This window comes from Electrona antarctica (genome assembly GCF_951216825.1).
Source record: "Electrona antarctica genome assembly, chromosome: 24".
NCBI lineage: Eukaryota > Metazoa > Chordata > Actinopteri > Myctophiformes > Myctophidae > Electrona > Electrona antarctica.
In genome coordinates, this window is record NC_136803.1 from 32,579,370 (window position 1) to 32,687,347 (window position 107,978).

The following is a 107,978-nucleotide window of genomic DNA, read 5'->3' on the forward strand; positions in this document are numbered from 1 at the left end:
TCTGGATGAGCTTGCTCTTCTTTGTCTTCCTGTATGTGCCATTTGGGTTGAATAAGGCCACACATTCCTCAACAACACAATGTTCCAGCAACTCGGGGGGGCGTGGCAAGTTGACTGTCTTAACCAGGTTGATCACTGCTTTGAGAGTACTTCTTTCCATTTCAGCAGCTCTTGCCTTCAGTTCCTCGCCGGGCATCTCTACGCATGCATGCTTGGAAAATGTCAAATGTTTGCTCAAACTTATTCTCACTAAACACCCAGTCCTGCAAGAAGATGTTCAACTTTTCGGGTGGCAAGAGTGTTGTGAGCCGCTCTTATGCGGGCCACATTGTTAACATTTCTGGAGTGCACCAGCAGCTGATTTTCATTTTGGAGGATGAAGCCAGCATGACTTAATTTTGCTGCCCTTGTTCATGTACATTCAATGCACATGTCCAGGCCATGTTAGAATAGTGGTTACCTGTGATGGACTGAGTGAAGTTAGTACGAAGGAAGGCAACCTGCAACCAGCAAGGAGAGCTGTCAGCATCGCCCAGAAGTCAGGCAGCCACCTTCCATACTTATTGTTGTCGTATGCTACCATCCACGGCAGCATATAACACGCAGAGAGCAGACATATACTCTTCCCAGTTGCAGATATGGGATGCATGCACATTCTGCATTAGCGCATCTGTCATAGACAGGAAGTCCCTCCAGTAGTCTGCCTTGCCACTGAATTGGGAGAAAAGGTTGCTGATGAGATTCTTGAGATCAGCATCATCCTCCAGTGCTGCATGAACAGCAACTATGGGAGAGAAATATCAAGATTCTCTCGTCTCCTCTGTTGGATATCATTGGCCAGCTGACTTATAATTGCCTCAAAGATCAGTCTTTCAGCGCACAATCAACACATCCCTCAGCAATGACTCCTCCCGCGACAAGTATATCTCCTAGCTCACTCCCCTTGTAGCGCTTGTTGATGGCACTCATCATCACACACTGCATGTGTATGGAAAGGACCAAGAAAGGGCACGATGTCATGGTACTTGTCTTCGTCCTCTGCCTTGAGCAGAGTGATGTACACAAGATGATCTCCCAGTAAAAAGGCAAATGGAATGCATTTTGTGATACCTGCACCAGGGCCAGTTGAAGAGGACGAGGAGGTTGAGAGTGAGGAGGATGAGGAGGATGATGCACAGAGGAGGAGGCTGGAGTCATCTAAATCTGATGATTCAGAAACCAGTGACACAGAATGCTCTGACACATGTTTTGTGTCTGTAAAATGTACAAACCCCAAATAAATGACTCTCCTATTCAGTTTTCACTCTGCTGGATGGCTGCCATCTTGAATTTCGGGGTCCAAAACAAGGTCTTATGATTAAAATGGTGTCTGATGTGGAATCCTCATGGTTGACTTGTATGAAAAAGCCGGGCGACATTTTGAATGTGGCCCTCTAGCAAAAAAATGCAAAAATGCCAGGATTTTTGCGAGGGACCTGGGGGCAAAATCTTTTATAAAGGGTCCACAGAGATCAAATCAATCATCAAAACATTGTTCCCAGAGGATGGTCACAGAACCTTAGTTTGTGACTCTACTATTACTCATAGAGAGAACCTCAACATTTTAGTATCTGCTACCTCCAGCTCTGTTTCCTGTCTTTTCTTTGCTGATACAGTCCTATCACACATCACACCTGACACTTTTCTCCACCCATTCCAACCTGCTTACATTTGTTTCTTCACCTCTTTTCCGCACTCTCAGTTGCTGTGAAATGTTGACCCTAAGTACTAAAAGTCCTCCACCTTCTTCACGTCTACTCCCTTACTCTACCTACTCACTGCTCTCACTACAGGTCACAATGTCATCTGCAAACATCATGGTCCATGGGGATTCCTGTCTAACCTCATCTGTCAGCCTGTCCATCCCCATGGCGAACAAGAAGGGGCTCAGTGCTGATCCGTGATGCAGACCCACTTCCACCTTGAGGTCCTCTGTCACACCCATAGCACACCTCACCACTGTCTTACTCCATACTGTACATGTCCTGCACCATTCTAACGTACTTCTCTGTCACTCCAGACCTCCTCAGAGAATACCACAGTTCCTCTCTCTGCACTATAATAATTATGCTTTCTCCAGATCTACAAAGATACAATGCAGCTCCCTCTGACATCTCTGAACTTCTCTGTCAACATCCTCAAAGCAAATATTGCAGTACTCTTCCTTGGCATGAAAGCATACTGCTGCTCAGAAATGCTCTGCCCTTAGTCTAGCTTCCACTACTCTTTCCCATAACTTCATTGTATGGCTCATCAGCTTTATTCCTCTGTAGTTTCCACAAATCTGCTCTTCACCCAGAGTGAAAACAGGCTGGTACTCAGGCTATCTCTGGGTTGTTAATGTCTGTTTTGTATCTGTGTTTCATATGGACTAGTTGTGTGTGAAATAAAGTGTATCATCCATCCTCTCCATCATGTTAAAGCTGGCATACTGCTCTCTAGGGTGTTTCATAACTCACCACTGTTAGCTGAGTCTTCTGATGGAAGTACAGCTCCTGCATGAGAAGAGCAGTAATGAAGTGAGCTCAGTGAGTTGACATAACATTCATGTATTAGGATTCTTGTCATTATCTATGGGGCAAAGACATTCATGTATTGCCAGTGGAACTATCACATGTTCCTGGTAAAAATAAGTATTGAATGTGTCAACCTTTTCCCCAGTAAATATATTTCCAAATATGCTATAATTAACCCGTATGAACAAATCACAATAGGTTCATACGCCAACATAATATTTATGTTGAATGGCACAGGGATATAGAAAATGCTAACTGAAATTAACACATTCACCACCACTGGCGTAAATGTACGTCACATCCAATCCAGCAGTTAAGCACCAATGACCTAAATCTATGTTGCCTGGTCTGGTCTTTATAGTGGTTTATGATAGATCACACTCATGTGCTATATACTGTAGATTAGCTCTGGGTTATTAGGATATAGACTCTATAGCACTCTAGCCTTTTTTCAAATGACTTTATCTCGGATTCCTTTCTCCATCATGTTAAAGCTGTGACTTTCATACTGCTCTCTAGTGTTGTCAGTTAAATCAAATGTTTCATAACTCACCACTGTTAGCTGAGTCTTCTGATGGAAGTACAGCTCCTGCATAAGAAGAGGAGTTGACATAACAGTATGACATTCATGTAATAGGATTCTTGTCATAATCTATGGGACAAAGACGTTTTTTAAGGTAGACCACACCAATGCAACTCATACGGCATGTTAAGGGGGCATTTAGGTTTTTGTCACCATAGTAATTTAGTAAATGCTGCATCCATGGTTTGGAGAGGGCACTTTTCACCAACGGCCAAAAGGGCAGGGGCTGAAGCCCCCTTTCATGTCTATGTGTGCACGTGTGTGATGGCGTATGTATGGGCTTGCAATCAGATGCAGCATTCTGTCGTGACTGTGTGGCCGTACCGTACCATTCGACTGTCAAATACCTAGCCAGACTGTACCAAGTTGTCAAGAAAGAGAGAGGGGTGTGACGTAGAGGTGGGCAAAAAAGATATATCGCAATATATCGCCACAATATTAAAATCAAATCGCAAAGTTATTTATTTATTTATTTAATATTTAATAATGACTAACCGTTATCTGGCTGCAAAGTAGTTTATTGAACTATATATTTGCTTAGAATTGTTTTCAAATGTTCCAGTATAATAGTCTGTAGGGCTGTAGTCCATTGTAGTCCAGTTCTATAGTATAATAGTCTGTAGGGCTGTAGTCCATTGTAGTCCAGTTCTATAGTATAATAGTCTGTAGGGCTGTAGTCCATTGTAGTCCAGTTCTATAGTATAATAGTCTGTAGGGCTGTAGTACATTGTAGTCCAGTTCTATAGTATAATAGTCTGTAGGGCTGTAGTCCATTGTAGTCCAGTTCTATAGTATAATAGTCTGTAGGGCTGTAGTCCAATGTAGTCCAGTTCTATAGTATAATAGTCTGTAGGGCTGTAGTCCATTGTAGTCCAGTTCTATAGTATAATAGTCTGTAGGGCTGTAGTCCAATGTAGTCCAGTTCTATAGTATAATAGTCTGTAGGGCTGTAGTCCATTGTAGTCCAGTTCTATAGTATAATAGTCTGTAGGGCTGTAGTCCATTGTAGTCCAGTTCTATAGTATAATAGTCTGTAGGGCTGTAGTCCAATGTAGTCCAGTTCTATAGTATAATAGTCTGTAGGGCTGTAGTCCAATGTAGTCCAGTTCTATAGTATAATAGTCTGTAGGGCTGTAGTCCATTGTAGTCCAGTTCTATAGTATAATAGTCTGTAGGGCTGTAGTCCAATGTAGTCCAGTTCTATAGTATAATAGTCTGTAGGGCTGTAGTCCAATGTAGTCCAGTTCTATAGTATAATAGTCTGTAGGGCTGTAGTCCATTGTAGTCCAGTTCTATAGTATAATAGTCTGTAGGGCTGTATAGTCCATTGTAGTCCAGGAAGAACTGACATTCTGTACTGTGATGTGTGTGACAAAACACACTCCAACATCATGTGTATTATGTCCTCGACTTCATTAAAATAGGATCTGGGTGAATAATCTGTAAAGTTGCCTGTAAAGTTTCTTTGAATGTTTTCCTTTCTTGACAATGCATTGCATTACATTATTCTCATTATGAACATCCATGTATATGTATGATTTCATTAAAGATGGAGTGCCACAATTTTTTTTCCCACCCCAAAACATGATCATCAGGTATTATTATAATATAAGGAGGAAGAACTTTTCCCAAAAAGTGTACAGTATTTGTACACTAGTTCATTAAGTATGCCTGGTTTGCCTGGTGGGTGGTGATGGGTGGTGATCCACCTGAACTGAAGCCGCACCCACAGCTGTAGTTGTATGATAAAGGGGGAGGGGTTAGGGGAGGAGCTGATAGTGTGATGTCACTATATTACTGTTTATTTAATTGGCCCGTTTGACTGTCAAGGGTTCAGCCTCCAAGAAGAAACCCTAAATACAAAGTTAATACACCATTGCACATAAAAACGACTCCAGGGTGTCTAATGAAGTAGGGGAGAGCCGCCATGGTTGTAACACTTTGCACATTTCACTCTTTTACTCAGAGATCCGTTTATCTACATATGTAATATGTTTAGGCAACGGACCTACACATGTCTGCTAACATAAACCACTTCAAGTTTTTCAATTGATAAAACAGGTCGGGAGTTATTAAACCGAACGTGGACACTGTTCCAGTGTTACATTTGCAGATTAATTGTAACGGCATGCGCGATAAATGTAACAACGCTAAAAAACATCATTAAACATATCGTTTTCAGCTTAAAGCAATTATATTTCATTGAAGCAACTCCTTAACATTGTTTTCATACCATGGATGTGATAAGAAAATGTATCAAACATAAGGGAATTATTAAATAGTACCGTGTGTACCAGTTTGGGCGTTTGAGTCAGTTCAATGGGAAAATACATTGATTACACAACAAAGTTTGATTGATTGAGTTGTACAATGTTATACAACCCTAAACTAATTTAGAATACACTCTGTAATGAAAGACAGCTGACTGAACATAATATTGTGGCCAATATGTCAAATATGTAAATATTACATATAATGGTATGGCGTGTGTTACAATTGACCCACTTTTGCAAGTTGTTCTTTGGCGTTGCTTACAGACCAGAATGAACGTGCATTCCGTATAAACACGATGCAAACTAATGAAGAACATAAGCATGAAGACATCCATGTGGATTTGTATTCACCAACATCAAAGAAAATAATTGTAGCCCACATATACTCCAGGTGTAACATTTTATGCATTTGGCGGCTCTCCCCTACTGTCACCTCATAGACACATGAAAAACTGGAAAAATACAAAAATTGTGGCACTCCATCTTTAAGACATATTGATGCAATATTGTTGAATATGATAATGCATAACCAATTGCTCCTTGTTGATAGCAGGTGGTCCTGATAGTAGCTGAGGAAAGCCATTCTGGCCCAAACGTGTCCACTCTATGGGACTGCTACTATGAATAATATTGAGGTTGTAAAAAATAATAATAATTTAGTTGTACATGTGTTCTTACCAAGGCTCACCAGCAGGTGGGGCACATGTTGTTCAAGGGCACTGTAAAACGCTGCTCTGATACGAGGTCCACCTTTATCTATCCCGCCTGTGTACAGTTCCCTCATTTGGTCCATGGTTGTCTTCTCAGCTTTAATCCTGGCATAGTGCTCAGGATGGACCATTTTTCCTAGACTGTCTACTATAGGCATGACCATGGAAACCTTTTGAATAAACGCTGCCCTGTGCTGGATCACAAAATGGGCTGTTTGCAAGAGAAAGAGAGAGTTAAATGTATCACAGGCAATATGTATTTAGAAACATAAAGCTATCTGCATTTCTACATCCTCACATGCATAGTGTAACAACTGTGTATTTGGTATATCTTTATGTATAAAGCTCACCTTTTTCTGCATTCTTTTTGTCTGAAGTCAAGCTGACAACAGCATCCTGTTGTACAAAGTCATGTTATTTCAATCATATCATCCCTGAAGCACTATTAAACAATATCATGTCTTGTATGGTATTCACTACATTAGTGGTTTTACACCTACAACCAACCACCTGCATTTTTGGTGCTATATTTTATATACCTGTAGACTAGTAATATCCCATTTGTTGTTTTTGATTGATTGATTGATTGATTGATTGATTGATTGAAATATGTATTAACAGTTTGCAGAATTACAGTACATTTCAAGCACAACACAATACTGTTAACTCTGAGCGGACGACACCATAAAGCACTACACTTAGGGTATTAGGGCCCAACATTTTCAAAATGGTAAAAAGGGGAAAAAAGGGGGAAAAAACATATACAGTGAGGGGAAACGGGGGTGGGTGGAGGAATCAGATTTTACGGGGTCCAGTTTCTAATTGCAGCCACCCATAGGTGCCTTTTGAGAGCGGTTTTGATGGAGTCAAGGGATTTGCATGTCTTAATGACTGTTGGTAGGGCGTTCCACATGTTGGTGGCATAGGAGCGAAATTAGTCCCTTGTTTGTGCAGAATCTGGGTTGCACATGGTTTGTTGAACTCCCTCTGGTGATGTGGGTGTCGACTATGTTGACATTAAAGAAGTATTTAGACAGGTGTATCTTGGTGGTGTATCGAATCTTGTGGACCAGACCCATTGCAATATGCTGTACTATGCTTTTCTATTTTTAATGCAGAAATATTTATGAATATCCAATATAATATCCAAACCTGTATGTGTAAAACACAGACAGTAAAGCTACAGTCATGATGTGTGTGGTCATCTGAAAGCTGTCTGAGGACAAACATTGAAGATTTTTACCTGCTCTGAGGAACCTGCAGTTTCTCCAGGATTAACTTCATCCACTCTGGACTCCATCTCTTCACACTGCTGTGGAAAGAGGTGTCCATGTCATTACTGAGGAAACTGTGTGTGTGTGTGTGTGTGTGTGTGTGTGTGTGTGTGTGTGTGTGTGTGTGTGTGTGTGTGTGTGTGTGTGTGTGTGTGTGTGTGTGTGTGTGTGTGTGTGTGTGCGTGCGTGCGTGAGTGCGTGCGTGCGTGCGTGCGTGCGTGCGTGCGTGCGTGCGTGCGTGCGTGCGTGCGTGCGTGCGTGTGAGCTAGGGCTGGGATTTGTTCGATGTTAACGCTTCCTTACCGGATCCCTCTTAACGGTTCCGGTTCCTAACGGTTCCCTTAACGGTTCCCTTAACGGTTCCTAATATATTTTTCCCCCTATTTCTCTGACATACATTATGCTTATATTATAACTAATAACCTAACCAAGTACATAATAAACACAAATTCAGTTATTGTAATTGCACTTTACAAATTATGAGGTGGCACTATTATTTAAACTTCACCACCAGCAGCTAGCCACCACAACAATATTGTTGCAATTTGTACTGTATATTGAAATTTGTACTGTATATTAAATATACAGTACAGATTGCAATAATGATATTGTCGTGGTGACAAATGTTGTGTCTTTAATGTTCAGATTAATTAATTCAGATTGTCGGAACCGGGTCTGAAACGGACCCGGTTCCGAATCCCAACCCTGGTGTGAGCGTGCGTGTGAGTGTGCGTGAAAGAGAGACCGACCAATACAGAACAAGCTTATCACAGGGTGAGATCTGCTGAGCCTTTAGAATGATACCTAACAACTGACCAGGTAGCTGACCAATCAGTGCAAGACAAAATGCCAACAATCACATTATTTTGTCATTTCAAACCCTTAAACTGATGCCGAATATAGCAGATCTACAAGCTTGTAAATCGACTATTTTTGGTTCTCCACTAAGATATATCAGGCATAGGTCTTACTAGATTTAGAGGCCCCAACCTCTATACTATGTATCTAAATGGGACTGCATTTATATAGCACCTTCCTCCGAAGCACTTTACAATGTACTTCTCATTCACATCAATGGTGGAGGAAACCATGCAAGGCACCAACCACTAAAGGCACAAGGAATTTGCACACTCACGCACAAACACACACACACAGACAGACTGTGCGGGCACAAATAATTGTCTCTCACGCACGCACGCACACACGCACACACACACACACACGCGCACACACGCATACACACACCCACACACACACACACACACACACACACACACACACACACACACACACACACACACACACACACACACACACCTTTGTACAGTACCAGAACGGTTGACTCATGGGTACACTGTAGTATGGTTTTCACCGGCACAAAAAAACGAGAACATATAACACCAGTTTTAGCTGAACTTCACTGGCTCCCTGTCATTTTTAGAATAGATTTTAAGATTATTTTATTTAATAGTCTGCCCTTCAATATAAAAAATGCAAACTCTGTTGAGTCTTTTAAATCACTTCTTAAAACACATTTTTATTATTTGGCTTTTAATCGCACCTAATGTTTGTTTTGTTTTATTGCACTTTCGTTATTGTGGCATTAATTACTGATGTTTTTGTTTTTGTTGTTGTGGTATAAATTGTTGATGTTTTTGTCTCACCCTGTACAGCACTTTGGTCAATTTTGATTGTTTTAAATGTGCTTTATAAATAAAGTTTGATTTGATTTGATGGTTTGGGCTGTAGATCAAATAAGTATAACAACCGTTACAGTGACATTCACTCTGGACTTTACAAATGAACTGGAACAGCACCAATAATAATAATAATAATAATAATAATAATACAGTCAAAAATGTATTCTAATCGCCTGCATAAAACAAAAGGTCATTTACTAAAGCCATTTACTAATTATGAAAAAAGTCGAGACGTACAGTAGCCTATTTGGAATTGAATTGTTATATGTTCAAATGGTTTATTGGCGCTTTAACAAAACTACCATACCAAATATATTGTAGGCTACAACTGTAATAAAATACCAATAATGGAAGTCAATAATGAAAGTAGCTATTCTTAATAATAAACTCAATGTGTTAAGTGATATACTGTAGTGTACTGTAGTAGTGACACAAGTCCACACCCACAACACCAGAGGGAGTGCAACGAACCATGTACAACCCAGATTCGGCACGAACAAGGGACTAAATTATTTTCGCTCCTATGCCACCAAAATGTGGAACGCCCTACCAACAGTCATTAAGACATGCAAATCCCTTGACTCCTTCAAAACCGCTCTCAAAGGGCACCTACGGATGGCTGCAATTCGAAACTGGCCCCCGTAAAATCTGAATCCCCCCCCACCGCCCCCCCCTTTTTCCCCTCACTGTATATGCTTCTTTCCCCTTTTTACCTCCATTATGATGAATTCCTGTACTGTTCTTTGTCCATATAGAAGTGTCTATTTGTACGTCTCTAAATGTTTTGATGAATTGAACATGGTGGACCCTGTTGTAAACAAGTGTAATGCTTAATTGGGTCGTCCACTCACAGTTAACAGCCTTTGTATTGAGTTTGTGCTTGAAATGTACTGTAATTCTGCAAACTGTTAATAAAATTATCAATCAATCAATCAATCAAGACTGAGACAACAGGAAGAAAAGCAAAGCCAAGTGACAGCTGTGCAAGCCAGTGAAGCCCACATTGACCAATGTGAGCCCCACCCCAAAATGAGTTTGACAAGCATGGTTTAAAATTAAAACAATGTTTTGGCTGAGATTATAACAGATTTAAATACTTTGAATGAGGATAGACACATTCATCATTTTGTGCGTAATTTTCAATTTTAATATGTAACTGTTCCTCAAATAATTCACAATCTTTCTGATACTCGATGCTGGAATTTTTTACATAATTTAATTAATCCTTACTTATTTCAAACTTCTATTGTTATCTGAACAGGCGTCATATGAGTTTTCAGTTTAGTTTCATGTTACTTATATGTGTAAAACACATGATGTGTGTCATCATCTGAAAGCTGTCTGAGGACAAAGGTTGAAGATGTTTACCTAATCTGAGGAACCTTCAGTTTCTCCAGGATCACGTGTGTGTGTGTGTATGTGTGTGTGTGTGTGTGTGTGTGTGTGTGTGTGTGTGTGTGTGTGTGTGTGTGTGTGTGTGTGTGCGCGCGCGTGTGTGTGTGTGTGTGTGTGCTTACAAAATGTGTGTGTGTGTGTGTGTGTGTGTGTGTGTGTGTGTGTGTGCTTACAAAATGTGTGTGTGTGTGTGTGCGTGCGTGCGTGCGTGCGTGCGTGCGTGCATGCGTGCGTGCGTGCGTGCGTGCGTGCGGTTAAAAAAATATGCAAAGCCCCATTTTCAGCAGTTATTTCTTTCGTGTCCTAATGATAAACTGCTGATTCAATTCTAATTGGTTAATTCATTGATAAACCATTACCTGAAATCTGAATTACACCCGAATTATTCTGTTCAACAAATAAATGAATTGTCTTTCCTTGGGTTGAAACTAAGTGAGTGTCATTCTTGCTGCACTATTTAACTTCCCTTTTCTACACCCACATTTTAACCCGGTTTCCTGAGCAATTGTGCTGACATTTTTACCATTGAGCTAATAGAGCCAGGCTGCTTGCTCAGGGGATACGTTGAATCTTATGGAGGCATAAAGCTGCCAAAATTCAATTGAAATGGCAAATACAAAAAGTCAATTGAAATAAGAGAAATGCTTTTTCATTTTCACGTCATTAATGCATTTCTTGGGACAAAAATAAATCTAAAATGCAATAGCATTTAATTTACATTTAATCTACAGATGTGCTCATTCTATGACACAATAGAGAGTATGCGCATGCTTAAAGTGAATGGCACATCGAGTGGCAAATCGAGTGGCAAAGCAACATGCAAAGTGAGTTTAACATTGTTTAATGTTGTTTAATGCAATCTGATATGACTTTTCTGTGTGGATGTCTGGGCTGTCAAGGCCAGAAAGTAGTTTTTTGCCACTTTAAAAAAAATGCCAGCTAATTAGTGGGCAATAATTAAAATGAAAATGCAATTTAGACAATTCAAATGAAATAAGAGAAATGCTTTTTAACCTTCAGATAATGAACACATTTAAGTGAAAATATAATGCAATAGCATTTACATTTCATCTCCAGGTGTGCTCCAGGGGTGGCGGTGGCTCAGGGGTAGAGTGGCTGGATGGCAACCTTGCGGTTGCCAGTTCGAACCCGGGCTCCCCCAGAGTTAGTGTCGATGTGTCCTTGAGCAAGACACTGAACCCCTAATTGCTCCTGATGTGCTGGTTGGTGCCTTGCATGGTTTCCGCTGCCATCGGTGTATGAATATGTGTGTGAATGGGTGAATGTAATGCACATCTATGTAAAGCGCCTTGGATAAAGGCCCTATATAAATGCACCATTTACCATTTTTGCTCATTCTATGACAGAATGAAAAAGCAAAAGCAAATAACATTGCATTTTAATTTTCAAATTGGCGTGTGTACTATTTGAAAATGCAAATGCAATGCGATTTACTTTTGCTTTTTCATTTGGTCATAGAGTGAGCACACTTGGAGATGAAGCAAAAGCAAATCACATTGCATTTTCCTTTTCAAATCGTACACACGCCAATTTGAAAATGAAAATGCAATGTGATTTGCTTTTGCTTCATCTCCATCTTCATTCTATGACCGAATGAAAAAGCAAAAGCAAATCACATTGCATTTTCATTTTCAAGTCGTACACACGCCAATTTGAAAATGCAAATTCAAAGTAAATTGCTTTGGCTTTTTCATTCTGTCGTAGAATGAGCACACCTAGAGATGAAATGTTATTGAAATTTAAGTGAAATTATATTTTCACTTAAATGCGTTCAATATCTGAAGGTTAAAAAGCCTTTCTCTTTCTCTTTCTAAATTGCATTTTCATTGTAATATTGCCCACTAATTCGCTGGGCATTTTTTGAAAATTGAAAATCAAATGATCTTTTAATTGTGTCATAGAATGAGCACATCTAAATGTAAATGCTATTGCATTTTAGATTTATTTTTGTCTCATGAAATGCATTAATGACCTGAAAATGAAAAAGCATTTATCTTATTTCAAATTGACCTTTTGTATTTGCCATTTAATTTGAATTGTGGCAGCTCTTGACCATCAGGTCACAATGTGTGTCAGAGGTGAGACATGACCTTTGACAAAGAATCTGAATGTCTCAAAAGAAGAGCAGGGAGACACAATATACAACCACCTTTGAATTAACACTCTACCAAGAGATAGCCATACCATTTTATTTAGCACAAAAAGCTCAATACTGACAGCCTAGTCTAGATAGTGCATTCATTAATGTATATGTATAGACAATATAGGCCAATACAAAAAACTATATACCAAAATTTCCAAACCACACCCCCGGCTGCCGGACTAATTGTCCCTTCGGACGGGTACAGACATGCGGGATGCAATGCATGTCGGGAGCAACGTGTGATTTGTGATATGTCAGACTTTTGGTGTGTCGGATAAGCGTGTGCACCCCCTTCGGGCTTGGTCCCTTAAAACAAAGTGGCAAGACGCTGAACCCCTAATTGCATTGCCTTGCATGTTTTCGTCTGCCATCGGTGTATGAATGTGTGTGTGTGAAATTAATGCGTGAATGTAATGCACAATCATTGTAAAGCACCTTGGATAAAGGTGCTATAAATGCTTTTACTAATCAGGGCTGCCAATTACACCTACAACCAACCACCTGCATTTTTGGTGCTATATTTTATATACCTGTAGACTAGTAATATCCCATTTGTTGTTTTTGATTGATTGATTGATTGATTGATTGATTGATTGATTGAAATATGTATTAACAGTTTGCAGAATTACAGTACATTTCAAGCACAACACAATACAATACTGTTAACTCTGAGCGGACAACACCATAAAGCACTACACTTAGGGTATTAGGGCCCAACATTTTCATTTCATCAAAACATTTAGAGACATACAAATGGTAAAAAAGGGGAAAAAAGGGGGAAAAAACATATACAGTGAGGGGAAACTGGGGTGGGTGGAGGAATCAGATTTTACGGGGTCCAGTTTCTAATTGCAGCCACCCATAGGTGCCTTTTGAGAGCGGTTTTGATGGAGTCAAGGGATTTGCATGTCTTAATGACTGTTGGTAAGGCGTTCCACATGTTGGTGGCATAGGAGCGAAATGAGTCCCTTGTTTGTGCCGAATCTGGGTTGCACATGGTTTGTTGAACTCCCTCTGGTGATGTGGGTGTCGACTATGTTGACATTAAGGAAGTATTTAGACAGGTGTATCTTGGTGGTGTATCGAATCTTGTGGACCAGACCCATTGCAATATGCTGTACTATGCTTTTCTATTTTTAATGCAGAAACATTTATGAATATCCAATATAATATCCAAACCTGTATGTGTAAAACACAGACAGTAAAGCTACAGTCATGATGTGTGTGGTCATCTGAAAGCTGTCTGAGGACAAACATTGAAGATGTTTACCTGCTCTGAGGAACCTGCAGTTTCTCCAGGATTAACTTCATCCACTCTGGACTCCATCTCTTCACACTGCTGTGGAAAGAGGTGTCCATGTCATTACTGAGGAAACTGTGTGTGTGTGTGCGTGCGTGCGTGCGTGCGTGCGTGCGTGCGTGCGTGCGTGCGTGCGTGCGTGAGCTAGGGCTGGGATTTGTTCGATGTTAACGCTTCCTTACCGGATCCCTCTTAACGGTTCCGGTTCCTAACGGTTCCCTTAACGGTTCCTAATATATTGTTCCCCCTATTTCTCTGACATACATTATGCTTATATTCTAACTAATAACCTAACCAAGTACATAATAAACACAAATTCAGTTATTGTAATTGCACTTTACAAATTATGAGGTGGCACTATTATTTAAACTTCACCACCACCACCACCAGCAGCTAGCCACCACAACAATATAATTGTTGCAATTTGTACTGTATATTGCAATTTGTACTGTATATTAAATATACAGTACAGATTGCAATAATGATATTGTCGTGGTGACAAATGTTGTGTCTTTAATGTTCAGATTAATTAATTCAGATTGTCGGAACCGGGTCTGAAACGGACCCGGTTCCGAATCCCAACCCTGGTGTGAGCGTGCGTGTGAGTGTGCGTGAAAGAGAGACCGACCAATACAGAACAAGCTTATCACTCTCTCCCCATCCATCCAATCCCAGCTAGAGAGGGTGAGATCTGCTGAGCCTTTAGAATGATACCTAACAACTGACCAGGTAGCTGACCAATCAGTGCAAGACAAAATGCCAACAATCACATTATTTTGTCATTTCAAACCCTTAAACTGATGCCGAATATAGCAGATCTACAAGCTTGTAAATCGACTATTTTTGGTGCTCCACTAAGATATATCAGGCATAGGTCTTACTAGATTTAGAGGCCCCAACCTCTATACTATGTATCTAAATGGGACTGCATTTATATAGCACCTTCCTCCGAAGCACTTTACAATGTACTTCTCATTCACATCAATGGTGGAGGAAACCATGCAAGGCACCAACCACTAAAGGCACAAGGAATTTGCACACTCACGCACAAACACACACACACAGACACACACACACACACACACACACACACACACACACACACACACACACACACACACACACACACACACACACACACACCTTTGTACAGTACCAGAACGGTTGACTCATGGGTACACTGTAGTATGGTTTTCACCGGCACAAAAAAACGAGAACATATAACACCAGTTTTAGCTGAACTTCACTGGCTCCCTGTCATTTTTAGAATAGATTTTAAGATTATTTTATTTACTTATAAATCCCTGCACGGCCTAGCCCCCTCTTATTTAACGGAACTTCTCGTCCCTTACACCCCACAAAGGGCACTGAGGTCAACAGACAAGCTGCTCCTGGAAGCTCACAAAACGAACCTCATGGAGTAGGGGCGACCGTGCCTTTGCCTCTGCTGCTCCTAGGCTCTGGAATAGTCTGCCCTTCAATATAAAAAATGCAAACTCTGTTGAGTCTTTTAAATCACTTCTTAAAACACATTTTTATTCTTTGGCTTTTAATCGCACCTAATGTTTGTTTTGTTTTATTGCACTTTCGTTATTGTGGCATTAATTACTGATGTTTTTGTTTTTGTTGTTGTGGTATAAATTGTTGATGTTTTTGTCTCATCCTGTACAGCACTTTGGTCAATTTCGATTGTTTTAAATGTGCTTTATAAATAAAGTTTGATTTGATTTGATGGTTTGGGCTGTAGATCAAAGTAAGTATAACAACCGTCACAGTGACATTCACTCTGGACTTTACAAATGAACTGGAACAGCACCAATAATAATAATAATAATACTACAGTCAAAAATGTATTCTAATCGCCTGCATAAAACAAAAGGTTGTGTAGCCATTTACTAATTATGAAAAAAGTCGAGACGTACAGTAGCCTATTTGGAATTGAATTGTTATATGTTCAAATGGTTTATTGGCGCTTTAACAAAACTACCATACCAAATATATTGTAGGCTACAACTGTAATAAAATACCAATAATGGAAGTCAATAATGAAAGTAGCTATTCTTAATAATAAACTCAATGTGTTAAGTGATATACTGTAGTGTACTGTAGTAGTGACTGAGACAACAGGAAGAAAAGCAAAGCCAAGTGACAGCTGTGTAAGCCAGTGAAGCCCACATTGACCAATGTGAGCCCCACCCCAAAATGAGTTTGACAAGCATGGTTTAAAATTAAAACAATGTTTTGGCTGAGATTATAACAGATTTAAATACTTTGAATGAGGATATAGACACATTCATCATTTTGTGCGTAATTTTCAATTTTAATATGCAACTGTTCCTGAAATAATTCACAATATTTCTGATACTCGATGCTGGAATTTTTTACATAATTTAATTAATCCTTACTTATTTCAAACTTCTATTGTTATCTGAACAGGCGTCATATGAGTTTTCAGTTTAGTTTCATGTTACTGTAGGCTATATGTGTAAAACACATGATGTGTGTCATCATCTGAGGACAAAGGTTGAAGATGTTTACCTAATCTGAGGAACCTTCAGTTTCTCCAGGATCACGTGTGTGTGTGTATGTGTATGTGTATGTGTATGTGTATGTGTATGTGTGTGTGTGTGTGTGTGTGTGTGTGTGTGTGTGTGTGCGCGCGCGCGCACGCGAGTGGGTGTGCTTACAGTGTGTGTGTGTGTGTGTGTGTGTGTGTGCGTGCGTGCGTGCGTGCGTGCGTGCGTGCGTGCGTGCGTGCGTGCGTGCGTGCGTGCGTGTGGTTAAAAAAATGCAAAGCCCCATTTTCAGCAGTTATTTCTTTCGTGTCCTAATGATAAACTGCTGATTCAATTCTAATTGGTTATTTCATTGATAAACCATTACCTGAAATCTGAATTACACCCGCATTATTCTGTTCAACAAATAAATGAATTGTCTTTCCTTGGGTTGAAACTAAGTGAGTGTCATTCTTGCTGCACTATTTAACTTCTCTTTTCTACACCCACATTTTAACCCGGTTTACTGAGCAATTGTGCTGACATTTTTACCATTGAGCTAATAGAGCCAGGCTGCTTGCTCAGGGGATACGTTGAATCATATGGAGGCATAAAGCTGCCAAAATTCAATTGAAATGGCAAATACAAAAAGTCAATTGAAATAAGAGAAATGCTTTTTCATTTTCACGTCATTAATGCATTTCTTGGGACAAAAATAAATCTAAAATGCAATATTATTTAATTTACATTTAATCTACAGATGTGCTCATTCTATGACACAATAGAGAGTATGCGCATGCTTAAAGTGAATGGCACATCGAGTGGCGAATCGAGTGGCAAAGCAACATGCAAAGTGAGTTTAACATTGTTTAATGTTGTTTAATGCAATCTGATATGACTTTTCTGTGTGGATGTCTGGGCTGTCAAGGCCAGAAAGTGGTTTTTTGCCACTTAGTAGGCGTTCCTGCATAACTTCTTGGTTTGATGATGCATACCCTCTATTGAAATTATAAATAAAATATCATTTGAATTTATTTATTTTTTTAAATGCCGGCAAATTAGTGGGCAATAATTAAAATGAAAATGCAATTTAGACAATTCAAATGAAATAAGAGAAATGCTTTTTAACCTTCAGATAATGAACACATTTAAGTGAAAATATAATGCAATAGCATTTACATTTCATCTCCAGGTGTGCTCCAGGGGTGGCGGTGGTCAGGGGTAGAGTGGCTGGATGGCAACCCAGTTCGAACCCGGGCTCCCCCAGAGTTAGTGTCGAAGTGTCCTTGAGCAAGACACTGAACCCCTAATTGCTCCTGATGTGCTGGTTGGTGCCTTGCATGGTTTCCGCTGCCATCGGTGTATGAATATGTGTGTGAATGGGTGAATGTAATGCACATCTATGTAAAGTGCCTTGGATAAAGGCCCTATATAAATGCACCATTTACCATTTTTGCTCATTCTATGACAGAATGAAAAAGCAAAAGCAAATAACATTGCATTTTAATTTTCAAATTGGCGTGTGTACTATTTGAAAATGCAAATGCAATGCGATTTACTTTTGCTTTTTCATTTGGTCATAGAGTGAGCACACTTGGAGATGAAGCAAAAGCAAATCACATTGCATTTTCCTTTTCAAATCGTACACACGCCAATTTGAAAATGAAAATGCAATGTGATTTGCTTTTGCTTCATCTCCATCTTCATTCTATGACCGAATGAAAAAGCAAAAGCAAATCACATTGCATTTTCATTTTCAAGTCGTACACACGCCAATTTGAAAATGCAAATTCAATGTAAATTGCTTTGGCTTTTTCATTCTGTCATAGAATGAGCACACCTAGAGATGAAATGTTATTGAAATTTAAGTGAAATTATATTTTCACTTAAATGCGTTCAATATCTGAAGGTTAAAAAGCATTTCTCTTTCTCTTTCTAAATTGCATTTTCATTGTAATATTGCCCACTAATTCGCTGGGCATTTTTTGAAAATTGAAAATCAAATGATCTTTTAATTGTGTCATAGAATGAGCACATCTAAATGTAAATGCTATTGCATTTTAGATTTATTTTTGTCTCATGAAATGCATTAATGACCTGAAAATGAAAAAGCATTTATCTTATTTCAAATTGACTTTTTGTATTTGCCATTTCATTTGAATTATGGCAGCTCTTGACCATCAGGTCACAATGTGTGTCAGAGGTGAGACATGACCTTTGACAAAGAATCTGAATGTCTCAAAAGAAGAGCAGGGAGACACAATATACAACCACCTTTGAATTAACACTCTACCAAGAGATAGCACAAAAAGCTCAATACTGACAGCCTAGTCTAGATAGTGCATTCATGAATGTATATGTATAGTCAATATAGGCCAATACAAAAACTATATACCAAAATTTCCAAACCACACCCCCCTGCCGGACTAATTGTACCTTCGGACGGGTACAGGCATGTGGGATGCAATGCATGTCGGGAGCAACGTGTGATTTGTGCATGTCAGACTTTTGGTGTGTCGGATAAGCGTGTGCACCCCCTTCGGGCTTGGTCCCTTAAAAAAAAGTGGCAAGACGCTGAACCCCTAATTGCATTGCCTTGCATGTTTTCGTCCGCCATCATTGTAATGCACAATCATTGTAAAGCACCTTGGATAAAGGTGCTATAAATGCTTTTACTAATCAGGGCTGCCAATTCTCATGCATTTCTCTCACGCACCATGACGCACGGGGGGAAATAAACAGTAAACACACAGCACACTGGCTACAACAGAGAGTGAGAAGAGTAAAGAGTAGTAGCCTAGTAAACATTGCTTCGAAATATTGGTCATGGAAGAAAATAGCCTCCACAACGTGAAGTGAGTGAGTATCAGTTCATCTCGTGCGTGAGGATTGAGGAACGGTGCGGGGACAAAGTTAACTCCTCCGTGTGTCTGTGTGTGTGTCTGTGTGTGTGTGTGTGTGTGTGTGTGTGTGTGTGTGTTGTGAGCTTGTGTGTGTGTGTGTGTGTGTGTGTGTGTGTGTGTGTGTGTGTGTGTGTGTGTGCGAGAGAGAAAAAGAGAGAGAGCGGCAGTCGGCAGAGAGAGAGGGGGGCGGGTGGGGGGAGAGAGAGAGAGAGAGAGAGAGAGGAACAAAACGAGTGTGTGTGTGTGTTGTGAACTTGTGTGTGTGTGCGCGAGAGAGAAAAAGAGAGAGAGAGAGGAGAGAGAGGGGGGTGGGTGGGGGGAGAGAGAGAGAGAGAGAGAGAAAGAAAGAAAGAGAGATAGATAGAGAGAGAGAGATAGAGAGAGAGAGGAACAAAACGATCCACTGTTAGCCTACACTAGGAGTGCTGTCATGATAATGTTTTTCTTTTTTTGGGGCAACTAAATATTAAAAATCGTTAACTTAAAACAGGCCAAATCAACGTTAAAAAGGCCAAATGTTTGCAGTTTATACTGATGTCTATGTCGCAGCATCGGCCATCTCCCTGGAATGCTACTGTATTAGGCCAGTCAATCTAAGATTTGTCCCAAAAGAAATTGCAATAGTAATTATTCAAGGTTTTTTTTATGATCTTAGAGTCATCCAAATAACATATTAAAATTGTGAATTATATACATTTTGGATCACAGTAAATTCAGGGTTTGAAAGTTGGGTATCATTAACATCCTATAAGGCGAAAATGTCTAATTTTAATTATGCTTTAAGTTGCATGTAATGTGTCAAACTAGGGGTTATTCATGATTCAGAATCCATTGCAAGCATTAGTTTTCTCCTTGGGCTAAAAACGGCCATAGCCATCATCACAAATGTGATGAGGTCAGCACATTTGGGCACATTGGGCACATTAAGGCTAAGTGGCTGTGGCCGTTTTTAGCCCAAGGAGTGTTTTTTGTGCATAACTAATGCTTGCAACTGATTCAGAATCATGAATAACCCCTAGTTTGACACGTTAAATGCTACTTAAAGCATAATTTAAATTGGACATTTTTGCCTTAATAGGATGTTAATGATACCAAACCTTCAACCCCTGAATTTACCATGATCCTTTCCAAAATGTATATAATTCACAATTTTTTATATGTTATTTGGATGACCCTAAGGATCATAAAAAACCTTGAATGATTACTATTGCAATTTACTTTTGGGTCATGCTCCTTTTTAGCTTAGATTGATATGCATACTGTAGATATGCATCAAGAGAAACAAAGAGACCTCTGTCGTAGCCTGCTGACAGAAGAGATGGCAGACTGCATTGTGCAGCTACACTGTTTTACAGGCTGTGATGTCAACTCCGGTTTCTATGGCAAAGGGAAATAATCAGTGTATGACAAGGTAGCAAAGAGCTCTGTGGCACGGCAGAAGCTTTCAAGGTGGAGATAGCCTTGACCTTGAGAAGGAGGTAGAACTTCATATAGAACTGCATAAACAAGACAGGTGATCTGCTGCCAAGTGGAAGACAATGACAAAACATAATTTATCCATCTCCCTCCAGATGCAGATAGCCTACTCCAACACTGCCTCCGCACCAACTTGGCGTATATCTATAGTGCTCCACCCCACACTGAAGCACCACCCATGGACACTTGGACATGGTTGGGAGTTAGTGGGTGGTCGCTGTTGTCCTGTCCGCCACATGCGACCTGCACCAGGGCCAGTTGAAGAGTACAAGGAAGTTGAGAGTGAGGAGGAGGAGGATGATGCACAGAAGAGGAGGGTGGAGTCATCTGAATCTGATGATTCAGAAACCAGTGACACAAATGCTCTGACACATGTGTTTTGTGTCTGTAAAAAATTCAAACCCCAAATAAATTACTTTCCTATTCAAAAGTTATATTTTCTCTTTACTGGATGGCGGCCATCTTGAATTTTGGGGCCAAAACAAGGTCTTATGATTAAAATGGTGTCAGATTTGGAATCCTCATGGTTGACTTGTATGAAAAAAGTGTCTTCATACATGCTTCTACGTCATCTGGATGGAAATCCTTTATAAAGGGTCCTTAGAGGTCAAATCAATCATCAAAACATACTTCCCAGAGGATGGTCACAGAACATCCGTTTATGACTCTACTACATGCCAGGGCTTGACATTAACGTTTTGAGGCACTTAAGTACAGTTCCCATTCACTTGTCCGGGCAAAAAAGTCACTTGTCCGGAGCACAAGCACACATAAATACATTTTAAATCAACTAACTGTAAGTAGGTTTTGGTGAATACATGTTTGAATATTGGATGAATATTCTCAGTTTCTAAGTTAATATCCCTAGAATGTCTGTGATCTGTCGGCAAGCCTGATCAATTTGTATGAGTCGGGACTATTCAAAGTACAGGCCTCACTAGGAATTAAGCCTACAGTGGTTTATAAAAGATTAAAAGAGCTTGTGCTTAGTTGTCAGTGAGGGAGAGAAAGGGGAACTGATACTGTAGCAGCAGTGAGAAAGATTCTGAAGACAGGAAACTAGACAGGAAACAAGGGGCTCGTATCTAGGCAGGTTGCTAAGGAAACGTGCAGCAGAGAGCCATAGTAGCTGTTAAAGGCCGTAGGAACTAAACATGTCATTTTAGAAAATAGTATTCATTGATTGCAACAGTAACTTTGAGGTAAAAAGGCAGTAAAGTAAAGTAATGCATTAATGTATGGGAGAATAGTGAGGCCACAAGGGCATGCTAATTAAACTAGTAGCCTCGGAAACCCAGACATTTTTATTTACAGGGAGAAAAAAAAAGTCTGGGTCCGAGTCCACTTCAGCATAGAGTAGCGCAAACGTCGATCACTCTCTGCTGATTTCTGATCGTCTGCACCTTTGTTAAATTGATGCACACACGCACACCGTACACACACACACACACACTCCTCTCTCTCTCTGTCGCTCTAATTAATTAGTCTCATGTCCAGCTGCTGTGCACAGTTTCTGCCGGCGGATCCTGCCGGGAGCTGCCTATGCCATAGAAAGCATAGGTGAGTTCCAGGCTATGAAACTAGTGACTACTTTTTTTTTTTTTTCTAATTTAAAACACCCTTGTTCTAAAATAGTAGTAGATCATGAATACCAAAACCGGAACCACACCAACTGGCATGCATTATAATTAGGGTAGCGATCATTGAAATAAGGTATTAGTAGGCATTAATATATTGAGGGGTTGTTCTTATATTATATTGTGCTTATTAATGAAAATGGGTGTGGCCTTATGATTAAAGATTGTCAGTGAGCTGGAGCTAAAATATCCAAAGTCTTGATTGCATTTCTATGTGTGAATTAACTTAATTCATTAAGAATAGAAATAAGACCTTTTATACAGAGAGACTATATTCAGGACGGGCGTATCCCTGCATGCCTGGCGACAGATGTTACCAGGGCCGTGGGAAGATATTTACAGTATAGGAGGGGCTGAATGTTTAGTAGGGGGTGCGCGCAAAATGCACGTGCACACGCCTCGTGCACGCGCATTTTCACGCAGAAAAGTGGCTTTTACTTTCCCTCTCCACACGCATGAGCAAACTTACACAGGCAATTAACCAGGATAAGGCGCCGATACTGTTATACAGCATATTTATTAGGCCTATAGTAACAGAAATCTGTTTTGATTAAAAGTATTATTATTTTTCCCCTCCTGTCCGAGGGGGGGCTGTGCCTGGGGGGAGGGGGTGCTCCAGCCCCCCCAGCACCCCTACTTCCCTCAGCCATGGATGTTACTGTACATTTCATGTATTCCAAATACAGAGCCGGTCCTATCCTATCCGTGCAAGGTCTGCAGACTGACCTCGTCGGCATAGAAACCTTTCTGCCAGAATCTTCGAATGGATATGAATCTAGAGTACAATATATCTGACTCCAAGTCTTACTGTAGGAATTAATTGCTGGGTGAGTACACACACAGTGCTTCAAGTTTAAATGGATATGAATCTAGAGTACAATATATCTGACTCCAAGTCTTACTGTAGGAATTAATTGCTGGGTGAGTACACACACAGTGCTACAAGCTTAAATGGATATGAATCTAGAGTACAATATATCTGTAGAACGCGGCAGCCCTTTTTTAATCAACAACCTACTGTATACTATAAAAATAGTAAAACATGGACCAGATTGCCAAATACTCCCTACCTAAAAATAGGCCTATGTCGTGTTGCAATGCTTAGTGAGCTTTCAGATCTGCTAGTTTCACAATATCTATCGGTGATTGTGGAACCAGTTAAGTCAAACAAAATCAAATGTCTCATTCCCACAAGTGCTTGTCAGGGTACGGGGTCCGCAGAACAAATGATGTTTATTTTGGGGGTCGTGGCCTGAAAAGTACAATACTGTACACTACAGTGACAGACACAACTCTGACATGGCATCAATCTCTCAGAGACATCACACAACCACAACCTCTAAGTCCTGCAGTCATTTGAAGCAGAGCTTCCTTCCCTGCAGACAATAGTCTACACGACACAGCTCCATGTTTTGATAAAAAGCAATACAACTTAACGTTTTCATCCTTAATAGTTCATTCATCGTATTCATTTAAAATGACATTATCTTAGCAGTTCCAGTATTTCATAATTTCATGTCATGTCATATTATACAATGTGACTATACAAAGCATGCCAACATATCATCAAACATGTGTAATATTTCCTGCTAGGATGGTCAATTGACATCCAGATTAAGTTGAGACGATTTACCTTCACAGAGGAGAAGTAGAAAGGCAGTATTCACCAGGGTGTCTGAATTCATCTGAGGGTGCTGCCTGTCACTAACTTCCTCAGAAACAAACTCTGTGACGTCAACGTGGGTTAAACAGTAACTTGGTGTCGGGGAGAGACAAAAGTATTAATTGTATTTATGGTGTTAAGACATTGTTATTATGTACTCTTAGACTAAGGGCTATATCTTGCGCCACGCCTTACCCTAAACTTATTTGCCATTTTTTACTATTTAAAAAAACCCCATTTAAAACAGTTCAAATAGCCGATCTACAAGCTCACAACGTGTCAATGTAGATCGGCTAGTTGAACTATTTTAATTTTTTTTCAAAATAGTAAAACTTGGAATGGATGGTCCCTGGAACAAACACTGTTTGAGAAGGGGGGGGGGGGGGGGGGGGGGGTCGGTGGCCAAATCCCAAATCCTTCTACCCTAATGGACATAGGGTACACAAGCTGCATGGCTGTTTATCCGTTCTCCTTCTCCTACCAAACCACTCTGTTAGCACACATCTCTCCATGCCCCCGAATCCAGATGCACTACATTGCATCCAAGCGACTGTCATATTTACTGTACAAATATAATATATATAAAGATCAAAACACGATCCAACTGCCCAGCTTGCTGTGACGTCAAAATCGTCACAACTTTCCACAAAGACTCCACCAGCACAGACTAGAGCACAAGCACAGCTATCCGAAGGTTCCTCCCCCTTTCACCCCTCGCACACACACACACACACACACACACACACACTGCACTGACTCGACCACTCCACAATTTCCCAAACAAGAAACACACAACAAGAACCCATGTTGCCACCGCCAACAAGTGGACGGCAATACTCCAACATCACCCCCAAAAACACACATCATGCCACGCAGAAAACACGTCACTTTCAGATGATACGTGGCGTGCCGCCAAGCATAAGCGTTCCACTGGCGCAACAGAAACAGCAACCGGTAATCACTACATGTTGCATGCAGCATGCGTGTGCTTCTGAAACCTTTTGTCTACGCCTATGTACATACATTACATCCACATGTGTGTCTCGCCCTCCAGCCGTAATTGCGTGTATGTGCTGGACCCGCAAGAACGCACGCACTATCCATGCACATTATTATGGCGCTAATTTACTACAGTATGTCTACGTAATTCACTGTTGTAAGGACATGTATAGAGCAACGTGGGAGGCTTCCCCATTTTTACTACCCGTTTCGCACCAGTCTCCGTGTGCCGTATCGCTCTACTACTGCAGCGACTTACATTCCCCCACCCCCCCGAACGCGCGCACACACACACACACACACACACACACACACACACACACACACACACACACACACACACACACAGTTGTACAGTACCAGAACGGTTGACTCATGGGTACACTATAGTATGGTTTGGGCTGTAAATCAAAGTAAGTATAACAACCGTCACAGTGACATTCACTCTTGAGTTTACAAATGAACTGGAACAGCACCAATAATACACAATACAGTCAAAAATGTATTCTAATCGCCTGCATAAAACAAAAGGTTGTGTAGCCATTTACTAATTATGAAAAAAGTCGAGACGTACAGTAGCCTATTTGGAATTTAATTGTTATATGTTCAAATGGTTTATTGGCGCTTTAACAAAACTACCATACCAAATATATTGTAGGCTACAACTGTAATAAAATACCAATAATGGAAGTCAATAAAGAAAGTAGCTATTCCTAATAATAAACTCAATGTGTTAAGTGATATACTGTAGTGTACTGTAGTAGTGACTGAGACAACAGGAAGAAAAGCAAAGCCAAGTGACAGCTGTGTAAGCCAGTGAAGCCCACATTGACCAATGTGAGCCCCACCCCAAAATGAGTTTGACAAGCATGGTTTAAAAAAATTAAAACAATGTTTTGGCTGAGATTATAACAGATTTAAATACTTTGAATGAGGATAGACACATTCATAATTTTGTGCGTAATTTTCAATTTTAATATGTAACTGTTCCTGAAATAATTCACAATCTTTCTGATACTCGATGATGGAATTTTTTACATAATTGAATTAATTAATCCTTACTTACAAAGGTTGAAGTTGTTTACCTAATCTGAGGAAGTTTCTCCAGGATCACATGTGTGTGTGTGTGTGTGTGTGTGTGTGTGTGTGTGTGTGTGTGTGTGTGTGTGTGTGTGTGTGTGTGTGCGCGCGCGTGCGTGCGTGTGTGTGTGTGTGCCCCTGTCCACTGCATGAATGAATGGTTCCTCATTATAGTGTGTGAGTGCTGATGTTTTATCACCATAAACAGCCCCTAAGCAACTTCCTACCCAACAGGTATTCACATGTATAGCTTGCTTCTCTATTGTGTGTTTGTGTCCTCATGGATATCACAGGCTAGCTCTTGTCTTACGCCAGTGTAGTAAACAATGCTAAGCTAAATTGTGTGTATCGTCAATGCATGTTTGTTAATGCATGACTATGATAACCGCTTAAGCTACATATACTTTGCTCAGTTTGCTGCACAATAAATAGTGACAATATCCAATATACAAGCTCACAATATGTCGCATTTGGAGATGGGGAACTCCAACAAACAAGACATAACTTTATGCGGTGTGGACTGATTTGAAAAGTACAGCTATAAACAGTCCCTGGGGATTTTTAATTAATTAAATTAATGAACGAAAGTCAAACATTCATGTCATGTAACACATCCTCATAATTAATAACATATCCAAACCACCATTCTATTCTGTAGGTTAACCCATTTTGGGCGGGAAGCCGGGAACCCCTTTTGGTGTTTTAAACATTATGTTATAATTTAGTTATTGAAAAATAACAAGCTCAAATAACAAGCTCATAGCGCGCCACCGAGTGGCGCGCTATGAGCTTGTAGGTCTGCTATTTTTGAAACATCATGAAAATATTTATTTCAGAAAACTGGAGGATTTAGAAGATTCTTTTTAAATTTTGAGGTCAGGCCTAAATGGATTAAACGAGGACGCACAGGACATGAGACTAATGCAATCAAGGGGTCTGCATTGTTTATGTGGGTTTAATTATCATTTAAACACAAATGACAAGCTTAAGTTGGCCTAGAAAGGAGACACAAGGACTCCCTAACCGCCAGAGTCTTTGTGACGGCCTCACGGTGACGCCAGATGAATGTCACTGATAAGGTTATTCTCAGGAGGAACCCAAAACAAGCCCAAAGCAGCTAATTGAGATAACATGATCTGTGCGGCTGACGTACACTTTGAACCTGTCCTGGCTCTGAGCATTCCTAGACAGTGAATACATCTAATTGGGATTCCAATAGCGATCGCAGACATAGCAATTTGTTTACTTTATACCTGCAGAGACATGACAAAATGTGCTTTCATTTCATTTCAACGGCCACCTGTGTGCCCTCGTCTTAATGAGAACATTTGAAACGGTTCTCTATTTAATTCTGTTCCGTTCTGTTCTTTTCTGGTATGTTCCGTTCTTCTATTTAGTGCCTATCTCCATCTCTGAAAGTCCAGTTAAATTACAAGAGGAATATCTAGACTTGTAACACTGCCCTAATAAAACACACTGCCTCGGGGAAAACGTCTTTTTCCCTCAGTGTGACAAAGCAAAGGCGAGAGATTTATGAGCCAGGCGGATCAAGAAGAAAGTTCCTTATGGCTGCATGTCAGGAAGAAGAACACAGTTCTACAGCACTATGTAATCACGCCGCAAGGCCCCGATAATGCATGTCCATACATGAAGCACACACACACACACACACACACACACACACACACACACACACACACACACACACACACACACACACACACACACACACACACACACACACACACACACACACACACACACACACACACACACACACACAGACAGAGAGAGAGAGAGAGACATGGCGTAAGTGACCGAGAGACTGAGAGTGATGAGTGAAATCGGTCGGACGGCGTTTTTCTTTTTTTTTTTTACAAAGAGCACATGCATAAGACACAGTCAGGAAGGGGGCCTGGATGGTATGTAATGACATAAGACTGACTGGGGGGGACGATGACAACACAGATGGAGACAACAATAGGACAGGGGGAAAAAACCAGCAGATGATAACAGAAGACTGGAGATGGAATGGACAGGAGAGGACAGGGAACATGTAGGAGGGAAGATTGACGTGGGCAGGTGACAGGTAAGGTCAGCGTTGGAATGACATTCCGTCACTTCCAAAAACACTGCAGTCGACTGCAGTTCAACTATTTCATTGGCATGTTTTATGATTTATTAGTGGAAGCAGCGGCTCAGGAGGTAGAGCGGCCGCTTCTGAACCGGAAGGTTCTCAGTTCTATCGCGGCCCGCGGGCTTCCCCAGAGTTAGCGTTGAAGTGTCCTTGAGCAAGACACTGAGCCAAAGTTGCCTATGAATGAATGTGTGTGTGTGTGTGTGTGTGTGTGTGTGTGTGTGTGTGTGTGTGTGTGTGTGAAGCCTCTTCTTCCTCGGCTTCAAAATAGCCGATCTACAAGCTCACAACGCGTCGCAGCGCGACGCGTTGTGAGCTTGTAGATCGGCTATTTTGTAAAAGTGTAAAATCAGTCATTATGACGGCATCAAGGCCCGCCAAAATACTCGACTAAATCAACTGTAGATTTAGTCGACTAAAATCTTATGATATTTAGTCTACTAAAACTAGACTAAACACTAAAACATTCCAGGTGACTAAAATGTGACTGAAACTAAAATTAAAACTATTGAAGAGACTCTAGGGCTCCATTTTCGTCACCGCTAAACCCCTTATCCCAAATCTTCTTTGCCTTTTTTTTTTACTATTTTGCAAAACATTTTTGAATAGTTAAAATGGTCAGTCTACAAGCTCACAACATGTCAATGTAGATTGGCTAGTTGAACTATTCAAAAATGTTTTTCAAAATAGTAAAACAAGGTAAGGAAGTTTAGGGAGAAGGGGTTTAGCGGTGACAAAAATGGAGCCCTAGGACTAAAAAATAAAATCAAAATGTGACGCCAGAAACAAACACTGGTACCTTTGGCCCCCTGGTGCAGCAGCGCGGACACGCTGAAGATGAAGTTGCGGCAGATGTCGGTCATGGGGGTTTTGACCACGCTCATGCTGTCCTCCAGACAGCGGTAGCGCTGGAACGTTTCCCAGGCGTTGCTGGAGCCTGATCCTTCCTCGGAGCCCGAGAAGATGTCCAGGTTCCTGCAGTGAGGCATCAGGACGATCTGGGGGACACAACGGGGGGCAGAGGACGTTGTTGAGCGACGCTACACAGTCGACAGGCTCGTGAGACTAAATATACACAAGCTTAATCCATTTAGACCTGAGGACGATTCTACAAATGCCTTCTAAATCCTGACAGTTTTCTGTAATGCTTAAGACCGGGAATGTGTCTGTGCCTTTAACCATTTGAACAATTATTTTAAGCTTCAGTTGTTGAAAAAAAGCAGATCTACATAGCTCTGCTATTTTAGAAAAATCGTGAAAGATGTGTGCAAATGTTATATATTCTTTCACAGCGAATGTTTTAACTCAAATATAAATATCTGGTTTTAGGGGGTCCCTGGAACAACATATTTTCAGGAGGGTGTCCGCGGCCAAATACAGACAATTCTACGGGATGAACGAGCTTCGACAGTTAAGACATTTTAACGGCGTGTGTGTGTGTGTGCGCGCGCGCGTGTGTGTATGTGTGTGTGTGACTGTGTGTGTGTGAGTACTCACGGAGTCAATCAGTGTGTACGGCGACTGCACGTCACTGCCAGCGGAGTAGAGAGGAAGGCTGAGACGGAGGGTGTAGTTGAGACCCGTCTCGAAACACACCGGTCTAGGAAGAGCCACATAGCTGTGGAGAGAGAGAGACGCAGACATCCATGATGCACTGTTTATATACGCTAGGGCTGTGTTTATGCAGTCTAAACACAGGTGGACGCAAAGAGCCACTGTGTAGACTCATCATCATCATCATCACAGTCAAATATTGACAAATATCTACTTGGCATGAGCTTGTTAAGGGAGATGCCTATAGCGTGTACGTGCAAGTGGCCCCAAATGGAACCTGCGATGCTGGTTTAGCAGAGTGGCTCTCGGCCTCTTCCTGATGGCCTCAAAAGTCTAATATCTCCCCTGACGGCCAAGCTACACCAGGCACGTTTTTTAAAATAGGACTGGACCTAAATTCAACGCACGTGTTTAGGGTAAACGGGCGCGTTTTGTGCGCGAAAATCCTGGTGTAGCTTGGCCGTGAGTCATAGCAATGTCCCTATGGATTAGTGGTTAAGATGTTGGCTTTCCACGTGGGGAAACCCAGGTTCGATTCCCGGGCATTACACAAATATAGCCAAATGTATGCTTAAAAAAAAAGAGTACAAATGTAACCAAATGGACCGATAAGGGCAGAGTTGGTTACATTTGTACACTCTCGGCAGCGGTAAATTAACCCATTCTGGACGGGAACCTGTTTTGGTGTTTTAACTAAGCGTTATTTAGCTATTGAAAAATAGCAGATCTACAAGCTCGTAGCGCGCCACCGAGTGGCGCGCTACGAGCTTGTAGGTCTGCTATTTTTGAAAAGTCGTGAAAATGTGGCACAAATCTTTGAATATATATTCTTTCAGAAGACTTTTTATTTATCCCGTTTTGGGCGGGAACCCCTTTTGGTGTTTTAAACATTATGTTATAATTTAGCTATTGAAAAATAGCAGATCTACAAGCTCATAGCGCGCCACCGAGTGGCGCGCTACGAGCTTGTAGGTCTGCTATTTTTGAAAAATCGTGAAAATATTTATTTCAGAAAACTGGAGGATTTAGAAGATTTTTTTTTTAATTTTGAGGTCAGGCCTAAATGGGTTAATTCGACGTCAGTGCCTAAATAGGTTAACACTGGAGACGGTGTGAGAGAAAGTTAGCCTGGCTAATAAGCCAAAAATTGCCTGCCGGCGGATTACGGTCTGGAGAGGCTCAATTGTACGCCCATTTCCTACACCAGAGAACTGGTGTGGCCAATCGGGACACGGTATGCAATATGGGCGGGCTTTGGTACAGTGACGTTCAATGCTTGAGACCTTTGACTGACAGTAGCTCTAACCAATTGCGTCAAAGAGAAAATGTTTGAACCCGCCCCCCGGGAAACAAGATCCATACACAGCATCTCCAGACTCAAATACCACACGACAGTGTGATTTGAGTCTGGCTTATTAGCCAGGCTAAGAGAGAGTGGCCCTGGTCCTCTCGTACCGTGAGCCGGGGTGGAGGGAGGTCGACTGGTTGTCGTCGTCTGGCATGGTGTTGACACAGCGGCTGTCTGCCGTGATGGACCCCGGACGCATCACTGTCATCAAGACCTCCTCCCACTGCTCTGGCAGCTGTGCAGACATCACACAAACAACAGGTTTTAGGTGGTAAATTAACTCTTGAGTGTACAGATACGGCATGAACAAACCCTTCACATCTGTACATTTCCTGCTACAAATTTTTGACCTGAGATCAGATTCTAAAAATGTCTTCTACATCCTGACAGTTTTCTGAAAAAGCTGTTTCTATGTCAGTCGTTCTTCGATTTTTCAAAAATAGCAGACCTACAAGCTCGTAGCGCGCCACTCGGCGGCGCGCTATGAGCTTGTAGATCTGCTATTTTTCAATAGCTAAAGCATAGCATAATGCTAACACCAAAAGGGGTTCCCGCCCAAAATGGGTTAAAGCAATAAACCGCGAGAGTTTACAGCAGCTATATGAGCACGCAGCGAAGTGCGATGTGTAGCCTTTCACGGTAACTGCGGCCTCACGTGGCTTATTGCTTTTTACATTTATTTGTAATAACAATTACACAAGAATAAATTCCCCTGCGACTAATTTCCCCAGCCCTATTTTTGATTAAGGGGCCCTATTTTTGATTTTAAAAAAAGCAAAGAAGTTTAGGGATAAGGGCTAAGGCACCGACAAAAAAATAAGGCCCTTAAGACCCTGCAACCTTAAACATATACAATTTACAATTACAATGTAGGCATTTAGCAGACGCTCTTAATCCAGAGCGATTTACAGTAAGCAAGAACAACACATAAAAATCATAAGGAAGCTAAGAACCTAGCATCTGTCTAACAGTAGAAAAACTGTACAGAAAAAGCTATGAGTATACACTATAGAGTGCCATGTCTACATAACATGCTATCAAGATTACATAAACTGAGCCTTTGCATCCGCCTGTAAGGTCGTCGAGGCTAGTGCTACCTCAAGAGCTAGTGCTACCTCAAGAGCTAGTGCTACCTCAAGAGCTAGTGCTACCTCAAGAGCTAGTGCTACCTCAAGAGCTAGTGCTACCTCAAGAGCTGCGGGGCTAAGATGGAGTCTGAAGTTGTGAGTGTTCAGACTATTTGCTGGAGCGTAAATATTACAGAAGAGGCTTCATTCACACCTGTGGCTCGTAACGGATGATGATGTCGTACTCCATGGAGTGGGGGAGGTTGTCGATGGAGAACTCCAGGTAGGCGCCCTCTGGGACGTTGACCAATCCTGTGCCAGTCCAGGTGGGGTTACGGTCCTGTGGGTGTGGCCTCGGTACCAGCGTCACTCCCTGAAGGAAGAAGAGGAGGAGTCAATGGCAAGCCACCAGTGCAGCTCTCCAACGTTGAAGCACTGGGCCCTAGTGGTAAGAGGTGGGATTGCAGGCGGACCCGTGGAGTTATGACTAGGAAACCCCGCGCAGCTGGGCTTTAACATTGAGCGCCCGTTTGCACTTCCGCATTTTGGACACCAAATTTGGTGTCCAAATCGGGGAAAAAACGCGGAAGTAGACGGTTCTTCCGGGTGCTTCAAAACGCCACTGAGCAACTTCCACTGAAATTAATGGGGGGTGGGGCTGTCGCTCCGGTTCAGTCTCTATCCTTTTAATACTCTATGGTCAATGGGCAATATGCACACACTCCATTTTGGAAAGAACTTGGGCCACTTCCCTACTTCCTTCACAGGTGTTACAGATGATACTAATGAAGGTGCTGTTCCATTCTGGTAAAACAGAGTCAGGGTGTCCTTGAGACAGTGTGTCACACACGCACACTCACACACACACACACACACACACACACACACACACACACACACACACACACACACACACACACACACACACACACACATCGCAGTGACCCTGACAACAAAAGCCAACTCTGGACTTTAGGAACAGCCCGAGGAACTCTTGCACTCTGACTCGCATGTAATTAAAAACTCTATAGCTGGGGGCCAAAACCAGTTTACCAGTGACACCGGTCGTAAGCACTAGAAACAAGATGAAGGTTGAGGCTTTGGTCATGAGAAGAAAAAGAAAAGTTAAAATTTGTATTTAGGGAAATAAAAGCACTGCATGGGGAAGTTCAAAAACGGTTGAAATGAAACTCACGGGTCCAAAGTGGGCGAACTCTCCCTCGTAGGTGTAATGGTCCAGAGCAATGAAGTAGAAGCCAGACTGGACCTGGTCGCAGCGCCGGCCAAACATGTGGTCCCTGCACACACACTGACCCGTCTCCTGGGAACAGCTGGGAAGACAGAGAGAGAGAGATTAGATTTCTTCTAAAGCAAATCAATGGGTGACATTGTTTTTAAGTAACTATAAGGGCCTTCCTTATAGGCAGTAATCTTTCAATCTATCATGTATAGTATGATTATTTTAACATTTCCATACAAGTGACCCCCCCCCCCACACCCTATTTCACTGGGATGAGATCTAAGACAATTGGCTCAGAAGATGAAAACGTTGAAACAGTTGAAGTATGAACTCACTCATTGTTGACCGCTCCTCCCGCATCACAGTCACATGGTCTGCAGCCGTCCATGTCGTTACTCAGACCCCAGTGCTGAGGCTGTAGAACACACACACGCACGCAGACACACGCAGACACACGCAGACACACACACACACACACACACAAACACACAAACACGTATCGTTTAAAAAAAAGAACAAGGCCTTCAATGATGGCGTTATTGCCGGCCTCCCACCATGTTCCACTTTAAAAAAAACAGTGTTAAGGATGTTCTTTAAGGTTGGGATGGTTGAATGGGGTGGTGTGGGGTGGAGTGGAGGGGTTTCATGACCAGAGATTTACAGCTGCAGCAGGGGGCGGGACGCTAAGCAAGGACAGCCAGCAAACCACTTAGCGGTTACACCAAGCTGAGGTAAAGCCACAAACCAGGAAAGATGTATTGTGGTGTGTGTCTGTGTCTGTGTGTGTCTGTGTGTGTCTGTGTGTGTGTGTGCGTGCGTGCGTGCGTGCGTGCGTGCGTGCGTGCGTGCGTGCGTGCGTGCGTGCGTGCGTGCGTGCGTGCGTGCGTGAGTATGTGTAGGCTACACATAGACCCAGGACAAATCGTATTAGGAAATTATTCAAGGGGAGAACCCATGTCGATATACAAGACCGGCCAACATCAGTGGCATAATAGTACAGATAACTTCTCTATAACCATGGCCAACATGCAACAGGTCATATCACACCGCTGGGGGACGGACGCTAAAACCGCCTTGTCCCGTCTCGACCCTTTGGTGTGGTTTGGGCTTCATACACTCACCAGACATTGGTCACAGTCTCTGCCGGTCACCAGAGCTTTACAGTAACAGTCTCCCGTGTCTGAGTCGCAGGGACTTCCACCCCCTCTGGTTCCCAAAGGGTTGCAGGTGCAGGCTGGATTGAAACAAGGTCACCATTTAGTTTCCAGTAAATTGCAAGGTCATGCAAGTCATACAGACAATATTACAATGAGTTCCCCTTGCATACTTTGGCATGAAGCACAAAAGAAAATATGTGACATTACATATCAATAATACATGAAGATTCCAAGCACATAGGAATATTTGTGATTATCTGATCTGTTTCTTTAAGGGATCTGTAGTCTTGTTGGTACACAGTTTTACTCACGTTCAAAATTAAATTAACCATTGGATTTTGCTTAAAGGGGCATTCCAAAAAAAAAATGTCCCCCCATTCTGTGTTTCCTAGAACTGGAGGTCTGAAAAAATCATTAACATGGTGAATCACATCTTGATGACACATCTTGATGACATCATCAAGATGTGATTCACCATGTTAATGATTTTCTTCATACTTTCAGTTCTAGGAAACACAGAATGAGGGGACTTTTTTATTATTTCCACACAACAGCTCTAAGGTATATTAATGACATAGTAAAATGTTGAAAATGAGTGGAATGCCCCTTTAAGTTCATTCATGCTAGTCAGTCATCTTACCCTGGCAGCCCAGCGGGTGGTCACTCAGACCGTAGAAGGCTGCTTTGCATTGGTCACAGCGCTCGCCCTCCACGTTGGCCTTGCAGCGACACTGGCCAGCGATCAGCCCCGTGTGCACGTCCGTCATCCTGTCACACACGCCGCCGTTCTGAGAGCCCGTCGGGTCACAGTCGCACGCTGCACACAGACAAGACACACGGATTGACAAAGGTTAGAGCTTTTAACACGGACAGGTGTCAATTATTGTAGTATATGCTGTGCTATACTCACTGGGGATTCATTCAAAACCTACTTTCCTAAATTTTTAGACTAGTCGTGCAGTCTTGTCTGTTAAAATAATACTGACATTTTGTAGCTTGCAGCCCTTCGACTTTTTGCTGAGTGGCCCCTGAGCCCTCCTAAAGTTGAGTAGCCCTATGATCTATTCAATGAGGTAGGACTAAAATCAACGAGTCACTCAATCAGTTAAGGCTCATTCATAGTCTGGATTTTCGGTGGTGAGGTGACCACCAGAGCTGAAATAACGTTGAGCGGTGGTGAGTAAAAACAGAGAGAAGGGCTGGGGCGGTGGCGGTGGTTTGCTCTTCACGGCGGCACGTGACGTCATGTTGTAGTTCGGTGGTCACCTAACCACCGAAAATCCAGACTATGAATGAATGAGCCTTTAGAATCCAAGAGTATATGGCAGGATTCAGATGTTCATGGAGTGACAGAAAATAGATTGATGAGACAAGAAAAGCCAGGTCTTTATAGCCACAATAAACAATACCTAACAAAAGAGACTCTGCTCTTGGTGTAGTTGAAAACAAAGGAAAGGAAATATCCAGGGCCCCTACAGAACGTACGTCGCATCTGAACCCAGAAGCAGGAAACACTGTGTGCTCCTTTTTAACACATTTAGGCGAAATTAAAAAAAAAGTCTTCTGAAAGAATATATATTCAAAGATTTGTGCCACATTTTCACAATTTTTCAAAAATAGCAGACCTACAAGCTCGTAGCGCGCCACTCGGTGGCGCGCTATGAGCTTGTAGATCTGCTATTTTTCAATAGTTTAAAGTATAACATAACGCTTAGTTAGAACACCAAAAGGGGTTCCCGTCCAGAATGGGTTAACAGACCTAAATATATATTTCTCAAGGCAATCCTGAACGTCACAGGAAAATGTCAAGCATTCGTGTTTCGCTACTTCACACGCAATAGACACAGGGTAGCGAATGCAAGTGAGAGCCGTAGCGAATCACAGAGTCGAATGCTACGGGAGGCCAAAGCATGACCTGATAAGGAAAGCAGAGAGAGAGGAATGTTTGGAATAAAACTTAATTTAGTTTTATAGTCATCTGAAATGTTTTAGTGTTGGTCTAGTTTTAGAGGACTAAATATCACTCGCACGCGCGCACGCGCGCACGCCCGCCCGCCCGCCCGCCCGCCCACACACACACACACACACACACACACACACACACACACACACACACACACACACACACACACACACACACACACACACACACACACACACACACACACACTTCCAATGTTTGGGACATACAAGGATTCCACTCGACAGCGACCATAGGAGCCCTCAGCGCAACCGCTAACTGCGCCTCTCAAAACCCAAAACACAGCGGCTAGCGGCGCCGACACACACACACACACACACACACACACACACACACATGCTCCCCTCACCACACATTTGACTGGGGCGGCGGGGGGTGCCCCTCAAGGCCTCATTAAGCCCCCTTGTGTTTCAACCGCCCGCCAGGGGGACATGAGATGATATATGAGCTGAGGTTAGGTGTCGGTCAGGATTCACATGGAGAAAAAGAAGCCGATAACGCTTCAAAGCCCAGGTGTTCTCTTTCAACTCCTGACCACAGAGGTCTCATCAAAGAGAGGAAAAGAAAATATATGAGATAAGTGTGCTAAAAAATAAAAGGGTTGTCAGTTGTGGAAAGATGAGAGGGTGTTTGTTTTTGTGTGTGAAAGAGGGAACACACAGCGATTCCAGACTCTTGCTTACTGTAAATCGCTCTGGATTAAGTTGCTAAATTACCGACTTCGGCTTGAAACGCTGAATATTTTGACTGTGTAGGTTTTCCCTGGCATCATCAAAACGTTTGAGGAACATTTAAAAAACAAGAATGACTCTATCAAAACTGCTAGGTGCAACAAGCTCTTTATAGTGAACGATTTCGTTCGTTTCCGATGTTCTGTTGTTGGTTCACTCGCTGTGTTTTGTTATGGCTTTCCTCTAGCTTCAGTCAGCCTCATAACATTAGCTTCTGCTGCCACTCGCTCTGCATTGCGGCGTTCAGGAGTACAGGTTTTTATGCCGTTCAGACTATGGGTTTTATGGGGTAAGTCCCCCATTGGCTTAGAGGCAGCGTAGAGGCAGCCAATCATGAAAAAGTGTCCAGTACGGTCGTCTTTAACCCATTTTGGGGCGGAATCCCCTTTTGGTGTTTTAAGCATTAGGCCTATGTTATACTTTAGCTATTGAAAAATAGCAGATCTACAAGCTCATAGCGCGGCACCGAGTGCCGCACTATGAACTTGTAGGTCTGCTATTTTTTTTAAATTGTGAAAATGTGCCTCAGATCTGCCCCTCAAGGCCTCATTAAGCCCCCTTGTGTTTCAACCGCCCGCCAGGGGGACATGAGATGATATATGAGCTGAGGTTAGGTGTCGGTCAGGATTCACATGGAGAAAAAGAAGCCGATAACGCTTCAAAGCCCAGGTGTTCTCTTTCAACTCCTGACCACAGAGGTCTCATCAAAGAGAGGAAAAGAAAATATATGAGATAAGTGTGCTAAAAAATAAAAGGGTTGTCAGTTGTGGAAAGATGAGAGGGTGTTTGTTTTTGTGTGTGAAAGAGGGAACACACAGCGATTCCAGACTCTTGCTTACTGTAAATCGCTCTGGATTAAGTTGCTAAATTACCGACTTCGGCTTGAAACGCTGAATATTTTGACTGTGTAGGTTTTCCCTGGCATCATCAAAACGTTTGAGGAACATTTAAAAAACAAGAATGACTCTATCAAAACTGCTAGGTGCAACAAGCTCTTTATAGTGAACGATTTCGTTCGTTTCCGATGTTCTGTTGTTGGTTCACTCGCTGTGTTTTGTTATGGCTTTCCTCTAGCTTCAGTCAGCCTCATAACATTAGCTTCTGCTGCCACTCGCTCTGCATTGCGGCGTTCAGGAGTACAGGTTTTTATGCCGTTCAGACTATGGGTTTTATGGGGTAAGTCCCCCATTGGCTTAGAGGCAGCGTAGAGGCAGCCAATCATGAAAAAGTGTCCAGTACGGTCGTCTTTAACCCATTTTGGGGCGGAATCCCCTTTTGGTGTTTTAAGCATTAGGCCTATGTTATACTTTAGCTATTGAAAAATAGCAGATCTACAAGCTCATAGCGCGGCACCGAGTGCCGCACTATGAACTTGTAGGTCTGCTATTTTTTTTAAATTGTGAAAATGTGCCTCAGATCTTTGAATATTCTTTCAGAGTTTCCGTTTTTAACTCAAATCCCAACATATTTTCAGATGGTGGTCGGCGGCATATTACATATAATCGTTGGGGGTCCTTGACATGAAATATTGAGAACCACTGATATAGAAACATGAGGTTTTTCAGAAAAAAAGACATTTTAAAAAGACATTTTTAACATTTCGACGTCAGGCCTAAATGGGTTAAGGTCGTTAGTAGTGGTGCGTGCAAAATGTAGTCCAGGCGCTGCGCATTTCAAGCACCAGGCAAAAAACTATAAACATCAGGCAAGAGCTTTGCACTGGGGGGGGGGGGGGGGGGGGGGGGCACTCACGTTCACAGACGTTGGGGTCCCGGATGTCCCTCTCGGGGTGCTGGTAGAAGAAAGGCTTGCACTGTTCACAGTTGTGGCCCATGGTGTTGTGCAGGCAGTCGTCACAGACCCCACCGCTGACGTTGGCCGAAGTCAAGTACACCGCCATGTCGAAGTGGCAGGAGTCGGAGTGATGGTTACAGTTGCACTCTAAGGGGGGACGAGAGTAGAAGAAAGCGTGAGAGAGGGCAGTGGTCAGGTGTACATTTACTTAAGTACTGTACTTACGTACAATTTTGAGGCATTTGTACTTTACTTGAATCATTTCCATTTGCCGGTACCTTGACTTCTACTCGACTACATCTTGGAGGCAAATATTGTGTACTTTTTTACTAAACTACATTTATTTGAAAACTTTAGTTACTAGTTACTTTGTAGATTTTGATTGTTATTACAAAACATACATTAACCACTTCAGCCCTATATATATATATACACATTTCGACCATTTGAAAATAGCCCATCCACAAGCTCACATTGCGTCGCGATGTGAGCTTGTGGATCTGCTATTTTCAAAATGAAATGAGACTATTTTCAAAATTAAATGAGACATTCTGCATGGTGAGTACTTTCACTTTTGGTACATTCTGATACTGATACTTTTGTACTTTTGTACTCAAGTACTCAAGAGCATTTCTATATCGCAGTATTGATACTTTAACCCATTTTGGGCGGGAATCCCTTTTGGTATTAGCATTATGTTATGCTTTAGCTATTGAAAAATAGCAGATCTACAAGCTCGTAGCGCGCCACCGAGTGGCGCGCTACGAGCTTGTAGGTCTGCTATTTTCGAAAAATCGAAGTACGACTGACACAGAAACATAGCTTTTTCAGAAAACTGTCAGGATGTAGAAGACATTTTTAGAATCTGATCTCAGGTCAAAATGGGTTAACTTAAGTCAAACAGTTGAGTGCATTTTCCACCATTGACAGAGGGTGGGCGTGGCCTGTGGACAGAACAACAAAACCCCTCATTCATTGTTTACAGCAGCCAGATGTTGTGCTGTAAAGTGTAAACAATGGTCTAACAGGCGACGCAATTACTCTTGTTTGCTGAACAAACACACAAATCCCGGCGAGCTGAAACGATTATCTGCAGACAATGACACAAGAATCTCGCCTGCAGTGATGGCTCTTCATGGATTTTAAAACGTAAACAACATCTAATCTGTCAAATCATTGACTTGGATCTATGGAAGACCCTTAATTAACCTTAACACTTTGACTATTGAACACGAGTGAATTGACTGTAGAACACTTTCCCTCCCGTTCGCGAGTTACCCGAACTTTTATAACTCAAATATTTGCTTCTGGGAGGTCCCCGGAACAAATATATTTTGAGATAGTGGTCGGCGGGTCGTTGAGATTAAATAGTTTGAGAACCACTGACATAGAGACATAGAGAAAACAGTTTTTCTGTATTTGACGTAGACAACAACGTACTATGGGTGATGTGACGTTTTTTCTTCTAAATAACGGGTACTGACTTTTGCAGGCGTTGGTGTTGCGTCCCTCGGCGGGTCTCCAGGGCAGGTCGTGGTAGAAGTCCTGGCACTTCTCACAGTTCAGCCCCATGGTGTTGTGGTTGCACATACAGTGACCGTGGACCTGAGAGAACACACACACACACACACACACACACACACACACACACACACACACACACACACACACACACACACACACACACACACACACACACACACACACACACACACACACACACACACACACACACACACACACACACACACACACACACACACACACACACACACACACACACACACACACAGGTCAGAATCATCTGTATTGTCACATCGTTTTTGTGCATAGTTCCCATCGTGTTATTTTATTATTTTTCCCAAGAAACAAAGAATGGGAACAAGAGGTAAAAATTAGAGCTGGGACTCGATTAAAAATTTTAATCTAATTAATCAGAGGCTTTGTAGTTAATTAATCTCGATTAATCGCATTTTAATCGCATATCATTATTTGACCCGAGAACAGTGAGAAAGCTATTTTTTTAAATGGATTTTGGTATACTAGTGAATCAATGAATAGTGAATACATACGTTTAAGCAATAAAACATTGTTTTTGTAGTAATAATAGGGGTAATAAATTATAATAATATCTCAAATGTAATAATTTATATAAAGCTTTTCTGAGTACAAAAAAATGCTTTACAAGGGGGACATGATAAATCAAAAACAACTTTATTAGAGGAAAAACACTAAGGAATTAAATAGATGAAATAGCTGGGGAAAGCAATATTGAAGGTTTGGATGATGGGGGCATGTCTCTGAGTGTTTGGGGAATGCATTCCACAGGGTTGGGGGGGGGCTTGGTGCAGCAAAGTGACATGACCATAACAAAGCACCTCTGTGTTTCTTCCGTGGACATACAGTAACAGCCATTAACAGATTTTACATTTTATTTGGCCATAACCGTTTAGTTAGAAACCATGTCATCTGGTCGGGTCCTTGAATTGCTACTGGTAGTTGGAATGACGTTAGCTCTGATCCATAGTGTTAGAAGGAGGAAAGTAGGCTTTCACATATTTTTTTGTGCTAAAAACGAGGGGCTGCACAGCCTGCACTTCCGTGGGTGTGAGGGGAAAGGATCAAATTAAGTACCATAGAACTCCTCCTGAGTCCTAACTACGCTAAGGACCAGAGCTACTGTTGTTGACGTTAGCTTCCAGGCTAGGCTCGGTGCAACATGTTTCGCATCGAGCCGATACTGGAGGCTTGACGAGGTGCGGTCTTCGGTGATATGCGAATTCTTTATTGAATAATTGCACACAACTGTGCTGTAATCCACGCTATCATCGGATAGCCTTTTAAATCCTATTTCCAATCCACGGGGACAAGCAAAGTGATCTCAGCGGCTTCCCCCGGTCTGGTGAACTGTCTGGTGGTGTTATTGTTCCCCCAATGCTGCTGGGGCATACCATTCTAAAGGGGGGTGGTTTCCACTCCCTGTAACAACAGACACTTCACTCGGTGAACTGGGTGGTGCGCCGGTCCATCTGAAAACTGTCCAGTGACAACGTTCCGCGGTGAAAAAAATAGTGCGATTAAAATGCGTTAATTTTTTTAACGCGTTAATTTTTCTGTAGTTAATTAATCTCAATTAACGCGTTAAAGTCCCGGCCCTAGTAAAAATGTAAGCTCGTTCCACGCACGCACGCACGCACGCACGCACGCACGCACGCACGCACGCACGCACGCAAAAGCAGAAAGAATAATCATAATCATATCCCTGATTTAAAAAAATCAGACCTGTACTGTACTGTACTGTACTGTACTGTACTGTACTGTACTGTACTGTACTGTACTGTACTGTACTGTACTGTACTGTACAAGCCCTCCTCCCTGCCCTGTGTGTGTCTGTGTCTGTGTTAAGGCTGTGCAGCCGTGACACCTGGTGGTGAACAAACGCTAATAACGCTATTTTCGTGCTCGGACACAGCCAGGGACAGACCCAGCAGCCACACACATAGCTGCCTATAGGAGTGGTTGCACCACTCGAAAAAAGCATGGCGGGAGGGAGAGCCCAGAAGAACAATATGAGAGATATTTTCATTCCAGCCTCGTCTAACCCCTCTGAAAGGGAGCAGGAAATGTTTACATGTTTGGTCAATCACATCACATCCTCATCACATCTGGTCTGTGTTAGTTAGTCTGTGAGGAGGACAATGCAGACATACTGGCCCAATGACTCAGAGAATAATGACCACATGGAGCTTCCTTGGACAATGAATGGGTAATAAAAGAGACACTCTAGGGCTCCATTTTCGTCACCGCTAAACCCCTTATCCCTAAACTTCTTTGCCTTTTTTTGAACTATTCAAAAATGTTTTTCAAAATAGTAAAAAAAAGAAGTTTAGGGATAAGGGGTTTAGCGGTGACGAAAATGGAGCCCCTAGGGGCCCTATTTTCGTCCATGCTAAACCCCTTATCCCTAAACTTCACAACTAGGTGAAGAATTTTTATGTTTTTTAAAATAGTAAAAAAAAATATAATAATGAAAAAAGGCAAAGAGGTTTAGGGATAAAGGGTTTAGCACCTGATGAAAATAGGGCCCTAGCAGCCTGTTTTCCAAAATGTATTTGGAAAACACAAAAATCATGGAAACAGAACAGTAAAACAGGTCAGTAAAAACAGAACTGTGTGTGTGTGTGCGTGCGTGCATGCGTGCGTGCGTGTGTGCGTGCGTGCGTGTCATGATTCTGAGACCTATTTACTGTAGGCTTTGTACAGAGTAGACCTCCCTCATTTCATACCGAGCTTTACGGTCCGGTGGGAAAAAGGACACTGTATGAACCAAACAGGGGATAACACAGACTAAACAGGAACCACTTTGTTTGCTCTTCTCTTCCTTTGTCTAATACTCTCTCACACATAAGTATGAATAAACAGAAACACACTTCCAGCTGTCTACAGCCCAGCTAGGCTCATCACAAATAAACACAATCTTGGATGATGACTAAGAGACTATGGTGACATTCACACCAGAAAGCTTTGCTGCGATTAAAACGAATCATGCTGCGCATTGTCAGAAAGTGCACTTTGTTTGGCAGGTGTGAAGGCTCATCCAGTCCCAGACGGCACGACACATGCACGTTATGAGTATAATTTTATCACCATAGATTTCACTGAAGGTGCGTGAAGGCAAACCGCAGCAAATTATATATGCAAGAATCCCAACTTCTCCGCCCATTCGCATCGAGTCTACCGAAGTATTAGGTGGGAATGTGACCTAAGTAACACCAACCATATTTAGTTGCACGCACGCAGACACGCACGTGCACGCGCGTGCACGTGCGTGCACGTGCACACACACACACACACACACCTAAAGGCCCCCTGACACACCAAGCTCAAAAGTGTCGCGTGAGGAAGTATAAATTAAACGTTAATCTCTATGCCGCCGATACTGTGTAGCCCTTTGCTTTGTTATAACTGCACCGTCATGACCATGAAACGGTAGGAAAAACAAGCTTCCACGAGACAGAAGAAAAGGACTCACCATGCCCTCCACTGCCAGCGCCCCGTCGACGGGGGCACACTTGGAGGCGTGCCCGTAGCAGAAGCGCAGTTCCCTCGGACCACCATGTCATAGATGGAGTAGTAGTACTTCTCCTTGATCTCCACCCGAGAGTCCAGGAGGTTGTCGCCCAGCGTGTGGAGCCTGGTGAACTTCACCCGGAGGTTGGTGATCTTAAGCATGTCTGGAGAGATAGATGTGGTTTAGTTGTTGATCGGTGGAGCTTTCAACCTGTATATATGGTCCCAGTCGGGGGCGAGAAGAAACGCTGGATCTCCAAATGTCTACTTTCTTGTGTTTTGTTTTTGACCTGTGCCACCTTAGCTTTGAACCACTTTTAAACATTATTTAAAACACACACACTCACTCACACACTCACACACACACACACACACACACACACACACACACACACACACACACACACACACACACACACACACACACACACACACACACACACACACACAAGGTAGTCGACGAATTGCTTTTTGTCATTAGTATTCAGTCGACGAAATCAACACTAGAAGTCACCGGGACATACTTTGGATTCTGGGGCTGTACGGGTCGTCGATGTAGAACACCGGGTCCAAAACACGGAAAATGACCTGAAACAAGAACACCATGTCAAGTCAGCATACTGACACCTGCATACTCATCCACGTATCCTAAAAAAAGTTACATGAAACTACAATTCGGTAATGACTCCAGGTAACGTTCGCTAAACGTCGAAAACTAACGTATACCATGTCACTGCTCTACTCAGCATACTGACACCTGCATACTCATCCACGTATCCTAAAAAAAGTTACATGAAACTACAATTCGGTAATGACTCCAGGTATAACGTTCGCTAAAACGTTGAAAACGAACGTATATACCTCTCCTTCGGTGGACGGCTCGATGTCGGAGTAGTGCGAATCGCAGATGACGTCGTCCACTTTCTGCATGGGACCCTGGGACACCGAGCGGAAGGCCGACTCGCAGTCGTAGGCCAGGTAACGGTACACCTGCCAGGTCTTCCCGAAGTCAGACGAGCGCTCAATCGCCATGGCAGCTGGTCGGAAGGTCTGACGGGGGGGGGGGGGGGGGAGACAAAACAATACTTCAGTCAGCATCTGTTACCCCATTTTGACCTGAGATCAGATTCTACAAATGTCTTCTACATCCTGACAGTTTTCTGAAAAACCTATGTATCTATGTCCGTCGTTCTTCGATTTTTTGAAAATAGCAGATCTACAAGCTCGTGGCGCGCCACTCGGTGGCGCGCTATGAGCTTGTAGATCTGCTATTTTTCAATAGCTAAAGCATAGCATAATGCTAACACCAAAAGGGGTTCCCGCCCAAAATGAGTTAACTCTTACGGTCCGTTTTCAAATGAACACTAATTTTTGCACCCGAAGAAAATTGCTTTTAGTTACTCCACTGCACCCTCTACCGATATTGCCAAGAGAAACCCCCCATAGACAAGATTTTCCCTTCTCTGGACAAAGAGAAAACTGCAGTAGTCTTTCTAATGACCAAAACCGTCTTTGTATTGGTGAGTAGCGAAAATGTTCTTTTTATTTTAGCAGAAGTATAATAAATATTGTGAAAATAGCCGATCTACAAGCTCACAAGCTTGTAGATCGGCTATTTAAAGAAAAACTAAATGCCTCTTTCATATATTAGACATTTGTGTCAATCTTTGAACAGGTGCTATAGTATAGTGCAATAGGAAATGAATGGTTTGACACAGTGCTGCTGACAGTGCTGCAAGCACAGCCGTTAGTAAGCTAATATAAATGTGTTTGTTTGAGTAAACACAGGTGTTCGTTGACTTCAGTGCCAACTCTGAAGTGTGTGGCACTGCCCCATCATTGCTTATATAATCTATTATAACACAAAATTAGGAGTTTGAGTCAACACAGGTGTTGTTGACATCCACACACACACACTCCCCACTGGCATTTGTCCAGGTGGTACAGCGCAGATGTGGTCTGTCTTGGGGGTTTAAATATCGCTGATCGTCTCGGGAAGACATAAAACATCCATTTGGCCAATACCGTAATTAAACGTGTGCCAGTCAACATGTAGCCTGGAACTCACCTATGCACAGCTGCTAGACATGAGACTAATTAATTAGAGCGACAGAGAGAGAGAGGAGTGTGTGCGTGTATATGTGTGCGTGTGTGTCAATTTAACAAAGGTGCAGACGATCAGAAATCAGCAGAGAGTGAGTCATGTTTGCGCTACTCTATGCTGAATTGAAGTGGACTCGGACGAGTCGGACCCAGACTTTTTTTTTCTCCCTGCAGGAAATAAAAACGTCTGGGTTTCCGAGGCTAGTCAACGTTTGCCCGTGCAGTGTGCACACAGTAAAATACTCACTGTTCATTTATCAATTTGTAACTCAGCGAGTTACAAATGTAGACCCGCTGAGTTTAAAGCTAGTGTAAGTGATTTTCTTTGGTTACAATAAGTGTTTAAAAGTTCTAAATAGTAATAGTACTCATTGCTATAGAGTGTTTGTGCAGTAACAGGAGTCTCCATGTCTCTCCAGCTTTTTATTAAACAGAAAATGCATTTTCAGAACACTGAAAATGAAACTGGGATACCGATTTCATCCAATCAGGATAGAGAACTCTATAATCTAGAAGATGTGTAAGTAATGACACAAAGAAATGAGCAGAACATTTTGAAACTGGAGCACTATAAAAATTAAGCTCATAATTAGCTACTCTCCCCTGATTGGCTGACATTTTCTCACCTATACCTGAAAATGTATTTTCTGCAGCACAGAGTGCTTGTAGAGCTTGTAGATCTGCTATTTTTGAAAAATCTGGTGCGAATATATATTCTTTCAGAGCGAACGTTTTTAACTCAAATCTTTGCTTCTGGGGGGGTCCCTGGAACAACATATTTTGATATGGGGGTCGGAGGCCAATTACATATAATTTGTGGGGGTCCTTGACATGAAAATGTTTGAGAACGACTGAGTATAGAAACATGGGTTTTTCTGTAAAAAGTCAGGATTTAGAAGACATTTCTAGAATCGTCCTCCTCAGCCTCCATCTCCCTTCCACAACTAAAAGCGGTGCTGCTGACACAGATAACAGGTCTGCCAGTACAGTATGTCTGTCTGACTGTCTTGTCTTTGTGGTTCGGTCTTCCCTGCACAGCAGCAGCACATACTGTACTGTACAGTATTTATTGTGTGAATGGATGTTGCACAGCTGTTACACTTCAACGTGAACCTGATGACTTCACTACAGAGTTGAGCCTAGCTGGCGGGATATTCTGTCTGTATACGTGACTTTGTACATTAAATAAATCCTCTGGCAGCTCATACCTCTTGCTGAGTAAAACGATACGACCCAGACGTACAGAGATCATAGCCTAAGACCCGTTTTTTTATTCTCCCCCCCTCCACATTCCACAAACTCACCCACAGCTGTATGTGTGCGTTGTGATTGTGTGTGTGGGAGTAGAGAGAAACAGATAGACAGAGAGTTAGAGAAAGAGACACAAAGTGAGAGAGAGAGAGAGAGACACAAAGTGAGAGAGAGAGAGAGACACAAAGTGAGAGAGAGAAAGAGACACAAAGTGAGAGAGAGAGAGAGACACAAAGTGAGAGAGAGAAAGAGACACAAAGTGAGAGAGAGAGAGAGAGACACAAAGTGAGAGAGAGAAATAGACACAAAGTGAGAGAGAGAGAGAGAGAGACACAAAGTGAGAGAGAGAGAGAGAGAGACACAAAGTGCGAAGCCAGAGAAAGAAAGAGAGTGAGAAAGAATAGACCTCCCAGGGAGAACCGGTCTAATCTGAAGTTGGACCCGGCATCCTCTTACCCCCCACCCCCCCCTGCTGTGGGCCCTCAGGCCCCCCCCCCCCCCCCCCCCCCCCCCCAACCGAGGCTGGACTACTCCAGACTGCTTCAAGTTCTCATTGGTTGGCCCTTACCTTAAAGGTCATGATAAGGTGGGTGAAATTAAACTCTGCCTCCAGGTCCAACTGAATGGTCACATTCTCCTTGCCTGGAAATGAAAGGGAGGCAGGAAGTAGAGAGAGGGTTTAGAGTGTGGGCTTTGTAACAACATGGGACACGTAACGTGTTGTATTCTCATTTTTGCTTTGTTTGTGCAGTTAACTTTCTGTTTGCCGCAACTTGTTGCTGCTGCACACCTTTTACGTTTTAACCGATTTTGGGGCGGGAACCCCTTTTGGTGTTAGCATTATGTTATGCTTTAGCTATTGAAAAATAGCAGATCTACAAGCTCATAGCGCGCCACCGAGTGGCGCGCTAGATCTTGTAGGTCTGCTATTTTTGAAAATTCGTAAAAATGCGGCACAAATCTTTGAATATATATTCTTTCAGGCGACTTTTCTTTTTTTTTTTCTTTTTTTTACGTCATGTCAAAATGGGTTAACTCTTTTACTTTGTTACTCTAAATCAGATGCATTGCCTAAAATGATAACTTTAACAATATTCCAATAGTTAAATGAACACTACAGATTTAACGGTGCAGGACAACATGAGGAAAGAGGGCAAACAGAAAGAAACAAGAGAGATGAAAGACAAGTATAGAACATAATTATGGGAGAGAGAGATGGAGAGATGGAGAGAGAGATAGAGAGAGAGAGAGAGAGAGAGAGAGAGAGAGAGAGAGAGAGAGACATTTCAAGAGATAATGTGCTCTTAAAAAGTGGGACATGGTCAAAAGGGAGAGGAAGAGAAGAGGGAGAAACGAAAACATCAACAGCGAGCTGGATTTTCACCAGGCCAAGAAAAACAAGCGAGATACATCAGTTATCCTCCACTCCTGACCGCTTCACTATCCCTGCTGCAATGTAAACTGAAATTATCAAGGACTAAGTCATTATTTAAAATAAAATAATAATAAAAATGTATTGGATAGATAGATAGATAGAATAGATAGATAGATAGATAGATAGATAGATAGATAGATAGATAGATAGATAGATGGATAGATGGATAGATGGATAGATAGATAGATAGATAGATAGATAGATAGATAGATAGATAGATAGATAGATAGATGGATGGATGATAGATTTCTCAGCTTGACTCTTTCTGCTCCTATGTTCCAGATTGCAATGCATGTTGGTTGGCAGGGCTTTTACGCAGCTGTTAACAAATGAGCCATCAAATCTCTTCGGAAGTCTCAATGCTCATTTCAAACATCGTTAAGTTTCCGCGTCGAAAGAAAGGCTAATTACGACAAAAGAGCCCGCTGTGCGCGCGCAGGGCTAATGTTCCATGGTGGGATTATATTGGTGTTATATATCCTTGAATGAACTTTTAATTCCCACAGTAGTGAGGAAGACGTTCAGTCTGTCGGAGTTATACGTTCCACATGAAAAACCTCAATTTCCAGTTGCCTTTGAAGCCCCAACCCACACCAAAGGGTCGGGTCGGGACAAAACGGTTGTAAGGTAAACCACACCACTGCAAATCCTTGCAACTCAATGAGTTGCATTGGTGTGGTTTACCTGAAAAAAACGTTTCGTCCCAACCCGACCCTTTGGTGTGGTTTGGGCTTTGACTGTACAGAATTGGTGTATCTACTACTAGGTCAGAGTTGGAAACGGTTCTACTGCAATAGTATTAAGCTCTCCGTGAATGAATGAAACATTCCTCTCCTCTATTCCTCATGTCTGTCTGGCAGCTAGTCCACTGAGAATTAACATCGCTCCCGTTCTTCCGGAGGAATCTCCCCAGGCAGCGCTCTTTCCTACCCCCCCACCCATCCCCCAAAATAATAAAGACCTCTCGAATGAATTACTGGAAGGCAAGTCACCCTGGATTAATGTTTTTTGGGTTAGAAAAACAAAACAACTTCAAATTCATGTCTCTCTCTCTCTCTCTCTCTCTCAGTATGGCTCATATATTTGATTCCAATGTCTTTATTGGATTCAGTGTATCCGGTTTGATCCAGAAACAGAAACGTTATTGTATACACATAAAACATACATGTAAAATTAAACATTCATGTCTTTGAAGTAAGTATGTGACATGTATTTCCAAACCAGCATGACACTGCGAAATCCACGAGCATTCATAAATACTCTTGAGAGACCCTGACACCAAACTGCATTAATAATGTTAATAATAGTGTTTTCCAGGGGTTTTACAAGCCCAGCTACATCCTGACATCATAAAGGTAATCATTCCCAAAGGGTCAGCCCCTATAATTCCAGCGTTCACAGCCAGGTCACGGTGTCTAGCTGGTCAACCATTGCTGGGCGTTCCCTTTGATGTTATCTGTCCTCCTATTAGGATCTTTGGTTACGGGCCAAGCAATAGGAGAAGCGAGAGAGAGAGAGAACATGAAGAGGAGTGACATTTGATGGACCCGGCCTGGGAACGCAAACTGTGTCACCTTAAGAGCTTTGAACCACTTTTAACCATTATTTAAAACTTTAGCTGTTGAAAAATAGCAGATCCACAAGCTCATAGCGCGGCACTCGGTGCCGTGCTACGAGCTTGTGAAAAATCGTGAGACTGTGGCGCAAATCTTTCAATATATATTCTTTCACAGCAATCGTTTTTTAACTCATATATTTGTTTCGGGGGGTGGGGGGGGGGGGGGGGCTGGAACAACATATTTTCAGATGGGGGGGTCCACGGCTATAAATACAGATAGTTCTAGGGGTCCTTGACATGGAAAAAGTGTGAGAATCACTGACATAGAAACATACGGTTTTTCAGAAAACTGTCATGATCGATTTAGATTAGAAGAACATTTTGTCAAGGACCCCCAAAAATATATGTAATTGGCCGCCGACCCCCATCTGAAAACATGTTGTTCCAGGGATCCCTCCAGAAGCAAAGATTTGAGTTAAAAAAGTTGGCTCTGAAAGAATATATAAGATTTGCTCCACATTTTCAAGATAAAGCATAACATAATGAAAGGGGTTCCCGCCCAGAATGGGTTAATGGGTGAAATCTAGATGGTCGTTTTCTTTGCGTTCCCTTCCCGCCACGCCGCCACCACAACCAGGACGTTTCCTACCGTTCTCTGACTGCCACCAGGTCTTCAGGCGGTTGGGGCCATAGATGGTGACCACGTTCTCGATCCGGTGGCCACTGCTTTCGTCCAGGCGCTCGCCACGGTTTTCCCGGGAGTCACACATGAAGCATTTCTTCTCCTCCTGCAGGGTTAGGGTGAACGGGGGGGAGGGGGGCAGAGACAGGGAGAGAGGACGGGGAAAGAGAAGGGACTATTGTCAAGAGAAATTCCTCTGATGCCGTGCTGATTTCTTCCAGTGAATGGAAGACGAGGAGAGGAGATAAGGATTGGACTTTGAGGAGCTCATTCATGCATGGATGGGAGTCTCTTCTTGACTTTGACAGTAACTCTTAAATGAATCACATTGTATTCTTCCCCTAGACTATATACACAGAACAACATAGGCCTATATTTAACGTGTGTGTGTGTGTGTGTGTGTGTGTGTGTGTGTGTGTGTGTGTGTGTGTGTGTGTGTGTGTGTGTGTGTGTGTGTGTGTGTGTGTGTTTGTGTGTGTGTGTGTGTGTGTGTGTGTGTGTGTGTGTGTGTGTGTGTGTGTGTGTGTGTGTGTGTGTGTGTGTGTGTGTGTGTGTGTGTGTACGCGTGTGAGTGGGTGTGCTTACAAAATGTGTGTGTGTGTGTATGTGTGTGTGTGTGTGCGTGCGCACACACACGCACACAAAATGCAAAGCCAAAAATGCAAAGCCCCATTTTCAGCAGTTATTTATTTTGTGTCCTAATGATAAACTGCTGATTCAATTCTAATTGGTTATTTCATTGATAAACCATTACCTGAAATCTGAATTACACCCGAATTATTCTGTTCAACAAATAAATGAATTGTCTTTCCTTGGGTTGAAACTAAGTGAGTGTCATTCTTGCTGCACTATTTAACTTCCCTTTTCTACACCCACATTTTAACCCGGTTTCCTGAGCAATTGTGCTGACATTTTTACCATTGAGCTAATAGAGCCAGGCTGCTTGCTCAGGGGATACGTTGAATCTTATGGAGGCATAAAGCTGCCAAAATTCAATTGAAATGGCAAATACAAAAAGTCAATTGAAATAAGATAAATGCTTTTTCATTTTCACGTCATTAATGCATTTCTTGGGACAAAAATAAATCTAAAATGCAATAGCATTATTTACATTTAATCTACAGATGTGCTCATTCTATGACACAATTCAAATTATAAATAAAATATCATTTGAATTTAAAATTAAAAAAAAATGCCAGCAAATTAGTGGGCAATAATTAAAATTAAAATGCAATTTAGACAATTCAAATGAAATAAGATAAATGCTTTTTAACCTTCAGATAATGAACACATTTAAGTGAAAATATAATGCAATAGCATTTACATTTCATCTCCAGGTGTGCTCCAGGGGTGGCGGTGGCTCAGGGGTAGAGTGGCTGCCAGTTCGAACCCGGGCTCCCCCAGAGTTAGTGTCGAAGTGTCCTTGAGCAAGACACTGAACCCCTAATTGCTCCTGATGTGCTGGTTGGTGCCTTGCATGGTTTCCGCTGCCATCGGTGTATGAATATGTGTGTGTGAATGGGTGAATGTAATGCACATCTATGTAAAGCGCCTTGGATAAAGGCCCTATATAAATGCACCATTTACCATTTTTGCTCATTCTATGACAGAATGAAAAAGCAAAAGCAAATAACATTGCATTTTAATTTTCAAATTAAATTAATTAAAAGGGGGGAGGGGCCGCCTCGCGACGCGAGAGAGAAAAGGAGATAGAGAAGAGAGGCAGTCGGCAGAGAGAGAGAGGGGGGCGGGTGGGGAGAGAGAGAGAGAGAGAGAGAGAGAGAGAGAGAGAGAGAGGAACAAAAAGATCCACTGTTATCCTACACTAGGAGTGCTGTCATGATTTAATGTTTTTCTTTTCTTTGGGCAAGGCATCATTTCTACAACAGAATAAACATGGGAAGAATTTATATTTTATGTTTAATCTTAAAACATAGCATTCAAAAACTCAACTAGTACAACTGTTAAAGGATTTGTATTTGCACATTTCTCGGTATTGACATTACAAATGGACTGGATGTTATGGCCCAATTTATAATCTGCAAGAGGCACTAATTGCAATTTTTGCACTAATTTGGTTAAATGGTATTATTCCAAAGGTGGATTATCATTCACCATCATACTAGCTACAGTATCATGTTCTCTTGCAGTTTAAGCAAACTATTATAGACAGGTAAAGGTTTGAGAACCACTGGCCTAATGCATTTAAAATAGGGGTGTTTTCCAACCCCCCACACAGAAAGGAAATATATGAACATACGGTATATATGTGCATATAAGTGGATTTATAGGACATATACTGTGATTCCTTGTTCTGTTGAGAGAATCTTAATACAACTATTTAGTCTATTTAAAAGTAGGAAAGATAGCATAAACCTTTTAGTTGTCAATGTGTGACCACCTTCCTATTTTCCTAGTTTGAGAACCTCTGGCCTACACAAAGTCTTGTTTACATGGTTAAATACTGAGTTTATGGTATTTGCCCAGTGCCACGGACCCCCTTGTGGCTGAACTGTCAAATTGAAAACTATTTAGTGATTTGTCATTTGTTTCCAATGGTTGGGATTATAATTTATAAAACTACAGAAATGAGTGGGGATGAATGTATGTATGTGAATATATATCGATATATAACATATTGAGTAATGCATATATTGGGGGTGTAATGGTTGGGATTAGAATTTAAGCCAGGAAAATGGATTGTAATATAAATAAATAGTGGGTAATAAATATTGTGTGTGTGTCCACCACGGTGACTGTGCCAACCAACTAATGCCCCCCATGCCAACCACAAGGGAGGTGAAGCCATTAGTCTAAATATAAAAAATCGTTAAAACAGGCCAAATCAACGTTAAAAAGGCCACATTTTTGCAGTTTATACCGATGTCTATGTCGCAGCATCGGCCATCTCCCTGGAATGCTATTAGGCTTTTTTTTATGATCTTAGGGTCATCCAAATAACATATTAAAAATCACACCCGTGTGAACTGAGTGGTGCAACCCTCTCTCTCTCTGTGTGTCTCTCATTAGCAGGCAACAGTGCAGCACTATCTCTCTCTCTCTCTGTTTCTGGCACAACAGCACCACTTTTGGTACTCATTGGTACTGGTGCTCATAGTCACATAGGTAGGTGAACGGACACATGAACACATAGGTAGGTTAACACGGACATTGCTGTTCCTTGGAGTGGTTGCACCACTCAAAAATGGTGAATTATATAAATTTTGGATCACAGTAAATTCAGGGTTTGAAAGTTGGGTATCATTAACATCCTACATAAGGCGAAAATGTCTAACTTTAATTATGCTTTAAGTTGCATGTAATGTGTCAAACTAGGGGTTATTCATGATTCAGAATCCATTGCAAGCATTAGTTTTCTCCTTGGGCTAAAACGGCCATAGCCATCATCACAAATGTGATGAGGTCAGCACATTTGGGCATATTGGGCACATTAAGGATAAGTGGCTGTGGCCGTTTTTAGCCCAAGGAGTGTTTTTTGTGCAAAACTAATGCTTGTAATGGATTCAGAATCATGAATAACCCCTAGTTTGACACGTTAAATGCTACTTAAAGCTGTTAAAGGACCACTTCACCACTTTTCAACCTATCTTCATATAATAGGTCCTCACTAATAATCATGATAAAATGGCACGATTTTTTTCTACTCAAGTCTGTGTCTCATAGGAGGGCTGTGGGCAGTTTAGAAACCGTCCTCCAGTGATATCATCATTAGGCAGATTTTTTATTTAATTTGTTTCATTATCGTGAGAACGATGGCTTCCATTTTCGCATTGCAACTCTTCAGGACTAGAAAGCCTGCAGTTTCTATTAGCTTGTATTCCCCATCGATGATGTCACTGGAGGACGGTTTCTGAACTGCCCACAGACGTCCTATAGAGACATGCAGACTGAGTAGAAATAAATTGCGCCATTTTTTCATGATCATTAGTGAGGACCTATTATATTAAGATAGGTTGAAAAGTGGTGAAGTGGTCCTTTAATGATACCCAACCTTCAACCCCTGAAATTACCATGATCCTTTCCAAAATGTATATAATTCACAATTTTTGAGTGGTGTAAACCACTCCTACAACTGGCTTTTTTGAGTGGTGTAAACCACTCCTACAACTGGCTTTGTTAGTTTATGTGTCTGTCTGTTCGTACCAAAAAATGAGCATGGTTGCTATGGTCACCCAGTTCACACAGGTCTTCATTGTCTACGTGTCTGTTCGTACCAAAAAATGAGCATGGTTGATGCTGATTGGTTGATACTGATTTCATTACGTCAGACATTACCTCAGACCACAGCTGATCAGGCTATATAATACACCACTCAGTTCACACGGGTGTGATTTTTAATATGTTATTTGGATGACCCTAAGGATTATAAAAAACGCTTTTTAGCTTAGATTGATATGCATCTAGATATGCATCAAGAGAAAAAAAGAGACCTCTGTCGTACCCTGCTGACAGAAGAGATGGCAGACTGCATTGTGCAGCTACACTGTTTTACAGGCTGTGATGCCAACTCTGGTTTCTATGGCAAAGGGAAATCATCAGTGTATGACAAGGTAGCAAAGAGCACTGTGGCACGGCAGAAGCTTTCAAGGTGTGGAGATAGCCTTGACCTTGAGAAGGAGGTAGAACTTCATATAGAACTGCATAAACAAGACAGGTGACCTATGGAGACAAGAAGCCCGTGCTGCCAAGTGGAAGACAATGACAAAAAAGAATGTATCTATCTCCCTCCAGATGCAGATAGCCTACGCCAACACTGCATCCGCACCAACTGCTTGGCGTATATCTAGTGCTCCACCCCACAATGAAGCACCACCCATGGACACTTGGACATGGTTGGGAGTTAGTGGGTGGTCGCTGTTGTCCTGTCCGCCACATGCGGCCTGCTCTCCCAACACACCTACCTGCACCAGGCCCAGTTGAAAAGGACAAGGAAGTTGAGAGTGAGGAGGAGGATGATGCACAGAAGAGGAGGGTGGAGTCATCTGAATCTGATGATTCAGAAACCAGTGACACAAATGCTCTGACACATGTGTTTTGTGTCTGTAAAAAATTCAAACCCCAAATAAATTACTTTCCTATTCAAAAGTTGTACGTCACTTTCAGATGATACGTGGCGTGCCGCCAAGCATAAGCGTTCCACTGGCGCAACAGAAACAGCAACCGGTAATCACAACATGGCACTCGGTGCCGCGCTATGAGCTTGTAGATCTGCTATTTTTCAATAGCTAAAGTATAACATAATTCTTAAAACACCAAAAGGGGTTCCCGCCCGTCACTACACCATTGGTTCTCAAAGTTGGGGTCTCAGCTAGTCCTTAGAAGGGTAGAAACTAAAATCAGCCAGAGAATGTATCATTCATATACTGTACAGTACTATGCTGCGTGAATAAACATACAATTTGATAGCATACAGTAGATCACCCAGGTTTTATGGTTTTTCAATCCCCACACGTGTATGTATAAGTGTTGTAACACTTAAAATGCAGAATATGAAATTGTAACAGTAATATCGTATATCGTATCGATATCGCAATATTTGGCATAAATACAGAGATATGAAATTTTCTGTCTATACTCTATGGCTCTGTTGTAATCCAAACGTACATGCGTGTGGGTATAGGGATAGGGTGGCCTGGCTGGGTGTATGTCTTGACTACCGCGGCCTGAATGATTCAGCCCTGCAGCCCTGGTGTGAGATATGATCTGGACAACAGATGTCAATATGAAGTTGAGGATAACATTGACCACTTCTGTGTCTTAGTCATACTTCTCTCTCCTTTCTTTCGTAATCTTTTTTGTCATCAGACGGACAGCTTGGTCATATACTTCTCTCTTTGTTGACGTTTTGTTAACTCATCCTCCTGCCGTTAACCCAGTGGTGGAAAGTAACTAAGTACATTTACTCAAATACTGTACTTAAGTACAATTTTGAGGTATTTGTACTTTACTACATCTCAGAGCCAACATTTGTTCTTTTACTCCACTACAATTATTTGAAAACTTTAGTTACTAGTTAATTTGGAGATTTACATTTTGATTAGAAAAACATACATTACTGTAACCACTTCAACCCTATATACATTTCGACCATTTGAAAATAGCTGATCTACAAGCTCACAATGCGTCGCGATGCGATGCATTGTGTGCGACCTCTCTTTTCTATTCAAATATGAATATAAACTGGAAAGGTTGCAATTTTGAAAAAGTGCAAAGTGTGGTTGCCGCAGTCGCTTACATAGGCCCCTCCCACTAATATTGCCAGCCAATTACAATGTCGCGTCACCCCTGTGATCATGTGTAAGTAATTCGAGGGGATTTATGCCCCTAAAAATCATGTTTTTTGTGACAAACGGTTAAAAATTTCGCATTTGTGGCACCCCCTATCGATGAAAATGGAATTGCTTTTGGCTTTTGGTTGATTAAACCACCCACGACATTTGATTCAAATTTGGAGTTGATTGGACGTTTGGTTCGTGATTTGTGGCATTCTTTGTAAAATAGGCCCCTCCCACTAACTTCGGAAGCCGATTACGGCCGAACGATACGCACTATCAAAATTCCGCCTGTGGTGTTTTCATCGGAACAGTCCAGAGATCATGTGTACCAATTATTGTGAGATTTGGGCAAAATATGTAGGAGGAGAAGCAAAAAGTGTGTTTTGGAGAAAATTCAAAATGGCGGAAAATCTATCATGACGCAAATGGGTGTGGCCTATATGGTGAGATGCGTCATGACCCAAGAAAGCCAGGGACAAAATAATTTTGATTTTACGACCTACGGTTCAAGAGTTATAAGCCAAAACGTAAAGTGGGCTGTTATAGCGCCACCATGAGGCCGACCGATAACATTATAAGTTGATTAATTTTAGTAATTATTATGAACCTACCCTCCAAGTTTTGTAACTATAGTGATTACAGTCTCTGAGGAAAAAATACTTGAATGTGAGAAAATGCAATCGCATTTTCCCATTCATGTCAATGGGGAAAAAAACATTTCTCTTAAACAAATACAAGCACATCCTTCCCGATGAAACCGGTCAATTTGAGATATGGCTCAAGTGCGTACAGTCAAAACTGTGGGAGGAGTAGCGAATTAAAAAAAAGACTAATCCAGTGGAATAATATGCATGAATAAAGTGTTCCAATTACAATATCCCCTTTGGGCAACCACACTAAGGAATGGCAGCTAGGCCAAATATTATTCATGCATTTTGGCTATGTGCAACAATGCACAATAAAAAAATGCATGCTTTCATTTGTGTAGCTCTACAACAGAGCCATGACAGCAATGGCACAATATATATATAGGAAGTAGCAGGGGGTGCACGGCCAAAAATAAGTTTGGGAACCGTTGCGGTACAGTAAGCGGTTCCCAAACTGCAAAATTAATGACATTGAGTAAATACAAGTTTGAATTTACTGGCATTAATTATACCAGTAAGACGCCTGGCGAGAAGTCGTACGCTACAGTACAGTACAGTACAGTACACTAACTTTAATGACACCACATCGAAAATTACACATTTCCAAATGCTTTTGTGTAAAACGACCTTTATTTGGAAATGTTTTCTTCACATCTTGCCACACTAATTGAAACCCCTGCACCTGTTTGCCTTTGTCTGCCTTCTCCTGCCAAACCACACCGTTTGCACCCATGTCACCATGCACAACACCTACAGCATGCCTGTCCAGACAGAACACACTACCTTGCATCCATGCAACTGTCACATTTACAGTACAATACCCATTTCTATGAAAACCACATTCTGGCACAACACCACCTGCCTGTTTGCTGCGACGTCAAAATCGTCACCACTTTACAGAACGCATCTACACCAGAGCCATAGAGTAAGACAGAGTTATGACAACTCCGTTCACTTTATAGGACCAGTCCAATGGCGGCTCTTCTACATACACTTCTACTGGCAAATACTGACAAAGGCCTGAACCGGAAGTTGGCGGAATGCATTGCAGTCTAATGAGTCTATGGCCTTTACAGTCACACACGCATGAACATGAATCACGCGACTTCCAACCTCACAATGTCCTAACTCTGTCTTACTCTATGGCTCTGCTCCACACAAGCTCATACCAGCGCATCCAACCTATGCCCCTCCCCCTTCTGGTGGCTGACTGAGCCAGACACTCCACCACTTAGTAACGCAGCGCACATCGACAAACACCACGTAGTGTTGACTACACTAATAAGGACCCATGCCGGCCACTTAACACGCCGCCAATAATTACTCCCTACAACAAACATGACACGAAGAAAACGACCATCACTTTCTAGCAGCCGTGATGCCAAGCTGATATCTGCCCAAATTGTGCTGAGCGCCAGTCGCCTGTCACCAGTCGCCTGTCGCCAGTGTGTGAGGGCCGCACAGCGACCTGAACGTCTAGTCCACATAATTGTGGGTGTCCTTGTTATCAACTGTATGCTAATCATTTTTATTACATGGCATTGGCTTGGTTGAATGCTTGATTCCGATTGGTCAATCGCTGAATTCAGCGGTGAGTTATGTGTTGATGACAGACCTCTGCCTAATCAAGCTCTACCTACACACCCTCCGCCAACCTAGTCCCCATATATGGGGGACATGGGGAGAGCAACAGACTTGAACTCATGCTTCCTTCATGCCTGAGTGTCCAAGTTGCTCCTTTACACCTGACAGGGGGGAGTTTCCCTGGTTGGTTCCAACCAGTTCCTTTCCCCTCCATCAGGCGCCCCGGCTGGCCAGGGGGAGGCTTATGTTAACTATTAACAAATATACTTAAAACTCATGTTGGTAAATGAGGAATAGTTGTAACGTATACCAATTACCTTTTACGGATCGGAAATGGGTGGTACAGAAATTACTTTTGGAAATAATATCACATTTTTGTACCTCAACCTTGTTCCATCCATAGCTTTTCTGGATGCTATATTTTACAAAATAAATACCGCAGATGAAACAGGGAACCTTTTTTTGAATTCAATATATCAATAAAGAAGTGCAAAAGCCCTTGTAGGCTACATAATATGTAATTATGTCTCAGGCATTTCTGATGAGCATTACTTAGCTACACAGAACAGAACACAATGAACAGTAGCATTGTCGCGTGTCCCAGTGTGTTTTTCCCCTTCAGCTCCTCTCCCACCCTGTTTACCTAGAGTGGAATCGCATGCGAGTGCCAGCTGTGCCTGGTTGGCTAGCAAGCTCCAGAGACTTAAAGGACAACTTTAGTTTTTTTCATGTTTTAGGTTGTTATTAGAGAAAGTAAAAGGTGAGTGTATTTTTTTTTTAATTAATTTGCTACTTTCTTTCGTTTTAGGGATTTTAGCTGTTTTTGACAGGGGGGCATTCAAGCATAGGGGTAAATATGTATTTCTTTACTAAATGTTATAGCGATGTATTATTTTATTATTTACTATAGTCCTACTAGACCAAGAAATTACATCTGGCCACAAAAGATGTAGGCGCGTGCGAGTGCACGTGCGTGCAATCACTGGTCACTGAGCATCATGAATGTACTGAAAGACCCACCCACCTCAGACATCAGCAACATTATGATGTCACTGAGCATCAGGAAGGTACTGAAAGACCCGCCCACCTCAGACATCAGTAAGATTATGATGTCACTGAGCATCAGGAAGGTACTGAAAGACCCGCCCACCTCAGACATCAGTAAGATTATGATGTCACTGAGCATCAGGAAGGTACTGAAAGACCCGCCCACCTCAGACATCAGCAACATTATGATGTCACTGATCATCATGAAGGTACTGAAAGACCCGCCCACCTCAGACATCAGTAAGATTATGATGTCACTGAGCATCATGAAGGTACTGAAAGACCCGCCCACCTCAGACAACAGCAACATTATGACACTTTATTGTCTGGGTGAAAAAAAAGTTTTTAGTGTTTTAGGGGTAAAGAAAAAAGAAAAAACATTCCCCAAAAAAGCAAATTTCTTCATGAAAAAAATGAAAAAATAAATAAATTAGAAAACAAATATTTAAGAAGTAGTGAAATTAGCCGATCTACAAGCTCACAACACGGCGCGAAGCACCACGGTGTGAGCTTGCAGATTGATGAAGTATAAGCCGTTAATTTACGAAAACACACGAAAACGAAGGAAATAAAGTTTGAATATTGAGATAAGAGGTTCATGCCAGACAGCAAAAAACTAAATCCTAACAGTTTTTAGAAAAAGCTATGTTGCTAAATCTGAAGCTAAAGTCTAAAATGACACTGATGCTGTCCAGGTCTGAATGGGTTAATGCATGTGATGTCCCATTATGAACAGCAAGGATTGGTCATCCTGCTACAGTCCTGTTGAACTGTAAAATGGACATTCTGCTTACATTTGAATCACGCTCAGATTATCATTTCCTTTTGTATTGGTACTTTTTTCTTTAGTCCGGTTCTTTTATAAGTCAACATTCTGAACTGTAAAATCACAACCGTAATCCCTAACTGTACTCTAAGGACAAACATGTTTGTTTGGAAGGCATTTTCAGCCTCTTTCTGTACACCTGTAATATGTTAAATAAAATCTCCAGCATGCATTTGTGTAGGAAAGTATTTTTATTTCCCACGAGGACAACAGATAATAAATGAATTCGGGCACCCCTTACCCCTTATCCCTACATTTATTTGCCATTTTTTTTACTATCACTATTTTTTTAACTAGCCAATCTACATCGACACGTTGTTAGCTTGTTGATCGGCTATTTGTACTATTTGAAAATGTTTGAAAATAGTAAAAAATTGTAAATAAGTTTAGGGATAAGGGTGGCGCAAGATATAGGGCCATGTGTGTAAAATGTAGAAGGCTCCAGCAGTAAAAGACTATTCTCTGTTGAAGAGCCAGCCTGATGCAAACAGTTGAACTACATACATACTAGATTCATCTTCTTGTGTATTACTGCCACCCTGTGTTCAAAGGGCATATCACTTTTTTAAATCTTTATTTATGGTTTATTTCACATTATCATGAGAACATCATTTGGCCGTGCTGTCCTCAATCTCAATCTAACTAACCTTGCATCTGCAGGATAGAGGGTTCAGGTTTTGGATTGAGTAAAACATTCTTTTGTTCAGAGTGAAACATTCTTCAAACTTTGACTTAGGCGGAAGATGTGGGAACGAAGGGAGTTGTATTGCGAGGCTACAAATTTGGTGAAATTAGAGTTGGGTATTGTAATTATCTGTGAGTGTAGAAAAGGCAGCAAAAGTATTATCCACAAAGAGGTCACCCAGAAAGTTCAGACCATTTCTCCTCCAGAGCTGGAATGCAAAGTCGGACTGTGAAGCAGGGAAGAGATAGTTGGAGACTAATGGAAAGAGATCGCTTATTGGATTGAGGTTCACATGTTTCTTAAATTGAAACGAAACTTTAGCATAGGCTAAAATAGCAGGACCCAACCCACCAAAAGAAAAGACAAAACCTGCGTCTTATAAAAGGAAATAATAATTTATTTAAAAATGTATATTTTTAATTTCCTGAAAAATGAACTTTTTGGAGTTGGGTGGTTTCTTCCCAACAGCAATGATATTTAACAGCTTCTAAGAGCTTATCGTCCCTGTCGGATGGATGTCTAACTGCTAAGAGCTTATCGTCCCTGTCGGATGGATGTCTAAGAGCTTATCGTCCCTGTCGGATGGATGTCCTTCTAAGAGCTTATCGTCCCTGTCGGATGGATGTCTAAATGCTAAGAGCTTATCGTCCCTGTCGGATGGATGTCTAACTGCTAAGAGCTTATCGTCCCTGTCGGATGGATGTCTAACTGCTAAGAGCTTATCGTCCCTGTCGGATGGATGTCTAACTGCTAAGAGCTTATCGTCCCTGTCGGATGGATGTCTAACTGCTAAGAGCTTATCGTCCCTGTCGGATGGATGTCTAACTGCTAAGAGCTTATCGTCCCTGTCGGATGGATGTCCTTCTAAGAGCTTATCGTCCCTGTCGGATGGATGTCCTTCTAAGAGCTTATCGTCCCTGTCGGATGGATGTCTAACTGCTAAGAGCTTATCGTCCCTGTCGGATGGATGTCCGAAACTGTTCTTTTTCAACGATTCAAATTCCAAAGTAGCAAAAGTAGCAGATCTACAAGCTCGAAACGCATCGCTTTGCACCACATTTCGAGCTTAATTGTAGATGTGCTACTTTTTATGCTTTTGTGTCACTCTGTAGTACAATATGATCAAGTAGGGCGTTAATTCACGGAAAGAAAAATAGGTTTAAATATGGAGACAAGAGGTTTCTGCCCGACAGAAACGATAACCCAGAGTCAGGCTGTAAAACTTTGAGTCACTAGTGTTCCGGATAGCGTACTGGTGCATGCATGTAAACATAGCCTAGTGACTGACTAGCCACATTTAGCTTCACGGCGAGGGAGAATGTGTAGTATGGAGCTGTGTAGTATTGTCAATGTATTGTGTGATCTGTCTATGTATTGTGCATTTATTGTGTTGTGATTTCTTTGTATCCTGAATTCCTGATGGTTGCTTGGTACAAAATGAACGTCCGCAAGCCGGGCAAATTAAGCATCCATCCATCCATCCATCCATCCATCCATCCATCCATCCATCATTGTAACGAGGAAGTAGCTCTGAACATACTACTAGCAATCAGTTCATTCATTGTGCATTAGTATGACTTCTCTCAAAGGCTACAATTAATATATCAAGTTTAACCACATTACACAACTCGTCCAGTCTGTTTAAAACAATGGGGACATTACATTTGTACAGTTTCAACCAGAAGATCAATCAATTCATTATGTTAGGCCCTACTTTTAACATCATGGGACATATGCCTGACTTTACAGTAAGCTTCTAACATCATGATGGGTCATTATAATATTTTTGTAGAAAAAATGCTGCTATTTGTCCCAAGGTGACTGCAAAAGATTGCTGCCTTTTGTTTCAAAAGGGTTTTTATAGCCTGTATAAAATATACAATGTATATATTATATACATTTTACAGGGTATATACATTTTACGACACAATGTGACATTTACACAATGCTGTACCCACTCCAACATACCCCATTTTCAACTGTTTTTTATTATATTTTGACACTTGCTTTGGCCATGTAAACGTATGCTTTCTCATGCCAATAAATCTCATTTGAATTTAATTGGGCAAAAATAATAATACACGATTTGTATGCTATGAAGCATCTTTCATGACAGCAGCCTAGATTGCATTAAATTGAAAAAGACCAACCACATGATCCTGCAACACTATCTATGTCTTTAGAGAACACTCTGACAACATCCCCTTCCTCAACGCTCCACTAGGAAGCAAAGAACAGTCATCAATGGCAGCAAACATTATGAAATGAATCACTATTCACTGCCCACTTCACTCTCAGAAGGGAGTATCACAACTCTTCAATGTGGTTAGTGAGACCAAACACTTTAGAAACTCATCTCTCGGCCTGGGCCGGCCTAGCGGTCCAGGTCCAGCCTGACAGCGTGTCGCGGGTTCGAGTCCCGATCCTGACGACCTGCTGTGTGTGTCCCCCTCCATCTCTCTCCCAGTTTCCTGTCAACCTACTGTCATCTATAGGCAAAAAAAATATATATATATATCTTAAAAAAATTCTCAAGCTGAAAACTATAGAAATGATCCCTGAAAGTATAGTAACATGATTTGTCCCCACAAGTACAGGACTTGTGAACAAGCAGACCCCATCTCAGTGCTGTGCATAACATGTGTAATGTGATGCCTCTTGAACTGTGACTGGTAGCCTATTCCATCATGCTCTCTGTAAGAGGAGCTGTGTAGTATTGTCAATGTATGGTGTGATCTGTCTCTGTATTGTGTTCTGATTTATTTGTATCCTGAAATCTGTCTGTCTGTCTGTCTGTCTGTCTGTCTGTCTGTCTGTCTGTCTGTCTGTCTGTCTGTCTGTCTGTCTGTCTGTCTGTCTGTCTGTCTGTCTGTCTGTCTGTCTGTCTGTCTGTCTGTCTGTCTGTCTGTCTGTCTGTCTGTCTGTTTTGCTGCTACAGCTAGGGGGTGCCAAAGGCTTAAGATTTGAGGCCAGAATCCAAGCAGCTCAAAGAAGTAAATGTTGATATTGAATGGCTCATGTGCCTTTTGAAACGAGATGAGCTGACCAGTGTGAAATCACCAATCCCTGTCTAGCTGCTCCAGATCAGATTTAGAGTCTCCTTTTCTGTGTTAGGTCAGCCAACTCTTATGACCTAATAATAATAACAACAACAACAACAACAACAACAACATCAATAACAATAACAATAACAATAATATAAATGTACTTAGTCTAAGTGTCACGAACCGTCCCACTTGAATACAATTAAACAAATATAATGTTTTTACTACAAAATAATGCAAGTCTTAATTATTGATGTATTGACATATTTGTAATGAAATCATGTCAACTGGAGAGGAGGCATATATGAAAAAGCAATACAATCTAACTAATTCAGATGCGTCTCCGCTCGTCTAAACCGCTGGTAATATTGAAAGGCAATGAACAGCATCACAGCAAGGAAAGGACAAGACTCACAAGAGCAGGGACGTGCAGAGTGTTAGAGGGGCAGGGGCTAAAATCCCGTAAGGGGGCACTTTTGGATAGCGAAAATATTTTCGCTATCGAGAGCTATTGAGAGCTATTGAGAGCTTGTAGATCAGCTATTTTCGGGGCACAACCCAGCACTCTTTAGCTAGTGGAGATGCGGTGTAACGACATGGATTTCAAAAGCAATTCTCCTGAATGCTGCCTTCCGGCATGGCATGGAAAGGAGTGCCATTTGCATTTCTTTCACCATAGTAAATGCTGCATTCCTGGCCTGGAAAGGGCGCTTGTTTTACAGACGGGTAAAAGGGCAGGGGCTGCGGAGCCCCCTTTGATGTCTATGTGTGCAGTGCACCTCCCTGCACAAGACTAATATGACCCACAAGCTGAATGGTGTCAATGACAAGCAATCTTCAAAACACAAGGCATCATAATAAGGCGCATAATACACAATATTGGTGAATGTACACAAGAGCCTATAGACTTCAGAGAGCCACTACAAAATGTTCACAACAAGACAGAGTATAAGACGATGCTTTATCACCTCTAGAAAGTGGAAGTGTGACCGCAGCTGCAAGCCCAAATATCTGAGAAGAAGAAACTTAAGACGCTTGTGTGAAATGTATGGCCACTGGGCTTCAACTATCGTTAGGAATAGTGGAGCTGTGCGCCAATATGGCTTAGAATAAAGGAAATAGGGACGTCAACAATTTGAATTTAATTTAATATAATTCTGGTGTGTCAGGCTCAAAATAGAGTTTAGAGAAGTTCCAAAAAACAAACAAAAAACCCCCACATAGAATGGTTATTGGAAACATGCAGTGAAATATTTATAGCAAAAATAACTTTTCATTGAAAAGGTTACACAGTATGATACAGTACTGTCTGGAAGGAAGAAATAATGAAATCTCTTCCATTGAGTAACATGAATAAAATCAATTATCTGCAGCAGAAAGCAGTTCGGATTGGACACTTCAACCCAACATATTTTTCACGACTACATTTTATCATAATTAAAAAATACAACATTTCATATCAATTGATATGTGATGAGAATATTTGCATAGTAAATATACTCAATTACACTGTTTAATATATACACAGTAAGACGCCCTGAGGGCGAGAAGCGACCTCGCCCTAAAAAGGCGCTTTGGCATGGGGGGGGGGGGGGGGGGGGGGGGGTCGGATCAAGATATGGAATGAATTATGTACTGGCCATATATGGAGCGTGTCTTGACTCTTGAGTGTACAGGGTTTGATGAGGTCAGATCAACATATGGAATGTCAGAACAGGAAGGGTGGGTAGGGAAGGATCAACATATGGTACTGTACTGTATGTCAGAACAGGTCAGCTCCATATATGGAGATCTAAGGGTTTGAGGTTTGAGGTCAGATGTAGAGTTGCTGGCCGGCTCCATATATGCAGATCTAGTATGGTTCCATGTATGGTTATACAGGGTTAGATGAGGTTGTGATCTTCAGAGATGGCCATATATGGTGGCATGACGTGTCACGAGGCGTGACCATATATGGAGGTGTGATGTCACGAGGCGTGACCATATATGGTGGCATGACGTGTCACGAGGCGTGACCATGTATGGAGGTGTGATGTCACGAGGCGTGACCATGTATGGAGGTGTGATGTCAGGAGGCGTGACCATGTATGGAGGCGTGACTAGAACATAGGTGCAGGTTCACAGTAAATGTGACCTACGGTCGGGCCGTCCTAGTGTAGTGGTTAGCGTTAGAGCATATCTCTGCTGTCGGGAGGAAACCTCATAACTCCAAAATGTTCATTTCTCAGGAAATTAAAAATATAAATTTTTCAGGAAATTAAGAAAACCTTATATTTTTTAAAACAAAGCAATACAGCGTCATCAAGGTTGGTGTTGTAACTTTATATATTGTCAATTACTTCCATGAGAGGTGGTGGAGTTAGTTGCTTTAGCAGACATTTTGAGGGTCCAATGGAGTTAAGATGTTTTGTCCAATGCGTTTTTACTACTTTCCATTGGTTCAATATTTTCGAAACAACACACAGACGTAAAGGGTGTTCAATACCACTGATTTATGGAGAAAAAAAAATCTAAAACCTCAAAAATGGAGTTAGACAGCAGAGATATATGCCTTTCATGCGGAAGGTTATGCATAAACACTGCCCTGTGGTGGACAGCAACGGGTTCCTAACGCCAAATCAAATGACTTCAGATCCACTGTTGATTTCCTCGACTAAAACTTAAGACGAAAAATGTTCGTCGACTAGCTTTTTTCCACTGATGAAAACTAATGAAAACTAAGCTATGATGACTAAAACTAAGACTAAATATACTGACAATTTCGTGAACAAATAAAAACTAGACTAAAATGTGATATAACGGTTGCAACAATCTGAGGGTCCAGGGTTCAGGTCCCTGTTCAGGCTCCAATTCTATAACGGTTGCAACAACAACAATTAAGGAACCAATTATAGCAAAATGAGGGAGGTGGTGGGTCAGTTCAGAATAAGAATAACTAAAGAAATCAGTAAAAAAGTTTAACTGTAATTTATTAAATCAAAACAAAATAAAGTTTAATAACAAAATGTTCACTTAATCAAATCAAAATAAAATAAAACTGCCTCAAAGGGTATGGGTGTAAAGTCCAAGTGTCCTGGCACTGTCCAAAACTAAACTTAAATGTCCAAAAAAGAAAATCAAAATGGAACCCAGTCAATGCTGTGTGTAGTGGTAAGTCTCCTCTTACCACCCTGTACACTGTTCCGCAAAGTCCGTCCTTAATCGAATATCCAATATCCAGGGAACTAATCCAAAATGGAAAGAAGGTCTCTAAATCCAATGGTAGAATCCAATATTCAGGAAAGTACTCCAGAAAGGAAATATGGCAAGACTTGGGAAATATTCCTCTTGCTTCTCCAGTAGCCTGTCTGTCTCTCTGTTCACCTCCACTCTGGACTGAGTCAATCTCTCCAGGTGGCCCAAACATTACAAACTAATATAATTTTAAAAAAAAATAATTGTGCTGACTAATTACACATGATATAAGAGTACAAAATGTTGCAGTTGCATTGATGTTACATTGCTGAATCGATTATGCTAAATAGCACCTTGAAGAGATGTAAACACCGGTGATAAAATGGCCATCCGGTGATAAAATGGCCACCAACATAATCCAAAAAGTCAACCAAAGAACATCCTTTACAGGATCTCCTCACTGGTCAACAAAAACACCTTGAAGACCTAAACAGGAGCCCTCGTACAAGGTTTCTTTGACTATGCATGCACCTCCTGGTACCACAGCACCTCAAAGGCCCTTAAAACTATAGGCTCCAGACTTCCCAAAACAAACTGGTCAGGCTCCTACTTGGCCTCACCCCCCGAACCCACCTCACCCCTGCCCACTTTGACAGGCTGGAATGGCTTAGAGTCGACGAGTACAGCATCTTGCAATGGGTCTGGTCCACAAGATTCGATACACCAAGATACCCATGTACTGTACCTGTCTAGATACTTCCTTAATTTTAACGAAGTCCACACCCACAACACCAGAGGGAGTGCAACGAACCATGTACAACCCAGATTCGGCACAAACAAGGGACTAAATTATTTTCGCTCCTATGCCACCAAAATGTGGAACGCCCTACCAACAGTCATTAAGACATGCGAATCCCTTGACTCTTTCAAAACCGCTCTCAAAGGGCACCTACGGACGGCTGCAATTCATTATAATGCAACATAACATCAGTAAACAGATTCAGATACAGATCTGTTCATCTGATGAATGAAATGGTAGCTATGTGGCAAAACAGATATTGTTAATGTTAGTCAAACATAGCTAGCCTGTTTGTTAGCTCTGCCTTGGTGTTTACATCTCTTCAAGGTGCTATTTAGCATAATCGTTTCAGCAATGTAACATCAATGCAACTGCAACATTTGGTACTCTTATATCATGTGTAATTAGTCAGCACAATGGATTCATGTTGAAATTAATATGGTGTGTGAAATGTGTGTAAAAGAGTGGACACACTTCATAAAAATGAGTTGACATGCACACATTCTTTTAGGGTTACAGGTTATAGCCAGGGTTAATTCTTTATGTGCGAATTATGTCATACTGTGCAGATTGTAGATTGGCCATTTTTGTTTTTTGCACATTTCTGAATGTACATGTAACAACTGTCCTACCTATTCACATGCAAGGCAAAGTGTCACTCACAAAGCAACCAGGAAAAGCATTGGTGGTAGACTATAGCCAGCTTCTGCTGTATATACAGAGTGCAACTCTCTGCAATGCTAACCTTGCTGTGTCACTTTTGTCCTGATGCATGAAACATCAAATTACATCAAATGTCAAATTCACAATTTCAATAAACTAGAGTGTAAAGACGCTGTGTTGTGATTACCACTGTGATATCGTACAATGTTTATTTTAGGACGGACAACCTACGCGTGCGTGTGTGTGTGTGTGTGTGTGTGTGTGTGTGTGTGTGTGTGTGTGTGTGTGTGTGTGTGTGTGTGTGTGTGTGTGTGTGTGTGTGTGTGTGTGTGTGTATGTGTGTTCAATAAGTCATGTTGCTTACTTATGCTGCATTTCATACATACAGCACTATCTAGCCTAAACATGTCAGATACTTTAAATTGATTAATTTAGCTATCTTTATATCAAATCTAATGGTAGTGGTGATGATGATAAAATAGTAAGCATACTGTAGCTCTAGGTACTCAGAATGAATAACTTTGATAGCTGTGGCCATTCCTGGCACTTAATAAAACAATAGATGTTGTGTCCTTCTTTACACTTAGGGGTAGACCTTATCTGGATTAATGAGAAGTGATTTACACTGCTAACTATTCATTGTTATTTAGCAATAACAAAATAGCTAACCAGCACCCATTCAATGCCACTGATAAACATAATTATGGGTTAAAAAGTAATGTTTTCATTCTTGGCTAACCCATGCACATTGGCAGTAGAGCCAAATAACCAGGATGTATACAGCACTGTATACAGTTAATTGATTTAGCGATTATTATTATTATGTTATGTTTATTATTATAAACAAGCTCATCTCCTGCCTTCAAGAACATAGGGCCGAATACCGTCTATCACACGTCCAAAACATCAAAGGTGACCAAATCTGGCACACATCAAACATAAATGGCTACAGTAAAGCACCATTTTTCTTCTCTCTCTCTCTCTGTTCCTCTTTTTTCTCTCTTTCTCCTCTTTTTCTCCTCTCTCCTTCTCCCCCTCCTTCTTGCATGAATGGCCAGGATACAATATTTCTAGATCATGTGCAGCAATAACTTATGGGGTAGCCTACTGCTGAAAATGGCACTTCTAACCTTTAGCAGGCCAGCCCAAGTAGAATGTGTCTGATAATGATGTACGGTGCATGTTCACATCGTCATCATGCATACTTTACATTACTTTATATTACTTTTTGAGGGGCGCCAGCCCCTCCTATATACAGGTTTAATGTTTGTCTTCAGTTAAATGTTTGTTTTGTTTACGTCATAATGTGCCTCATTACGTCATATTGTCTCTTTATTGTTAATGGCGTTTAATGTTTGTTTTATATCACCATTAGTTAGACTTTAATATATTAGCGCCCCTCACTTCACACGGGTGTGATTTATTTTGTAGCCTAGGCTATAACAGTGGTTCCCAAACATGTTCATGTCAAGGACCCCCAAATGGACACTCATTAGCCCACGGACCCCCATTTGAAAATATATGCCAGGGATCCGGACCCCCATAAGAGAAGATGTTCACGGCTCTAGCAGTGATTCTCAACCCCTTCAAGTTTGACATGCATTAGTCTATACGGACCCCATTTAATGGCATTTCTACCTCTGGGACCCCCAATTTATATTGTAAAATCCATGTTAATGTAACTCAGAGTGTACAAATGCATTTGTACATTTGTACACTCAGAGTTACAGACCCTACTGTCATCTATCAAAGACAAAAATACCCCAAAACATCTTTAAAAAAAAGAAACTCATCTCTCAAGTTGAAAACCATAGAAATGATCCCTGAAAGTATAGTCTTGCTGTGAAGGGGGGTGGAAACGACTAGTGATTCATGTGAATGTCACTTTCAATAACGGTTGGTCACTATACTGTCAGTCAGAAATCCTGAAAAAGCATTTGAACATGATTTGTCCCCACAAGTACAGGACTTGTGAACAAGCAGACCCCATCTCTGTTCTGTGCATAACATGTGTAATGTGATGCCTCTTGAACTGTGACTGGTAGCCTATTCCATCATGCTCTCTGTAAGAGGAGCTGTGTAGTATTGTCAATGCATTGTGTGATCTGTCTATGTATTGTGTATTTATTGTGTTCCTATTTCTTTGTAACCTGAATTCCTGATGGCTTCTTAGTACAAAATGAACGTCTGCAAGCCAGGGCAAAGCATCCATCTATCTATCCATCTATCTTTCTATCTAGTACTGTATGTGTTTTGCTGCTACAGCTAGAGGGTGCCAAAGGCTTAGGATTTGAGGCCAGATTCCAAGCAGCTCAAAGTGGTGCAGTACTTAGTTCAGAGTTCAGACTAGTCATTCATGGTCCGACAAACGACAAACTACCTCAAACCCTAAACTAACCATAACCGCAAGCACAGGAGCACCACATGTCTGACATGTACTAATGTCCACGGAATTACGTGCGGATCCCGCTCAAAGAAGTAAATGTGCCTTTTGAAACGAGATGAGCTGACCAGTGTGAAATCACCAATCCCTGTCTAGCTGCTCCAGATCCTTTTCTGTGTTAGGTCAGCTAACTCTTATGACCTAATAATAATAATATAAATGTACTCTAAGTGTCACAAACCGTCCCACTTGAATACAATTAAACAAATATAATGTTTTTACTACAAAATAATGCAAGTCTTAATTATTGATGTATTGACATATTTGTAATGAAATCATGTCAACTGGAGAGGATATGACACAGACTAATGCTCAGTCGGAATTACGTGCGGACCCCGCTCAAAGAAGTAAATGTTGATATTGAATGGGTCATGTGCCTTTTGAAACGAGACGAGCTGACCAGTGTGAAATCACCAATCCCTGTCTAGCTGCTCCAGATCAGATTTAGAGTCTGAGCAGAGTGCAGAGTGTTAGAGGGACAGGGGCTAAAATCCCGTAAGGGGGCACTTTTGGACAACAATAGCGAAAATATTTTCGCTATCGAGAGCTATTGAGAGCTTGTAGATCAGCTATTTTTGGGGCGCAACCCAGCACTCTAGCTAGTGGAGATGCGGTGTAACGACATGGATTTCAAAAGCGATTCTCCTGAATGCTGCCTTCCGGCATGGCATGGAAAGGAGTGCCACATAGTAAATGCTGCATTCGTGGTCTGGAAAGGGTGATTGTTTTACAGACGGGTAAAAGGGCAGGGTCTGAAGCAAGGCATCACAATACTTCCAAGTATGCATAATACGGATCAAGATATGGAATGAATTATGTACTGGCCATATATGGAGCGTGTCTTGAGTGTACAGGGTTTGATGAGGTCAGATCAACATATGGAATGTCAGAACAGGTCAGCTCCATATATGGAGATCGATGGGTTTGAGGTTTGAGGTCAGATGTAGAGTTGCTGGCCGGCTCCATATATGCAGATCTAGGTGAAGTCTTCTCCATGTATGGTTATCCAGGGTTAGATGAGGTTGTGATCTTCAGAGATGGCCATATATGGTGGCATGACATGTCACGAGGCGTGACCATGTATGGAGGTGTGATGTCACGAGGCATGACCATGTATGGAGGTGTGATGTCACGAGGCGTGACCATGTATGGAGGTGTGATGTCACGAGGCATGACCATGTATGGAGGTGTGATGTCACGAGGCGTGACCATGTATGGAGGCGTGATGTCACGAGGCGTGACCATGTATGGAGGCGTGATGTCACGAGGCGTGACCATGTATGGAGGTGTGATGTCACGAGGCGTGACCATGTATGGAGGCGTGATGTCACGAGGCGTGACCATGTATGGAGGTGTGATGTAAGGAGGCGTGACCATATATGGAGGCGTGACTAACACACAGAGATGCAGGTTTTCACAGTAAATGTGACCTACGGTCGGGCCGTCCTAGTGTAGTGGTTAGCGTTAGAGCATATCTCTGCTGTCGGGAGGAAACCTCATAACTCCAAAATGTTCATTTTTCAGGAAATGAAAAATATAAATTTTTCAGGAAATTAAGAAAACCTTATATTTGAGTGGTGTAAACTTTGTTAGTTTACGTGTCTGTCTGTCTGTCTGTCTGTCTGTTCGTACCAAAAAATGAGCATGGTCGCTACGGTCACCCAGTTCACCCGGGTATGATTTCATTACGTCAGACATTACGTCAGATCAGAGCTGATCAGGCTATATAATACCTTACACCACTCAGTTCACACGGGTGTGATTTTTTTTAAAACAAAGCAATAAAGCGTCATCAAAGTTGGTGTTGTAACTTTATATATTGTCAATTACTTCCATGAGAGGTGGTGGAGTTAGTTGCTTTAGCAGACATTTTGAGGGTCCAATGCGTTTTTTACTACTTTCCATTGGTTCAATATTTTCGAAACAACACACAGACGTAAAGGGTGTTCAATAGCACTGGTTTATGGAGAAAAAAATCAAAAACCTCAAAGATGTAGTTCTGGGGTTTCCTTCAGACAGCAGAGATATATGCCTTTAATGCGGGAGGTTATGCATAAACACTGCCCTGTGGTGGACAGCAACGGGTTCCTAACGCCAAATCAAATGACTTCAGATCCACTGTTGATTTCCTCGACTAAAACTTAAGACGAAAAATGTTCGTCGACTACCTTTTTTCCACTGATGAAAACTAAATGAAAACGAAGCTATGACTAAAACTAAGACTAAATGTACTGACAATTTCGTCGACAAATAAAAACTAGACTAAAATGTGAGGAAGGGACTAGTGGACAAGAGATCCAGTATAAGTCATTTTACACTAGGTTGCATGCTGAAAATAGCAGATCTACAAGCTCACAACGCACCGCGCTGCACGCGACACGTTGTGAGCTTGTAGATCGGCTATTTTCAGAAAGTGTAAAAATGACGGCATCAAGGCCCGCCAAAATACATTTTAGTTGACTAAATCAACTGTAGATTTAGCCGACTAAAATCTTATGATATTTAGTCGACTAAAACTAGACTAACACTAAAACATTCCAGGTGACTGAAATGTGACTGAAACTAAATGAAAACTATTGAAGAGACTATGACTAAACTACACTGGTCTCCTATGGAGGGGCGTCTGAAGCCTGTCCTGGTCGGGGTATCAGGGTGTAAAAACAAATCCATCCACTGTCTGATAAACTAAAGGACTTTGATGAATCACTATCATCCATTTGTCTGTGTTGAACTGATGGTCTTGCTTCTGATCAGGATCATCTGATCATGCTGGAAGTGTCAATTCAATTAAGGTTGAGTTATAATATTAATAATAATGCATCCTCCTGGGTGACAGCAGACTGCTGGGCGAGAGCTGGCGCTTTGGCATGGTGGGGGTCAGATCAACATATGGAGTGAATGCTGTACTGGCCACATATGGAGCGTGTCTTGAGTGTACAGGGTTTGATGAGGTCAGATCACTCTCAGAGTTACAGACCTGTTATGGTCATTCAGGGCTGTGTGTGCTGTGTGTGTGTGTGTGTGTGTGTGTGTGTGTGTGTGTGTGTGCATGAGTGCACACACACACACACACACACACACACACACACACACACACACACACACACACACCCGTGCGTGCTTGCGTGTGTGTGTGTGTGTGCACGCGTGCGTGCGTGCGTGCGTGCGTGCGTGCGTGCGTGCGTGCGTGCGTGCGTGCGTGCGTGCGTGCGTGCGTGCGTGCGTGCGTGCGTGCGTGTGTGTGCACGCGTGCGTGCGTGCGTGCGTGCGTGCGTGCGTGCGTGCGTGCGTGCGTGCGTGCGTGCGTGCGTGCGTGCGTGCGTGCGTGCATCCAGGTCACATGGTGTTACTGTTCCTCCTAGATCTGGCACAGAGACACTGAGGAACCAGACCCATAGCACCAGAACCCAACACAGAGTGGTTCAGTGGAAGTGGTCTGGAAGGTGTGAAGGTGTGTCAGTGTGTTAGAGGACACTTTGTAGAAGGACAGAGTGCCAGCAGAGCAGTCCACGTACACTGCTACTCTGTTGGAGCGACGGAGACGGAGGACAGAGTCAGAGGGACGGACAGAGAGTTTAGTCCCCCCCCCATTATTGTGAAGGACAGAGTAACTGTTGTCATCATCATCACATTCCAGACTCCAGGACACGTTGTTGAGTCCTAACCAACAGTCATAACCGTCTCCTCTCCTCTTGATTTCTCTGGTTGTCCCTGATATACGAACCCATCCACTCCACTCTACCTCAGAGTAACACCGTCCAGTCAGAGTCTCTCTACACAGAACCTGGTCCAAGACGGTAAATCTGTCTGGGTGATCTGGATAGTGCTGATCCTCTCCCACATGTGTCACCTTCCTGTAGTTCTCAGACAGAGAGAGTTCTCTGTATGCTGTGTTTGGATCCAGTGTGAGTTCACACACATCTGATGAGAGAACAACACACAACACAACACCACTTTACAATCACATACAACTTCATAATAATATACAACATTGAACTTATTAACCACTATGAGCACTGCTTCAAATAGTATTGAAAATGGCAGATCTACAAGCTCACAATGCATTGCGGTGCGTTGTGAGCTTGTAGATCTGCCATTTTCTGTATGATGTTCAGCTGCTGTATAATTACCTTGAATATATCTGGTTAATAATAACAACAACAACAACAACAACAACAACAACAACAATAAGATCTACAAGTTCACAGCACATGGTGATGGATGTACACTCACTATGTACGCACATACAATCATGCACACACACACACACACACACACACACACACACACACACACACACACACACACACACACACACACACACACACACACACACACACACACACACACACACACACACACACACACACACACACACACACATCAATAATAATGAAGGCACTCGATCTACAAGCTCAGATCGCAACACATTGGGGTTCAAATTGTTCAGAAACCACTATTTTAAAAATATCAGATCTATGCAGTGTGAGCTTGTAGATCTGCTATTTTCAGTAAAATGTTCACCTATAATGACGTGTCCAGAATGGAAATATATTAATAATAAATATATTGCATATAATAAATAAGATCTACAAGTTCACAACACATCACCATGCAGCACGCACGCACGCATGCACGCACGCACGCACGCACGCACGCACGCACGCACGCACGCACGCACGCACGCACGCACGCACGCACGCACGCACGCACGCACGCAGGCAGGCAGGCAGGCAGGCAGGCAGGCAGGCAGGCAGGCACGCGCGCGCGTGTGTGTAATAGGGCATTAACGACTTGAGATTTTTCCAAGTCGACTTGTCAGACAGTAAAGTCGAAGTTGAGTCGATTTATCGTTTTGTATGACGGGGGGGGGGGGGGGGGGGGGGGTGGGGGGGGGTGTAACAGGGGCTGGTGGAGGTGCACGCGCTCAAATACGGAGCATGTCAAACAAAGCACTGCGCACAGCCGCACACACACAGTGGCCTCTCCAATATGGCACAGTGTATGTATCATCTATATGGCAAAGCGCTGATTATCAAAACATAAAACTATAATAGTAAATACTAAACAGTGTGTGCGTCGCGCGTCCCCCGTGGGCCGCGTAGAGGCTCACGGCCCGGTCGCGAACAGTTTGTTGGGCCGCCGGCCACGGGGAAGAGAAAAGGAATAAAAAAGCCTCAAATTGGGCAGGCACTTTAGACCATGCGGCCGCTGACTCGGAGGGGGAAGTGAGGGCTGCCCCAGCCTGTGAGCTCGCAGATCTACGCTTCATGCAACGAATGTACCCGTACGTTTGTTCTATTAAAGGGTAGATCGCTACCGTTTAGGGGCTCAGCAGCCCCCCAAACGGTGGCGGATCTACCCTTTATAGAACGAACGTACCGATATGCTGTGAGCTTAGCCTGTTGCTAACGTGACCCCCCTTCTCTCTCTCTCTCTCTCTCCTCTCTCTCTCTCTCTCTCTCTCTCTCTCTCTCTCTCTCTAACGCGACTCTCTCTCTCTCTCTCCCCCGTTGAAGTTGCAATAGTTGGATCACTCAACACAGACCAGAAAAGAGAACACAACATGAGAGGGGGCATCATTGGCACACAGTGCCAGCAGCAGCGCGCAGCACAGCGCAGCGGCCCGAGAACACAATACAAAATATAACATTAACACTAGTGGCAGAACACAATATAGAAGACATAGGTCTATATATTATCATCACAGCAGCCAGCAGCAGTTTGGCACATCATCAGAATACAATCTACATTACCTTCCACGTGAACCTTCTCCTCCTCCAACTCGATAACGTTCTCATGTTAGTTTGTTACTTATTTTCTGAGCCATGTAAATAAACAACAACCCGCACTGACCAGAGACGGAGAGGTTCATATGATGTGCCCCACGCATAAAGCTAAACCAGAAACAGAGGACAGTCATTGCGTCAGCACGGATGTAGCCTCGGAAAGCCAGACGTTTTATTTCCAGCAAGGAGGTGAGGGGGATATCGTTTGGGGATAAAGTTTCCGCGCTTCTATCTGTTACTTCTCTGACACAGCGCAGTTCAAACTTCAAATTCAGCCAGTCAATAGTGGGACACCGCGCGCTGAGAGCCACAGATGCAGTTGGTTTTTAATGAAGGGCGCGTTCTGAATGCAATGCAAACTAATAGGCGAGTGCGCTCCGGTCGAGTCCGGTGCATATGCAAAGGGAAATAATGACTTCTCTCCGTGACAATAATCAATGCTACAGTTTGAATTCTGTACACACGCACACATAGCAAAAAATATGATATGGGGAAACTTTTTTTTTATATAGGAACATTGCGGTTGCCATCTGGCCACTCTACCCCCACACACACACACACACACACACACACACACACACACACACACACACACACACACACACACACACACACACACACACACACACACACACACACACACACACACACACACACACAGGGGCAGCAGTGGCTCAGGGGTAGAGTGGCCAGATGGCAACCACAATGTTCCTATAGTTCGAACCCGGGCTCCCCCAGAGTTAGTGTCAAAGTGTCCTTGAGCAAGACTCTGAACCCTAATTGCATGCTCCAGATGTGCAGGTTGGTGCCTTGCATGGTTTCCTAATCCTCAACCATTGGTGTGTGTGTGTGTGTGTGTGTGTGTGTGTGTGTGTGTGTGTGTGTGTGTGTGTGTGTGTGTGTGTGTGTGTGTGTGTGTGTGTGTGTGTGTGTGTGTGTGTGTGTGTGTGAATGGGTGAATGTAATGCACAATCCATGTAAAGGTGTGTGGATGTGTGTGTGAATGGGTGAATGTAATGCACAATCTATGTAAAGGTGTGTGAATGGGTGAATGTAATGCACAATATATGTAAAGGTGTGTGAATGTCTGTGTGAATGGGTGAATGTAATGCACAATCTATGTAAAGGTGTGTCAATGTGTGTGTGAATGGGTGAATGTAATGCACAATCCATGTAAAGGTGTGTGGATGTAATGCACAATCTATGTAAAGGTGTGTGAATGTGTGTGTGAATGGGTGAATGTAATGCACAATCCATGTAAAGGTGTGTGGATGTGTGTGTGAATGGGTGAATGTAATGCACAATCTATGTAAAGGTGTGTGGATGTGTGTGTGAATGGGTGAATGTAATGCACAATCCATGTAAAGGTGTGTGGATGTGTGTGTGAATGGGTGAATGTAATGCACAATCTATGTAAAGGTGTGTGGATGTGTGTGTGAATGGGTGAATGTAATGCACAATCTATGTAAAGGTGTGTGGATGTGTGTGTGAATGGGTGAATGTAATGCACAATCTATGTAAAGGTGTGTGGATGTGTGTGTGAATGGGTGAATGTAATGCACAATCCATGTAAAGGTGTGTGGATGTGTGTGTGAATGGGTGAATGTAATGCACAATCTATGTAAAGGTGTGTGGATGTGTGTGAATGTAATGCACAGTCTAACTATAAATGTGCCGTGTGTATGTATGTGTGTGTGTGTGTGTGTGTGTGTGTGTGTGTTTGTGCGCGTGTGTGCATGTGTGCGTGTGTGCGTGTGTGCGTGTGTGCGTGTGTGCGGTTGTAATGCACGTAACTCGAGAACCGTTTGACCCACCGACTTCAAATTCAACACACACACACACACACACACACACACACACACACACACACACACACACACACACACACACACACACACACACACACACACACACACACACACACACACACACACACACACACACACACACACACACACACACAGGGGCAGCAGTGGCTCAGGGGTAGCCTGGTTAATAAACCAGACCGAATCAGCCGTTGGCAAAAAAAAGTTGCCTACCAGCGGATTACGGTCTGGCGAGGCTCAGTAGCACGCCTCTTTCCTACAGCAGAGAACAGGTCGGACCAATCGGGACACGGTATGCAATATAGGCGGGCTTTGGTACAGTGACGTTCAATGCTTGAGACTTTTGACTGACAGTAGCTCTGACCAATTGCGTCAAAGAGAAAATGTTCCCCGGGAAATGAAATCCAAGTGGAGCCAGCCCAGACTGATATACCGCGACAGTGTTGTGTGATATTAGTCTGGCTTATTAGCCAGGCTAGCTCAGGGGTAGAGTGGCCGGATGGCAACCGCAATGTTCCTAGTTCGAACCCGGGCTCCCCCAGAGTTAGTGTCAAAGTGTCCTTGAGCAAGACTCTGAACCCTAATTGCTCCAGATGTGCAGGTTGGTGCCTTGCATGGTTTCCTAATCCTCAACTATTGGTGTATGAATGTGTGTGTGAATGGGTGAATGTAATGCACAATCTATGTAAAGGTGTGTGAATGGGTGAATGTAATGCACAATCTATGTAAAGGTGTGTGAATGTGTGTGTGAATGGGTGAATGTAATGCGCAATCTATGTAAAGGTATGTGAATGGGTGAATGTAATGCACAATCTATGTAAAGGTGTGTGAATGTAAAATGGTAAATGGTGCATTTATATAGCGCCTTTATCCAAGGCGCTTTACATTCACCCATTCACACACATACACCGATTGCGGCGGAAGCCATGCAAGGTACAAACCAGCACATCGGGAGCAATTTGGGGTTCAGTGTCTTGCCCAAGGACACTTCGACATGTAGACAGGAGGATCCGGGATTCGAACCGCCGACCCATGGATCATTGGACGACCTGCTCTACCTCTTGAGCCACAGTCGCTGTGTGTGAATGGGTGAATGTAATGCACACTCTATGTAAAGGTGTGTGAATGTCTGTGTGAATGTAATGCACAATCTATGTAAAGGTGTATGAATGTGTGTGAATGTAATGCACAATCTAACTATAAATGTGCCACTTCTTTGTCTGTGTGCGTGTGCGTGTGCGTGTGTGCGCGTGCGTGCGTGCGTGCGCGTGCGTGCGTGCGTGCGTGCGTGCGTGCGTGCGTGCGTGCGTGCGTGCGTGCGTGCGTGCGTGCGTGCGTGCGTGCGTGTGTGTGTGTGCTCTTGTAATGCAGTCTGTGAGACACACCGTTGTCCAGAAACACCACAAAAGGCTCTGGTCAGGCTCTCCCCTCACCTGTGCAATTTCCAGCCTCTGCCTCAACCAATTGATTGCCATGGCAACCCCACACCTGACAATTGATTGTCAGGTTGACTTAACCAGTCCACTTTTCACAGTCAGTTTGCACTCTTCGGGCACAGGCAGACAGACAGAGGCAGACAGACAGATACAGAAATCTCCATATACAGTATGGGCACAAAAGGGACACAGCCAGATAGTTAAAACGGGTGCTATGACAAGTTGACAGCGGGTATTATTAGTAGAGATGTCCCGATACTGTATCGGAAAAGTATCGGATCGGCCCTAATTTGGTCATATCGGGTCATATCGGTATCGGCAAATATGCTAGTGTCACCACAGATCCGACACAGGGGTAAGGGTTGACACTATGGCAGGTAAATAAATCACTCGGTCAACAAACACACACACACACACACACACACACGCACGCACGCATGCACGCGCGCGCACACGCACATGCACACAACTATTAAATGTGTGACCTATAACATGAGGACGCACGCACGCACGCACACACGCACACACACACACAGAGATACATCTATAAAAACATTTAATAATAGTGAATTTATAATAGTTTGTCTCTATATTTCTGGGGACTTCTCTGCCTTTATTCGATAGTACAACTAACAGAGACAGGAAACAGGGGGTGAGTTGGGGAGTGACATGCAGTGAAGCCGTCACCAGGATTAGGAATTGAACCCCAGACCGGTCAGGAATCAGAGCCCATGTGGTACAGTACGTGTCTTTACCACCTGGCTATCAGTGCCCCGACAGGAAGCTATTGATGGACATTGTCAAAATAAAAGCCTCAGATAGTCTGTGTTTTAACCCATTCAGGACGGGAACCCCTTTTGGTGTTTTATGCATTATGTTATACTTTTTGAAATTATATATCGTGAAAATGTGGTGCAAATCTTTGAATATATATTCTTTCAGAACATTTTTAACTCATATCTTTGCTACTGGGGGATCCCTGGAACAACATATTTCCAGCTGGGGGTTGGGGGCCAAATACATATATTTCTGGGGGTCCTTGACATGAAGATGTTTGAGAACGACTGACAGAAACATGGGTTTTTCAGAAAACTGTCAGGATTTAGAAGACATTTGTAGAATCATCCTCAGGTCTAAACGGGTTCATGTGGAACTAAGAATGAGGCTGTTTGTTTTAAATCAATAGATGTACCATAATTGAAATTAGTAATTCACTCAGTATTTGATTGCTTATATTATGTTTAGATCTCTTTAAGAGTATTGTACCTCCTAAGGTAAACAAACCAGTGGTTGTACTGATAAACTGTATTTAAAAAAGTCCAAAGACGGTGAAAGTAGCCGATATACAAGCTCTCAACGCGTCATGATGCAACACGTTGCGAGCTTGTAAATTGGCTTTGTGGCTATTCGTCGTAGGTCTTAGGGGTGGCTGTAGCGGAGGCTTTCACCTAGAGCTCCATATATGAGGACGACGGCGACATCCAGCACTGACATCAGGCTAATGTAGAAACCATCATATATGGGGATACACGTTTTGGCATCGTCATCATGACACGCACCCAGTAAGAACCTTATATAAGTAGAATCAGTATAAGTATACAGAAGTTTAGGGGAAGTTTAGAAGTGTAGGGGATCTAGCAGCATTTGCTACGAGAGACTCCGTCACCTTCCGTACGAGACAGGACATCTGGCCTTACATCCCAGATATCCTCAGCGATATCTGGCCTTACAACCCAGATATCCTCACTGATATCTGGCCTTACAACCCAGATATCCTCTGCGATATCTGGCCTTACAACCAAGATATCCTCACTGATATCTGGCCTTACAACCCAGATATCCTCTGCGATATCTGGCCTTACAACCAAGATATCCTCACTGATATCTGGCCTTACATCCCAGATATCCTTAGCGATATCTGGCCTTACAACCCAGATATCCTCGGCGATATCTGGCCTTACAACCAAGATATCCTCACTGATATCTGGCCTTACATCCCAGATATCCTTAGCGATATATGGCCTTACAACCAAGATATCCTCAGCGATATCTGGCCTTACAACCAAGATATTGTTGTGTTAAAAGTTTCAGCAACCCCGATACGTTCTAATCGGACACCACTGCGTCAGGGCCTAGCCCAGACAACCAGCACTAGTTTGAGCTAATTTGATATGGTCCTCTTAAGTGGTTGAGACTCTTAAATAAATGGCTCACTAATAGTTAATGTTCCTTTAACTATTTAAGCCCACATCAACAGTTGTTTGATTAGAAAGAGGCTGTCTTTAACTAAATCACTTCTGTTTGGTGTGCTCTTACAGGCCAGGGAGTTTACATTCAGAGAGGAAGTGCTGAAAGCTTTGAGACGCACAGTAGGTACTTAGTGTATATTTCTAGAATCCTATGTGGACACCATAGGTAGGCAGAGTTCACCCAAATCTACATTGTGTTTAGTAATAAACCCCAGGAAATATAATGCATGTTTTGGTTAATATAAACACATTACAGTCATGTTAAGTGAAAGTGACATGCTGTATATGAGCTGTTCATACATAGCAGGATGTTGTGCTTCTTTGATTTAATGAATAGAACAGAATAAACACTTACACTTCCTCACACCTGGTCTCAGCCTGCACTCTCCACTGTGGTCACTGTGGGTGAAGGAGAGACAAAGATAAGATAATAGAAACAATAATGATAGATAATTATGCATTTATTAAACATTAAATGCTACTATACAGCACCCTTTTGGTGTTTTAAGCATTATGTTATACATTAGCTGTTGAAAAATAGCAGACAACGAGTGCCGCGCTACGAGCTTGTAGATCTGCTATTTTTGAAAATTGTGAAAATGTGGTGCAAATTTGGAATATATATTGTTTCAGAACAAAAGTAAAAATCTTTGCTTCTGGGGGGGGTCCCCTGGAACAACATATTTTCAGATGGGGGTCGACGGCCAAATACATAACATTTTTGGGGTCCTTGACATGAAATAGTTTGAGAACCACTGACATAGAAACAGGGTTTTCTGAATACTATGAAAACTAGAATCTAGTGTCAGGTCTAAATGGGTTAAACAACAACTAGGCACATTTACACTGACTGGCATCAAGTCTGTCCATACCTGAGAGTCTTCAGTTGTCCAGCAGAGGGCAGCGTCTCTTGGTCTCCTGGGTGATTGTAGCTCAAGTCCAACACTTTTAGGTGGGAGTTGGATCTCAGAGCTGAGACCAGATAAGAACAACCTTCCTTTGAGACCATGCAGCCTGACAACCTGCACGCACGCACACACGCGCACACACGCGCGCACACACACACACACACACACACACACACACACACACACACACACACACACACACACACACACACACACACACACACACACACGAATGGTTTGTAGACGAGACTGGATCATAAAGGCCAATTCTCAAGGATGAACTTCCCTCATCTCTCCTCAAGCTCAAATGTGAACGCTTCTGACGGAGGCTAAGTCATTGATTTTCTTTTTTTAATTTTCGTTTTTTCATGTCATATGAAAGCAGGGAATCATAGCTTCAAATTGACAGTTTGACCCACCATTTTTGGAGATATGGCTTAAGTAATGTCTTGCAGAAAACAGCGAAAACAGGCTTGAAAGGTTCACTTCTGTGGTCTCTAACATTACACCTAGCTACATGTTTAAGCATTTATTTCATTTTTACATGTCGATTTCAGCTCTGACATTTATTTGAGACATGCTCTAGTCTAGTATGTGAAGAGTTTGCCTGTGCTATTAACTCATTTTGGATACAAATAAATAAATACATTTCTCATCTCCTAACCCTAACCCTAACCCATTGACTGTCTCTGTATCAAAAATAGTCACACATAACCATTCAGGTCCCCAGATTATGATTGTATACCTTAAAATTAGCAATGATTTGTGCTACAATATTACTAGTTTCATATTTATTATAGTAGGTTATTGGGCTCTGTTGGGCCCTCAGGTGACAGAGGGGTACAGTAACTGTTCATATTTATTATAGTATGTTATTGGGCTCTGTTGGGCCCTCAGGTGACAGAGGGGAACATTAACTGTTCACCATCACAGAGTCTGGGGTTTGAATCCATTGTGGTTCAGACAGCTTACTCAGCATCTACACAAACACAGCTGTGCATGCTTGGGGGAGGGAAGCGAACATTGTCACGGGGTGCACACGCAGATCCGACACACCAAAGGTCCGAAGCGCGGGGACATGCGATGCGATGCAAAAATGTGATGGTCTGACATGCGCTGCTCCTGTGCTTGCGGTTATGGTTAGGTTAGGGATTGAGGTTTCGGATCAATAGTATGTCGGAACTAAAGCCTGTACTAGTCTGTACTAGTCTACACTGTGCTAGTCACTGGCAGGTAAGGTGACAGCAGTCGTACAAATACAGAAATGTGTGTGGAGCAGCAGCACGAATGCATGACTTGAGGGGGAACACACGTATGTATGTATGTATGTATGTATGTATGTATGTATGTATGTATGTATGTATGTATGTATGTATGTATGTATGTATGTATGTATGTATGTATGTATGTATGTATGTATGTATGTATGTATGTATGTTTGTATGTATCATGTATGTGTATGTATGTATGTATGTATGTATGTATGTATGTATGTATGTATGTATGTATGTATGTATGTATGTATGTATGTATGTATGTATGTATGTATGTATGTATGTATGTATGTATGTATGTATGTATGTATGTATGTATGTATATATGTATGTATACGTATGTATGTATGTATGTATGTATGTATGTATGTATATGCAAGTACCAGGCTCGGTTCTACTTGTTAATCGTTCTACTGCTAAGAAGTAATCATCTTCGCGAAGTATATAAATGAATCAGGGCAAACTCCATGTGTGGTTACACCAGGATAATTGTCAGGCATACAAACCTGAGGGTCTCCAGTTTACAGTGTGGACTCCTCAGTCCAAGACACAGATTTTGTATGCCCAAATCCTGCAGATCGTTGTTGCTCATGTCCAATTCTATTAGACTGCAGTTGGAGCTGAGAATTGATGCCAACTCCACACAGCATCGCTCTGAGAGGTTACAGCCACTCAGCCTGAAGAAAGAGAAGTGCTAAAAATCAATGAGACCAGATAAGAACAACCTTCCTTTGAGAGCATGCAGCCTGACAACCTGCACGCACGTGCACGCACACACACGCACGCACGCCACAAGTGGCACGCTACAAGCTTGTAGGTCTGCTATTTTGAAAAATCGAAGAACGACTGACATAGAAACAGCTTTTTCAGAAAACTGTCAGGATGTAGAAGACATTTTTAGAATCTGATATCAGGTCAAAATGGGTTAAGTAATGTCTTGCAGAAAACAGCGAAAACAGGCTTGAAAGTAACTGTTCATATTTATTATAGTAGGTTATTGGGCTCAGTTGGGCCCTCAGGTGACAGAGGGGTACAGTAACTGTTTTATAGTAGGTTATATTGGGCTCTGTTGGGCCCTCAGGTGACAGAGGGGTACAGTAACTGTTCATATTTATTATAGTAGGTTATTGGGCTCTGTTGGGCCCTCAGGTGACAAAGGGGTACATTAACTGTTCACCATCACAGAGTCTGGGGTTTGAATCCATTGTGGTTCATACAGCTTACTCAGCATCTACACAAACACAGCTGTGCATGCTTGGGGGAGGGAAGCGGACATTGTCACTGTGCTAGTCACTGGCAGGTAAGGTGACAGCAGTCGTACAAATACAGAAATGTCTGTGGAGGATTAAGTAGCACGAATGCATGACATGTGAGGGGGAACGTACGCAGGCAGGCACGCATGCACGCACGTATGTATGTATGTATGTATAAGCAAGTACCAGGCTCGGTTCTACTTGTTAATCGTTCTACTGCTAAGAAGTAATCATCTTCGCGAAGTATATAAATGAATCAGGGCAAACTCCATGTGTGGTTACACCAGGATAATTGTCAGGCATACAAACCTGAGGGTCTCCAGTTTACAGTGTGGACTCCTCAGTCCAAGACACAGATTTTGTATGCCCAAATCCTGCAGATCGTTGTTGCTCATGTCCAATTCTATTAGACTGCAGTTGGAGCTGAGAATTGATGCCAACTCCACACAGCATCGCTCTGAGAGGTTACACCCACTCAGCCTGAAGAAAGAGAAGTGATAAAAAGCAATGAGACCAGATAAGAACAACCTTCCTTTGAGAGCATGCAGCCTGACAACCTGCACGCATGTGCACGCACACACACACGCACGCACGCCACCGAGTGGCGCGCTACAAGCTTGTAGGTCTGCTATTTTGAAAAATCGAAGAACGACTGACATAGAAACAGCTTTTTCAGAAAACTGTCAGGATGTAGAAGACATTTTTAGAATCTGATCTCAGGTCAAAATGGGTTAAGTAATGTCTTGCAGAAAACAGCGAAAACAGGCTTGAAAGTAACTGTTCATATTTATTATAGTAGGTTATTGGGCTCTGTTGGGCCCTCAGGTGACAGAGGGGTACAGTAACTGTTCATATTTATTATAGTAGGTTATTGGGCTCTGTTGGGCCCTCAGGTGACAGAGGGGTACAGTAACTGTTCATATTTATTATAGTAGGTTATTGGGCTCTGTTGGGCCCTCAGGTGACAGAGGGGTACAGTAACTGTTCATATTTATTATAGTAGGTTATTGGGCTCTGTTGGGCCCTCAGGTGACAGAGGGGTACAGTAACTGTTCATATTTATTATAGTAGGTTATTGGGCTCTGTTGGGCCCTCAGGTGACAGAGGGGTACAGTAACTGTTCATATTTATTATAGTAGGTTATTGGGCTCTGTTGGGCCCTCAGGTGACAGAGGGGTACAGTAACTGTTCATATTTATTATAGTAGGTTATTGGGCTCTGTTGGGCCCTCAGGTGACAGAGGGGTACAGTAACTGTTCATATTTATTATAGTAGGTTATTGGGCTCTGTTGGGCCCTCAGGTGACAAAGGGGTACATTAACTGTTCACCATCACAGAGTCTGGGGTTTGAATCCATTGTGGTTCATACAGCTTACTCAGCATCTACACAAACACAGCTGTGCATGCTTGGGGGAGGGAAGCGGACATTGTCACTGTGCTAGTCACTGGCAGGTAAGGTGACAGCAGTCGTACAAATACAGAAATGTCTGTGGAGGATTAAGTAGCACGAATGCATGACTTGTGAGGGGGAACGTACGCAGGCAGGCACGCATGCACGCACGTATGTATGTATGTATGTATGTATGTATGTATGTATGTATGTATAAGCAAGTACCAGGCTCGGTTCTACTTGTTAATCGTTCTACTGCTAAGAAGTAATCATCTTCGCGAAGTATATAAATGAATCAGGGCAAACTCCATGTGTGGTTACACCAGGATAATTGTCAGGCATACAAACCTGAGGGTCTCCAGTTTACAGTGTGGACTCCTCAGTCCAAGACACAGATTTTGTATGCCCAAATCCTGCAGATCGTTGTTGCTCATGTCCAATTCTATTAGACTGCAGTTGGAGCTGAGAATTGATGCCAACTCCACACAGCATCGCTCTGAGAGGTTACAGCCCCTCAGCCTGAAGAAAGAGAAGTGATAAAAATCAATGAGACCAGATAAGAACAACCTTCCTTTGAGAGCATGCAGCCTGACAACCTGCACGCATGTGCACGCACACACACGCACGCACGCCACCGAGTGGCGCGCTACAAGCTTGTAGGTCTGCTATTTTGAAAAATCGAAGAACGACTGACATAGAAACAGCTTTTTCAGAAAACTGTCAGGATGTAGAAGACATTTTTTGAATCTGATCTCAGGTCAAAATGGGTTAAGTAATGTCTTGCAGAAAACAGCGAAAACAGGCTTGAAAGTAACTGTTCATATTTATTATAGTAGGTTATTGGGCTCTGTTGGGCCCTCATGTGACAGAGGGGTACAGTAACTGTTCATATTTATTATAGTAGGTTATTGGGCTCTGTTGGGCCCTCAGGTGACAGAGGGGTACAGTAACTGTTCATATTTATTATAGTAGGTTACTGGGCTCTGTTGGGCCCTTAGGTGACAGAGGGGTACAGTAACTGTTCATATTTATTATAGTAGGTTATTGGGCTCTGTTGGGCCCTCAGGTGACAGAGGGGTACAGTAACTATTCACCATCACAGAGTCTGGGGTTTGAATCCATTGTGGTTCATACAGCTTACTCAGCATCTACACAAACACAGCTGTGCATGCTTGGGGGAGGGAAGCGGACATTGTCACTGTGCTAGTCACTGGCAGGTAAGGTGACAGCAGTCGTACAAATACAGAAATGTCTGTGGAGGATTAAGTAGCACGAATGCATGACTTGTGAGGGGGAACGCACGCACACAGGCACGCATGCACGCATGCACGCACGTATGTATGTATGTATGTATGTATGTATGTATGTATGTATGTATGTATGTATGTATAAGCAAGTACCAGGCTCGGTTCTACTTGTTAATCGTTCTACTGCTAAGAAGTAATCATCTTCGCGAAGTATATAAATGAATCAGGGCAAACTCCATGTGTGGTTACACCAGGATAATTGTCAGGCATACAAACCTGAGGGTCTCCAGTTTACAGTGTGGACTCCTCAGTCCAAGACACAGATTTTGTATGCCCAAATCCTGCAGATCGTTGTTGCTCATGTCCAATTCTATTAGACTGCAGTTGGAGCTGAGAATTGATGCCAACTCCACACAGCATTGCTCTGAGAGGTTACAGCCACTCAGCCTGAAGAAAGAGAAGTGATAAAAATCAATGAGACCAGATAAGAACAACCTTCCTTTGAGAGCATGCAGCCTGACAACCTGCACGCACGTGCACGCACACACACGCACGCACGCCACAAGTGGCGTGCTACAAGCTTGTAGGTCTGCTATTTTGAAAAATTTAAGAACGACTGACATAGAAACAGCTTTTTCAGAAAACTGTCAGGATGTAGAAGACATTTTTAGAATCTGATCTCAGGTCAAAATGGGTTAAGTAATGTCTTGCAGAAAACAGCGAAAACAGGCTTGAAAGTAACTGTTCATATTTATTATAGTAGGTTATTGGGCTCTGTTGGGCCCTCAGGTGACAGAGGGGTACAGTAACTGTTCATATTTATTATAGTAGGTTATTGGGCTCTGTTGGGCCCTCAGGTAACAGAGGGGTACAGTAACTGTTCATATTTATTATGGTAGGTTATTGGGCTCTGTTGGGCCCTCAGGTGACAGAGGGGTACAGTAACTATTCACCATCACAGAGTCTGGGGTTTGAATCCATTGTGGTTCATACAGCTTACTCAGCATCTACACAAACACAGCTGTGCATGCTTGGGGGAGGGAAGCGGACATTGTCACTGTGCTAGTCACTGGCAGGTAAGGTGACAGCAGTCGTACAAATACAGAAATGTCTGTGGAGGATTAAGTAGCACGAATGCATGACTTGTGAGGGGGAACGAACGCACGCAGGCACGCAGGCACGAACGCACGCACGCACGCACGCACGCACGCACGCACGCACGCACGCACGCACGCACGTATCTATAAGCAAGTACCAGGCTCGGTTCTACTTGTTAATCGTTCTACTGCTAAGAAGTAATCATCTTCGCGAAGTATATAAATGAATCAGGGCAAACTCCATGTGTGGTTACACCAGGATAATTGTCAGGCATACAAACCTGAGGGTCTCCAGTTTACAGTGTGGACTCCTCAGTCCAAGACACAGATTTTGTATGCCCAAATCCTGCAGATCGTTGTTGCGCATGTCCAATTCTATTAGACTGCAGTTGGAGCTGAGAATTGATGCCAACTCCACACAGCATCGCTCTGAGAGGTTACAGCCACTCAGCCTGAAGAAAGAGAAGTGATAAAAATCAATGAGACCAGATAAGAACAACCTTCCTTTGAGAGCATGCAGCCTGACAACCTGCACGCACGTGCACGCACACACACGCACGCACGCCACCGAGTGGCGCGCTACAAGCTTGTAGGTCTGCTATTTTGAAATATCGAAGAACGACTGACATAGAAACAGCTTTTTCAGAAAACTGTCAGGATGTAGAAGACATTTTTAGAATCTGATCTCAGGTCAAAATGGGTTAAGTAATGTCTTGCAGAAAACAGTGAAAACAGGCTTGAAAGTAACTGTTCATATTTATTATAGTAGGTTATTGGGCTCTGTTGGGCCCTCAGGTGACATTGGGGTACAGTAACTGTTCATATTTATTATAGTAGGTTATTGGGCTCTGTTGGGCCCTCAGGTGACAGAGGGGTACAGTAACTGTTCATATTTATTATAGTAGGTTATTGGGCTCTGTTGGGCCCTCAGGTGACAGAGGGGTACAGTAACTGTTCATATTTATTATAGTAGGTTATTGGGCTCTGTTGGGCCCTCAGGTGACAGAGGGGTACAGTAACTATTCACCATCACAGAGTCTGGGGTTTGAATCCATTGTGGTTCATACAGCTTACTCAGCATCTACACAAACACAGCTGTGCATGCTTGGGGGAGGGAAGCGGACATTGTCACTGTGCTAGTCACTGGCAGGTAAGGTGACAGCAGTCGTACAAATACAGAAATGTCTGTGGAGGATTAAGTAGCACGAATGCATGACTTGTGAGGGGGAACGCACGCACGCATGCACGCACGTATGTATGTATGTATGTATGTATGTATGTATGTATAAGCAAGTACCAGGCTCGGTTCTACTTGTTAATCGTTCTACTGCTAAGAAGTAATCATCTTCGCGAAGTATATAAATTAATCAGGGCAAACTCCATGTGTGGTTACACCAGGATAATTGTCAGGCATACAAACCTGAGGGTCTCCAGTTTACAGTGTGGACTCCTCAGTCCAAGACACAGATTTTGTATGCCCAAATCCTGCAGATCGTTGTTGCTCATGTCCAATTCTATTAGACTGCAGTTGGAGCTGAGAATTGATGCCAACTCCACACAGCATCGCTCTGAGAGGTTACAGCCACTCAGCCTGAAGAAAGAGAAGTGATAAAAATCAATGAGACCAGATAAGAACAACCTTCCTTTGAGAGCATGCAGCCTGACAACCTGCACGCACGTGCACGCACACACACGCACGCACGCCACAAGTGGCGTGCTACAAGCTTGTAGGTCTGCTATTTTGAAAAATTGAAGAACGACTGACATAGAAACAGCTTTTTCAGAAAACTGTCAGGATGTAGAAGACATTTTTAGAATCTGATCTCAGGTCAAAATGGGTTAAGTAATGTCTTGCAGAAAACAGCGAAAACAGGCTTGAAAGTAACTGTTCATATTTATTATAGTAGGTTATTGGGCTCTGTTGGGCCCTCAGGTGACAGAGGGGTACAGTAACTGTTCATATTTATTATAGTAGGTTATTGGGCTCTGTTGGGCCCTCAGGTGACAGAGGGGTACAGTAACTGTTCATATTTATTATAGTAGGTTATTGGGCTCTGTTGGGCCCTCAGGTGACAGAGGGGTACAGTAACTGTTCATATTTATTATAGTAGTTTATTGGGCTCTTTTGGGCCCTCAGGTGACAGAGGGGTACAGTAACTGTTCATATTTATTATAGTAGGTTATTGGGCTCTGTTGGGCCCTCAGGTGACAGAGGGGTACATTAACTGTTCACCATCACAGAGTCTGGGGTTTGAATCCATTGTGGTTCATCCAGCTTACTCAGCATCTACACAAACGCATGCATGACTTGCCAGGGGGAACACACGCACGCACGCACGCACGCACGCACGCACGCACGCACGCACGCACGCACGCACGCACGCACGCACGCACGCTGTATGTATGTATAAGCAAGTACCAGGCTCGGTTCTACTTGTTAATCGTTCTACTGCAGTAATCATATTCGTATATAAATGAATCAGGGCAAACTCCATGTGTGGTTACGCCAGGATAATTGTCAGGCATACAAACCTAAAGGGGCCCCAGTTTACAGTGTGGACTCCTCAGTCCAAAACATAGATGTTTTATGTCCAAAACCTGCAGATCGTTGTTGCTCATGTCCAATTCTATTAGACTGCAGTTGGAGCTGAGCATTGATGCTAACTCCACACAGCATCGCTCTGAGAGGTTACAGCCACTCAGCCTGAAGAAAGAGCAGTGGTAAAAATCTGTTTGTATTCTCTTTTTTCTTTTCCTGTAAAACCAATATCACATAATGTATTAAGGAAGTATAAACAGCATTGAAATGGTGGTTATTTCCTATAGAACTGTGACATATTTTAAGTGTATTCAGTCTTCAGTTAACCTACAGAGCTCTGTTGGAGGCTTTGACCACTGGCAGCAGCCTCAGAAGAGCCTCTTCTGAGGAACCGTATTTCTTCAGGTCAAACACGTCCAGCTCCTTTCCTGATGACAGCAACATGAAGGCCAGAGCTGACCACTGAGCAGGAGAGACAGTGGACAGACTCCCTGAGGTCAGGTACTGTTGGATCTCCTCCTCTAGAGAATGATCACCCAACTCATTCAGACAGTGGAACAGATTGATTGTTCTCTCTGGAGAGAGATTCTCCCTGATTTTCTTCTTGATGTACTGGACAGTTTTCTGATTGGCCTGTGACCTATTTCCTGTATGTTCCAGCAGTCTTTGTAAGAGAGTCTGATTGGTCTCCGATGAGAGGCCCAGCAGGAAACGGAGGAACAAGTCCAGGTGTCCATTTGGACTCTTTAAGGCCTTGTCTACAGCACTCTGGTAGAGGTTGTTTAACTGTGGTCTAAACAGCTTTGGCCACTTGGAGGTTGACAGTACATTGACGCCAGTGTTGGTGAATGTGTGAAAGACGTAAAGAGCAGCCAGAAACTCCTGGACGCTCAGATGGACAAAGCTGAACACCTTGTCCTTGTGCAACCCACACACCTCTTTAAACGTCTGTATGAACATGCCTGAGCACACTGCTGCATCGTTGATATCAATGCCACACTCTTTCAGGTCTGCTTCATTGAAGATCAGGTTGCTTTTCTCCAGATGTTTATAAGCCAGTTTTCCCATTGACAGAATGGCGTGTGTGTTCTTAGCTGGACTCCAGTCATACTTGGTCTCTTTCTGTTTGGACTGAACCAGCATGAAGTGGATGTACATCTCGGTCAGGGTCTTTGGCAGCATTCCTGTCCCTTTTATTAAAATGTCCTTCAGAACTCCAGCAATGATCCAACAGAAGATTGGGATGTGACACATGATGTGGAGGATTCGTGATGTCTTGATGTGTGAGATGATTTTATTTGCCATGTTCTCATCACTGATTCTCTTCTTGAAGTACTCCTCCTTCTGGTCGTCAGTGAACCCTCTCAACTCTGTCACCCTGTCAACATACTTAGCAGGGATCTGATCGGCGGCTGCAGGTCGTGTGGTTATCCAGATGCGAGCTTTGGGAAGCAGGTTTCCCTTGATGAGATTTGTCAGCAGCATGTCCACTGACATTTTCTTTTCTACGTCAGTGCAGATCTCCCTTTTCTCGAATAGATGGCGTAGAGGAGTACAAAACTCATCCAGCCCATCGAGGATGAACATAACGTTAGACCCTTTTCCGCTGCAAATATCTGCCTTGTTGATTTCACCAAAAAAATCACGAAGAAGTTCCATCAAGCTGTATTTCATCTCCTTCTGCTTGACATTCAGCTCTCGGAAAGTGAATGGGAACAGGAAGAGGATATCCTGGTTGGCTATGTCATCTGCCCAGTCCTGAGCATACTTCTGAGTTAAGGCTGTTTTACCAGAGCCAGCCACTCCCTTCATCAGCACTGTTTTGATTTCAGCTTCCCCAGGTAAAGGTTTAGTGATGTCTAGAGACTTGATTGGTGTTTCTGGTCTGGATGTTTTTCTGGACACAGTTTCAATCTGGCTGACCTCATGTTCCTTGTTGACCTCTCCACTAGCTACCACTGTGACATTGACCTCTGTGAAGTCCTGGTTCAGAGGTGTTTCTTCTGGGTTTTCCTCAGGTCGTTTCCACTCAATCAGATACTGTCCCTCCTTCTTCAGAAAAGACTTGAGTAGTTGGGGAGTAAGGATTTCTAAATAACCAAAGAACAGAGGACACCAGTAAGTGCATGCTATGATAAATGTGGTCCTCAAATGAGTGGACTTGGTAATTATATTCATGGCTCTGCTGCTGTAGATGCTGAATTATGAATATTGCTGCTGAATCTTCCATGTGACGTCTTATTAATTATTATTTAAACTAGGCATAGAGCTGTCAATGTTTCTTGTAGAATTGATAAAAACAAAATGAGATGGAATTGTATTTCTGTTCTGACACTTTGTTTATTATAGGGGCATAAAACCCTATAGCCTATGTTAGTTTTCCACACCAGGTTAAGAACTACAGGGTAAAAACATGGCAGGCTACAGAAGTATACAGTGATGTAAGCAACACAGCTGCAGCTAATTAAATAAATAGTGCGTGTGTGTTAGATTTTAATTTGTGTGCCAATAATATCTATTGAAATTGCACATTGGCATGCCCTTGGCTATGGACACGCCTATGAAAATCTAAGGAAGTATGTGATGTCTTTCTTGCCTATCATTCTGTTACAGGATGTGATACAACTGACTTCAGTTGGAATTGTGCCAGTCTTTTTGCAACAGCTTGAGAACATTATCCTCTTCATGCAGAGAGTCATGTAACCCAGGAAAAGTGGGGAAGACGTGCATGTGGAAACGTGAATAAGAATGTATGAGCAACAGATGGTACATACATCTGGAGAGAATGTCTTCAGCAAGATATTGATTACTCAATGGCTGACAGACCATGATCTTGTCATAGTTTGCTTCTCCTGTTCACATTTTCCAACAAGCCTGGGCAGAAAAGCTCCCATAGGAAGTCAAAGTGTGGAGAGGAAGCTAATGATGAGAGCTCGGAAAGTCAAGAAAGAAGGACACAAAAGAATGTGGCCATGCCCGGGTGGGGCTTAAACACTCGGCTGATTGCTAATCAGAGCATGGCCACCACAGGTGATGTGTCTTTAGGCTCCATTCATTCTTAACTCTGGGGGAGCCCGGGTTGGAACTGGGAACCTTGTGGTTCCCATCCAGTCAATCTACCCCTGAACCACTGCCGCCCCGTATGGTCAGACTAAGACTGAAGAAGTCAAATAATGTATTAATTATGGCCTTAACAGGGATCTCACAGTTATACAAGGTATACCTCGTGTTTCTGAGTTCAGCAGGGAGACAGCAACAGGAAAGAAGCTGTCCTGAGCCTACTGGTACGGGAGCCATCCGGGCTGGGGTAATGCAAGGGGATCCTAGCCCCCTTTCTCTTCATCATAGTCCTGCACTATGCACTCAAGAAGGCCATCAGTGGACAAGAGCAGGATCTTGGCTTCACTCTAACACCAAGGAGGTCGAGATGACACCCCAAAGTAGTCCTGACAGATCTGGACTATGCAGACAACATCAGCCTGCTCTCTGACAACGTGCAGTGTTGGGTGTAACGGCGCTATTAATAACGGCGTTATGTAACGGACTACTTTCATTGGTAACGGAATAAAGTAACTACTTAGTTTTGCAATTTAGTAGTTAGTTACCTAGTTACATTTCCAAAAAAGTAATCCCGTTACTATAATGTGTCCCTGTTCATTTTGTTGGCAAGATTAAAAAAATAATAAAGCCCCGACTGCCCGCGGAGTCTATTTCTCCTGCCTTCTGTGTGAGTTATCCTTCCAAGCCCACTATACCATGTACTATACATCCTGCGTCTACTACATCCTGTAGTTCACTTAAGAAATAAAAGTATTGTTACAAGTAGATTTTATTTTGAAGAGGAAGTTGTTTCGGTTGTAGCCAGCTGCCATGACAGTCTAGTCGACTAGAAGTGCCGGGTGGTAGTGGAATAATAATAACAACAACATGCTTTTAGCCAAAGTTGACTTGACTTAAACAATGTAGGCTAAACACTTTGGAATTACGTTTAACATGGTATATCCTCGGTGGCGGCGTCATTAGGTGAGTACTAGTTAATGAATTGTTAAGTTTCATAGTATCATTCATCATCAACAACAGGCTGTTGTTGTTGCCCCCCCAAAATGAACAGGTTACTGCCTACAGGATTCTCATTCTGTTACTGTCACTGCCTGCAAGGATGGCCGCCGTGCCATTGCTTATAAACTATCTAATTCATACGTGGGTCGTCGTGGGTCCACGTGGATTGTTGTTATTGTTCATGCGCCACGGCGCGCGGCGTGGAGAGGGCATCAGAGCGCAGCGCAACAGCCTAGTATGGCATATTGTAGTGTACTCTCTGCACTCTCTTTCTGTCCAGTCCTACGTGCCGATTGTGGCAAATTATATTCATTAATAAAGAGAGAGCTGTAAAGGGGATATTGTCTATGGTCAGTTCATGGTGTGTATCATTCTCGTTTTTAACCGGGCCGTGATAATGCGGCGCAATGACGGTAGGCAGTAGCCTAATACAATGTAACCAACTTGCGCAAGCATTCAAAAATGGGTTTTAATTGTCGGGTAACGGAAAATAACGGAAAATAATCTAACCTTTTACTTTTCTCAGAAGGTAATTTGTAACGGTAAGGGATTATTTTTATGGGCAGTAATCCAGTAACCTAACGACGTTACTTTCTAAAGTAACGATGCCCAACACTGCGTGCAGCAAACACAGGAACTCCTGACCAGAGTGGAGTCCGAGTGTGCCAACGTGGGCCTCAGGTTAAATGCCAAGAAAACTGAGGTTATCACCTATAAGATCTCACTGGATCATCAACCTCTGACAACAGGAGAAACTGTACTGAAGGAGGTCATGGATTTCAAGTACCTGGGCGTTGAGTTGACCAACCGAGCAGGATCTAAAAGTGAGGAAGTCACTTGCATGGAGGGCCCTGAATGGCATGACCAGTGTATGGAACTCCAATGTCCCCCGACAAATCAAACTCTTCTTCTATGCAAGGGTGGAATCTGTTCTCCTATATGGCAGCGAATGGTGGACCCTGAAGCCAACCCTGCAGAAGTCTCTAGACGGGTGCTACACCAGAATGCTGCGTGCAGTACTTAATTAACATCAGCAAGAGCGTGTTACCAACAATACCCTGTATGAGGGAATAATAGGGTGAGCCAGAAAGTAGCAGCCAGGAGAATGAGACTAGCAGGACACTGCCAAAGACATCAAGAGCTGCCAGCCAGCAAAGTAGTGCTGTGGGAACCAACACATGGGCATCGATCAAGAGGACGTCCAACATTAACATACGTGGATGTACTCAAGAAAGACGCAGGAGCGCAAAGCACCAACGAGCTGGCCAGATGTATGGAGAACCAGGATGACTGGAAGCGACGATGGAGGGCTCGTCTGAGGACGACCTAGAGAGAGTTGTGTGTGAAACACGAACGCAAGGACAACACAAGAGACGGTCGCGGCCACACAGCCAACTCAAGGTATGGCCACTGAGCCGACTTGGGGACCCAACGCAAGGACAACACAAGAGACGGTCACGGCCACACAGCCAACTCAAGGTACGGCCACGGAGCCGACTTGGGGACCCAACACAAGAGACGGTCACGGCCACACAGCCAACTCAAGGTACGGCCACGGAGCCGACTTGGGGACCCAACGCAGCTCCTCCAAGGAAAACAAACAAATTAACGGAGCTGAACGTGAATCCCCCCCACCGCCCACCCCTTTTTTTCCCTCACTGTATATGTTTCTTTTCCCTTTTTACCTCCTTTATGATGAATTCCTGTTCTGTCTATATAGAAGTGTCTATTTGTACGTCTATTTGTACGTCTCTAAATGTTTTTGATGATTTGAACATGGTGGACCCTATTGGAAACAAGTGTAATGCTTAATTGGGTCGTCCACTCACAGTTAACAGCCTTTGTATTGAGTTTGTGCTTGAAATGTACTGTAATTCTGCAAACTGTTAATAAATTCTTCAATCAATCAATCAATCAAATAAAAGTGTATCATCCATCCTCTCCATCATTAAGTCACAGTTAAAGCTGTGACTTTCATACTGCTCTCTAGGGTGTTTCATAACTCACCACTGTTAGCTGAGTCTTCTGATGGAAGTACAGCTCCTGCATAAGAAGAGGAGTAATGAAGTGAGCTCAGTGAGTTGACATAACATTCATGTAATTGGATTATTGTCATTATCTATGGGGCAAATACATTCATGTATTGCCAGTGGAACTATCACATGTTCCTGGTAAAAAATAATATTGAATGTGTCAACCTTTTCCCCAGTAAATATATTTCCAAAGATGCTATAATTAACCCATATGAACAAATCACAATATTAAGGTTCATAGGCCAACATAATATTTATGTTGAATGGCACAGAAAAATAGAAAATGCTAACTGAAATTAACCCATTCACCACCACTGGCGTAAATGTACGTCACATCCAATCCAGCGGTTAAGCGCCAATGACCTAAAGCTATGTTGCCTGGTCTGGTCTTTATAGTGGTTTATGATAGATCACACTCATGTGCTATATACTGTAGATTAGCTCTGGGTTATTAGGCTATAGACTCTATAGCACTCTATAGTATAGAGTAAACAGAAAATGAACCGGAAACGAGATGGCCACGCCCGTAAACATCAAGTTGGATCATGTTAAAGCTGTGACTTTCATACTGCTCTCTAGTGTTGTCAGTTAAATCAAATGTTTCATAACTCACCACTGTTAGCTGAGTCTTCTGATGGAAGTACAGCTCCTGCATAAGAAGAGGAGTTGACATAACAGTATGACATTCATGTAATAGGATTCTTGTCATAATCTATGGGACAAAGACGGTTTTTAAGGTAGACCACACCAATGCAACTCATACGGCATGTTAAGGGGGCATTTAGGTTTTTGTCACCATAGTAATTTAGTAAATGCTGCATCCATGGTTTGGAGAGGGCACTTTTCACCAACGGCCAAAAGGGCAGGGGCTGAAGCCCCCTTTCATGTCTATGTGTGCAGTGTGCACGTGTGTGATGGCGTATGTATGGGCTTGCAATCAGATTCAGCATTCTGTCGTGACTGTGTGGCCGTACCGTACCATTCGACTGTCAAATACCTAGCCAGACCAAGTTGTCAAGAAAGAGAGAAGGGTGTGACGTAGAGGTGGGCAAAAAAGATATATCGCAATATATCGCCACAATATTAAAATCAAATCGCAAAGTTATTTATTTATTTATTTAATATTTAAGACTAACCGTTATCTGGCTGCAAAGTAGTTTATTGAACTATACATTTGCTTAGAATTGTTTTCAAATATTCCAGTATAATAGTCTGTAGGGCTGTAGTCCATTTTAGTCCAGTTCTATAGTATAATAGTCTCAGTCTGTAGGGGTGTAGTCCATTTTAGTCCAGTTCTATAGTATAATAGTCTGTAGGGCTGTAATCCAGTTCTATAGTATAATAGTCTGTAGGGCTGTAGTCCATTGTAGTCCAGTTCTATAGTATAATAGTCTGTAGGGCTGTAGTCCATTGTAGTCCAGTTCTATAGTATAATAGTCTATAAGGCTGTAGTTCATTGTAGTGCAGTTCTATAGTATAATAGTCTGTAGGGCTGTAGTCCATTGTAGTCCAGGAAGAACTGACATTCTGTACTGTGATCCAACATCATGTTTATTATGTCCTCGACTTCATTAAAATAGGATCTGGGTGAATAATCTGTAAAGTTGCCCTTTAATTAATTTATTTCTGTGAATGTTTTCCTTTCTTGACAATGCATTGCATTACATTATTCTCATTATGATATGATATGTATGATTTCATTAAAGATGGAGTGCCACAATTTTTTTTCCACCCCAAAACATGATCATCAGGTATTATTATAATATAAGGAGGAAGAATTTTTCCCAAAAAGTGTACAGTATTTGTACACTAGTTCATTAAGTATGCCTGGTTTGCCTGGTGGGTAGTGATGGGTGGTGATCCACCTGAACTGAAGCCACACCCACAGCTGTAGTTGTATGATAAAGGGGGAGGGGTTAGGGGAGGAGCTGATAGTGTGATGTCACTATATTACTGTTTATTTCATTGGCCCGTTTGACTGTCAAGGGTTCAGCCTCCAGGAAGAAACCCAAACATTGTGGCACTCCATCTTTAAGACATATTGATGCAATATTGTCGAATATGATAATGCATAACCAATTGCTCCTTGTTGATAGCAGGTGGTCCTGATAGTAGCTGAGGAAAGCCATACTGGCCCAAATGTGTCCACTCTATGGGACTGCTACTATGAATAATATTGAGGTTGTAAAAAATAATAATAATTTAGTTGTACATGTGTTCTTACCAAGGCTCACCAGCAGGTGGGGCACATGTTGTTCAAGGGCACTGTAAAACGCTGTTCTGATACGAGTATCACCTGGATCTATCCCGCCTGTGTACAGTTCCCTCATTTGGTCCATGGTTGTCTTCTCAGCTTTAATCCTGGCATAGTGCTCAGGATGGACCATTTTTCCTAGACTGTCTACTATAGGCATGACCATGGAAACCCTTTGAATAAGCGGTGCCTTGTGCTGGATCACAAAATTGGCTGTTTGCGAGAGAAAGAGACAGTTGAGTTAAATGCATCACAGGCAATATGAATTTAGAAACATAAAGCTATCGGCATTGCTACATCCTCACATGCATAGTGTAACAACTGGTGTATTTGGTATATCTTTATGTATAAAGCTCACCTTTTTCTGCATTCTTTTTGTCTGAAGTCAAGCTGACAACAGCATCCTGTTGTACAAAGTCATGTTATTTCAATCATATCATGCCTGAAGCACTATTAAACAATATCATGTCTTGTATACAAGTATTGACTACATTAGTGGTTTTACACCTACAACCAACCACCTGCATTTTTGGTGCTATATTTTATATAGACTAGTAATATCCCATTTGTTGTTTTTGATTGATTGATTTAAATATATTAACAGTTTGCAGAATTACAGTACATTTCAAGCACAACTCAATACAATACTGTTAACTCTGAGCGGACGACACCATAAAGCACTACACTTTTTTTCACTTCATCAAAACATTTAGAGACGTACAAATATACAGGTACACTTCTATATAGCCAAAAACAGGAAATCATAGAGGAAAAGGGAAAAAAATACATATACAGTGAGGGGAAAAGGTGGGTGGAGGAATAAGATTTTACGGGGTCCAGTTTCGAATTACAGCCGCCCATAGGTGCCTTTTGAGAGCGGTTTTGAAGGAGTCAAGGGATTTACATGTCTTAATGACTGTTGGTAGGGCGTTCCACATTTTGGTGGCATAGGAGCGAAATTAATTTAGTCCCTTGTTTGTGCCGAATCTGGGTTGCACATGGTTTGTTGAACTCCCTCTGGTGTTGTGGGTGTGGACTATGTTGACATTAAGGAAGTATTTAGACAGGTACATGGGTATCTTGGTGGTGTATCGAATCGTGTGGACCAGACCCATTGCAAGATGCTGTACTATGCTTTCTATTTTTAATGCAACATTTATGAATATCCAGTACCTATATGAACATTAACCTATACAGTTAATGCAAAAACAAAATGAAAAAAGTTATAGTCTTTTGAAATAAGGACACTCAGTGTGTACGCAGGAATGGACATAACATGAGCTTTGTAATTTGCAACATGTTTGAAAAACAAATAATAATAAATGTATTTGTAGGCCTACAGTTTTTTAAGGTACTGTAGTTTTAATTCATGTTACTGTATGTGTAAAACAGACAGTAAAGCTACAGTCATGATGTGTGTGGTCATCTGAAAGCTGTCTGAGGACAAACATTGAAGATGTTTACCTGCTCTGAGGAACCTGCAGTTTCTCCAGGATTAACTTCATCCACTCTGGACTCCATCTCTTCACACTGCTGTGGAAAGAGGTGTCCATGTCATTACTGAGGAAACTGTGTGTGTGTGTGTGTGTGTGTGTGTGTGTGTGTGTGTGTGTGTGTGTGTGTGTGTGTGTGTGTGTGTGTGTGTGTGTGTGTGTGTGTGTGTGTGTGTGTGTGTGTGTGTGTGTGTGTGTGTGTGTGTGGGGGGGGGGAGTGAAGGGAGTGCGTTAAGCTGGCCACACTTTACAGCTGTGCATCAACACTGCGCTCAAGCAGCAAGATACTGTGAGTCACACTATAGCTGCTGCAAGATGACTTAATTGTTGCTCACTTCAAAAAAAGGTGCAAAGGCCACCAGAGGACATGCAGAAAGACATAAAGACAAGACTGTGGGAGATCGTAAAGTTGTGCAAGACGTTGTGACACAATAGAGCAGAGAGTGAGTCTGATCATGAACTTGACCTCAAAACACTGAAAACAGCCCAGTGGAGAACAGCATATTAAGACATAGTTAATGATCATCCTGACAGATCATCCTGAGCTTTTGTCTCAGGATATGAACGCACTGACCACCGCTGTTCTGATGCTCATTAACATTCAGAAACGGCACACATGTGTGAGAGAGAGAGACCGGCCAATCACAGCACAAGCTTATCACACTGCTCCTCCCTCCACTGCTGGCCTGCTCGATGTGCTTAAAAAATGTCAACAAAAAAACACGGTGAAGCAGCTTTCTGCTTCTACGGGCCGACGGCGTGGAACAAACTCCCACTGTACCTTCGACAGGCAGCGTCTGTAGACATTTTTAAAGCACAGGTCAAGACCTACTTCTACATTCTTGCTTTTAGTTGAGGTTTTAAATCCTTATTGTTATTCATGTCCTCACTGCATTACTGCTATTATTTTAATGTTGTTTTACCAATCCCAGAGAGGGTGATATTTGCTGAGCCTTTAGAAGTTTAGAAGTCCAAACGATAAAATAAAAGATCCCCCCCCTTCCCTTTAGCTGAGAATAACGCCTATATCCCCTATATCTTTATTTTATTTTTTTGTCAATATACATAATTATCAACTTACTTTTTAGGGAGAAATTCCCCTTTAAGCGTCATTTCCATCCTCCAGCTGTTTAAAAACCAGGAAGAGACACCTGTTCTAGGCGCTACTGTCTGGATGTATCCTCTGGGCTGATAGGAAAGGTTGCTGACCAATCAGTGCAAGAAATGTCAACAATCGCATTTGTCATTTTGAACCCTTAAACTGATGGCGGAAATAGCACATCTACAAGCTTGTAAATCGACTATTTTCGATGCTCCACTAAGATATATCAGGGATAGGTCTTACTAGATTTAGAAGCCCCATACTGTATCTAAATGGAACTGCATTTATATAGCATCTTCCTCCGAAGCACTTTTTACAATGTACTTCTCATTCACACATCGATGGTGGAGGAAACCATGCAAGGCACCAACCACTAAAGGCACAACGAATTTGCACACTCACGCACAGACACACACACACACACACACACACACACACACACACACACACACACACACACACACACACACACACACACACACACACACACACACACACACACACACACACTAAACTAAGTGTATGTTTATTGTAACGTCTGTGAAAAGGTATCATATAATCCCATGAGGGATGGGCCACAAGGTGGCATGACACTAAATAAAATCATTCACACACACACACACACACACACACACACACACACACACACACACACACACACACACACACACACACACACACACACACACACACACACACACACACACACACACAATACAGTCATAACGCCATCAGTGAGAGAGGCCACCAGAGCACGTGCAGAAAGACATCAAGACAAGACTGTGGCAGAACATAAAGTTGTGCAAGACGTTGTGACACAATAGAGCAGAGAGTGCCCGTTGCTGCTGTGCTGTCAGATTTAAGTGTCAGTAAAAAGTCTGATCATGAACTTAACCTCACAACAGCCCAGTGGAGAACAGCATATTAAGACATAGTTAATGATCATCCTGACAGAGCTTTTGTCTCAGGATATGAACGCATCGCTGTCCACCACTGTTCTGATGCTCATTAACATTCAGAAACGGCACCTGGTGATGATTATAGCAAGTTCCACAACACTGACGTTGATGCCAAGCTCAAGTTGCAGACACTTGTCAGTTGTCACTCGTTTAAATGTACTATTTATATATTCATTCATTCATTCATTCATTCATTCATTCATTCATTCATTCATTCATTCATTAATTCATTCATTCATTCATTCATTCATTCATTCATTCATTTGGGGGATTTTTGGCCTGAGATTATAACAAAATACAGAATACAGAATGGACACATTCATAATGTGTACAGCAAGCATTTTGATTGATTACTGTATGTGTAAAAAACAGACAGTAAAGCTACAGTCATGATGTGTGTGGTCATCTGAAAGCTGTCTGAGGACAAACATTGAAGATGTTTACCTGCTCTGAGGAACCTTCAGTTTCTCCAGGATTAACATCATCCACTCTGGACTCCATCTCTTCACACTGCTGTGGAAAGAGGAGAATTATGAATTATTGGACAAACGTGTGTGTGTGTGTGTGTGTGTGTGTGTGTGTGTGTGTGTGTGTGTGTGTGTGTGTGTGTGTGTGTGTGTGTGTGTGTGTGTGTGTGTGTGTGTGTGTGTTGGGGGGGGGGTATATACGATACTATAAAAGTGGTAAAACATGGACCGCATTGTCAAATATTACCTAAAAAACAGGCATGCATTGTAAAAAATATGCCTGTCATGTTGCAATGCTTAGTGAGATTATGTATCAACAAAATCAAATGTCTCATTCCCACAAGTGCTTGTCAGGGTACGGGGTCCGCAGAACAAATTATGTTTATTTTGGGGGTCGTGGCCTGAAAAGTACAAAATTGTACTGTACTGTACAGTGACAGACACAACTCTGACATGGCATCAATCTCTCAGAGACATCACACAATCACAACCTCTAAGTCCTGCAGTCATTTGAAGCAGAGCTTCCTTCCCCATGCAGACAATACATTATATAATTAATCCATACTTATTTCAAACTGCTATTGCTATCTGAACAGGCGTCATATGACTTTTCAGTTTTGCGTCATGTTACTGTAGGCCAGGGGTAACCAACCAGGGGTTCGCAAGCTACCAGTAGCTCGCACGAGCCATTCAAGTAGCCATTCAATACACAGAACGTGGATTTAGAATTAGCTTGCAGTGATGGCCCCAGACATGTGTATTGGGCCATCAACTGCGGAGTTTGTTTGTTCTATTGTTTGACCGCTATCTCCAGTAACCCCCGTGTTGTGATGCACAACTTGTGCATAATAGTCATGCATATCAGAACAGAACAGTATAAAAACCCACAGAGCTAAACAGCCTCTCACTACTATACCTACACAGGCAAGCAGTGACTACTCTACTCTGACTATGGAGGGTCCGGCGGAAAAACTTTCGTTCAACTTTGACCTCTCTATCACATGGAACAATGTTTTGGGCGTAGTGAGTGATATGGACATAAAAAACATAGTTCCGTGTGATAGAGGGGTAAAAAATTAACGAAAGTTGCACTAATATTTTAGAAATACAAATGACGTTAGTTTTGTGGATTAATTTACTTTTAATACGTGGTCCCCTGTGCCCCCCACAAAATGACCGGAACTACTTAATATTTCACCAAAACCAGAGCAGAACTCCCACCACGGGACTCGGGCAATCAATTAATACAGTTGCAACTTGCAACCACTATATTAATGGCAAGTATTTCATGCAGCTTAAGTTAAAAAAAAGTCAGTGTGGTCACATTTCCGCACTCTCAACAGGATCCTAGCACGGCTAGCAGCATTGTTTTATTGCAGTGCCAGTAACCCATGCAGCCTTTACTAGACGTTTATTGGTTTCTTTATGTGTACTTTGACACAATGTAACCTTATTTCACAAAGCACTCGTTTGGTCATCAGTTCTCTATCAAAACCCATAAATCCTAATTACTGGGAGGAACAAGGAAACAAGAATAAGTAACTAGTATGACAGTAAAAGTTCTGTATGAGAGCCAAATAATGTATCTGACCTTGCACTTTCCTGCAAAGAACGTGCGTTCCTTAGAAAGAGTATCAGAATGTATTCTTAAACTATAGTCTTTGTCTGGATGTGTACACACACACACACACACACACACACACACACACACACACACACACACACACACACACACACACACACAGGTATATCGAATGTTTGACTCCGTATGATTTTGGCTGTAGGTCAAAGTAACACCCAGAGACAGTAGCAACTGTCACTGTGACTTCCACTGGACTTTACAAATGAACTAACAGCCCCAATACACAATAGAATCATAGCGTCATCAGTGAGAGAGCAAAAGGAAATGTAAAATAACAGTTTTACATGACTAATGCAAATTATTCATTTTTCAAAACAAAGCTCAGTTTAAATTCAGGTGTCTGGAAGCAGCAAGTGAAAACAAGACAGACACGACATTTCATGCTCGCTATCCATTTAATTTAGCTATTTTTGAAAATAAATATAATCAACATTTTAT

The 107,978-nt window shown here is 42.4% G+C and overlaps 1 protein-coding gene and 1 pseudogene across 2 annotated transcripts; both read right to left on the minus strand.

Moving 5' to 3' along the window:
• Positions 1 to 864: 864 nt before the first annotated feature.
• On the minus strand, positions 865 to 55,807 carry LOC306917639 (laminin subunit beta-1-like; annotated as a pseudogene). The gene is made up of 18 exons: positions 55,778 to 55,807; positions 51,283 to 51,421; positions 48,209 to 48,282; positions 45,148 to 45,336; positions 44,811 to 44,874; positions 44,249 to 44,450; positions 40,701 to 40,821; positions 39,175 to 39,363; positions 35,351 to 35,527; positions 34,675 to 34,787; positions 33,889 to 33,968; positions 33,509 to 33,644; positions 32,528 to 32,686; positions 31,354 to 31,481; positions 29,842 to 29,962; positions 29,144 to 29,342; positions 1,883 to 1,971; positions 865 to 978 (listed from the first exon to the last, which is right to left on the minus strand). The product of its transcript is annotated as a laminin subunit beta-1-like (transcript).
• A 20,017-nt stretch (positions 55,808 to 75,824) lies between these two features.
• LOC306917640 (NACHT, LRR and PYD domains-containing protein 3-like) lies at positions 75,825 to 105,932 on the minus strand (the record flags this gene model as incomplete). Its single annotated transcript, XM_079495936.1, has 9 exons — positions 75,825 to 76,433; positions 84,189 to 84,222; positions 84,696 to 84,845; positions 86,512 to 86,682; positions 87,568 to 87,738; positions 92,413 to 92,583; positions 93,863 to 95,595; positions 103,342 to 103,407; positions 105,876 to 105,932. 9 exons carry the CDS (start codon positions 105,930 to 105,932, stop codon positions 75,882 to 75,884), a joined length of 3,105 nt encoding a protein of 1,034 aa, XP_079352062.1. The 3' UTR covers positions 75,825 to 75,881.
• Between the last annotated feature and the right edge of the window lie 2,046 nt (positions 105,933 to 107,978).